The sequence below is a fragment of the Leptodactylus fuscus genome, chromosome 3, assembly GCF_031893055.1.
Source record: "Leptodactylus fuscus isolate aLepFus1 chromosome 3, aLepFus1.hap2, whole genome shotgun sequence".
NCBI lineage: Eukaryota > Metazoa > Chordata > Amphibia > Anura > Leptodactylidae > Leptodactylus > Leptodactylus fuscus.
The window spans coordinates 27,198,641-27,342,819 of record NC_134267.1 but is presented as its reverse complement, the minus strand read 5'-3'; the positions used below and the strand labels follow the sequence as shown (position 1 = coordinate 27,342,819).

The 144,179-nt window shown below is 45.7% G+C and overlaps 6 protein-coding genes across 9 annotated transcripts; 2 read left to right on the top strand and 4 right to left on the bottom strand.

The window, feature by feature from the left end:
• The first annotated feature begins 45,816 nt into the window (after nucleotides 1-45,816).
• Nucleotides 45,817-48,007, top strand: CCDC167 (coiled-coil domain containing 167). Its single transcript, XM_075267323.1, has 4 exons — nucleotides 45,817-45,943; nucleotides 46,113-46,207; nucleotides 47,255-47,307; nucleotides 47,652-48,007. Exons 1-4 carry the CDS (start codon nucleotides 45,902-45,904, stop codon nucleotides 47,753-47,755), a joined length of 294 nt encoding a protein of 97 aa, XP_075123424.1. The 5' UTR covers nucleotides 45,817-45,901; the 3' UTR covers nucleotides 47,756-48,007.
• A 1,569-nt stretch (nucleotides 48,008-49,576) lies between these two features.
• On the bottom strand, nucleotides 49,577-66,343 carry CMTR1 (cap methyltransferase 1). Of its 2 annotated transcripts, none has more exons than XM_075267321.1 (25): nucleotides 66,221-66,343; nucleotides 64,253-64,342; nucleotides 63,550-63,690; nucleotides 62,767-62,918; nucleotides 60,488-60,646; nucleotides 60,316-60,408; nucleotides 59,871-59,942; nucleotides 59,417-59,511; nucleotides 58,674-58,746; nucleotides 58,362-58,560; nucleotides 57,651-57,769; nucleotides 57,467-57,563; nucleotides 57,203-57,335; nucleotides 56,572-56,751; nucleotides 55,768-55,824; nucleotides 54,538-54,595; nucleotides 54,306-54,374; nucleotides 54,089-54,220; nucleotides 53,869-53,991; nucleotides 53,603-53,694; nucleotides 52,898-52,966; nucleotides 52,581-52,628; nucleotides 51,766-51,878; nucleotides 51,579-51,687; nucleotides 49,577-50,784 (listed from the first exon to the last, which is right to left on the bottom strand). In XM_075267321.1, the coding sequence occupies exons 3-25, from the start codon at nucleotides 63,680-63,682 to the stop codon at nucleotides 50,622-50,624; spliced, it is 2,538 nt and encodes an 845-aa protein (XP_075123422.1). In that variant the 5' UTR covers nucleotides 63,683-63,690; nucleotides 64,253-64,342; nucleotides 66,221-66,343; the 3' UTR covers nucleotides 49,577-50,621. The 2 variants fall into 2 exon arrangements, with proteins under 2 accessions (XP_075123422.1, XP_075123423.1); XM_075267322.1 differs by having other exon boundaries at nucleotides 66,259-66,343.
• An 8,816-nt stretch (nucleotides 66,344-75,159) lies between these two features.
• Nucleotides 75,160-88,278, bottom strand: LOC142198466 (uncharacterized). Its single transcript, XM_075269503.1, has 8 exons — nucleotides 88,183-88,278; nucleotides 82,399-82,463; nucleotides 82,270-82,314; nucleotides 79,281-79,328; nucleotides 79,074-79,199; nucleotides 78,273-78,401; nucleotides 77,045-77,184; nucleotides 75,160-75,415 (listed from the first exon to the last, which is right to left on the bottom strand). The coding sequence occupies exons 1-8, from the start codon at nucleotides 88,242-88,244 to the stop codon at nucleotides 75,380-75,382; spliced, it is 651 nt and encodes a 216-aa protein (XP_075125604.1). The 5' UTR covers nucleotides 88,245-88,278; the 3' UTR covers nucleotides 75,160-75,379.
• Nucleotides 88,279-104,860: 16,582 nt separating this feature from the next.
• On the bottom strand, nucleotides 104,861-107,106 carry LOC142196564 (alpha-1,6-mannosyl-glycoprotein 2-beta-N-acetylglucosaminyltransferase-like). Its single transcript, XM_075266534.1, has one exon. It carries the CDS (start codon nucleotides 106,557-106,559, stop codon nucleotides 105,294-105,296), a length of 1,266 nt encoding a protein of 421 aa, XP_075122635.1. The 5' UTR covers nucleotides 106,560-107,106; the 3' UTR covers nucleotides 104,861-105,293.
• Nucleotides 107,107-112,513: 5,407 nt separating this feature from the next.
• RNF8 (ring finger protein 8) lies at nucleotides 112,514-122,762 on the bottom strand. 2 transcript variants are annotated; one of them, XM_075267351.1, is made up of 8 exons: nucleotides 122,498-122,762; nucleotides 119,723-119,851; nucleotides 117,241-117,903; nucleotides 115,899-115,961; nucleotides 114,882-114,971; nucleotides 114,682-114,789; nucleotides 114,407-114,611; nucleotides 112,514-112,985 (listed from the first exon to the last, which is right to left on the bottom strand). In XM_075267351.1, the coding sequence occupies exons 1-8, from the start codon at nucleotides 122,597-122,599 to the stop codon at nucleotides 112,732-112,734; spliced, it is 1,614 nt and encodes a 537-aa protein (XP_075123452.1). In that variant the 5' UTR covers nucleotides 122,600-122,762; the 3' UTR covers nucleotides 112,514-112,731. The 2 variants fall into 2 exon arrangements, with proteins under 2 accessions (XP_075123452.1, XP_075123453.1); XM_075267352.1 differs by having other exon boundaries at nucleotides 112,800-112,985; nucleotides 114,400-114,611.
• Nucleotides 122,754-143,561, top strand: LOC142197202 (uncharacterized). 2 transcript variants are annotated; one of them, XM_075267339.1, is made up of 4 exons: nucleotides 122,754-122,802; nucleotides 135,882-135,969; nucleotides 136,386-136,493; nucleotides 140,969-143,561. In XM_075267339.1, exons 1-4 carry the CDS (start codon nucleotides 122,773-122,775, stop codon nucleotides 143,092-143,094), a joined length of 2,352 nt encoding a protein of 783 aa, XP_075123440.1. In that variant the 5' UTR covers nucleotides 122,754-122,772; the 3' UTR covers nucleotides 143,095-143,561. The 2 variants fall into 2 exon arrangements, with proteins under 2 accessions (XP_075123440.1, XP_075123441.1); XM_075267340.1 differs by lacking the exon at nucleotides 122,754-122,802 and adding an exon at nucleotides 131,299-131,369.
• The last annotated feature ends 618 nt before the right edge of the window (nucleotides 143,562-144,179 follow it).

The following is a 144,179-nucleotide window of genomic DNA, read 5'->3' as shown; positions in this document are numbered from 1 at the left end:
AGAACGCCGGTGAGCGGGCAGGTGCTGGGACAGTGGCTCGCACTGTACCCCAGGAGGCAGGAGGCAAGCCTTCTGCTTGATGGCTTCCTTTACGGTTTCTACATCCCCCACGAGCCCTCCTCTGTTTTGGTCCTCTCTCAGAATCTGAAGTCGGTAAGGGAGAATGAGGATATGGCTTGGGAGAAGGTACTTAAGGAGGTGGTGTTGGGTCGCATGGCTGGCCCATTTTCAGAGCCCCCGTTGTCAAATTTGCGGGGTTTCCCCCTTGGGTCTTGTGCCCAAGAAGGAGGCCGGCAAATTCCGGCTCATCCACCACCTTTCTTACCCTCCCGGGTCATCCGTCAATGATGGTATTTCAAAGGAGGATGCGGCTGTGTCGTACACCTCCTTTGATCGTGCCGTCCTCCTAGTCCGTAGCGCGGGTCCAGGTGCACTGTTAGCTAAATCTGATATAGAGTCTGCTTTTCGCTTGTTGCCTGTGCATCCGGATTGTTTTCATCTTCTGGGTTGTATGGTAAAGGAGCAGTATTTTGTTGACATGTGCCTGCCCATGGGATGCTCCATCTCTTGTTATTATTTCGAGCTCTTCAGCTCCTTTCTGGAGTGGCGTTTGCGATTTGAGACGGGCATCCCATCGGCACTGCACTATTTGGATGACTTTCTTTTTGTCGGTCCTAGTGGTACCCACGTTTGTGCATACCTGCTCTTTACCTTCCAATCGCTGATGAAACAGCTGGGGGTTCCCCTCTCCCAGGAGAAGACAGAGGGCCCGACGACTCGTCTGTCTTTCTTGGGTATCGAAATTGACTCTATTGATATGGTTTTTAGGCTCCCTCCTGAGAAGCTTAGTCATTTGGTTTCCCTGGTTGATGAGTTTGTCGCGGCCAAAAAGGTTACACTTCATCAGATGCAGAGCCTCTTGGGTTTGTTGAATTTCGCTTGCAGGGTGTTGCCAATGGGCCGCGCCTTCTGTCGCCGGTTATCGCTGGCGACAAAGGGTGTTCAGAAGGCTCATCATTTCATACGCGTCACTCACTCCCTTAAGGAGGATTTGCGTGTATGGAAGGTTTTCCTATCTAGTTTTAATGGCAGGGCCGTCTGTCAACAGGAAGAGGTCTGCAATGCTGAGTTGTCACTGTTCACTGACGCGGCCGGGGGTGATGGGTTCGCAGCCATTTTTGCCGATGACTGGGTCAGGGGATCTTGGCCGAGGCATTGGTTTGATTCCGGTTTAGTCAGAAATATGGCCCTCTTGGAGCTATTCCCGATCGTGGCTGCGATCGAGCTATGGGGTAATAGGATGGCTAACAGTAGGATCTGTTTCTGGTGTGACAACATCGCGGTAGTGCAGGTTATTAACAGTCAATCTTCTTCCTCTCCTCCGGTTCTGGCGTTGCTGAGACGCTTAGTTCTGATGTGCTTAGTCCATAACATTTGGTTTCGGGCGCGCCATGTACCTGGGGTGGAGAACAAGATTGCTGATGCTCTTTCTCGCTCAAATTTTCAGGTGTTCCACTCCCTTCATCCGTCCGCGCACCCGGTGGGCTGGAGCTGCCCGGATATATTGTGGAGCCTGGCCGAGAGCAATTGTTAGAATTGATTCGGGCGTCAGTGTCTGCTGCTACGTGGAAGAGTCATTCTGCTGCATGGGTCCTCTGGTTGTCTTCGTCGGGCGGTTTGGTACCCGCAGACAAAGACGAATTATTAGCTGTTTCCTTAGATTTTCTGGCGGCTATGCGCATGGTAGTCAAACGGTTAGCCGGGGTGGCTTTCATGCTGAAGTTATTCGGGAGGGTGGACATAACAAAACATTTTGCCGTCAGTCAGGTTCTGAAAGGTTGGAAGAAGGAGAAGGGTGGGGGTGATCGTAGACGTCCAGTTTCAGTTAGTCTGTTGGGGCGCTTATTGGGGGTTTTGGTTATCGTTTGTGGGGATGATTATGAGGTGTTACTCTTCAGGGCCGCTTTTTCCTTAGCTTTCTTTGCGGCCCTGCGCATCGGGGAACTTGTTAGTCCAAGCAAATCTAAGCCGGGGGGTTTGTCGGCGGGCGACGTAGTTGTCTCCGATTCTGATGTTAAACTGTGTGTGCGTCGATCCAAAACCGATTGTTATGGTAGGGGTTTTTGGATTACGGTTGGTAGATCCGGTACTTCGCCTTGCCCTGTTGTCCTTTTGCAGGAGTATGTGGCCAGGCGCCCGCAGGCTCCGGCCTTTTTGGTGCACGAGGCGGGTTCCCCCCTTACCCGTTTCCAGTTTTCTTCTGTTTTCAAAGCCTGTTTAGTGGAGTTGGGTCTGGAGCCTCGGGATTTCGGGACCCATTCTTTTCGGATTGGTGCAGCTACCACCGCAGATGCTTGCGGTCTGGGTGAGGAAGCTGTGAAACGTCTGGGTCGTTGGAAGTCCGACTGCTACAGATCCTACATAAGGCCAGACCTGATGACTCCCTGATGTCCGGCGTCCGTTGGGCATTTTGGGTATGCTGATTCGGCCTTGATTAACTGATTTGTTGCTCTTCACCGTTTGTATCTCACGTTTGGTTTTTTCTGTCTTTCCAGATATCCGTCCTACGGTCTGGTTGATTGGTCACTCTTACCTATACTGGGCCGAACAGAGAGCTGGGACTCGTCCTGGTGGCGTTACCTTTGGTTTCCCCGATGTTGATTTTTTCTGGCGTGGTTTCCGAGGACTTCGCTGGCGTCAGGTACTTCCGGAGATTGTTTCGGCTAGCAGGTCTACTAGTGGTCCAGCGGTGGTGTTGATTCATGCCGGAGGTAATGACATTGGTCAGGTTAAGCTGGCGGAACTCATTACAATGATCAAACAGGACTTGAGACGAGTCTATGACTTCTTTGATTCCGTAGTCTTAGTGTGGTCTGAGGTTGTTCCCCGTAAAGCGTGGAGGGGTGCTAGGGACCTTGCCGCCCTGGAGCGAGCCAGGAAGGTCCTTAATATACGAGTGTCGAAATTTGTGCGCTCCATTGGAGGGCTGTCAATACGGCATTTGGATCTTGAGGGTGATAATGGTGGTCTTTTGCAGCGTGATGGGGTACACTTGAATCTTATTGGTAACGATATATTCTTGTGGGGCCTGCGTGATGGTGTTGAGAGGGCATTAGTGCTTTTGCGTGGGGGGGCCAGCAGCCAGGTGTAGGGGGTACACTGTCTGCTGGGTGGCGGGTTACCATGCCCAGGAAGCTGACAGAAAGTACTACATGTCTGCTGATAGAGCAGGGCATTCAGGTTAAAGTGATCCGGATTTGAAGATTGGGCATGGTTGGTCTAATTTTGGCTTATTTTGATTTACAATGTTTACTAAATAAATAAAGCTGTGGCCTTCCCACATATACCACGTACTTGATGGTTTTGAGTGTGTTTCTTTAAAAGGGTTAATATTCTAGTCACCTAATTTCTACAGGGTATATATATATACATGCGTCCAGCAAGTCTGTGTAATCCATTAAGTGTGACAGCGCCCCTAGTGGTGATCACTTTTACCATTGGCCTCCTCTATGACACAATAGATCTCTGCTAGTTGCGAAGCCCCAGCGCAAATGGCGACTAATGGCGGGTTTGGCGAGCAGAGGGAATCGAGGCCGCGAGATGACGGAGAGCGACATTACCCAGGCAGGAATAATGTGGCGAATAATTAATGTGTCTGTAACTGAATCTTTCGCCACTTCTGATGAAATGAATATTTAAATTGCGCAATTATTCATTTTAATTGACTTTCCTGCTGACTAAAGTAGTTTCACTTTCATTATTAATACCGCACGGCGGGCGAAAAAAATGGCGCTGACAAAATTAGTCATTCATTAGTCAGCGGAAGGAAGAGAATATGGATGAGGAGGCCGAGACTGAGCCGTGATGGATCCCTCAATGGGCGGCAGCCATGGCATCCATGGGGTTAATAATAGACATGTGGGGGTCATACTGTGGGGCACCCGGGACAGCGAACCACGTAGGGACTTGTACAACACCTATACGATTATTCCAGCAGGTGGATGACGCTATTTTATTCCCCCATCCTGTCCAGACCTGATTCAGCCTCCAGGGGGCGCCGCACGCGACATGCGAACACTAAACAACATCCTGTATCATGTATGTATGTATCATGTGGGGGCTGTAAGAGGGGGCAATGTAGTGGGTGGGGGCTATAAGAGAGGCAATGTAGTGGGTGGGGGAATAAGAGGGGGCAATGTTCCATGTGGGGACTATAAGAGGGGGCAATGTACCATGTGAATGCTTTAAGAGGGGGCAATGTACCATGTGGGGCTATAAGAGGGCGATGTACCATGTGGGGGATATAAGAGGGGGCAAAGTACTGGGTGTGGGCCAAGAAAGAGGGTGTTATATTGTGTGGGGACAAGTTAAGGGGCATTATTCTGTTTAGGGACTAATAATGGGGGGGGGGGGGGGGTTGACACACAAATAGATGGGCCTGTCAGAATTAAACATTTTCATTGGGGCCCCCAGATATAATTTTGCTTGGGGCCCCTGAAATGAAACTCTGCCCCTGAGCAGCACGTCATAGGATCCTGCAGGTAACAATCTACAATTCCCTGAGTCCTCCGTGTGAACATCCCCAGAAGTGTCTAATTGAGACGGACACTTTGTATCCATCATCGAAAGTGAGATCTATGGGCCTGGATACTTCCCTGTGATCTAATGACCCCGATTGCCCCTCGCCGTCCCCACAGACATCACTAATAAAGGAGGACTCTGCAGAAGTGTCACAAAGCTGAGCTACAATGGAGACGCATCGATTTCTGTCCTGGTGACTCTCGATGATGAATCCCATTACGGCAGACATAACAGTCAGAGAATCGGGGGAGCGTATCAATTACCTCAAACTATCGCCCTCCACTAATGGCCACAGAGGGCGCCGCAGAGGACGCGGTCTGATATTACAGGTTGTATCAGGAATTTATTTGTAGCAAAAATTTGCTGGCGATCGGCTCTGTGAAGTAACACACTCCGGGGGGAGCGGAACATATGGCCTTGGACCTAGGCTACAATGGGGGATGTAAGGGGTGGTTAATATAAACCTCCTGAACCACTGATCTGCGCCCCTCTACGTGTCTGAACTGCGCTCTATTACTGTGCCTCAGCTGTTGCTGTTCAGTATCTGGGGAATGTGATACAATGTGTAATTCTACTGCTCTGGCCATGAGTGCCGAATCTGGAGTGTAGGCCACATGGGCTCCATTAAAGGGCTTGTTCCCTGAAAGACACTATGCCCATATCTACGGGATAGGGAATCGGTAACAGTAACAGATAGGTGGAAGGCCAACTACTGGCATCCAAAAATCCTGAAATCAGAGGCCCTAAATCACTCAGCTTACATGGAGCAAAGGACATGCATGTTATGTCTGTAACCACTGAGACTTGTGCCAATCTGTGCCTGTAACCACCAAGCCTTGTGCCATTTGTGTCTGTAACCACTAAGCCTTGTGCCCATCTGTGCTTGTAACCACCAAGCATTGTGCCCATTTGTGCCTGTAACTACCAAGTCTTGTGCCCATCCGTGTCTGTAACCACCAAGCCATGTGCCCATTTGTGTCTGTAACCGCTGAGCCTTATGCCCATCTGTGTCTGTAATTGCTGAGCCTTGTTCCCATCTGTGTCTGTAATTGCTGAGCCTTGTGCTCATCTGTGTCTGTAATTGCTGAGCCTTGTGCTCATCTGTATCTGTAACCGCTGAGCCTTATGCTCATCTGTGTCTGTAATTGCTGAGCCTTGTGCCCATCTGTGTCTGTAATTGCTGAGCCTTATGCTCATCTGTGTCTGTAGTTGCTGAGCCTTGTGCCCATCTGTGCCTGTAACCCCTGAGCCTTGTGCCCATCTGTGTCTGTAATTGCTGAGCCTTGTGCCCATCTGTGTCTGTAATTGCTGAGCCTTGTGCTCATCTGTGTCTGTAATTGCTGAGCCTTGTGCCCATCTGTGCCTGTAACCCCTGAGCCTTGTGCCTATCTGTGCCTGTAACCCCTGAGCCTTGTGCTCATCTGTGTCTGTAATTGCTGAGCCTTGTGCCCATTTGTGTTTTAACTCCTGAGCCTTGTGCTCATCTGTGTCTGTAACCCCTGAGCCTTGTGCTCATCTGTGTCTGTAACCCCTGAGCCTTGTGCCCATCTGTGTCTGTAATTGCTGAGCCTTGTGCCCATCTGTGTCTGTAATTGCTGAGCCTTATGCTCATCTGTGTCTGTAATTGCTGAGCCTTGTGCCTATCTGTGCCTGTAACCCCTGAGCCTTGTGCTCATCTGTGTCTGTAATTGCTGAGCCTTGTGCCCATTTGTGTTTTAGCTCCTGAGCCTTGTGCTCATCTGTGTCTGTAATTGCTGAGCCTTGTGCTCATCTGTATCTGTAACCGCTGAGCCTTATGCTCATCTGTGTCTGTAATTGCTGAGCCTTGTGCCCATCTGTGTCTGTAATTGCTGAGCCTTATGCTCATCTGTGTCTGTAGTTGCTGAGCCTTGTGCCCATCTGTGCCTGTAACCCCTGAGCCTTGTGCCCATCTGTGTCTGTAATTGCTGAGCCTTGTGCCCATCTGTGTCTGTAATTGCTGAGCCTTGTGCTCATCTGTGTCTGTAATTGCTGAGCCTTGTGCCCATCTGTGCCTGTAACCCCTGAGCCTTGTGCCTATCTGTGCCTGTAACCCCTGAGCCTTGTGCTCATCTGTGTCTGTAATTGCTGAGCCTTGTGCCCATTTGTGTTTTAACTCCTGAGCCTTGTGCTCATCTGTGTCTGTAACCCCTGAGCCTTGTGCTCATCTGTGTCTGTAACCCCTGAGCCTTGTGCCCATCTGTGTCTGTAATTGCTGAGCCTTGTGCCCATCTGTGTCTGTAATTGCTGAGCCTTATGCTCATCTGTGTCTGTAATTGCTGAGCCTTGTGCCTATCTGTGCCTGTAACCCCTGAGCCTTGTGCTCATCTGTGTCTGTAATTGCTGAGCCTTGTGCCCATTTGTGTTTTAGCTCCTGAGCCTTGTGCTCATCTGTGTCTGTAACCACTGAGCCTTGTGCTCATCTGTGTCTGTAATTGCTGAGCCTTGTGCTCATCTGTATCTGTAACCGCTGAGCCTTATGCTCATCTGTGTCTGTAATTGCTGAGCCTTGTGCCCATCTGTGTCTGTAATTGCTGAGCCTTATGCTCATCTGTGTCTGTAATTGCTGAGCCTTATGCTCATCTGTGTCTGTAATTGCTGAGCCTTGTGCCCATCTGTGCCTGTAACCCCTGAGCCTTGTGCCTATCTGTGCCTGTAACCCCTGAGCCTTGTGCTCATCTGTGTCTGTAACCCCTGAGCCTTGTGCCCATCTGTGTCTGTAATTGCTGAGCCTTGTGCCCATCTGTGTCTGTAATTGCTGAGCCTTATGCTCATCTGTGTCTGTAATTGCTGAGCCTTGTGCTTATCTGTGCCTGTAACCCCTGAGCCTTGTGCTCATCTGTGTCTGTAATTGCTGAGCCTTGTGCCCATTTGTGTTTTAACTCCTGAGCCTTGTGCTCATCTGTGTCTGTAACCACTGAGCCTTGTGCTCATCTGTGTCTGTAATTGCTGAGCCTTGTGCTCATCTGTATCTGTAACCACTGAGCCTTATGCTCATCTGTGTCTGTAATTGCTGAGCCTTGTGCCCATCTGTGTCTGTAATTGCTGAGCCTTATGCTCATCTGTGTCTGTAATTGCTGAGCCTTATGCTCATCTGTGTCTGTAATTGCTGAGCCTTGTGCCCATATGTGCCTGTAACCCCTGAGCCTTGTGCCTATCTGTGCCTGTAACCCCTGAGCCTTGTGCTCATCTGTGTCTGTAATTGCTGAGCCTTGTGCCCATTTGTGTTTTAACTCCTGAGCCTTGTGCTCATCTGTGTCTGTAACCACTGAGCCTTGTGCTCATCTGTGTCTGTAATTGCTGAGCCTTGTGCCCATCTGTGTCTGTAATTGCAGAGCCTTGTGCTCATCTGTGTCTGAAATTGCTGAGCCTTGTGCTCATCTGTGTCTGTAATTGCTGAGCCTTGTGCTCATCTGTGTCTGTAACCGCTGAGCCTTGTGCTCATCTGTGTCTGTAATTGCTGAGCCTTGTGCTCATCTGTGTCTGTAACCGCTGAACCTTGTGCCCAACTGTGTCTGTAATTGCTGAGCCTTGTGCCCATCTGTGTCTGTAACCGCTGAGCCTTGTGCCCATCTGTGTCTGTAACCCCTGAGCCTTGTGCTCATCTGTGTCTGTATCTGCTGAGCCTTGTGCCCATCTGTGTCTGTAATTGCTGAGCCTTGTGCCCATCTGTGTCTGTAACCACTGAGCCTTGTGCCCATCTGTGTCTGTAATTGCTGAGCCTTGTGCCCATCTGTGTTTGTAGCCCCTGAGCCCAGCCCCTTGTACTGGGAGCACCAAGCACAGCGCCCCTTGCTGGTATACAGTTAGATTCAAGGCTCAGGGCCACACCACCCGTCCCCCATCTCTGTATATTCACCCATCCCCCTTCTCCTCTTTAGGCAGTGGATTTATGGCCTTCCTTCTCCTCCATCCTCCATTACGTGGCCATTCTCAGACACATTATTGTGTTTTCTTTCCAATTACAAGCCATTTGGCGCGGAGTGTAACGCGTCTCCCTATTAGACTGAGGTCACCGCCATTACAACCACAAATCTTTGCTTGGTCCTTCTGTGACTGTTGCGGCACTAAAAACACTTTTCAGCGAGGCGCTGGAGGTTCGGGGGGCCGAGGATCGGGTCACTCGGAGGCCTGCAGTAACGTCCGCTCCCCAGTAGGGTCGTAAATAAAACATTATCAATTTCCCAATTAAGATAATGGCACATTATGGGCTACAACCAGCTTAGTGTGGGGTGTGAAGACTATTGCAACGGGGGTGCCGGCAGTGAATCTCTACACAGAGCTCCCTCACGAATCAGCCTCATTTCATTGCCCATTAACCCTCTAACTGCCAGCTGTAATACTGGGGAGCTGGCGAAGAGTACAACACTGGAGCAATCCTAGAATCCACTTTATTGCCGCCATTATTCTCCGGTTACGGCTTTCTAGGCTGCAGATTATGGTGATGGTCGGTTTCCGTTTATTGGATCAGGGCAGAGGATTTTCCCCAATGAAGAGGAGTCAGAGGCGAGGAAAACATAATGGCAATTACTAAATATAGCGCAAGGATATACAACATTCTTTATATGTAAATTGTGGTGTATTTTCATTTTATAGTAGACCTGCCCCCTAGGGCAATAGGCAGCAGCTCCCCCTAGTGGTGGAAGTATATAGTCTATAGGACACTGTCTTCACAGTGCTGTAGTACAGAGGGTGCAATGTGTACATATAGGAGATTATGGCTGTACCACCTGTCAGTCTATATGTCCTTCACTCTGACTGAGATCCCCTCCGGGATATACCTCGATGACTGATGTCCTCTCCGCTCCGTTCACCTCTTCTCTGGACTTTGCCAAGATGGAAAATAAAGATTGTTTGTCCATAAAACCTGAAGACATAAAAGGCAGAAAATGACTCAACTCAGGCAAAAGTCTCCAAACAAAATCTATTAAAACAAGAGCAGGTACATGATGGATGAGAGCGGCCGGGGCAGGAGGGGGCGGAGGGGAAGGCGACTCTGGGCTCGGCTGACATTAGACTACCAGAACTGAGGACCATCTATAATGTCACTTCTATCATCAGTAGATAAACCTCCGAGCCTGCACCTGAGCGGCATCTACACGGAAGGATCCTATATCCTGGACTCCAAGCCTGAGCGGCATCTACATGGAAGGGTCCTACATCCTGGACTCCAAGCCTGAGCGGCATCTACATGGAAGGTCCTATATCCTGGACTCCAAGCCTGAGTGGCATCTACATGGAAGGGTCCTACATCCTGGACTCCAAGGCTGAACAGCATCTACATAGAAGAGTCCTACATCCTAAACTCTGACCCTGAGCGGCATCTACACGGAAAGGGCCTACATCCTGGACTCTAAACTTGCGCCTAAGTGGCGACTACATGGAAGGGTCCTATATCTTGGAATCTGAACCTGTGCCTAAGTGGCATCTACAAGGAAGTGTCCTACGTCCTGGACTCGGAGCCCTTGAGGCGTCTACACAGAAAGGTTCTACATCCTGGACTCCAAGCCTGTGCCTGAGCGTCGTCTACACAAAATTGTCCTACATCCTGGTCTATGATACCTGACCCTGAGTAGCACTACATGAAAGCGTCCTACGTCCTGGACTCCATGCCTGAGCGAAGTCTACATGGAAGCGTCCTCCGTCCTGGTCTACGAGCCTGCACCAAAGCGCCATCTACATGGAAGAGTCCTACAGCCTGGTCTATGAGCCTATGTCTGAGCGGCGTTTACACAGAAGGGTCCTACATTCTAGACTGCGGGTCAACAAGGTCACTCAACCCTCTGCCATATCATATGTAGACACAAGGTCTTAGGATAACCTTAAGAAAACTGAATGATATTATTTCTTTGGGACTGTAATGAGAATAATAAAGCTAGGGGCTTCCTTCAGTAGTCACACGACCACTTGGGGGTGTCGGGTGAGGGATTGGACTACATCGTAATGAGAGCGGCAGGAGATCAGTGTCCAACTTATACCAGACCTAAGATGACCCAATTTGTAAAACTCAAACCAGGTATGTCGTAGAGTAGTGGGTAGTGAGCTGTAGTGAGTGAGTTAGTGCATGACAGTGGTGTAAAAGAGAGGAACCAAGTGATATTAGGCAATTCACAGGAACAATGAAGCCTTGCTTGGATATACACTATGTAACTGGCGCTGTGGTCAGGGCACTGCACCGGCTGTACCATAGGGGTCAACGTGATGATGGCGAGCTGGACAAGACACCACAACTGGAGGTAAGTAGGTGACACTATACAACTCCAATGGCTCGTGAAGAGCGGAGAACCGGGTCAATTTATTTTCTTCTCTCCTCATTTTGGATAGTGTTGCCCATTGGACTCCACAACCACCCACACAGATGTGGAGGGCATTGTGCAGCATGGTGGTCAGTGGTTATAGTGCAGCAGACTACGGCCCCTCCAGACAGAGCCCTGACTATGTGAATACAATTGAATCTACAGTTCATTCTCCTAATAATAGTAATTCCCAGAATGCTCCTCTGCTCGGGGTAATACGACCGGTGTCCATGTCTTATCTTATACCACCACACACCTGGCAGCTCAGTGCAATACATGACACAGAATAGGAATATTAGGAGAGCGGTAATAATCCCAGTGTACTGAGCCGTGGTGGACAAATCCGCCGCTGTATATCTGCCGCGTCCTCGTCCTTCCTGCAGGAATAATTACATGGTAAGTGATTTTTACTAACACGCTCTCCGCTAATTATTCTGACTAATTTAATCTTTGGAGCATTGGCGGCCATTAACCTGTCGAGGAATGTGGATTATAACATGGATTTTATGGAGCGTATCCGAGAAGACGCCGAGGTCACATGATGTTTTCATCACCAGTAAAATTTTGCATGTATGAAATTGAAGAAACCGAAGCCTCTCGGGCTTGGACGACCACTGGCCTGGAAACATGTTCTGTGCCCCGGAGATAGGTCTTACAGAATCTGCCAACACCCCACCAGTGTAGAGGCCGCTATCACTCCATGGGCCAATAAGGCCACCAGACGATTCAAACTCCACTGGACGACCACTGGCCTGGAAACATGTTCTGTGCCCCGGAGATAGGTCTTACAGAACCTGCCAACACCCCACCAGTATGGAGGCCACTATCACTCCATGGGCCAATAAGGCCACCAGACGATTCAGACTCCACTGGACGACCACTGGCCTGGAAACATGTTCTGTGCCCCGGAGATAGGTCTTACAGAACCTGCCAACACCCCACCACTATGGAGGCCACTATCACTCCATGGGCCAATAAGGCCACCAGACGATTCAGACTCCACTGGACAACCAATGGCCTGGAAACATGTTCTGTGCCTCGGAGATAGGTCTTACAGAATCTGCCAACACCTCACCAGTGTGGAGGCCGCTATCACTCCATGAACCAATAAGGCCACCAGACGATTCAGATTCCACTGGACAACCACTGGCCTGGAAACATGTTCTGTGCCCTGGAGATAGGTCTTACAGAATCTGCCAACACCCCACCAATGTGGAGGCCGCTATCACTCCATGGGCCAATAAGGCCATCAGACGATTCAGACGCCACTGGACAACCACTGGCCTGGAAACATGTTCTGTGCCCCGGAGATAGGTCTTACAGGAGCTACAGCATCTGTACCCGCCAACACCCCACCAGTATGGAGGCCGCTATCACACCATGGGCCAATAAGGCCACCAGACTCCATGTTTACACATTGCCAATTCAACACGTCAAGGCCCCATGTTGGGGAAATGCCAATGTCAGGAGCGAAAGTCAGGAGAGACTTGAGCAAAAGGTAGAAGCTTAAGAAACTTCCCATACGTCCCATTCCTTTTTTAGCCATTCTTGGCTTTAGCTCAAAAAAACACAACAAAAAAAGCTGCGTTTTCGCAACGCGGGGCCTCCGCCTATGGCTGGAATCACACATGCCGTTTCAGGTGCAATTCTTTGAGCTGTAACCAGAGATAAATCCAAAATAAGTAGAATGAGAAGACGGAAATGGTTTTTTTTTCCTTCTTGGGTCAACTTCTACCATTGTTTACCTCCATGTGTGACTCCAGGGGTCATCCTCCGGCGATGTGGCGAGGACATGGATGGCTGGAGGCGTCGATTACCACGAGAGGCCATTGGTATTCAGTAAACATTAGATGGGTAAATGTTATGTAGGGAGTGTTTCCACAGTTACCTATTCTCTGGTAGGAGATGAAAGATCTGCTGATAATGACGGATTCTTCTTCCCGGGGTAATGCTACTTTCGAGTCTCGACCTGATTTACCAGTGAGCTGTTCCTCAAAGGGACCAGTCTTCTTATTTAGTGTATACATCTTCTATACAGACTAATGTGTCCCCGTAGCCCGCCTGGTCTGATCCTGTAGTCACGGCTTTACCCACACAACAGGTTGTCAGATCCCGAAGTCATCTTGTGATCCACATTTCCCAGCTTTGAGATGGGATTAACAGGATGTGACTTATGATTGAGCCCATCTTTACTGAGTGTTCTTCTATAAATCTTGTGACGTCTTTTCTGATTATAAACATCTTATTTCATTTTCTTCTCCATCTGGTCCAGACCTCCATGACCGTTTCCATACCTCCCAACTTTTGAAGAACTGAAAGAGGGCCAAATTTAGCCCCACCCACTTTTATGTTGACTCCGCCCATTCTCATTCATTTTTCATGTGCCCCCACACAGTATAATCCTCCTACAGTCACCCGTAAATTATATGTCCCCCCTCTATCTCTCCCCTAGTTTCATATACACCCTTCATCTGCCCCCAGTTTCATGTCCCCCCTCCATCTCTGCCCCCAGTTTCATGTCCCCCATCTCTTCCCCAGATTCATGTCCCTCCCATCTCTGCCCCCAGATTCATGTCCCCCCATCTCTGCCCCCAGATTCATGTCCCCTCCATCTCTGCCCCCAGATTAATACCCCCCATCACTGCCCCCAGATTCATTTTCCCCCATCTCTGCCCCCCAGATTCATGTTCTCCCATCTCTGCCCCAGAATCATGTCCCCCCATCTCTGCCCCCAGTGTCATGCCGTCCTCTCCTTCATCTGCCCCCAGTTTCATGTTCCACCTCAATGTCTACATACAAAAACCACTTATGCTTACCTTTTCATCACTCCCCCGCCGCTCTCTCCGCAGTCTCGCTAACACAGTTGTAGGTGCGATGTGACGTCTAGCCGGAGTGCAGCGGCAAAGCAAGGAGCTCAGCTGTGACAGCTGTGACAGCTCCTTGCTTTAGTCGCGTATGTATTCTACTCAGATTTGCGTCCTCCAGGTGCAGATCTGAGTTGAAATCGGGACATACCTCCCTCCAACTGGGACCGCGGGACACGTCACCAAAATCGTGACTGTCCCACGAAAATCGGGATGGTTGGGAGGTATGTGTTTCTCCTGATGTCTTCTCCCGATGAGGTTGTTGCTGAGATGTCTTGGTTCCTTTGCTTTTGAAGTCATTTTTAGTTTCTATAGTGAAAGATTCCAGACAACACCCCATAATTAAAGCAGTTACCCGCGGGCCCCACAAACACTATTATTATTCTCGGGGTATGATCAGAGGCCCAGGGGAGGTAAGAGAACATAAAAAACATTGTTACTCACTTCTCTGCGCTCCAGGCAAGCTTCGGGCCTACTTGAGTGCCCAGGTTATGTGACGTGCCATATGTCCTTGAAGATGACCGATATCTACGAGGATTGCATCGGAGCCATGATGACTCCAGAATAAATTCTTTCATAACTATAGAATGCAGATCCCTAAATTCAGGCCCTATTATTCACTTGTGTCTCCTCTCTTCCGTCTCTTCTCCTGCAGTTGGCCAGTCTTCAGCTCTACAGCATATGCAGTTCTGGTGCTGGACAGCTCTAGAAAAACATGTGTGGAACCGTCCAGAAGCGATGCGGTCAGAATAGAATCTGGAAGCGAGGAGAGGAGAGTATTAATTAATATGAGTAATTACCTACTAGATTAATTCCTTAGGTAACGGCCCATATTACAATATTTTCCTCCATGGTGACAGCTTACAATCTGAGGCATGATGGGAGTGACATTCGGATATTAAGTGACCCCTTTCCTCTTCCTGCTCGCGTGATGTTAGTTCGGCCCTGAGCGGCGTTGCCCTTTTAGCTCTTGCATATTCTATTCTGCAGCCCGAGGACCCTATTAGGAAGTGTCTATGAATGAACTTCTAACATTGTGTTTTGTGTCTTCACTCCAGGGGGATGCCTTATATCACAGCTGAATGTAGGAAGCAGGATTAACCCTTTCCTGACGGCGCTGTGTCCTCCTGATCCCGACACAATGCCCCCGTGTTCAGCGGAGGACGTTATTATCCACCAGGAGCAAATTCGGCTCCTCCTGCTGCTTTTGCAATCTCCTGCACACAGCTGGCTCCGGCCCCTGCACGATTGTAGCTAACGGGGTAATTGGGGTCGCATCCATTTCTGAACCACTCTTGTCAGATTGCCAGCGATGGGGTGCCCACAGCAATCTATTAAGCTTTGAGTACACGGTAAAGTGCAATAAGAAATAATAAGGGTGTGAACCTGAAACCCTTCACTAGAAAATAGCTCTTCACTTGTCATAATAACACCATACACTGGTCCCGGCACACTCTTGTTTACCTGCTGCCGCCCCCAGAACACAAGACTGGTCAGTGACTACTGAAAGAGTCAATGTCAAAGCAGTGTGCAGCCTGGATCTCCTGTGTTATGTGTATATCTGATCCCACCCAACAACCCCCCAGCGTCGCTGTATCTAATAATATTGTGGGATTTTTTTCCACGTGTCCTATCTCTGTGGGGTAATCCAGTCTGGAGGTCTAAGCTGCAGTATACTTTCAGTAATCTGCTCATACTACCCAATATCATATGCTAAAAAGGTCTAGCTAAGGGGTTGATGACTGGGGACCCCCATGAACCCAACACAAGGTAAGTCCAGTCGCCCCATTCCAGAAAGGGAGTCCACCACAATGTTTCTATTCAGTCATCACTACCAGTATCACATTGTGTATGGACAAATCGTAAAGACATTGGGAATCACCCAGATGGTTATTATGGTGGGATACACAGAGACATTAGTGGTGACACTCCTCAACAATAATATTACACCAAGAAGGAAAAACCTTTATGTCCTGGCGATCCTGGGATGGACAGACATGGACCTATCGCTCTAGGATAGATCTCCATTCCAGGCCTCGTCATTATAGACTAGGATAGAGCTCCATTCCAGGACTCATCACTGAAGAGAACAGACCTCCATTCCAGGACTCCTCACTATAGAGGATAGACCTCCATTCCAGGACTCCTCACTGTAGAGGATAGACCTCCATTCCAGGACTCCTCACTGAAGAGAACAGACCTTTATTCCAGGACTCCTCACTATAGAGGATAGACCTCCATTCCAGGACTCCTCACTATAGAGGATAGACCTCCATTCCAGGACTCCTCACTGTAGAGCAGTGGTTCTTAACCGGTGTTCGATCGAACCCTAGGCACGGTTCATTTTGTGTACCATTAAAAAAAACACGGTCGTGAAGAAGGGAGTAATCCTGAAACGCGTAGCCGACATCTGATATGTTGACTCCGTAAGGTCACTATGTGACTGTTTTATTGTTTTGTAAAATAAAGTAAGAATTTTATCACGTACAAGTGGATTTGTCGAATTCCATTGGAGCTGGATTTTATATATTATTCAAGTTACGTCTGCCTAAAGATCCTAAGGTTTCCGTGCTCATGGGATTTGAATTAACAACGCTGAATGACATATGGTGAGCTGGACTGTTGCATTGTAATTAAGGGTTGTAAAGGGGGTTGGGGTCGCAGGGGGGGAAGGCTTCCTGTAAAGTGGGACAGGGTATGGGGTGGTGGAGAGGGGACTGGGGTCCTGGGGGGCCAGGTTGTGCAGGGGTACAAAGGGGGCCGACACCAGGGTCGCAGGTGGGGCGGGGGAGGGGGCCGGAGTCGCAGGAGAGGAAAGAGGGCTGGGGTTGTAGAGGAGGGTGGTGGAAAGGGAGCCCAGGGTTGCTTGGGTGGTCGGGGTTCCGGGGGGTGGTGGAAAGGGGGTCGGGGAAGAGGGGTTGGAAAAAGGACGCAATGGGGGGCCAGAGCCCGCGCTGCAGGACGAAGTCGCGGGTATTGCTAATAACTAATAAAATAAAATTGAAATAGCAAAAAATCTCCTCCCGTTTCTGTCTACAGCTCCTATGCAGAGTTAAAGGTTTCCAAGGAGACAGACTACAAACCCCGGCCTGTAGTCAGACACTGCAGTCACGTTAATCTCTCCCATACGTATTTTCTTCTACTCTCTTTGGGTTAATAAGAACAGAAGAAGATGATGAAGAAGAAGAAAGAAGTTACCATGGAAACATATGAGCCTTCATTGGAGCTGTAATTACAAGTCGATTTTTAATTCCATAAAATGGAACGCAAAGTTCCTGGGAATCTCATTTATATAAAGAGGGATGTCGGTGCCAAAAATATCACAGATATGCAAGTGAAATTCAGGCTGCTCTGAAAGAACTACCGGGGTGGACTGGTCTGGACTGATTTGAACTGGACTGGACTGGTGTGCACTAGTTTGGACTGGAAACAGTTTTCTTATTTTTCATAAATGAGCAAAAATTTCCAATTTTGTGCAAAATTTTCACGTGCATTTGGCGCCTAAATTGTATCAATTTGCCCCAATGTTTCCAATTTTGGAACAAAGCAGAAATGACTGAGAAAGGAACAGAAGACGCCGGTGAGGAGCGTGGCCGGGGATGAGCGGCTCTCACTTCTGCTCATTAACCGCGGCGCACATTGTCAGCTCTGTCATTTTATCAGCCATCGCCCGGGGCTCTGCACAAATCGCCTTTTCATTGCAGGTGTTTGTTGCAGCTTCCCGCGGTATCTGTCAGTTTCGTCTAAAAATACCCCGGGATTATGGCTCGCGTGTGCGCAATAACATTGATCTATCTCCTCGCTACTTCACAAATTGATAATTCAGCAAAGGAATTTTTGCCAGACAAGAAGTTGGAGAAAGTGCTGAGAGGAGGAAATGGGAGAATCGCTCCGGCTGTAGGTTGGGGTGGGGGGAGGTTGGGGGGGTGCGGAGTACTGGGACTTCTCCTGTCAAGAAAATTCTCGCTCACAAATCCTTCCAGCTGTCAGGGCTGAGAAGTTCTTTCAAGTGCTTTGTGGGGAGAGGAGGATGTTCCTTGCCTGGGACGATAGAGGATCATCCACCGCCGCCTCCACCGCCATCACCACCTCCACCGCCACAACCACCGCCATCACCATCGCCCTGTATGTGGAGTTACAGGCTCTCTCCAAGCTGCAGGTGGAGACGAAAACTTTCTATTTTTTTCTGTCTACTCTTTCATGAAATATTTAATGCTGGAGAAGATTTTTATTGTACCTGCTTCCTACAAATGATGTGCGGTGCGGCCTCACCTCAGGCGCTCCGGGGCTCATCGCGCCGCTGCATTGCGGGGAACTACAGATAAAGGGAGATGCTTTATGAGAGTAATATGCTCAATATCAGGATTACAGTACAGACAATAGCCGAAAAGACCAGCAGCAAAGAGTCTAATAAACTTCTCCGAGCCGCAGGAAGGACGAATACAGAGCGAGCGCGAGATAACTCAGATAGCGAGAATGTGATAATGTGCACTTGTATGATGTCACCCGAGACTCTGACAACTCCATCCAACACATCAGTCAGTGCAAGAAAGTGAGAAAAGCTCATACAGAATCATGTAAAAATACCGCTACACTGTGCAAAGACCATACATGATCCAGGACGAAACAGGCTGGGCTGGGACGGGGAGAAGCCAATGCCAAAGAAAGCCCATGTGTGATACTACTCCCCCTTAAGAATTGCACAAGGCATAACACAATGGGAGAGATTTATTAATAATACTGATTAACCCTTTCTTGTGCCAAATATTACCACAGTCCCTGTTCTGCACCTTGTTCACTGCATTGTGTGAATAAGGCTGGAGTATGGAAGGAGGCAGCCCAGGATGGGGATATCACAGCGCAACATATTTATGTAGCATTATAGTAGTTATATTCTTGTACATAGGTGTAGTATTATAGTAGTTATATTCTTGTACATAGGAGTAGTATTATAGTAGTTATATTCTTGTACATAGGAGTAGTATTATAGTAGTTATATTCTTGTACATAGGAGTAGTATTATAGTAGTTATATTCTTGTACATAGGATGTAGTATTATAGTAGTTATATTCTTGTACATAGGAGTAGTATTATAGTAGTTATATTCTTGTACATAGGTGTAGTATTATAGTAGTTATATTCTTGTACATAGGATGTAGTATTATAGTAGTTATATTCTTGTACATAGGAGTAGTATTATAGTAGTTATATTCTTGTACATAGGATGTAGTATTATAGTAGTTATATTCTTGTACATAGGAGCAGTATTATAGTAGTTATATTCTTGTACATAGGAGTAGTATTATAGTAGTTATATTCTTGTACATAGGAGCAGTATTATAGTAGTTATATTCTTGTACATAGGGGCAGTATTATAGTAGTTATATTCTTGTACATAGGAGTAGTATTATAGTAGTTATATTCTTGTACATAGGAGTAGTATTATAGTAGTTATATTCTTGTACATAGGATGTAGTATTATAGTAGTTATATTCTTGTACATAGGAGCAGTATTATAGTAGTTATATTCTTGTACATAGGTGTAGTATTATAGTAGTTATATTCTTGTACATAGGAGCAGTATTATAGTAGTTATATTCTTGTACATAGGAGCAGTATTATAGTAGTTATATTCCCGTACATAGGAGCAGTATTATAGTAGTTATATTCTTGTACATAGGAGCAGTATTATAGTAGTTATATTCTTGTAGATAGGAGGTAGTATCATAGTATTTATATGCTTATACATAGGAGCAGTATTATAGTAGTTATATTCTTGTACATAGGAGTAGTATTATAGTAGTTATATTCTTGTACATAGGAGTAGTATTATAGTAGTTATATTCTTGTACATAGGGGCAGTATTATAGTAGTTATATTCTTGTACATAGGAGTAGTATTATAGTAGTTATATTCCCGTACATAGGAGCAGTATTATAGTAGTTATATTCCTGTACATAGGAGCAGTATTATAGTAGTTATATTCTTGTACATAGGAGTAGTATTATAGTAGTTATATTCTTGTACATAGGAGCAGTATTATAGTAGTTATATTCTTGTACATAGGAGTAGTATTATAGTAGTTATATTCTTGTACATAGGGGCAGTATTATAGTAGTTATATTCTTGTACATAGGAGTAGTATTATAGTAGTTATATTCCCGTACATAGGAGCAGTATTATAGTAGTTATATTCCTGTACATAGGAGCAGTATTATAGTAGTTATATTCTTGTACATAGGAGCAGTATTATAGTAGTTATATTCTTGTACATAGGAGTAGTATTATAGTAGTTATATTCTTGTACATAGGAGCAGTATTATAGTAGTTATATTCTTGTAGATAGGAGGTAGTATCATAGTATTTATATGCTTATACATAGGAGCAGTATTATAGTAGTTATATTCTTGTACATAGGAGTAGTATTATAGTAGTTATATTCTTGTACATAGGAGTAGTATTATAGTAGTTATATTCTTGTACATAGGGGCAGTATTATAGTAGTTATATTCTTGTACATAGGAGTAGTATTATAGTAGTTATATTCCCGTACATAGGAGCAGTATTATAGTAGTTATATTCCTGTACATAGGAGCAGTATTATAGTAGTTATATTCTTGTACATAGGAGTAGTATTATAGTAGTTATATTCTTGTACGTAGGAGATAGTATTATAGTAGTTATATTCTTGTACATAGGAGTAGTATTATAGTAGTTATATTCTTGTACATAGGAACAGTATTATAGTAGTTATATTCTTGTACATAGGGGGTAGTATTATAGTAGTATTATTCTTGTACATAGGAGCAGTATTATAGTAGTTATATTCTTGTACATAGGAGCAGTATTATAGTAGTTATGTTCTTGTACATAGGAGGTAGTATTATAATAGTTATATTCTTGTACATAGGAACAGTATTATAGTAGTTATATTCTTGTACATAGGTGTAGTATTATAGTAGTTATATTCTTGTACATAGGAGTAGTATTATAGTAGTTATATTCTTGTACATAGGAGTAGTATTATAGTAGTTATATTCTTGTACATAGGAGTAGTATTATAGTAGTTATATTCTTGTACATAGGATGTAGTATTATAGTAGTTATATTCTTGTACATAGGAGCAGTATTATAGTAGTTATATTCTTGTACATAGGTGTAGTATTATAGTAGTTATATTCTTGTACATAGGAGCAGTATTATAGTAGTTATATTCTTGTACATAGGAGTAGTATTATAGTAGTTATATTCTTGTACATAGGGGCAGTATTATAGTAGTTATATTCTTGTACATAGGAGTAGTATTATAGTAGTTATATTCCCGTACATAGGAGCAGTATTATAGTAGTTATATTCCTGTACATAGGAGCAGTATTATAGTAGTTATATTCTTGTACATAGGAGCAGTATTATAGTAGTTATATTCTTGTACATAGGAGTAGTATTATAGTAGTTATATTCTTGTACATAGGAGCAGTATTATAGTAGTTATATTCTTGTAGATAGGAGGTAGTATCATAGTATTTATATGCTTATACATAGGAGCAGTATTATAGTAGTTATATTCTTGTACATAGGAGTAGTATTATAGTAGTTATATTCTTGTACATAGGAGTAGTATTATAGTAGTTATATTCTTGTACATAGGGGCAGTATTATAGTAGTTATATTCTTGTACATAGGAGTAGTATTATAGTAGTTATATTCCCGTACATAGGAGCAGTATTATAGTAGTTATATTCCTGTACATAGGAGCAGTATTATAGTAGTTATATTCTTGTACATAGGAGTAGTATTATAGTAGTTATATTCTTGTACGTAGGAGATAGTATTATAGTAGTTATATTCTTGTACATAGGAGTAGTATTATAGTAGTTATATTCTTGTACATAGGAGCAGTATTATAGTAGTTATATTCTTGTACATAGGAGTAGTATTATAGTAGTTATATTCTTGTACATAGGGGCAGTATTATAGTAGTTATATTCTTGTACATAGGAGTAGTATTATAGTAGTTATATTCCCGTACATAGGAGCAGTATTATAGTAGTTATATTCCTGTACATAGGAGCAGTATTATAGTAGTTATATTCTTGTACATAGGAGCAGTATTATAGTAGTTATATTCTTGTACATAGGAGTAGTATTATAGTAGTTATATTCTTGTACATAGGAGCAGTATTATAGTAGTTATATTCTTGTAGATAGGAGGTAGTATCATAGTATTTATATGCTTATACATAGGAGCAGTATTATAGTAGTTATATTCTTGTACATAGGAGTAGTATTATAGTAGTTATATTCTTGTACATAGGAGTAGTATTATAGTAGTTATATTCTTGTACATAGGGGCAGTATTATAGTAGTTATATTCTTGTACATAGGAGTAGTATTATAGTAGTTATATTCCCGTACATAGGAGCAGTATTATAGTAGTTATATTCCTGTACATAGGAGCAGTATTATAGTAGTTATATTCTTGTACATAGGAGTAGTATTATAGTAGTTATATTCTTGTACGTAGGAGATAGTATTATAGTAGTTATATTCTTGTACATAGGAGTAGTATTATAGTAGTTATATTCTTGTACATAGGAGCAGTATTATAGTAGTTATATTCTTGTACATAGGGGGTAGTATTATAGTAGTATTATTCTTGTACATAGGAGCAGTATTATAGTAGTTATATTCTTGTACATAGGAGCAGTATTATAGTAGTTATGTTCTTGTACATAGGAGGTAGTATTATAATAGTTATATTCTTGTACATAGGAACAGTATTATAGTAGTTATATTCTTGTACATAGGAGCAGTATTATAGTAGTTATATTCTTGTACATAGGAGTAGTATTATGGTAGTTATATTCTTGTACATAGGAGGTAGTATTATAGTAGTTATATTCTTGTACATAGGAGTGGTATTATAGTAATTATATTCTTGTACATAGGAGCAGTATTATAGTAGTTATATTCTTGTACGTAGGAGATAGTATTATAGTTATATATAGAGGAGTTTCTGCACACTTCCTGCCTTCACGTAAATTTGGTGTTTCCATTGACCGTATTTCGCGGTGGGAATGATGAAGGTTATTAGCACCTTCTGGATGTAGTGGAGGATGTAGGAGCTAACAAGCCAGCCTGCTGAGTGATAATTCCTCTCTGGACAGGACTAGGTTATAAATATTTCAGGTCCGGCTGAAGACATTTGTAGGCACATTCATCTCTTGTCTTATTATAGGGGATGGTGAGTGATAGTAATGGGGGGGTCCGATGCAGCAGAGCTGACAGTACTCGGCGCTGTGTAAAGGACGGATCAGTCAGGGTACATTAACTTCCCACAAAAGCCCAACAAAATATGTTAAATAAAACCCCAGGAGGGAATTGATCTAAATGTCCCAGAATCTTTAATAAATCAACCGCTCTAATTACAAAAGTGCAGAAACAAAAAGTTACTCGAGGAAATGCAAAAAGTCTTCAGATCTATCAGCAGCAAAATATATAAGATAAAACAGGAGGAAGAACAGCACAAAACAGAGATGGTGGTGAATAAACCCCCAACACTGACCCCAGCCCCATTCTGTCTACCTACAGCCTCCACTAGGGGGAGCTCACTCTTATATCTGTGCAAGAAATAGAATAAAAGCTGCATTGTCTCTGTATACAGTGTGACAACATTCCAATATATTAAGAGTAGCCGCATGTCCCTTGGGCACTGTGTATTTACCCATATACAGTGCAGCCATATCCTCCCAGTATACAGTGTATTCACATGTCTTCATATACAGTGTAGTCATATATTTCAATCAGTTTTTATTAGCTATGTGCTTCTGTAAGTGGATCATATAGTGCTGTATACAAGGGATCATATAGTACTGTATACAGGAGATCATATAAGGCTCTATACAAGGGATCATATAAGGCTATATACAAGGGATCATATAGTACTGTATACAGGGGATCATATGGTGCTGTATACAGGGGATCATATAGTGCTGTATAAAGGGGATCATATAGTGCTGTATACAGGGGATCATATAGTGCTGTATACAGGGGATCATATAGTGCTGTATACAGAGGATCATATAGTGTTGTATACAGGAGATCATATAGTGCTGTATACAGGGGATCATATAGTAATGTATACAGGGGATCATATAGTGCTGTATACAGGGGATCATATGGTGCTGTATAAAGGGGATCCTATAGTGCTGTATACAGGGGATCATATAGTGCTGTATACAGGGGATCATATAGTGCTGTATACAGGGGATCATATAGTAATGTATACAGGGGATCATATAGTGCTGTATACAGGGGATCATATAGCGCTGTATACAGGAGATTATATAGTGCTGTATACAGGGGATCATATAGTGCTGTATACAGGGGATCATATAGTGCTGTATACAGGGGATCATATAGTGCTGTATATAGGGAATCATATAGTGCTGTATACAGGGGATCATATAGTGCTGTATACAGGGGATCATATAGTGCTGTATACAGGGGATCATATAGTGCTGTATACAGGGGATCATATAGTGCTGTATACAGGGGATCATATAGTGCTGTATACAGGGGATCATATAGTGCTGTATACAGGAGATTATATAGTGCTGTATACAGTATATACAGTATGTATGTATGCTGTATATAACACTCTGACTTTTGTAGTCAGGTTGGACTTTCCCTGTAATTCTTGGTGACACGTATGCCTTTAATAAGTATGTGCCCCCTCCCCCAGTCATCAGGAGGGATCAATAACACAGTAATGATGGACAGGAGCGGCTCGTGCACATTTCTATCTGCAGATGTCTTGGTACAGTTCACATTTCCCCCGCGCCTCGCGCCTCACTTCTTCTTACACTCCAGCCATGTTTAATTTAAAAGAACAATTTCCTGCTTGGTAAACCGTGCGAGCGGGAAATCTAAAGATCAAGCCCCAGAAAAATCCATCATCTCCCATCAATATGGGTAAAGAAATGAGGGCGACACGAAAAACTAAAAGTGACCCGGAGAATAAGAAATTACTATTTACAGGCAGAATTACTGCAGCTTTGAATGTGACTGGAGTATAAAACATGATGTAAGAGAAGAATTGTAACAACAGCTCTGGATGTGACTGGAGTAATTAACTCACTAAATCACTATGACAGACACTCTCAGCTCTGCTACATCTGCAGTATCACCTCTGATCCTCCAGGTCTGGGCTTCATGATATCAATCCCTGTTCTCAGTGTTTTCTCCTATCAATGTGTTTTTCCTCTGGTTCTTCTAAAGCTGCAGAAACCTATTTTTCGTCTCTTCTGGCCGATGGGTCCGTTTCTCTGTGGATTTGGCAGTGATCTGGGGCTGGGGCTGGTTATATGCGGTGTTGGCAGTGATCTGGACGATGGGTCCAGTTCTCTGCAGATTCGGCAGTGATCTGGGGCTGGGTCCGATTCTCTGCAGATTTGGCAGTAATCTAGCCAATGGGTCTGGTTCTCTGTGGATTCGTCAGGGATCTGGCCGATGGGTCCGTTTCTCTGCAAATTTGGGAGTGATCGAGGCTGGGTTAGGTTCTCTGCAAATTTGGCAGTGATCTGGCGGATGAGTCCGGTTCTCTGCAGATTTAGCAGTGATCTGGGGCTGGGTCCGGTTCTCTGCAGATTCGGCAGTGATGTGGCCGATGGGTCCAGTTCTCTGCAGATTTGGCAGTGATCTGGCTGATGGGTCTGGTTCTCTACAGAATTAGAAGTGATCTGACTGATGGGTCCGGTTCTCTGCAGATTTGGCAGTGATCTGGGGCTGGATCCGGTTCTCTGCAGATTTGGCAGTGATCGGGGCTGGATCCGGTTCTCTGCAGATTTAGCAGTGATCTGGCCGATGGGTCCTGTTCTCTACAGGTTTGGCAGTGATCTAGAGCTGGGTCCGGTTCTCTGCAGATTTGGTAGTGATCTGGGGCTGGGTCCTGTTCTCTGCAGATTTGACAGTGACCGGGGCAGGGTCCTGTTCTCTGCAGATTTAGAAGTGATTTGGGCTGGGTCCGATTCTCTGTAGATTTGGCAGTGATCTGCTGAAGACATGAACTGTGATGGGATTAAATATTGAATGTTCTGCCGTCTCGAGATTTGATCCAAGAAGATAACGAAGGATTTTCGCTTCACATCATTAACGTTATAATTAATTTACAGAGGAGAACGAGGACAACACAAGGAGGTAAAGACAAGATCCCCTCCGATCCCTCCAAATCTACCAATCCCCTCCCCGCCAGTCACTGACATATACAGATAGAAACCTATAACAGCGACAACTAGTGGTCAGAGACCAGGTCTACACAAATAATTCAGACCCCAAACCTGACCCTTAAAGTAATGAACATCTCAGACCAGACCCCAAAATCAATCAGAGTACAAACCAAACCCCTAAAGTGATTCAGAGTCCAGAGCAGACCCCTAAATCAACCTGGTACCTAAATTACTTCCAACCCCACACCAGACCCCTACAATGAATTATCTCCTGGATCAGACCCTAGCCCTCAAACCAAAACCCTAAATGAATGAGACCCAGTCTTGTAAATTCTTCAAACTGTAGACCAGCCCCTTAAATGAATTCAGAGCCGGACTAGATCCCTAAAGCAAGTTGGACCCGAGGTCAAAACCCCCCAAAAATTCCAACCCTACAACCGATCCCCTAAAAGGAATTAGCTCCTCCAACACTACCCTCCAACATCCTCCAATCCTCCAGCACCCACCTTCACTCTTCCACTCTTTACTCCTCCAGCTCCATCCTGCCAATCTATGCATCTTTCTCTCCAGCAGAGAAGTGATTGCAGCTTTGGATGTGACTGGAGTATAAGAGTTATGTGTACGATTGTGTTCTCCATGTCTGGTCCATGTTGCTCTACGTGGCGGTAATGGAGGTTCATCATCGCCTTATCTCTCGCCGCCTCAAACCTCCATGATTAATCGTTCTCTGACTTTCTTCTTCCCAGCAGCCAAACACCGACAAGATGAGAATAAGAGCGTCTCATCATCACCCGAGACCGCCATCGCCAGCAGCAGCCGGAGTCATGGAAGTCAAATGAGCCGCCGCTCCAACCCCTCCACCTCCTGCCCCAAGGTGCAGACTGAAGTGCTCTGCCCAAGAAGATAAACGGTGAACTAGAGATGGCAGAACCAAGGGCCTGGGCCGGAGGAATCTGCAGATGTAGTACTGGATACTCCTCCGGGGGCAGCACTTCCCAGATCAATCACCAGGAGCCAGACTAGTGAAGACCCTGCAGCACACACGGGGTTAAACACATTATATCAGTAAAGCTATACAGGGGTTTTCTGGTGTAAGGGGCGACATATTACCTGTTCAGGGGCCCAGAGACAGGGGCATATTTAGTCCACAGGAGGTCTTGAAATAAGTATCCTGCACCCCTAGCTGAGATTATAGAGAGGCTGCACCATCTCCATCAGCTAATCATAAGCGCCCATGACTGGCTGCGCTGATCTTTGATTGGCTGATGTCTATGTGACCAAGCAGTCCACAGCCAAATCCTAAGATCCAAAAAGAAGAAGACTGGGACCTGAAGATTAACCCTTACACTACCCTAGACCACCAGGGATATTACCATTATACAGGTTTCCCAAGCTTAAGTAGTATTTGGACATGCAGTACTCTGTGTCCGGTTTTAAAAAAAACGGTTTTACCGTGGAGCGCATAAAATGCTCACCGGCGCTCACGGCTGGACTCGGCATGACAGGTTTCTGTCTTCTGCATGCAGAAGGCGGAAACCTGAAAACGGAGTTCAGGCGCTGGTATGAACCCAGCGTCAGACAGACAGAGAACCTTTGTGGATGTTCTAGATATAGAGGATAGTTTTATCTACTATGGGTTATTGGGTCACTGCGGGGTCTCAGTGTGGCTGTAATTCCATCTGACTAAATCCTAATAGTGTTTGGACCTGCTTTTTTTTCCTGATACACAGCTCCAAACCCATCCCTAAGGATAAGATTCTGTCTGCCTGCAGCCACCACATGGGGGCGCTCACTGTGATAAGTCAGTGTGCAGTGAGCTCCCCCTAGTGGTGGGATTCCAGGTCTGAGGGTCCCAAGTCTGTGTTATTATAGCCATAAATCACCTGCTAGAGTCAGATTTCCCTCCCGTGCAGCTCCATCCCCCTCGCTTTATGAGCAGATTCATCACATTTGGGGGGTTTCATTTATTGGACATTTTACATCCTGGAGATATAAGATGAGATGTGGGCGCAGCTCCGTGTAACAACACCCCCCCCCCCTCCCAGAGCACATATAGATAAGGGTTCATGGCGTGATTCTGGTGAGAGAGGGGTATAAACTTATATAATATATCATATCCACAGGGGGTCAACACCTGAAGGGTTAATATTTATCATCATTTACTGGTTGCTACAAGGTGTTATAAAGGACATTGGTAGAAACCGGCAGGGAGGCAAATGTGTACAAAAAGGGTCGTGTGCCAAAAATGCCCAGACCAGAGCTCCACATCCTTACTGGTGTACCAGACCTCAGCTCCACATCCTTACTGGTGTACCAGACCTCAGCTCCACATCCTTACTGGTGCACCAGACCTCAGCTCCACATCCTTACTGGTGCACCAGACCAGAGCTCCACATCCTTACTGGTGTACCAGACCTCAGCTCCACATCCTTACTGGTGTACCAGACCTCAGCTCCACATCCTTACTGGTGTACCAGTCTTCAGCTCTACATCCTTACTGGTGCACCAGACTAGAGCTCCACATCCTTGCTGGTGTACTGGACCTCAGCTCCGCATCCTTACTGGCGTACCAGACCTCAGCTCCATATCCTTACTGGTGTACCAGACCTGAGCTCCGCATCCTTAATGGTGTACCAGACTAGAGCTCCACATCCTTACTGGTGTACCAGTCCTCAGCTCCGCATCCTTACTGGTGTACTGGACCTCAGCTCCTCATCCTTACTGGTGCACCAGACTAGAGCTCCACATCCTTACTGGTGTACCAGTCCTCAGCTCCCCATCCTTACTGGTGTACTGGACCTCAGCTCCTCATCCTTACTGGTGTACCAGACTAGAGCTCCACATCCTTACTGGTGTACTGGACCTCAGCTCCACATCCTTACTGGTGTACCGGACCTCAGCTCTACATCCTTACTGGTGTACAGGACCTCAGCTCCTCATCCTTACTGGTGTACCGGACCTCAGCTCCGCATACTTACTGGTGTACCAGACCTCAGCTCCACATCCTTACTGGTGCACCAGTCCTCAGCTCCACATCCTTACTGGTGTACCAGACCTCAGCTCCACATCCTTACTGGTGCACCAGTCCTCAGCTCCACATCCTTACTGATGCACCAGACTAGAGCTCCACATCCTTGCTGGTGTACTGGACCTCAGCTCCGCATCCTTACTGGTGCACCAGACTAGAGCTTCACATCCTTACTGGTGTACCGGACCTCAGATCCACATCCTTACTGGCATACCAGACCTCAGCTCCACATCCTTACTGGTGTACCGGACCGCAGCTGCACATCCTTACTGGTGTACCGGACCTCAGCTCCTCATCCTTACTGGTGTACCAAACCAGAGCTCCACATCCTTACTGATTTACCGGAGCTCAGCTCCACATCCTTACTGGATTATCGGACATTTTGGACTATCGGTCTTTGTCTCCCATAGAGAGAATTATCGCTGATGAAACTTTTTTCTTCGTATTTATTTGTACTTTAATTTTGTTCTGGAACTTTGGGCACTTTGGCATTTCTTTGCTGTTTATGGGGAGCATCAGTCATTGGTGTTTGTGAGCGCTCTCGCTGCCAGGAGCAGATTACAATTGATTGTTCGCTCACAGCTGATTGTTTCGTTATATATTGCTGCCTGCTCGCTGCTGGCCCCGCTCACTTTATAGCACCTCCAGGCCTTACGGCTATTAAAGCGTTCGAGGTCACTGGAAATCACAGGAGTCTGAAGTTGGCACACGTGGCAGAGCTGCGACTGGTAGGCCTCTTAGAACCCAGTGTGTGGATGATATGAAGGTTGGTGAGACCTGACATGGCGGCACATCAAGGGCCCCACAACCACTGGATGGAATCTGCTGAGGGGCCAACCTGTGGATTATGGGAGATTAGAAAATCACATAACAATATGGAGACTCTCTGTCATATAAAACATTATGTTGAGGGGCTTCATGGGGTCCATAAGATCCACACAACATGAGGACCCTAAAGAGTCCTGTCCATAGTATTAGCCTCCAGCCTCACTGTAATCTTCATAAGCCTCCTCAGTCCCCAGATCTAGATTATTACTGTACATAGTAGAGAAAGGAAGGGGAGGAAGGGGATGCAGCTTCATTCGATGTCTGTGAGATCTATGCTGTGAGAGGAAAGGAGGAGCTGCAGGAGACATCTGACTGGCTTAGGGAACACAACTCTGACATCACACCTGGAGGTCTATCCCTCAACAGAGAAAGAAAATCAGCATGGAGATGGAAAATGACCCAAAATCTGCAGGTTACACAACCAGGGTCGGACTGGCCCACCGGGGAACCGGTGAATCCCCCGGTGGGCCCCGAGCCCCGACTGAAAGTTTTCATTTTACCAATGCAGATGCATTGGTCGGGCCCGATTGGCACCTGATCAATGCATTTGCCTCAACGCATCAGCTAATGGCCGCTTCCTTCACTTACCTGCAGAAGCTACAGCTGCTTTCCTATGAGGTCTCATCCCTGCTGCCCGCACTTCCTCCCTCTCTCCCCCCTCCTCCTTCTCCTCACAGTAAGTCCTCTTACATCGTAGCGTGTGGAGAAGACAGGAGCCGTCTGCTGTGATGGATTACTACTGCTGGAATATGTGAGTAAATTCTTTTGGTAAAATATGTATGTTTAATATGTATATATGTGTACATTTGTGTAAAGTATGTGTCTTGCATACTGTGTGAGTACTGTATGTTTGTATACAGGTATGTGTGAGTATATACAGTATGCTATAGGCCATCAATATTACATCTGTGATGATACAACAGCCAGGACCTCTGCAGATCAGCTTTTCCAGGACACTTCAGCTACGGGTAATGGTAACATTTCTAGGAGCTATGCTGTTCACTTGCCATACAGGCTGTAGCAGTAGGTATATGTAGTGCACATGGTATAGTGCGTGAGCAGCATGGCTCCCAACATGTTATTACCTTTAACCGCCCTGTCTCGGTACCGCTGATCTGCAGGGTCCTGGCAGTGGGCCCCTAGAAACAATTCCACTGGTGGGCCCTAAACACCCCAGTCCAACCCTGTCCACAACATTTTTGTCTGCTCTACATATACAACTGCATGCGGACGGATGAGCTGGTGTTCATTAACAGTGATCCAGCCGAGCCAGGTATGGGGGACAGTAGTGGGAAGTTCAAGCATTTAGGCTAAAAAACAAACAAACAAACAAGGGTTAAGGGGACGAAGCAGTGATGGGACATTGTCAGTATGTGAAACCTCTATAGATGTGTCGTTCCAGACCATGCGGTGTAAGTTACACCTGAAGTCTCTCCACCTCCATGGACTTGTCCCATAATATACCCAGACTACTGGTCTCTCATAGATTGGTGTCTCTTCCTGCAGAGATGGTGGTCGGAGGTCACATACACATTGCAAAGTAGGGTTAAAAATGGCGGACACCTGTACAACAATCTGCACCATTTTTTTGGCCACTTTTCTGCTACATTACATTTGATATATGTCGCCCCCAGCATGTCCTCTGCTCTCATTAGCAGCATGAAGACAGACCTGATCATCATCCATGGCTTCCATCGAGCAGACACCTTCAGTTCTCTCTACCAAGTTCCTGGACCTCTCAGGTCGTCTCGTCGCGGCGTCGCAGCGTTGGGCATGTGACTCTTAGTAGGTAATTAGCAGGTCTGCTGAGATGTAGGAACATCTGATGAGGACAGGTGGCGGCGAGTCTGCTCTCCTTACGTGATTAATGCTTCTCCTTGGGTAACCTTGCTGAGGAGCGAAGGCTCGTGGGCAGGGGACGCTGACAGGTAGCGAGGAATCCTGCTTGACAGCTGCAAGGTAAAGGCTAACATCTTTCTTAGGTCTCAGAGCCGCCCACTTCTCTCGCTGCACCATTAATGTTATAGATGAGACGTCACCGGACGATGACTTCATCAAACACAGTTCACAAAGACTGCGAGGAGCCAGAGCGAGAAGAAGCAGCGAGAAACTGCAGACACAGCACTGGCCAAACTGCAGGCACAGGCGTATCAATGCTGCAGGTTACCACCACCATCCCGGGAGGCAGCGCTACAGTGCGACTCACTGGAGGCACAGACAGGGTTTCCTTCACCTGGGACAAACACTCAAATTGATGCCCTTGCCCTGGTTTGTTGGCGCAGGTGGCGGCAACTCAGTTACAAGCCCCATGGGCCATCCCCTAGCTGCGCCAAAGCTGTAGGAACCATGGCAGGTATTTGAGACACCAGTGGCCTCCGGAAGACCCACGGCAGTTGCTGTTGGATAGAACTGTGGTTGGCATTGTTATGGGGGCACTCTGTAGCCTGCTGCATGTATATGTTCCTATGTTCCTCTGTGGATATCAAAAATCCCAGACGTGATCATGGTGATCAAAGATATTGGATAAGTCTTGGTAGAGCTAACTGTTGGAGTCTGCCGAGGACATATGGTGGGTAGTTGTCCTGATGGTAGACAGATGGCAGCAGATACCAACACCATAGGCTGAAGTAGTTAAGAGACGTAAGGTGTTTCCTGCCTCCATATTTATGGTGCCCATAGGTCTTTATGTTCCAGTGACCACATCTGAGTAGATCACCATAATACTGATCCATATGGAGGAGCAAAGGACTATACCACCATAGTACTGGACAATATAAGGGAACACTGGACTATACCATCATAATACTGGTCTATATGGAGGAGCAATGGACCATACCACCATAATACTGGACTATATGAGGGAACTCTGGACCATACCACTATAATACTGGTCTATATGGAAGAGCAAAGGACTATACCACCATAGTACTGGACAATATAAGGGAACACTGGACTATACCATCATAATACTGGTCTATATGGTGGAGCAATGGACCATACCACCATAATACTGTTCCATATGGAGGAGCTATGGACCATACCACCATAATGATGGACTATATGAGGGAACTCTGGACCATATGACTATAATACTGGTCTATATGGAAGAGCAAAGGACTATACCACCATAATACTGGACAATATAAGGGAACACTGGACTATACCACCATAATACTGGTCTATATGGAGGAGCAATGGACCATACCAACATAATACTGGTCTATATGGAGGAGCTATGGACCATACCACCATAATACTGGTCTATATGGAGGAGCTATGGATCATACCACCATAACACTGGTCTATAGGCGGGAACTCTGGGCCATACCACCATAATACTGATCTACATGTCTATCAACCATACAGAGCTGGTAGCACAGAGCATTGCTCCATCCCCTGATGGGATATGATGAGATGTCTGTATTAATGAGATTGCACACTGAGCCGTCCTCATTAGTCCGTGTATCTGCCACAAAGCGAGATATGGTGGGACGTACGGCCTCCAGCTGAGCAGCCTTCATATAGAGACATCTCACAATCACAGGACTGATACAGAACAGATCAGCGTGTCTCCATTAATAGCTCAGGATGGAGACAGCCAGCAGAGAATCGCAGGAATAATAGGGATATAAAGTGACGTGTCGGAGATACGGCCCCGCCTTAGTCATACACCGAGGAATCCATGGAAGTCCTACAGGCCGAGGGGGAAAGGGGGGGTGAAGAACAAAACCCCAAACCCTGCTGAGAAACCGCACCTGGTCCTACCAATGACATCATGAGACGCTGTGATGACATCACTCTGTATTAACTATGACATATAAAGTCGATGTAATGGAATGGCGCCTTCATTGTGCAAGTTTTATAACATTTCAGACAAACAAAAGTATGTGCACCCCCTGCACACGACCTCCAGTTTCTCCACAGTCCAGTGCCAGTGGCTTCACCTGTAAATCCCATACGCTGAGTCCTCCTGTTACGTGGAGTTATCTTCGTGTCCTACACAGTTAACAAATGCAGGATGACAACCACTAATGGTCCACACAACTTTCCACAGACCCTGAAAGGCACATAGCCTGATTTTGGCAAATGTTCCATTCTACTGTCTTTGTGTCAGTCTTCACTTGCAGATTTGGTATTCTATTCATATATCCGGAGTCAGCGCTATAATAACGGGAATGATAAAAGAGGAATCCTTGATACAGGATGAACCCTGTGACGACACTGCATCTGCGAATACGATGTGAGGGGGAGACAATACCACGAAGGATCCCCCTTCACATCAATGAGGGATGAGCGATGCGATAAACACAAGTGGATAATAGAAGCTGTGATAATATTTGTAGTGCTATTATCCGTCTGCCGCCACCGCCGCTTCACAGACGCAGCAATTGTCTGATGAAAATCGTCTCTTGACATCCAGGAAGAGTCACAGGCGGGATCATTGCTTCGCCACAGTTCACACCGAGAGAAATCCACAAGATATTGGCAGGACAGAAAGAGAGCAGCCAGGTCAGGGGTGCACAGAGCAGAGGGGCCCGTATCGGGTCAAAATGAGGCCCCCTGCAGGTGATGGTGTGTGCAATACAACCATTGTAGGGATCCTGCACTCCAGTCACATCCAAGACAGCACTGAGAATTGTGTGCGGCACACAACAAGTCCCACAATGCACTGCTGTCTGCAGGAAATCGGCCGCAGCTCTGGAGGTGACTAAAGACTAGATGGGACTGATGATGATTAATAATGGCCACTGAGGAGAAGCCTAAGGCTAAGAGTCACAGGAAGGGGTGTAGGCACTGGAGGAGGAGCCTAATACTATTCGTCACAGGAGGGACATGGACACATGGGGAGGGAATGCTACTAGTCACAGGAAGGGGTGTGGACACAGGAAGTGAACCCTGAAACAGTAACAGGAGCAGGTGTGGACACAGGAGGTGGAGCCTAATACTATCAGTTACAGGAGGGGGTGTGGATACAGGACGTGGAGCCTAATACAGTAACAGGAGGAGACGTGGACACAGGAGGTGGAGCCTAATACAGTAACAGGAGGAGACGTGGACACAGGAGGTGGAGCCTAATACAGTAACAGGAGGGGGTGTGGACACAGGAGGTGGAGCCTAATACAGTAACAGGAGCAGGTGTGGATACAGGAGGTGGAGCCTAATACTATCAGTCACAGGAGGGGGTGTGGACACAGGAGGTGGAGCCTAATACAGTAACAGGAGGAGACGTGGACACAGGAGGTGGAGCCTAATACAGTAACAGGAGGAGACGTGGACACAGGAGGTGGAGCCTAATACAGTAACAGGAGGGGGTGTGGACACAGGAGGTGGAGCCTAATACAGTAACAGGAGCAGGTGTGGACACAGGAGGTGGAGCCTAATACAGTAACAGGAGCAGGTGTGGATACAGGAGGTGGAGCCTAATACTATCAGTCACAGGAGGGGGTGTGGACACAGGAGGTGGAGCCTAATACAGTAACAGGAGGAGGTGTACACACAGGAGGTGGAGCCTAATACTATCAGTCACAGGAGGGGGGGTGGATACAGGAGCTTATACAGTACACAAGTTATTGTGTCCAGTGTGAGAGCAGGTGTGTTCAGTGTAATAGCACACAAGTGCAGTGTGAGCAGTGATGTAACGTTAGTGGTCACAGGGAGTGCGATCATGACCAGGCCTAGAGTTGTATGGGGCCAGGTGGAAATGGCCGGGGCCCCAGACCACAGAGGTCAGAGACAGCCTTGTTTCCAGGCCGCTATACATATTGTTAATGGAAAGGGGACTCACTGGGCCAACCCAGGGGAGGTGAATAAAAATTTAAAAAAAACAAAAACTTTATACTCACCTGTCCTAGGCTGAGCATCCGCTCTGGGGCTTTTCTTGCAGTAGATGCTAAATCCTACTGGGCTAAAGGACCTTTGACGAAGTCATGATGTCATCAAAGGTTCTTTAGCTCACTAGGATATGATCAGTTGCTTGTGTGGGTGGAGCTATGTGGATTTTACAGGACAGTGCGTAAGCTCAAGGAACGAGACTGATGGAAGGTAAGGAAGAAGAGAACGTGTGTGAGTAAGAGGACATGAGGGTACAGGCTGTGTGTGAGCAAGAGGGGGGAATGGGGGTGCAGGTTGTGTGTGCACAAGAGAGGGGAATGGGGGTGCAGGCTGTATGTGAGCAAGAGAGGGGAATGGGGGTGTAGGTTGTGTGTGCACAAGAGAGGGGAATGGGGGTGCAGGCTGTATGTGAGCAAGAGAGGGGAATGGGGGTGTAGGTTGTGTTTGCGCAAGAGAGGGGAATGGGGGTGCAGGTTGTGTGTGCACAAGAGAGGGGAATGGGGGTGCAGGCTGTATGTGAGCAAGAGAGGGGAATGGGGGTGTAGGTTGTGTTTGCGCAAGAGAGGGGAATGGGGGTGCAGGCTGTATGTGAGCAAGAGAGGGGAATGGGGGTGTAGGCTGTGTGTGAGCAAAGGGGGACATGGGGGTGCAGGTTGTGTGTGAGCAAGAGGAGGAAATGGGGGTGCAGGCTCCTGTGGAGGGGTGGACACTGTTAGCACATAATACTATTTGGGGGCCACTTCGGAGCATGTTATACTGTCCCAGTATTGTTTACACGCCGGGCGCTGCTCACCACTCACCTTATTCCTGATAGCTGCAGTTCTGGGTACTATAGTTGTATCCCTTTCAAGTATCTGAGATATCACTTCAGCGCCCGTAACCGCCAAAATTCGCTCTAGAAAGGGGGTAAGGGGCCTCGGACAAAAGTTTGCAACCAGACCCACAAGACTTTAGTGAGTGAGTGTGAGCATGTCGAGCACAAGAGCAAACGTGTCCAGTACAACATTGAGTGTGTCGAGTGTAAGAGTAAATGTGTGCAATGCAAGAGTGTGTTTGTCTGGTGCAAGGGCAAGTATGTCCAGTACAGGAGAGAGTGCGAGGGCTTGTGTGACTGTCCAGTGTGAGAGTTATTGTGTCCAGTACAATTATAAGTGTGTCTAATATCAGACAGTTCAGTGTCCGGTGTGTCCGGTGTAACACTGCGCATCTTCCTTAAGAGAGGGAATGTGTCCATTACTAGTGTGTCCGGTCATGGAAAGACTTCCAGATTTTCTAGAACAAAAGCTGTGCTGGCATTGAGCAGATTAAGTTCTACAATCTCATATGATGGAGATATACGGCGCGGCGGCTCTGCCATCCGGGGAAGGTACACAGCTCCATCTAGTGGCCAGAGGCGGCAGCACTTACCTACAGACACTGCCGCTCCTTTGTCATCAGATTCTGTGGCCCGAGGTGGCTGTCACATCAGCCGTCTCTGTGTCACATCCCTCCGGCTGAATGGGACAGAAAAGAGAAAACACTTCAATACTGTTTTACAGGATGAGTCAGAAAAAGGAAAATGTCCAAAATATTCTGCCCCCGCCTGAAAGAACAAGGGGAATGCTAGAGCCTCACAGGAGAGCGGCGGACTGAGGGCAGAGGCGGCTGCTGATCCAGCCAAAATCACAGCTGACGGCTTCTGCACAGAACTTTACACTTACAGTTTAGAGGATGTCGGAGAATCGCTTATCCCGCAATATCCGAAGATGAAATATCAGCCGACACAATTATCCCTCCAACTATTAGAGATGACAGCTATTAGCTTTACAGCAGGCCAGAAAGAGAGACTCCTGCCTTACTCTGCTGTTATACTGAAATCTAGTGGCCAACTGTATAAGTGACATTTATTTTATGTATTTGATAAATCCAACTTGTGATGACAGCGCCCCCTGCAGGTGAGAAGGAGGCGGGTCTCTGACTGTGCACGGTCACATGGACATACAGTAAGAGTGGACAGGGCGCATTTATTTTTCGTAATTACACTTTAATTGTCTCTATTTACTGCCCCAGTTTTTGGGTCATTTGGAGATGATGGTGATGGAGACCATGTTGGAGATGACAACAACCTAGACTTTGGCGCAGGAGTATCTGATGTTGCGGTGTATTGCTGAGCACAATTCAGACCTCACATTGAGTGCCAGGACAGACGTCTGCAGGATTGTCTATGACACTAGTAATTCTGCAGTCACTTACTGTGATGTCTCTGGACAGTGACAGACGGGCGGTGGCAGCAGCTCCATTATCTGACAAGCAAAGTCCTGAGCCCTGGCCATTAACCCCGCGCACAGCAATAAAAGCCGCAGCGTTACAGAGCAGGCAATGAGTAGATGAAGCACCGCAGGCCCCGGCCCCAAATCATAAACCTGCAGATTGGGCTGTAACCTTTAATTGTGTCTGAACTACAGATATGACAGTGTATATAACCGGAGATATCTGTACATGACCGGGGGACCGAGGGAGGATACACACATCACTGGGAATGATAGATAGATAGATAGATAGATAGATAGATAGATAGATAGATAGATAGATAGATAGATAGATATGAGAGATAGATATGAGATAGATATGAGATAGATAGATAGATAGATAGATAGATAGATATTAGATAGATAGATAGATAGATAGATAGATAGATAGATAGATAGATAGATATGAGATAGGTAGATACAGTCCTATGAAAAAGTTTGGGCACCCCTATTAATCTTAATCATTTTTAGTTCTAAATATTTTGGTGTTTATAACAGCCATTTCAGTTTGATATATCTAATAACTGATGGACACAGTAATATTTCAGGATTGAAATGAGGTTTATTGTACTAACAGAAAATGTGCAATATGCATTAAACCAAAATTTGACCGGTGCAAACGTATGGGCACCTCAACAGAAAAGTGACATTAATATTTAGTAGATCCTCCTTTTGCAAAGATAACAGCCTCTAGTCGCTTCCTGTAGCTTTTAATCAGTTCCTGGATCCTGGATAAAGGTATTTTGGACAAACAATTCAAGTTCAGTTAAGTTAGATGGTCGCCGAGCATGGACAGCCCGCTTCAAATCATCCCACAGATGTTCAATGATATTCAGGTCTGGGGACTGGGATGGCCATTCCAGAACATTGTAATTGTTCCTCTGCATGAATGCCTGAGGATTTGGAGCGGTGTTTTGGATCAATGTCTTGCTGAAATATCCATCCCCGGCGTAACTTCAACTTCGTCACTGATTCTTGAACATTATTCTCAAGAATCTGCTGATACTGAGTGGAATCCATGCGACTCTCAACTTTAACAAGATTCCCGATGCCGGCATTGGCCACACAGCCCCAAAGCATGATGGAACCTCCACCAAATTTTACAGTGGGTAGCATGTGTTTTTCTTGGAATGCTGTTTCTTTTTGGACGCCATGCATAACGCCTTTTTTTATAACCAAACAACTCAATTTTTGTTTCCAAAATGAAGCTGCCTTGTCCAAATGTGCTTTTTCATACCTCAGGCAACTCTATTTGTGGCGTACTTGCAGAAACGGCTTCTTTCTCATCACTCTCCCATACAGCTTCTATTTGTGCAAAGTGCGCTGTATAGTTGACCGATGCACAGTGACACCATCTGCAGCAAGATGATGCTGCAGCTCTTTGGAGGTGCTCTGTGGATTGTCCTTGACTGTTCTCACCATTCTTCTTCTCTGCCTTTCTGATATTTTTCTTGGCCTGCCACTTCTGGGCTTAACAAGAACTGTCCCTGTGGTCTTCCATTTCCTTACTATGTTCCTCACAGTGGAAACTGACAGGTTAAATCTCTGAGACAACTTTTTGTATCCTTCCCCTGAACAACTATGTTGAACAATCTTTGTTTTCAGATCATTTGAGAGTTGTTTTGAGTAGCCCATGATGCCACTCTTCAGAGGAGATTCAAATAGGAGAACAACTTGCAATTGGCCACCTTAAATACCTTTTCTTATGATTGGATACATCTGGCTATGAAGTTCAAAGCTCACTGAGGTTACAAAACCAATTTTGTGCTTCAGTAAGTCAATAAAAAGTAGTTAGGGGAATTCAAATCAATAAAATGATAAGGGTGCCCATACTTTTGCACCGGTCAAATTTTGGTTTAATGCATATTGCACATTTTCTGTTAGTACAATAAACCTCATTTCAATCCTGAAATATTACTGTGTCCATCAGTTATTAGATATATCAAACTGAAATGGCTGTTGCAAACACCAAAATATTTAGAACAAAAAATGATTAAGATTAATAGGGGTGCCCAAACTTTTTCATAGGACTGTAGATAGATAGATAGATAGATAGATAGATAGATAGATAGATAGATAGGAGATAGATAGATAGAGATACATAGAAAGATATGCGATAGATAGATGAGACAACTTGCTGCAGTGTCTTTGTATTGTCATTCCCAGGAGTAGTCAGATGACAGTAGTAAGCAGGCGAGGTGTCAAGCACAATATGGCGGCCATCTCGCAGTGCAGTTCACTCAGATGTTGAGGTATTTTTACAAGCATAAAATATTCAGAGACATCTCGTTCTCTGCTCCTCTATTTGACAAGTTAGATTCTCTCCATCTGTGAGCGGAAAGATCTGGGTTGGGAATTGGTTCGCACTCACCATACGGCTCTCTGTGTCTATTTATCTAGAAAGGACTGAACTATAAACTGATCCAGAAAGATGGTGGAGAAGACACTGTGCCTGGTGACATCGCCTCCTGCGCCCGGTGACATCGCCTCCTGCGCCCGGTGACATCGCCTCCTGAGCCCGGTGACTTCACCTCCTACGCCCGGTGACATCGCCTCATGCGCCCGGTGACATCGCTTCCTGCGCCCGGTGACATCGCCTCCTGCGCCCGGTGACATCTCCTCCTGAGCCCGGTGACTTCGCCTCCTACGCCCGGTGACATCGCCTCCTGCGCCCGGTGACATCGCCTCCTGCGCCCGGTGACATCGCCTCCTGCGCCCGGTGACATCGCCTCCTGAGCCCGGTGACTTCGCCTCCTACGCCCGGTGACATCGCCTCCTGCGCCCGGTGACATCGCCTCCTATGCCCGGTGACATCGCCTCCTGCGCCCGGTGACATCGCCTCCTGAGCCCGGTGACTTCGCCTCCTACGCCCGGTGACATCGCCTCATGCGCCCGGTGACATCGCCTCCTGCGCCCGGTGACATCGCCTCCTGCGCCCGGTGACACCACTTGGGTACTATAAACAAGTAAAGACATTTCCACCAGTTCTTGATGCCTGGCGGCTGTATAGTGTTTGCCTAGGCGCGCAGGAGTGTGAAAATGGAGTCGTCAGGTATCTGAAGGCCCCCGCAGGGCCCGGCCATGTCTGCAGAACTTTCCAGAACATACTCTGGACTTTATAAGCTGTCCGCACAGGGAGGTCTGACATGTCAACAACACAGCAAGAGTGAGGAGGGGAATAGAAGCGAAAGAACTGCCCACAATCTCATATTATCTTATATCAATTCCTTCTGGGCCCTCGGGGGCCCCTGCGTCCATTGTAGGTGAGGGTTGGCTCCAGACAGATCTTCTCTTCATCCTATGGTAGGGTATGAGATCTCTGTACTGTAAGCAGAGAGGTGTCTGACAACCCTATTCTCCTACATTAGAAGGCTGACTACAGCACTCATGAAGAACACATAGACAACTCCGCCCATCTGATATTCACTTTATAACATACAACAGTCGATAATAATAGTTGCCATTGGTTACAACACAATGGTATTTACTGGCTGTATCTGATACACAGAGCATGGCAGATCTACGTTGTATCTAAAGCAAATAACAATGGACTGCTAATAATTCTGGCCACAGCAGCACAGAGGATAGAAAAGTTGTCACGCAGTGGTGGAGCTACCACCATAGCAGCTATAGGGGTGACTTTAGGGGTGCTGCTTTTGTTGTTACTTACTGATCCTGCCCACGGCCGTCCCCACCTCCCATACACTGCGCGGAAAAGTGGTAGCGACATCTTGAGACTGTTCAACGAGGGCCCCCTGGAAGGCTGAAGGGGAAGCAGAGGCGACCGTGGGCAGGAGCGGGGATGGGAATGTAAATAGTGGCCAATACCTGCTGGAGTAATCCAATAAGGTGCAGCCCATAGTGAAGGCCCTTACTGTATGGGAGCCAATAAAGCTGCAGTATATTGTGTGGGGCCAATAAGGAGGCTATATACCATGTGGGAGGTAAAAGTATACTGTGTGGGCCCCTAAAGGTGGCATTATGCTGTGTGTGGCCAGTAAGAGGGATGCTATACCATGTGAAGGCTGAGGGGCCCCAGTCAGAAGTTTACTATGGTGCCCGGTCTTTAATAGTTACAATCTCTTTTATTACTGGGGGAGGGGGGTGTCAAGGTCACTTAATTTTTGTTTTTACAATTGCGATGCTAAAGATGAAGAATGAGAAGTGACTGCCCTCAAGTGGGAGAGACTGCAACAGCAGCCATATGAGTGAGACCATCTGATAACGGTGTATTTACAGGAGTCGCCAGATGGCTGATTATCAGACGTTCTGGCCACGGAGACGGAAAATTCTGCAGGTTGGGGATGATGCAAATAAAGGGAAGGTTGAGGCACATTATAAATCTGCGGCAAACATGAATATCACATGTACACGGCTGGTCCATCTCCACCGCTACATCCCTCGCATGGTTCCTAGCCACGTCTACCTTCACCTCGATCTTTGAGTCCACAGGAAGCCTCATTATCTTGACTTGTTGCACCAGCAGATTCCTTGTTGCATCCAATGGTCCCTACGTCTATAACATCCACATCACTACCAGAGGTATGCGGGGAGGGAGACTCCTTCTCCTCCAACACATCACATCCACAATACCACACAACACTTCCCCCAGGGCTGTGCCCAGTAACTTTTCTGTAATTTGTCTTCGGGTCCCGTCTTCCTCCGGTGCTCGCGAACTGCCATTGATAAAAAATGGCGCGGGTGCATGCGCAGTAGCAGCAGTAGTAGTAGCAGCAGCTGATAGAGCCCCTTTAAGGACCTCACAACATGTGAGCCAAGGGTCCTATGCACATAAAACATCTGGGAAATAATGATGCAGCCTGGCCACTAGGTGGCAGTAAAGCGCTGATACAGGATTTTCAGATTACAGACTACTTATTTCCGCAGATGATTATTTTATGCAGCGACTCCCAATTTTCTGCTGCCTCTGGTAAAAAACCCATTTACAGCAGTGCTGAAAAAATAGCAGAGAGTTTAGGAAAGCAAATAAAGTGCAAAATCATTAAAATAACTTAGATTTGCATTAATGCACTGGAAATCCTTCACATTCAATTCCAAATCACGGCCATAGCAAGAGTCATCCAGTTTGTGTTAATCTGTTGCAGAAAGTGAAGAAGAAGGAATATTAGGCTGAGCAAATAAATAGCAGAGTCGGCATTTTTCTTTAAAAAATAAAATTTTATGTATAACCTGTAGAAATGGGCGCTCCTTGGTAACGTCACACGTCTTCTTCTGGTTGTAGCAGTAATCACTGGTAACGTCACATCTTTGACCCGGCTGGTGATTGTTGTCTGAGCCTTTGCCATTTTGACTATCATTGAATCCACTTTTTCTATTTCCTAGTTTTGGTTACCACTAGAGATGAGCGAGTACTGTTGGGATCAGCCGATCCGAACAGCACACTCCATAGAAATGAATGGAAGCACCTGGTACTTCCGCTTTGACGTTGGCCGTCCGCTTAACCCCCCGCGTGCCGGCTACGTCCATTTATTTCTATGCGAGCGTGCTGTTCGGATCAGCTGATCCCAACAGTACTCGCTCATCTCTAGTTACCACTTCATTTGAGATCAATTCGCTATTTGCTTCACTTCTCACGTTTTCCCTTTCTGGTACATTTTTCATCAGAATAATGTCTGGAATTATTTCCTCAGTATTTCAGTAGGGAATGCACTACAACTGCTGTATATGTAGGTGATACGGACTGTGACGTCTCACCGAGCTCACTGGATTCTCTGCTCATTTCTTTACTTGCTGCTGCTCAGTGTGTCCTGCAGCTTCAGATTTAGGTTAGGCCACGGCCCCGCAGCCCAGAAACACCACGGGAAAAATTGCGGCATTATGCAGTAACTGCAAAGTGGAAGGGATTCATGTGAATCCCATGCCCACTTTGCAGTAAAAAACGTAGGCTACTTTTTAGCCCGGTAAATTACATGGTTTCGTGACTGTTTGAATTTATGTTCACATACTATATTACACTGCTCCTGTAGCCAGCTTTTCTCAGCCAGGGCTGTTATCTCTCTGGGTAAACAAACGCTAACTCTTAGTGGTTTGAGTACATGCATTTGCATATTATCTGATCTGCTCCAGGCAGCGCAGACAAACTGACATGGGCAGACACATTTAATCCAAATTGGCAATTTGTCAATTTTAAACATGCCGGGAAAAAGAAAATCTAATTTGTCGCAAACAACGAGACCTATGAAGGAAGCCAGAAGTCACAGAGTTCTCTTCAAGTGGAGCTGAGGGGGATCATTGACGCCAACAACACACTCATCATATGGCGTCACAGCGCGCTTCTGAGATGCCGGAACAATCACAGGCACGGTGCGAAGAACAACTTCAGTGCCAGGCCAACTTGAGAGTTGCCGAAACGACGGAGCATGCGGATCATCAACGCCAACAACATGCTCAATTATATACTGTCCCAGCGAGCTGCTGAGATGCCAGAACAATCACAGGCACAGCGCGAGGAACGAATTCAGCAACAGGCCAGCTTGAGAGTTGCCGAAACGCCAAAGCATGCGGATCATCAATGCCAACAACATGCTCATTATATGGCGTCCCAGCGAGCTGCTGGAACAATCACAGGCACGGTGCAAGGAACAAGTTCTGCAGCAGGACAGCTTAAGAGCTGCTGAAATGACACAGCTTTCGAAACCATATCGGCGAAACGCGCGTCGGGGCGCAGGACGCACCGGCAAAGTCAGCGTCACAGGTGCTTCCATTCATTTCTATGGGTGCGTGCTGTTCGGATCGGCTGATCCAAACAGTGTTCGCTCATCTCTAGTAAGGTCCCATTATGATTTACTAGAGGTGCTTTTTTTCCTGTGGGTCTACTTTGGTGATGTTTGGAACTTGACCAGGTTTTCTTGTGCTTTACTATTAGGGGGCATTCACACAGAGTAACGCCGGGCGTATATCACAGCCGTACACGCCGGCGTTACGGCAGACTGCCGAACACTTCCCATTCACTTCAATGGGAGCGCTTGTAACACCGGCGTTTACGAGCGCTCCCATTGAAGTGAATGGGAAGTGTTTGGCAGTCTGCCGTAACGCCGGCGTGTACGGCTGTGATATACGCCCGGCGTTACTCCGTGTGAGTGCCCCCTTAGGCTTTGCCTTTTTCATTACTATGCACACACTTGGTCACTTTTCTTTACTGCTCTCTGTTTTAGAAAGGCTGATGTTCTATATATCCACTATATATGTACCTGTTACATTGTAGAGCCTGCACCCCTATTATATGCTTTTGGTTGAGGGGTTTATGGTTTATTTTTACAATCATGTTACATGGAGACATTGTCTGCTGAATAATTTAGAGCAGCATTGTATGTATATTTAGGCCCCGCACCAGTAGGATCCTGCACCTTCCACATTGGTTTTCTGGTAGTTTTGGTTCCCGTCTTGTATGTAATTTATTTGTATCCGAATGTTTGTATGTAACAGGGGCCATTATATCCCACCACATGACATGGTCACCTTCACTGGCTGGTGGATGGCACAAGAAGGCGAAATATCCGATTATATACAGAAATTACAGGGAAGATGACAGCCACACTTCAGACTCTTCCTCAGGACTCCCTGAAGCATGATGGGAGTTGTAGTTCTGTGGTAGCAGTCTTACAGCTGCCCTCACTAGACATGGCGCCACTGTTATCTGCCTTTCCCTTACTCGCCATGGTGTTTCTGAGATAAATTTCTTCCACTAACAGATATGGCTGCCGCTGACTCTATTCTGACCATATCTAATATGGCCGCGCCTCAGTTGATGACGTCAGACTGTCCCTCTCAAACATGGCGCGCTCTGAGACCACCAGTTCTACCTGTCTGCCCCTGTCAAATATGGCGGTCGCGGCTTTAGGCTCCGCCCTGCCCGGGAGACACATGGCGGCGGAAACCTCAGCTCCAGGTGGAAGGAGACGTGTCCAGGAAGCGGAGGATGGCGAGGAAGAAGAGGGAGAAGATCAGCGTGGCCAAGGAGGTAAGGACCGAGGCGCCCCCTGTGTCTGTTCTGTGGATGACATGGAGGGGGTACAAGTCAGTAAAATCCTACAGATCAATATGTCAGTGATGGAGGGAATACAAGTCAGTCAGGCCATGGCGCCCAGGGCAGCGCGTCTGGTGATCATTGCTGACTGTTTCCCCTGCAGATAGACGGCATCGAGGAGCGGCTGGAGTCCTGCAGGAACAGCCTGGAAGAGGTCGACTACCGACTGCGTAAAGATGAGCTGACAGAGGAGGGGAGGTGAGTGCGGGCCATGGAGGGAGGAGTGGTCTGGGATGAAAGGGGTGGGAAGGAGGCGGTGAGTAGAGGCAATAGGGGTTGGGGGGGGGGGTGAGTAGAGGCAATAGGGGTTGGGGGGGGGGGGTGAGTAGAGGCAATAGGGGTTGGGGGGGGGGGTGAGTAGAGGCAATAGGGGTTGGGGGGGGGGGTGAGTAGAGGCAATAGGGGTTGGGGGGGGGTGAGTAGAGGCAATAGGGGTTGGGGGGGGGGTGAGTAGAGGCAATAGGGGTTGGGGGGGGGGGTGAGTAGAGGCAATAGGGGTTGGGGGGGGGGTGAGTAGAGGCAATAGGGGTTGGGGGGGGGTGAGTAGAGGCAATAGGGGTTGGGGGGGGGTGAGTAGAGGCAATAGGGGATGGGGGGGTGAGTAGAGGCAATAGGGTTTGGGGGGGGGGGGGGAGCAGGGGCAATGGGGTTGGGGTCACGACCATCACATCGCCCCTCTCTGATCCTCTTCTGTTGTGACATGGCGACTGCTCATCCAATCATAGGTGGCCGCAGGTAGGAGCGAGGAGGGGGATGTGGCTGGACAAGCCCTGACCGGTGATGGCTGTCTGATCCATGAGGGGTTGTCCGGCCCCAAATGGCCTTTTCATACTAAAGTCCTACCCCAGGATAGTGAGTGATCTCTGGGGCCTGTACATATCAGCTGTTGTGGCAGCCTCTGTGCACTGTATATTACAGCAGGGTAGCAGTATAGTGGTGGTCACAGGGCTAATCCGACTATAAATTTAGTATACGGCTTCCGGTTCGGCGTCAGACCCTGCAGATACCTCAATATCAAACCTCCACAGATCCTGGACAACCCCTTTAAGTGCTCTATAGGGGGCAGTTCAGTTTGTAATAATAAAGTGCCATCAGCATGGCCGATCCATCCGTCTACCATCAAACTGGCCACGCCTACATGTCAGAGAGCCGCCATTTGTTTCCTCCACAGGCCGGACTAGTCATTCTCCATATTGGGCTCGCGGTTTTATCACTAATTTGACATTTATTTCTTTATTTCTTAAGGAAATCATTAGAGAAGGAGAAGAATTCTCTCACCAACAAGATGTCGCGTTACGGTACGTAGTGGGCGGGGCTTCTTGACAGCGGGGCCTGGTGCAGTATTAGACAACTGTAGGTCTATTGATGTGAAATGACAGCACCACAATCCCAGCAGTCAGGCCGGATGTGCAAAAATATGGCTGTCTGAGGGAGGCGGTAAATAGTGCAATGGGGGCGGAGCAAGACTCTGGGGATAGAAGGGGTGGAGCATAACAGGGGGTGGAGCACAGCATAAGTGGATAGAGGCGGACGGATCGTGACACAGGGGTTAGAAGGGGCGGAGCATAAGCCAGGATACGGTATTACACAGTAGAGGGGTGACATATGGCGGTGTAACCCACAAGCTGCTTTTTCCCTTCAGAGAAGGAGCTGAAATCTCTACGACATGAGAACCGTAAGAACGCCATGGTGTCCTTCGCCCTCTTCTTCCTCGTAGTGCTGATCTATTACTGCTGGACCATGTGACCTGCCGTAGACGCCGTGCAGGATGTGTCCGCAACGTCTCCAGGGTCACAGACATTACTGTTGGGGGCAGCAGATCGCAGGCCCTCTCCTGCTGAAAGTCATCCAGTAGCCAGAGCGCCACCTGGAGGATTATGAGACAGTTGTTATGACCTGGCTCTCAGGTAGCGCAGCAGCTGCTGAATATTACTCGGTGATGGCTCCTGCCTGCTGACGACCTCCACGCTGCTATTATTTCTGCCAAGACGGTGACCATACAGAATGTTTCTTTCATACATTTGTATAAAAAAAAAAAAAAAACTTTTTTTTTCAGAGGTCCTTGCTCCCCGGCTTCTAGGGTGGTGGGGTCCAGGTAATATTCTGGTCAGCGGGTAATCTTGGTGTAGATTTTGGGTGATCATCCCTGATCTCCATTGGTACAGTCCTGCACCTCTGCTGATGGCTCAGTCTGCACTGCTGCTCTTGTATTCTAATGAACCAGGAGGCTCAGGATGAGCTGTAGCCTCTACACACTGATTCCCCACAGTCCCTCTGATTTATATGTTTGATGGCAGACTCTGCACTATTGTGATGGAACCCCTGAACACAAGTGTGAACAGAATCTAAATCCGTGTCTTGTGAAAGGGACTGAGTGTCCTGCAGTTTGTTTTAGTCACTCTTCTGTAGGATCACCCCACAGGTTAGCAGTGCGGCTGTGGTGGTCTTACCCTCTTGTTTTTGCTAGGTTCTCCCCTCTATGCCCTCCCCCATTACCTGCCGTATGCAGAGACTCTGACCCAATTGTCCACATCACAATTTGATCTTTGACCCCTCAGGTCCTTCCGCTTGCTCATTTTTCCTGCTTCCACCACATCATCAGCTGACTGTTCACTTGCCAAGTTGGCATATCGATCTTGCCGCAGACTCCACGGCGCCTGGCTCTGGCTGATTGGGTCAGTGAGCAAAGCCGCGGCAGAAATCCATAGCATTACAACAACTTTCCACCACCGGGCCAGAATTTGGAGAGAAATCCAAGGTGGAAGACTGCCTTAAAATCCCCTAAAAATCCTGCTGCTGTTCTGGTCACCACATCCCAGATCTGACCTGACCCTCGCTGTAAGGGGCAGCTCTATCCCACTGCACGGGCCCCAGAAGATAGGCTATTCGCAGCCCCTCACCAGGGGTTTCCAGTTGGGGGGGGGCCAGCAGAGATTCCTCTCTATCTAGCATACTGTTATATCCCTATCATTTTCCTGGCCCAGTGCATGAGCTCAGCGTTCTCTAATGGCTGCCCCATCACCAGCTCTGAGGCCCATAGGGCACCCCAAGATGTGGTTAGATGAGAGTCACAGCCAGAAGATACCAGATGTTGTAGAACTGTAGTGCACGGGGACACACTGTCAGACTGACGCAACACCAGGGGGCACACTAACACTTAAAGGGATAGTCCCATCTGAGTCAGTTATGCCTCACAAATGTTTAATAGGTGTCAGGGAGGAAAAAAGGGGGCTCTTCTTCTTGCCCAGCTACACACGGGACAACAAAGCATGTATATAGGATAGGAAATATAGTTTCACAACATCTGGAGTGCAAAAGGTGTCTGAGCCCCCCATTACTACTTACCGATCCCCACTCCACAGTGGGCAGTCTGTCTCTTCTCTCCACAGCCTTCTTGTACAGTCTGTAGGGAGCGTTGTCTATTAACAGCCAATACCAGGAAGACTTCAGTCAAGTAAAAGGACACCCTACCCAAAACAGCAGAGACCTCCGACTCAGTACAGACAGTGTGCAGACCATGACATCAATCTCTAGTCCCTCGGCAGAACCAGGCGCAATAGTCCGGTGTTATATCCAAACTCTAGTGCTTTATTGCCGTAGGAGTGCGGTGTGCTCCCTATGACATGGATACAAGGCAAACCATGCAGTAAAACACACGCTGATAGGACGAGGACAATGAAGCTTCATAGATAGTAAAAGTCAGGGCTTATGGGGAGGGGGGAACAAGAGGCTGCACCAGGTCCCCCTCCCACACCTCAGTGTCCACATTTTCTCTTCTATTTCAATCCATTTATTACAATTGTGCCCATGGAGAATCACAGGAGATCTGTAGGGGGTGACCCTGACCATGATGAGATCTGTAGGGGGCGACCCTGACCGTGATGAGATCTGTAGGGGGCGACCCTGACCGTGAGGAGATCTGTAGGGGGCGACCCTGACCGTGAGGAGATCTGTAGGGGGCGACCCTGACCGTGAGGAGATCTGTAGGGGGCGACCCTGACCGTGAGGAGATCTGTAGGGGGCGACCCTGACCGTGAGGAGATCTGTAGGGGGCGACCCTGACCGTGATGAGATCTGTAGGGGGCGACCCTGACCATGATGAGCTCTAGAACCACGCTGACCCCTCCCCAGCTCTAGGAGTGTACTGTTCCCCCTGCACTCAGCTCTAGGACCGCACTAACCCCACTGTACTCAGCTCTAAGACTGCACTGATTTCCCTCCCTTGCACTCCGCTCTAGGACCACGCAGACCCCCACCCTCCAACGCAGCACCAGGCTCTAGGACCAAAGCTAACCCCCCACCCCCCTTTCACTCAGCTCTAGAACCGTACTGACCCCAGACCTTGTGTAGCAGGGTAGGTGGAAAAAAAAAAAAAAATTCCTGCGACACAAGAAAAATAAAAGCGGGATGTAAAAGAAAATCTATATTCCAAGGTGTCCCTGGTCTGCAGTGCAATAAATGTCTCTTTAATGAAGTCGAGGGCAGGGGTCTCCCGTTCATCTCTCAATCCCCTCATCCTCCATTTAGGCTTTAAGTCTCTGACAGCTGCCCCGATCCAACAGCAGAGCAGTCCATGGTGAAGAGGTCGCCCGGCCTTCAGTCAGTCCTACCACTACCTGTCCTCTCTACCCCCACACGACGAGGGCTGGTGCATCCGGATGAAGTTCAGGACGGTCTCTTTGGAGAGCTTGTCCGTGTTGGGGTCTTGTTTCTGAGACTCGTGGATCTGCACCCCCTCGCCCCACTCCCAGAAGAGCCGCTCTGAGAAGCAGACACTGCAAGGCGAGACATCAAGAGGAAATAAGGGCAAAGCCAAAGGGAACACATCTCATTTTCCATAATGTTTTTTTGGCAACAAGTTCCCTTTAAGTAAATCTGTAACTTTCCAATCTACTGTCAGGAACATTCCTTTACATCCAGGCGCTGCAAACCTGAGCAGACACTTGTCAGAGCTGAGGGTTTGCTATAATTGCATCAAGTTTAGACAATCCTCTGTGTGGATAGTTTGTTGCAATGTATCAGTGCAGGTAAGATATCAATTCATTTTCCTAACAGTGAATTGTTTAGACTGGATACAACTGTAACAAGGCTTCACCTTACTTCATGCGTATAGCGGACATGCTTTTGCTATACAGTTTTTTTCTGCAATATTTGGATGGGATTAGCTAGACTCTCATTCACTTTGCTGGTACTGTAAAACACTGCGTTTTTTTCTGCTGCGTTTCGGCAGCGCGAGGCCTCAGCCTAAAGGGGTTGTCCAGGCATCGATATCAGTTCTGTGTGTAGTGGACAGTCCCGTTATTGCAGATCACCTCCCATTTGTTTTACTGAGTGGTAAGCTGCAGCGACTCAGTTCCGCCACTACACAGAGAACGGCACTGTCTGCTTCCTGCTCCATTCTCTGTGTATCACCTGCTGAGAACAGCTGATGGGGGTCCAAGATCTTGGACCCCCACTGATCTCATGGATAGGATATCAATATTGTTAGCTAAGAAAACCCCTTTAAGACTGGATGAGTCCATGGGATATGCGCTGAAACCTAATAAGGGACTCTGTGCTTCAGACTTACTGAAATGGTGCAATGGATTCGACTGGGACCTCGAACATGGACGTGTGAGTCTTGATGTTGTAGAAGTATTTGCGGTTGTGGCTCTTGCTGAAGGCCATGGTCCAGGGATCTGCAAGACACAAGGTCGGAGGTTATTGTGGGGGTTGTGGTGCATCTATATCGCACCCATGGCACATAGTGCACTCACCATTCACCGTCTTTATGATGTACAGTCCGGACGGCACAAAGTGGCGGTCATCTCTGCCGGTATAGGAGAGCCGCGGCATCCCCCCTGAGCTCTTAATGACCTTCATCTCCAACCTATGGCCGGGCACAGGAGAAGCAGTCATTACATGTGGTGTCACCCCATCAAGGTTAGAATTACCCCAGGAGGGGCAACAGGGACCCAGGCGACCACCCCCAGACATTACGATATGTCACAGCTACTATATAGTCCAGCTGGTGGAGGGGTGAGGTATAGGAGCTCTAAAATGTAAGCTGGGCAGGGATCAGCAGCCATTAACACTCCAGCTGTTGTGGAACTACACTTCCCAGCATGCACAACTGCTCGGCTGTTCCCTGATCTACCACTGAAGTAAATGGAGCATGATGGGAGTTGTAGTTTCACAGCGTCTGCTGATCTCTGTCTTACATACTGGCATTGTTGTCTAACCCCTTACCCTATATATCTGCCATGAGCGGGGGTTACTTAGTTCTCCGTGGCAGATATACACCTCATAGTGATGTGGTAGGCGCTGCCGCTAGATATTGTACAATTGTCCCGTCCTCTCCATATACTTTCTCCTGGAGGACAGAGATGACTGAAAACAACTGCTCAGTCACTAAAGTCCACAGTCCTGGGTGTCAAAGGGTTAATCCGATACCTGTTATTTGGGGTCACTTTTCCCTATAGAGAATTTTTGCTACAAAACACCACAGACAAGGTGGAGCTTATATCAGTACGATGCCGTGTGTGAACTGCGCCTGACAGCGGTGTAGCCTTTCTGTAGGCCATCGGATTACCTCAGGAAGATCTTCTGGATCTCCTCCAGCCGGTACACTTCTTTCACCCTGTTGGACAAGAGATGGAAGAATCAACAATCACCGTATAATAGAAAGCTCTGACAATATACAATAGACCGATCTCTGCTTGTGGTCCGTGAATGGCGACACTCATTGTTTACCTACAGAGGCTGAAAACCCGTCCTGACCTAGTCCTGCTTACACAGCTGAGAGTCATGCAGTGGCTGTATATAGCTCACAGGGGATTGGCTGGACTGACACACTGTGACACAACAAAGAGGGAGTGGTGTGGGTGGGAGGGGGTTCATTTTACTTACCGAATGGGGTTCATATCCGGGCGACTGGGCTTAGACACAGCCTTCACAAACTTCTCAGCCAGCTGTATCCTAAGGGAGGAGAGGACACAGTAATACCCCATTATCCTCTGCATTCGTCTCAGAATTGTTGCAGACAACCGTATGAATGGTCAGTGTGCTACATTGGCTATCTGACCCATTCATTTCTATGGGACTGTTCACGACTGTGAATGACACGGTCCTACGTGCGGACTGGCAATCCACGCCACAAAATATGGAACAGGTCCTATTCCTGTCCGATACCTGCTTCCCGGCTCCTATTCATTGAATGGAAAGGGCCGGTGCACAGGCAGCACAAGGATGACATCCGTGTGTCCCCCGTGCAGCGCCCATGCTGTTCATTAATGGCAGCCGGATAGCACGCGGTTGTGTGCAACCATTTTTAAATGAATTGAGCTCGACTTCCTCTTCTCAGGCCAGAAACGTCACATCCATCAGTCACATTGCCATGCTGCAGCTCAGTCCCATTTAAATAAACAGGGCTCAGCTGCAATACCAAACGCATCCATATAACGTACAGCGCTGTGCTTAGTCAGCAGTGAAGAGGCCGCAGCAATCAATATCATAGACCTGGTAACCCCTTTAATAAATTATCAGCATACAGTCAGAATTTTGGTGCATTTAACGTAATAAATCTCCAGTAAGTAGTGATGCACCAAGGCTTACCTCTGGTTAAAGTGATGGGGTCGGACATCCATGCCGTTAAGGAAGAGGACATCCAGAATATGGACAGCGCTGATCTTTCTCTGTGCTTTCCCCTGGAATCACAGAAAAGGCCCTTTAACTGGGCGGCAGCCAATGAGGCCTCCACTATAGCTCTGATGTATCAGCACATAACAAGGCATTTAGTATATTCAGGGGTAGTAACCACTACAGGAGCTTGTGGCCGCACAGGCTGTCACCCAACTTTCCTGCACATTGTCACTTCTCACCTCGCCTTTCAGCTCATGGACGATCTCCACAGACAGGAGGGTGTCTCTAGGGAGCTCCGTTTTTAGATCCAGTTTAGTCCAGCGGTCAGAAGGACGACCCCCCCAGGTGTAGATCTGAGACCTCTGAAGAGACAGTGACATAAGTCAGCTGAATACTGCCACCCAGCTTTCTGAGATTCCAGCGCAGGATACGGGTGCATAAGCTTATATTCAGTCTTACCCCTAATCCTAGGAGGAACTTCTGCTCGCTCCCGGACACCATGCACCTGTAGTCCAGCACGTGGCTCAGCTTCTCCAGGGTCTTGGCAGTCAGGGGGGTCGGCTTGAAACTGTAAATGTCTATGTCTCGGCTCTAGATAGAAGGACAGAACGCTCAGTCATCGGCTTCTTATATAGGGACGTTGTAAGATGGAGAAGAGGTGGAGCTCGCAACGTACCTGGATCAGCTGGAAGAACTTGCTCTTGGGGTCAGTGTTAGTCGGGGCCACTCGAGCCTGGTCAGGAATCTGCAAGAAGAAATAAATCATTCTGTGACGTCACACCCCCTTGTTCGTACAAGTCAAAAATGTGTCTAAAACATGAAATAAATATGTGGCCAAGGTATGTTGGAGAGTATTAGGGTGCAGATATAAACAGCGGGTACTATAACGGTACAGCATCTCTACTTACCCCCCACAGCTTCAGACACTCTTTACGCAGGTCCGCCTGGTGAGGCTCACTCAGGGTCCTGCAAAAAAACAATTACAGGTGACTATACATCAAAACCCGAAATCACTGGTTATTTAATTGAACAGAACCCATCACGTATTAACTGATGTAAACAGATGGACTTGATAGAAGTGGTGAAAGGTCCTATGTAACTCCTCCACCTAGCTGGCTGTTCTGCTGCACGCTGTACCTGGAGGAGCCTGACAGACAGACTTGTGCAGTAGGCACCAAATTTGGGTGTAGTTGAAAATAAAAGTTATCGACTATGGGTAGAATCCCTCTAATCATTCTATCATTAAAATCACATTTTTTCACGATCGCACGTCAGAACAGCCTTAAGAAAGACTATTCTTCTCCTACCTTTAGATGTCTTCTCCGTGCCGCCGTTCGATAGAAATCCTGGTTTTCTTCAGTATGCAAATGAGTTCTCTCGCAGCACTGGGGGCGTCATGTTCAAACTTCTAGCCTTGGGGGGAGCCGACTGCACATGCCTGCCGGTCACAGAAATATGGCCGCTTGCACAGTAAGCTGTGCAGCGGCCATTTTCTTGTGGCTGCTTACACAGTAAGCTAGCGTAAGCGGCCATTTTCTTGTGGCCTGTAGGCATGCGCAGCCTGAGGCCTAGAAGTTTGAACCCAGCGCCGGAAGAAGACGCGCAGAGAGGCCGTTCCTGAAGAAGATGGAGGCGGAGCTGGAGATTTCTCTCACAGCATTAGGGACACCCCCAGTGCTGTTTGAGCACTGGGGCCCGCTCCCAGTGCTGCGAAATAACTCATTTCCATACCAAAGAAACCCGGGATTTCTACCAAACGGCGGCGCGGAGAAAACATCTAAAGGTGGGAGAAGCCTTTCTTAAGGCTATTCTGATGTTTGATCGAAAAAAAATTAGATTTTAATGATAGGATCCCTTTCTATTCTACAATACTTGATACTATATAATTAGATGTGTAGGATATTCCAGATTTACCGTCATGGGAACCAATCACTGAATTATTATTAGTCGAGCTGTAGAAAACTAGAGAAGTCGGAGGTTTCGCCTCCCAACTCCAACGCCTTGGGTTTCTATAGACAGGACAGAGGCTGCTGAGGACTGCCCGGCTTCTGCTGGTGGATTATGGAGGGTCTCCTACAAGATTCCCAGTGGATCCCCTATAGATTCTACACACATCAGTGAGAGCCGTCAACACTTACGAGTCTTGGACGAAGGCGTGGATTTTAGCCAAAGCTTTGATCTGGAACTCGCAATAACTGCAAGAGAAGATGGAGAGAAGACCGGTCACCTAATGTCACTGTACACAGTCGCAGGGCAAAAACCATCTACATAGTCCTGCTAACACAGCTGAGGGTCTGTTATAATGTACCAGACATTGGTCTCGGTCTCTAGCACAAATCCCTCTCCAGTCGTAAACTGCAGACTGAGAGTTATTGAGTTATTTGGTGTAAGCACAGCTAAAAAAAATTATATATATATATATATATATATATATATATAATAATCCCCCGCTGTGCGAGCAGGACCAGGTCAGGGCAGGATTTCTGAATAATAAAAGAATTCATTGGTAGCAAGGAGCAGATACATGAAGTAAAATACTTCCTAGTGCAAAGATCAAACCTTAGAGACAGAAATCCTGCAATGCTTCCATGTAAAATGCCCACAAACCCCTGCTCCCCATCACACAGCTACAAAATGACAAAATTTGTCCTACCCGAAGCCACCACTAGGGGGAGCTCACTGCAAGAGCAGGTCTTATAGAGCTTAAAGGGATCTGTCATCAGTATGAAAATTCAATTTTGGGGCTAGAAAACCCCTTTAATGGAAGCACCAGAGCTCCATTAAAGGTGCCTGACGATTTGTAGCAAAGCCTATACAGATGTTATGACATTATACAGTGCACCATTTTGGTCCTAATGTGGAGACTCGCATTATATTAATTCGCTTCCACATCCCACAGTTTGCCACAAGGTTTTGACAGAAGTTTTCCTCGGTGTCCTCACCTCTCATTGGAGCGCACCATGAACTCAAAAAACTGCCGGTCACCTCTCAGCACCTCCAGGGGCACCACCAGATTCACGTCCTGCTCAGAGTTACGCAGCTGGTTCAGGCGAAGGTTGATGGTAAACAAGTAGTTGCGAACGTCCTCTGTACCGACCTTCAGGCCACGGCACACCACGTACCTAGAACAAGGGGCAGGAGGATGTGAGGAAGAGGTCACCGACAGCCACTATATACATCACTATACTGCGCAACAAAGCCCTGTATATACTGAGGGAGATATGTGGAGGAAACACTACAGAGCACTGTACCAGCAGAATAGTGAGTGCAGCTCTGGAGTATAATACAGGATAAGTAATGTAACGTATATGTACACAGTGACTGTACCAGCAGAATAGTGAGCGCAGCTCTGGAGTATAATACAGGATAAGTAATGTAATGTATGTACACAGTGACTGTACCAGAATAGTGAGCGCAGCTCTGGAGTATAATACAAGATAAGTAAATAAAGTCAATGAAGGTCATACAGACTTGGACAATTTTCTGCACTCTTTCCAGCAACTCATTCTAGGAAGGTCAGGGGTTTGGTGAACACCATCTCTTTCATAACGCACCATGTGCCCAGTTACTCACCTTTCGGAGTTAGCTGGCCGGCTGGTGACTGGCTTGAAGAGAGACACACGCTCAAAGCAGCAGTACAGCAGGTAGATGAGACCCACACTGAATGGGGTGAACAGGTCAAAGGTCTTACAGATAAAATGTCCTCCTGTAACAAACATAACACAATATGTAAGAAACTGTGCATGCAAATCAAGATAGAGAGATAAGAGATAGATAGATAGATAGATAGATAGATAGATAGATAGATAGATAGATAGATAGATAGATAGCTCTCACCTGTTCTGACAACAGACAGTCCCACCAGGCACTGGCAGAGCAGCAGTTGTTTGCTCAGGATCTCCTGGATGTTCTCCTGACCCTCCACAGAGAATCCCTGTAAGGAGAATACGTCATCACTGACAAGCAGAGACAATGGACACCACCCATACTGTCCATAGCACCAACGCTTCCTCTGACCTACCCCATCCGCCATCATGAAGTGCACACCCTTGTGTTCAGTATTGTCCATGACAAAGTTACGAAAAGCTGTGATATTCTCCGGACGAGTCACATCCCCGTCACCATCCACCCCTCCTTCACCTAAGATAAAAATGCACAATATCATCATCCAAAAACTTCTCACAGACCAGGATTTGTTACAATGGATCAACCTCAACCTGTCTATTCAATTACATTAAACAGAGAAGGAGCACAAATCACTCCAGTTCTGATACTTTGCTACAATGTGTCAGTTTAGGTGGTAATGAATAAGTCTGAAGTCCAGGCAGCTCAGACTGGTGGCCCAGTGGCTAGTATGGTCACCCTAGAGCTGTGGGGTCCTGACCCTGGACACATCCCATGGAGTGCGCCATTTTGTTTGCATTGTTTGGTTCCCCCTTACGACAATGACTGGCTTTGTATCAATTCGCCTGGGGCGTGTATGACACAGAATATCATGGGGAAAGGGATTGATGTCAATGATGAGAATCTCTGTACAGCGCTATGGAATTGGTCAGCACTATATAAATAATGACATCTGGAATAATGAATGTCAACTCTTGGTTGTCCCGTGAAAATAAAAAACAAACACAAACAAACTTTCTTACTTAAATTTATACGTTTATGAACCAAAGACACCCAAAGGGATATAACCTGCGCTGTTCTATTCCTTTAAGAGAAACACAAGACTCACCATAATAAGGTTCGAAGAGTTCACTGGACGCCGAATAGAAGTCTTCAAGTTTGAAGTCATTGGGCCCCTTCAGGGTCATACCGAAACCTTTGGCGTGCCACTTCTTCCTCCATAAGACGTACTCCGAGAAGCCACCAGGACCGGCACAAACATCCGCAAAGTAAAGCAACTCAGAGTCTCTGTCTTTAAGCAGTGGCTTCTGAAGAACGAGAAGGAAGAGAGAAGGAAATATTACCGAAAATGTAACTGGAGCAAATGTATAGCAAAGCCTTGTTATCCAACCCTTATAGGGCCATATCCTGCAGTCCTCACCCCCTGAGAGTCCTTGGGGTTGGTGAACATGTAATCAAAGACGTGATCGATATTCGCCATCTTCATTGCTGCCCTGGAGAAATAGAAACAACCTCAATGTCAGGAAACAAGACACACAATGTTGTCAGTTCATGGAGTCAGATGGTCAACTAATCCAACAAGGCATTCTATAAACTATTGTAAAAACTAGAGAAGCCAAGGGGTTAAGTCCCGCACCCTCCACCCCTTACCACATGAGGATACTACTGGCATGGGAGAAAGATCCGAGATGGTGACAACCTCAAGCACAATCAGACAGGACCTGTCCATACTACTCCTCTTTATAGATGCTACTTAAAGGGATCCTTCAGGACTTTAATATTGATGACCTCTCTCTAGGACAGGTGTTTGGGTCAGACTACCAGCGCACCCTCCATCCAGCTAATTAAAGGAGCCATGGTGCACCAGAAAGGTACAGCTCTGTAAATGGTGTAGTGGACATGATTGGTACTGCAGCCTCTCCCACTCACTTCGATAGGGCTGACAGTGATAGCCGTCGTGTCTCAGAAGTGAACAGAGGGTTGGTCCTGCAGGTTCACTATCACTCTATTCATACTGAGCACTTGGGGGCTCCCACTTTTGTCATCACAGAAGGTCAGAGCAGACTAACATCCAGCGACCCCTCCCCCCCCTCCACCCCAGACTCTGGTTAGAGAATAAATATTTTTAAGGTCTTTAAAATAATTTGACAAACATCCAATGACCTGTTTAGGAAAAAGACCCCGCGGATCATCTCGTACGGGTTAGACCGCGTCCGGGCTCTTCTCATCTCCTCCCCTTCCAACTCGTCAAAAGCGCTCTGCGGGAAAAGGAAAGCACATGAGCTGGGATATGGCGGCAGGATCCGATCTGGGGCTGTGACTAACAACAGTCCACCAGGACGCGTAGCCCCTTACTGCAAATCACTTTATAGGAATAATATCTAGAAGCAGGCCCGCTTTAGGTTTGCCATTCAAGTCTATGGAGAAGGCCCAACTGCTGGACTTTTTGGATTATTCAGACCCCTCTGCTGAATGTAGTCTAACTAATGTTCCATTATGGCGTCTCAGTGGGAATGTATTACCAGTGGGCACCTGGTTACACTCTACAACAGGCTGTCAGGGGCAATTCTACCTTCATGTAAGACCACAAGGCTTAGGGGGTGTCAGGGATTCAGACCTTGCACTCCAGGAGGCTTCTGAGGAGGGGCTCTTGGCAGAACTCTGTCTCGTCGTCAATGATCAACTTCCTCTGAAACACAAGATGGCAGTAGAGAGCGTAAACTGACAGTCCGGAGCTGCTGACCATAAGGGCTAGTTCACGGTATCCCGTCGTGGCTTTCCGCTCCGGATTAGGCCCAAATGAATGGGCCTAGTCCAAAGGGTACTGTCGCTGAATCAGCCGCAGAATCCGCCTGAAGAAAGGGCAGCTCGCTTCTTTTTTCCGCTAGCCGGAACAAACCACTACCGGAAAAAAGAACACTAGCGGTCTACATAGGCTTCTATTGTGAGGGGGCGGATTTTGAGGAGGATTCCGCGGCAAAATCCACCCACGTGTGAATTAGCCCTTAGACTATATTAACCACTGACGTGCCACCCTCACCATCCTGCAGTGAATAATGTACCTTGCCTACTGTCATCCAATCAGAGAGCTCGTCTTCGTCAGGGATCTCAGTGGTGCATTCTGGAAACCAATCAACTTCTTCATAAGCTGTGGCCTGGAACATGAGAGAGAAGGTTGGAGCTAGCGGTCACTCAGCGTCTACGTGCGGCCGCTGCCCCCTCTTCCCTTCTTACCTCAGGAATGTCCCTCCAGTTTATGTTCAGCTCCTTCTCAAACCCTTTCAGGATCAGACCCAGACCCCTGCGCCCCTTCTGCTTTGAGGCCTCCACAATTTCTTTTCGCCCCTGTCCATACTTGCCCAGACCTTCTCCTTCACGGAAACCCATCTTTGCCTGATAGGAGAGACAGAAGAGTCAGAGAAAGGAAGCCAAGAGAACAGTCATGGAGTAACAGTCTCTATGACACAGACTTATAACACATTCATGGAAACTGAGTTACTTCTATACTTCATGCTGTCAGCTGTATCAGCCCCAGCCCTCTGTCAGATCTTCCTGGCAGTCAGCCATACCTGCTCTTTGGACCGTTTCTCTTTTCACCTGGTCACTTCGAGGCTGCCCCCTCCCACCTCTGTCAATTTTTGGTAAGAAGCCCTACAAATGTGCAGAGACAAATCTGACCTACCCGCCTTAAAGGGACTGGTCATTTTAGGAAACATAACCCAATACTAAACATACTTCTATCTCTTCATCAGATGTTTTGCGTTATTGTTCTTTCCTTGTGAGGTCACACTCCTATCAGCACTGGACGCATAGTACTTATAGGCTTTAAAGGGAACCTGTCAGGGCTATATGAGACACTAAACCCCTCACAGCTCCTTATGTACCAAGGGGTTTAGGGTCCCATATAGACCTGTAGCAATGTCACCCATGCCTGCACTGATAAACCCCAAACCTTTATCCTTACCTAGAGATGAGTCTAAAGACTCACACTGGACTCCGCTCTGGTGCTTTGGGCGCATACCTAATCTCCAGCATATATGCACAGAACCCAAGAGAACCCCAGGCTTCACTGTAGAAATGCTCCGATGCCAGGATTAGAGGACCACGGGTTAAGTACAAGCGTTTTCTATTTTTATAGGGGCACAGATGACATTAATGTCGAGAGCCGAGCAGCCGCCCAGTCTCTGCTGTTTTATACAGCAGAGACCTACCTCTAATATCCGCGACCTGTGCCAGCACTGATCACGGGCATTAGCCCCTCTGGTGCCTCAGTCAAAGCTGACAGAGCCTACATTGTAGCAGAAGCGCGTGAGCGCTGCCATTTTGCCGGGGATCACCAGCACTCGAGGCCGGTGTCCTGTTAGTATGACAGCTGGGAGTCTTGTGAAGGCTCCCAGGCCTGTCACTCATTAGTTTCTGTTGTAGGCTGCTCTTTGCAGCCAGCAATAGAAGTGCTTTTTTTTTTTTTTTTTTTTGCATTAGTGATCAGATTCCCTGGGGTTCAAGAGCTCCTAGGGGGTCTAATGAATGCAAAGAAAATAAAATTTAAATAAAAAACATAAATAAAAAAAATAAAAAATATTACAAGTTCAAATCACCCCCTTTCCCTAAAACACATATAAAAGTACTTAAATACTGTGAGACACCTTCACATTAGTATACCTGAGTCCGAAAACGCCCGCTCTACAAGTCTATAAAAATATTTTTCCCGTACGGTAAATGTCGTAGGAAGAAAAAAAAATCAAAAGTGTCAAACTGCCGTTTATTCACTGTTACATTTCTGATAAAAATTTGAATAAAAAGTTATGAAAGCAATAACAATTCCCCAAAATAGTATCACTAAAAAGTACATCTGTTCCCGCAAAAAAAAAAAAGACGCCCTATGCATCCCCATACACGAAAATATATTAAAAAAAGTTACGGGTGTCAGAATATGGTGGCTTTTAGAAAAATAATTTTTTAACACAGTATTGGATTTCGTTTAAGGGGTTAAACAAAACCATATATATTTGGTATCCCCGGAATTGTACCGAAACACAGAATACAGGTGACATGCCATTTTGGCTACACAGTGAACGCTGTAAAAACAAAGCACGTAAGAGAGTTGCACAAATGCATTTTTTCTTCAAATCCACCCCATTCTGAATTTTTTTTTTTTTTTTACAGCTTCACAGTACATTGTACAGAATAAGTAATGGCGGCATCATTAAGAACAATTTGTCTTGCAAACATTAAGGCACAGCACCGGCATCCCGCCGTGGGTAGCCGCGAGAAAGTGTTCACACACGAAATGTGTGTGAACATACCCTAAAAAAGTTATGGGGTTAGAAGTAGGGGAGGGGGGTCAAAAACAAAAATCAATAAATTCTTCTGGCAGGAAGGGGTTAATAGGGCATATCCTAACTAATCGCCATTAATCAGAATGAAGGTAAAATGTGATTCACTTTGGTCATTATCACCCAGCCCCGCCCAGCAGTCATTGTAGAGACACATTTCTGTAAATCATCATTTACCATGAGTTTCTGGGAGACGCTATTAAACATGGAGTAACGAGAAGACGTTCCCTCTGACAGCGGATCTGCGGAGCTGTCTTTACTCCCAGACCCAAAAACTGGCCTCTTCTCATCACTATCGCTGTCCGAGCCGGTGCCACTTGTGGAAGATTCTAAGAAGAAAAAAAAAGAAAATTGAACATTTATGTCACAAAGATGATACCAGTGAGAATCCTTCATAACAAAAGTCCCCGGGGAGGGGGAGGGGGAAGTCAAGTTATTAGAAGTTTTTTCTTTGTTAGATCAGTTTTGTAAAAGCCGGGTGACAACCCTTAGGATCCCCACTATAGCTCACTAAGGTTGTCATCGTCACGAAAACGTCTTTCTGGGGGTAGTAAAAGAACTACTTAAGACACTGACTCAAGAACTGACACTTACTGGGGGTTTAATGTTTTACCCATTCTATAATATTCACTGTCTCCTCAATGAGCCAATACAAAATCAAAACATTATGGCCCCACGTCTGAGGGGGATTCCAAAGCACGGTTGCGAAGACTATGGAGGACGTCCTGTCCAGCTCTGTGTAAAAGGATCGGAACAGAACTCACCACTGATATCATCTAAGTGCCTTGTGCTAAAAATTCTGAACCCCCTCAGTGTGTCCATGAACCCCTGCACTGCACAGGACTAGTACACCAGTAGGGATTCCCGTCCACATGTGGCCTCATACATATGTCAGATGAGATGTTACAGGGGATACAGACAAGGTACAAGGGGCAGTGAGAAATAACATGCCCCGCTTACCTTGGGTGCCATGATTGCTGTATTGAGTGTCGTCATCTGAGGTTGAGCTCAGGTTGAGCCCTAGTTCTTCGATGCGCCTTTTCTGTTGGTTTTGGTTGCTGCTCAGGACTTCTCGCTCTGAGCGTCTCTTCATTCTCACTTCTGAGATGTGACAGGGAGACAAAGTATTGTTACCAGGCTGCTCAGCGACGTCTATGATAAGCGGTTATGAACTGACCAGGTAATTGTCCAGACACAATGCAGAAATTCAGCGTATATAAATTATAAACTATAGCACAAGGACATTATTGGGGAGAGGGGGGTGCGGCTGAATGTGCACAGATGACCCTATGACTTCAGTGGGTTGTACAGTTGTTAATTTCACCTGCAGAGGGAAAGTGATGGTCGTGGGTCGCTGAACCCAGAGATCTGCTGACTGCCAGGGCCTGGTATAGATTGTTCCCCTTATTATATGCTGTGTTGTTATGGTGGTGTACGAATATAATGACAATCTTTTATTTATTTCTCTTAATGGTCATGGTAGTTTTGCTTTTGTTGTCCATATTACATGAGTCACACATTATTGTGTTTATTAACCCAACATATTAAATGTATCAGTGTAGCATAAATCTCTTTGTGTACACGATCATATTTAGGTTTCCAGGCCATTAGGTGACAGATAATGGATTTGCAGTGTGACCATGGACAAGGAGACTAGACTCACAGAGGTAAGGAGCGCAGCTCAGGAGGTGAGAAAATACCCCGGGAACATGGACTCTCAGTCAGGTCATCACCAGCTTGTCAGGGTGCAGCGCTGCACAGGACAGAAAAGGACAAGACGGGGTAACGTCAGAGATAAAGTCACTAGAGACAGAAACTAAAAAGAATGAACTCAAGAAACTTTATGTTACTTATTCTGATTACAAAAAGAAAACCTTATGCTCTGTTCACATCCAAAGCTGCAGACGTTACAATATTTTATATTCTACTATAATCACAGCCAGAGCTGCAATTTTGCTGTAAAATCACAGCTGAAACTCCATTTGAATCCGAAGCTGCAACCACCGGCATGTACAAGACACGCACATAGTCTGCTGCTGTAACATATAGTGTAACTCAACATCAGATACAAAGACTGTGCATAAGGAAATATTGTAGACTATATAGAGGGAGCATACACTGTATATATAGTATATAGGGAAGATAAACCTTTTATATAGAGATGTGTATAGTATACAGGGAGGATACACCATATATAGAGAGGTGTATAGTATACAGGGAGGATACACAAAATATATATAGAGAGGTGTATAGTATACACTGTATATATAGAGATGTATATAGTATACATGGAGGATACCCCATATAAAGAGTGGGTATAGTATACAGGGAGGATGCGCTGTATATATGTATATATATATATATAGATAGATAGATAGATAGATAGATAGATAGATAGATAGATAGAGAGAGAGAGAGAGATGTTTAGTATACACGGAGGATACACTGTATATATAGAGATGTGTATAGCATACATGGAGGATACCCCATATATCTAGAGAGGTGTATAGTATACACCGAGGATACACCAAATATAGAGAGATGTGTATAGTATACATGGAGGATACCCCATATAAAGAGTGGGTAGAGTATACATGGAGGATACCCCATATAAAGAGTGGGTATAGTATACAGGGAGGATACACTGTATATATAGAGAGGTGTATAATATACTGGGAAAATAAACCATATATGTATAGAGATGTGTATAGTATACAGGGAGGATACCTCATCTACATAGAGAGGTGTATAATATACAGGGAGGATACACTGTATATATGGAGAGGTGTATAGTATACAGGGAAGATACCCCATATATAGAGAGGTGTATAATATACTGGGAAAATAAACCGTATATATATATATAGAGATGTATATAGTATACAGGGAGGATACATTGAATATATAGAAATGTGTATAGTATACAAGAGATAGATGTGTATAGTATACAGGGAAGATAAGTCGTTTATATAGAGAGGTATATAGTATACAGAGACAATACACCAGATATATAGAGGGGTGGATGATAGTATACAGGGAGGATACCCATATATAGACATGTACAATATACAGGGAGGATACACCATATAATCATGTGTTCAGTATAGAGAAGAAGGATACAGTGTATATAATCATGTGTATAGTATACAGGGAGAATACACCATACATAGTCATGTGTATAGTATGCAGAAGGATACACCATATATAAACATGTGTACAGTATATAGACGTGTATAGCATAGTATAAGAATAAACAGGATATAGCCGTGTATAATATACAAGGAGGGCACACCGTATACAGTCATATGTATAGTATGCAGAAGGATACACAGTAGAGGGAAGGATACCCCATATATATACATTTACTAATATACAGGGATGATACACCATATATATATAAACATATGTACAGTAAACAGAATGATAGCCTGCGTATAAAGAGATGTTTATAGTAGATATATATATACACATGGGTATAGTATACAGTGAGGAGACACCATATATATAGCCATGTACATAGGAGGATATCCCGGACACAGACACATGTGCAGAGTATACAGCTGTGACACTAGATATATATAGAGAGAGAATGACGAGCTATTCTATAGACACAGATGATGAGATATTACACAGTATACAGAGAGCCGCTCTTATACACAGGTCACACACAGGATCGCTCTCGGCTGCTGCGGTTTCAGGTTTCGTTTCCCTGGATGTTTACTCCTTCAGAGCCGGGGTCCTTCCCGCCTCCTGGCTGCCACCAAAGACGTCACTCACTGCCGACTCCGCCCCCAGGCGCTGGGCAGTGACGTCACAGGCTGCCCTGATCGCGCCTGCTCCAAAACTAATCATATAAAGTAGAGAAATATCATATGAGAAGGAGCCAGCAAGAGACATAGTGTGTAATACAGAGAGTAGTGTATATAGGAGGGAATGGAGACCACAGTGGTGTATATTACTATTATTACCTCATATACTATGTACAGACATTACTGGACTCCATATATCACTATTATATACAGCAGAATAGTGAGCGCAGCTCTGGAGTATAATACAGGATAAGTAATGTAATGTATGTACACAGTGACTGCACCAGCAGAATAGTGAGCGCAGCAATACAATACTGTAACAATTTCCATGAGACCCTGACTGTTTTAGCATTTATCACCTGTCTAGTATATTGATATTCCATGTGTTATCTGAGTTAGTTGTGGTTTTGACACATTTATTTTGTGTAGGCTGACACTGTCCGCAGGACCTTCTGATGAGCTTAATGTAGAAGCGCTCTCAAACTTCTGAACTTGTACATCTGTGCTACCATGAGAGAGATCCATAGAATTTAGTTGAGTCTTAAAGAATAATTGTCTCTTCAATGTGTGCAGTGTATGGGAGACATCATATCAGCTGGTCCTCACCCACCAGCTCAGGGAGAACTGACAATTATAGTGTGCAGAGAGCAAAAGTGGTGGAAAATGCCGTATACAAGTCACATCATCAGATATTGTACACACACGTGACAACTTAAAGAGGTTTTCCCAAAAACATAACTACATTTAGATTGAGAATAATAATATGTTATAGGGGTTGTCCAGCTGACGCTAGGTTCACACTAGCGTTCGGGTCTCCGTTCTCAGCTTTCCGTCTTCTGCATGCAGAAGACGGAAAGCTGTCAGACCGGGTCCGGCCGTAAGCGCCGGTGAGCATTTTATGCTCTCCGCCGCGAAACCGTTTTTTTTTTTAAATCGGACACAGAGTACTGCATGTCCAACTCTGTGTCCGATTTTTAAGAAAACGGTTTCGCGGCGGAGAGCATAAAACGCTCACGGCCGGACATCTTTCCAATCGTGCTGTGCTGTGAGACCCGGGAGGAACGCCCCCTCCCTCTGCTCGCAGTACTTGTCCATAGACGAGCATTATCAGGGAGGGAGGGGGCGTTCCTCCCGGCTCTCACAGTACAGCGCGATTGGTTGTGCTGTGAAGAAGGACGTCTCTGACTGAGTGTCAGAGACGCTCTTCTGACCATAGAAGAGCTACGGTACCGGACCGTAAGCTCTTCACACTGGGCCCACATCGGGAAAGCCGACAGTGTGCTGAACTCAGCGCACTGTCAGCTTTCCGGCAGTATATAGAACTGCCTGTGGGCAAAATGGTGGAAGGTCCTCTTTAAACATTGAGGTGGAATGAAGGGGCTCATGACACTGGGGGCAGACGAAGGGAGGGGGGAGAACGGCATGACACTGGGGAAGAAATGGAGGGACAGGAATCTGGGGGTAGAGATGGGGGGGACATGAAACTGGGGGCAGAAATGGAGGGACATGAATCTGGGGGCAGAGATGGGGGGACATGAATCTGGGGGCAGAGATGGGGGGACATGAATCTGGGGGCAGAGATGGGGGGACATGAATCTGGGGGCAGAGATGGGGGGACATGAATCTGAGGGCAGAGATGGGGGGACATGAATCTGGGGGCAGATGAAGGGTGTATATGTAACTGGGGGAAAGATGGAGGGGGGACATATAGTTTACGGGTGACTGTAGGAGGATTATACAGTGTGGGGGCACATGAAAAATGAATGGGAGGAGTCAACATAAAAGTGGGTGGAGCTAAATTTGCCGCGGTGCGGCCCGCCGACTGGCTGGGATCTTGCTCTGCAGCCCACATGCTGAGTTGAGTTTGAGACCCCTGCTCTAGAAAGCTTCAAAGAACACAAGTAAAAAGATGACTTGGTCCTTCCCCTTCTCTGAGCTACTGTCCCTTCTAACCACGTATAAGGGGGAACATATATATTTATATGGAGAGGCCACTCTCACCCTGTTGGAGCAAAAAGAATGAGCAGATAGTTCAAAGTGCATAATGACCCATCAAAGTGAACCAGGAGCAAAGCAGCAAGGTGGGAAGCGAATCAGAAGTAGAGGCATCAAAGTGGCAGCAAACATAAGAGGCTTTCTCAATCTTTGGGGCTGAAGCAGGAGGTGACTACAAGGTCCTGCATGGCTCAGGAATCTTTGATAAATGCCTTTACTTCATTATAGTGAATGGGTGTCACATGTCCCCTGCTCTGCTCTCTTTTCTATGTCCTGAGCTCTTTCACTCTGGAGAGGTCATGATTCACAGTAGCAGAACATCTGAGCAGGCCTGTGTTGTGTGCGAAGGAGGAATTATAGCAGCAACTTACGCCTTGTAATAGAGGGGTAATGCCTGTCAAGGAAGAGAGTAATCCTGGGAAATGAAGCCCTTTACAATGGATGCTCCGGTGGCATCAAATCAACTGAGCTGCACAGAGCTAGGAAAATACGTTTTTCAGAGCTATGGAAGCTTCATTTACTGAATATTTAGGCAAACATAGACGTCATGATATTTACATCTCTCTAACTTAACTCCTTTGTTTCCACTATCTATCCTGATATGTCCATTATGACGTACAACCATAACTCCTGGGCTACACACTGGGCTACAAGCTGCCCTCAACGGACCCTGAGAATAACAGAGCCGAACGGAGCGGCTGTCAAGTATTTGAAACCGAGATCACCTGATGAAAAAGTCGGGCTTGCAGCACTTTCATCCAGTGAATTCTGACAGACACCCAGCACAGATGTGAACTGAGGGCCTTCAAATAAATGGAAGCTGTTTGTGATGTTGCCTGGCTAGGTGAGTGACTATGCTGACAACCTTTGGTACTGTAAATAGAATAGCAGTCACCTACTATTACTGGTAAGGGCGGAGGACACATCCTTTAAGTGCTGCGTACTCTTTCATCCTCTATATTTGTCTAATTAGTTTAGGTTCCACCTATAGGACCTCACCCATAGAAAGAATGGATCTCCCTTGAGGTCTTCGGACTCTTCTTGAGCACACCACACCCTACTGGCTTACGACTTTAGGGTGCATTCACACTACATAACGCCAGCGTGTATCACAGCCGTACACGCCGGCGCTACAGCAGGGCTGCCGAACACTTCCCATTCATTTCTATGGGCGTCGGCATGCGAGCGCTCCCCATAGAAATGAATGGAAAAAAGCAGTCCATTCATTTCTATGGGGAGCACTCGCATGCCGGCTCCCATAGAAATGAATGGGAAGTGTTCGGCAGCCCTGCTGTAGCGCCGGCGTGTACGGCTGTGATACACGCTGGCATTACGTAGTGTGAATGCACCCTTACTGTAATTTACAACAGGTAGGTCCTTCATGCTGGCTGAGCTGTACTGACCTGGTAGTTGGGGTTATTTCAATAAACCTTTCTTTTGTTTTTTTAATGTAGATATAGGGATCACAATGTACATTTTTTTCTCCTATCAGTATGCCTTTGTAGAAAGGGAGGAAATCCACGCAAACACGAGGAGAACCTGGCAGGATACAAGCCCAGGACTCCAGCGCTGCAAGGCTGCAGTGCTAACCACTGAGCCACCGTGTTGCCCCTCAATAAACCTTTAACTCCTTCCAGACTGCCTATAGACTATATATGTCCAGCAGTCCTCTCTAGAGATGAGCGAACACTGTTCGGATCAGCCGATCCGAACAGCACGCTCCCATAGAAATGAATGGAAGCACCTGTGACGCCGGCCGCTGGCAAAGTCAGCGTCACAGGTGCTTCCATTCATTTCTATGGGAGCGTGCTGTTCGGATCGGCTGATCCGAACAGTGTTCGCTCATCTCTAGTCCTCTCTTAACCCTACAAGGATGTACCCTGACTTGGATGTCCTTGCTGACGTTAAGCAGCTGCAGGATCGGCGACATCCCGGTAGCGGCTTTCTAGCCATGTCCTCAGTGTCACAACTATGTGTCACCTATGTAAAAACTACTGTAAGGCTGAAGCCTCGCGTTGCGGAAACACAGCTTATTTTGTTGCAGTTTTTTGAGCCAAAGTCAGGAGTGGCTACAAAAGGAATGGGAGAGATAAGGAAGTTCTTATTGTTATCTCTTCTGCTCAATCCACTCTTGGCTTTGACTCAAAAAAAACGCAACAAAAATAGCTGCATTTCCACAACGTGGGGCTTCAGCCTAAGCGACAAGGTGAATTAGTTAAAGAATTTTTTTTTTTTTACACAGTGCAAAAAATATGTAATTCCGTAATTTCACATCTGAATTTGATCATTTCTAATAACGGGAGACTTGTTGAAAATGTCATTGTTGGTGAACACTTTGGTAATAGCGACCATTGGGAAGGCAACGGTTGTAAAAAACAAAGCCGACTCAGCTGCATACGAGAGATGCAAGCACCCTGGACTTATATCATCAATGGGTCATCTACTTAAGAGATCACCATCTTATCTGAGCTTTACTGGCATGTTTACAGACTTACTTTACAGTAGGGGAAGGGGTGAGCCCAGTTATTCGAAGAATTAAGACATTTTCAAGAAAAATAACTGAGGGACTGAGCCATGCTGCAACTTGTCAAGGCCTCCCTACCACAAGGGGGCACCAGTCCATCCTATACTTATATGGTAAAAGCATATCATTAAAGGGGTTGGGCAGGAAAGGGTGTAAAATAAAACAAAAGTGTTACCGATCTCTGATCCCTCCCATGTCACCATTATGGGCGATTACTGGTCTGAACAGATAAGTAAGTGCAGTGGTTGGGTGTATCATGTCTTTGGTGGTAGAATCTCAGCACACAATGATGTACCCAAATGTTGCAACCCCTTTAACTACCAGTCCTATGTCTTACAAACCCCTCATCATGTTCCTTATCTCCACTAGTACACAAGTAGAACAATGCAGGCCAAGATGAATATTCATGTAATGGAAGAATTAGCATTTATAATCAGGGACTATACACTTACATACTAACCATCCCGGATTCTGGGTCCTGTCCCTCTGTCTCAGACTGCAGGGGGTATGTCTGGAAGATGCAGATGAGTTGAAGACAGTGGTGAAGCAGGAGCTGTCCTGCTGTCTGCCCCGGGAGTGGTAGATATGATGTGATGACGTCACTCACATCGCACCTGCAGCTCCCTGAAGACTCCAGAGCAGAGACTTTTACAGAGTAGCAGGGGAGTAAGGAGAGGGGAGTATTAGGGAGTTTACGCTCCGTGTATTCTGTCTACGCTCCGTGTATTCTGTCCATTTTAAACGTGTAAAAATACGCGTAAAATGTAGTTAACCATTGAGTTCAATGGCTTTTTCGTATAATTCGCACCTTTTTTTTTGCGCAAAAAGACGCGTGTTATACGAAAAAGCCATTGAACTCAATGGCTAACTACATTTTGCTCGTGGAAAAAAGAAACAACATTCCCTTTCTTCAGGCGGATTCAGCCGCGGACATCTGCCTCGCGACACCTCCCTCCTGTCCATTCATTTGGGCCTAATCCGGAGCGGAATGCCGTGACTGGATGCCGATGCACTGAAATGGCGTCCAGGCGTGGCTAGCCGATTTTTCGGTCCGGAGTCTGAGGCGGCCTCCGCGTCAAATTCCGGACCAAAAAACCCCGTCTGAACCCGTCCTAAGGCCTCCACTCTGTGCCACTCACTTCATTCTTACTCACAAAGCTCTGCACTCCGCTGCACCTCCCTATTACAATCTCTTACCAGTCTACCGCCCTGTCCATGATCAGCTTTCTGGCAATGATAATCCAGCCCCGACCATTCCTGAGCAATCATTTCTGTTAGTTTGAGCACAATTATGCTTTCTACTGTCAGGTGGGCGGTCGTAGGATAGAGCTGAAAGACAAGGACCGCCCACCTGTCAGAAGAGCATTGTGATGAAACTAGCAGCAATGATTGCTCAGGAATGGTGGGGGCTAGAGAAAAAATTCCAACTTCATTAGAATCAGTGGAGCGGAGCCTATGGAAGGAAGCAGAGGGATGAAGGTGGTGAAAACTCCTTTTTAACCACTTAAATACCAGACTGTCTTCCCTGGGTCAGGACCAGACATATGTTTTGGTTTCATGTACGTGCAGTTTTGAGGGTTAGACATTTTTTTCACTCAGGTTAATCAGATAATTTTTTCATCTGTGAGTGTGGTTTTAACTTATTATTATTTCCCTGATACATTAGCCCCAGTTACAGGAGGAATGCCGCCTCCTGATCATAACTTCAGAGCTGATCTGGGTCCTCTAGGACACGCAGATAATGACACCGCCAGGTCAGAGGGGAGTCGCGTCATGTCACCTCCCATAGCTGTATATATGGCAATAAACCCTCTCCGCTTTCTCTAGAGGCGCTCCGTCTGTAGTTACAGCTGCCCCCCGCTTTTACAGCTGCACATTTTTGCACCGGTACGTCGTAGCAGAGACAAGAGTGGACGGACTGGACATGTATAGTCTTTGGCAGTATGGAACTGGATAAAGATCTTCCTATCTCTATTCCATACATTTTCTGGTGGGGTCTGATGGTTGAAGTAGTGGTTGGATACACACCTGCCCTAGAATACTCGTACTAGACCTGCCGAGGCCTCCATGAATTATTAAAGGGGATGTCCAGACATTTATTTATGGCCTAGCCACACCCCTTGGTTATTTCTGTCACTTCCACAAACCTTGAGTGGTGTATCAGAGTCCATGTCCAGCCGTGGCCGCCATCATGTAGTGTCCCAGAACAAGATGTTAATATTCTGTTGAAATCATCATTATGTCACCATATTATCTCTTATATTGTCAGGTGGTAATGTCTCATATCAGACATTCTTTTTGTGTGCTGTATATTCTACTGCATTTCTTAGCATACACTGAGGATTGTCTGCAGCAGTGTAGAGGTTAACTAGCTTTGCACCTTGTTTTAGTTTTGCAAACCCACATGTTTTAGCATCCTGCAACTTCAGTCACATGTTTTGCGTTCAGCCTATAGGAGCACAAGCTGCTTCTAGGGCGAGCTGAGACTTGGCCCCAGTCCAGCCCCGGCGTTCACAGAAAGAGGTGACTGCAGAATGGAGTCTAAGCCTGGCTTCCAGCCAGTCCACATGTCTGCCAGCATTGCTCCAGGCTGATCAGAACCTCACATGGACTATATCCAGCTACCAGTCCATCCCGACTACTGAATTCCTGCCAGTCCATGCCTGGGAGAACATCCTAAAGTCTAATCCTGTCCTATTGGCTTAAAGGGGTATTCCCATGTACATAATCATATCTATATTTGTAGATAATTAAAAGTTTAACATTTTTGCAAATATAAGTAATTAAAAATTCTGCAAAGTTTTAAAGATTTTCTCTAATTTTCTTAGTGGTGACAGTCTGTTATCTTGACCGGTTGCCATGGATCGACCACTGATGCTTTGAAAGCCCTTCATCTTGGAAAGTGATTTTTGTGGCATTTATTGCATATACTACATATACTGTCATTTATTGCATATACTACATATACTGTCATTTATTGCATATACTATGGGTTGAAGGACCATGTGCTAACTACTGGATTGTTTGCCCACCATTATCTGCTGTACACTAAAGTTGTCTCGTGGGTTCTGCTGGAGCAGTCCGCCATTACGGTATTCATTTCATCTAGCCACCAGTGTTGTGGTCACAGAGGGGAAGCCTAGAGAACTGTTATACAGAACTGAGGATCCGCAGGTATCAGCCACCTACAACCTGCCATCTTCTAAGCGCATCTCATACCTGTACTAATGCTAAAGAGGGGGAGCATATCCTTTCCAAGTGCAGTATAAAGAGACTGAGCCATATGCCGCAGTTTCTGCAGCGCATTCATCTGCTTCTTAAAGAGACAGTACCCCAATTTATTGCAACGTGTCCGATCCAAGTAACAGCGAGCAGCCTGGGACCAGTGTGCCAGCTTCACCTGCAGCTAGTGCTCCAACAGCCCAGAATGCTGATGTACCTCCGCCTGCTGCCCCTGCTCCCATGCCTATGGGGATGCCTATCATCTTGGGGACCTCAAGTCTGCCTAGCCACCGAGGAGACCCCCACACACTGCCGATCTTCAGGGAGAAGATGATGAGCACGTTCCAGTTTCTCTCTCTCTCTCTTCCTCCCAACAGGTGCAGTTGTTGCTGAGCCAGCTAGAGGAACCTGCAGCAGAAGAAGCTCGTTCCTGGCCCGCATCAGAGAAGTCAGATGTGGCACAGATCTTTGCCAAGCTCAAGCAAGAGTTTGAGACCAGATCAGCTACTGAGGTCAGACTTCACTTCTACCAAAGGCAACAGATGCCGGGTGAGGCCGTAAGAGACTATGCCCGAGCCCTGCGAACTGCTTTCCGAGATGTCCAGCAAATTGACACTATTCCCCCTGCTGAAGCAGAACGAATCTTACTGGACCACTTTATTGAGGGCTTAGACTCTAGACAGACTCAGAGCCAGCTACGCCTTATTGCGGTCCAGAACCCTGACATCTCATTTGACCAGTTTAAATCCTTGGCAATGAAAGTCTTAGGAACTGATACACCTTGCAAAGACTACACGACAATCAGTCTCCTCCTAGCTCTGATCTCCCATCCTAGAATTAGCCAAGGAAAAAGACAGCACTCCGTAGTTTACAAAAAAAGCAATAGTGAAGTTTATTCCATGTGTATAGACAACATTTCAGCTCCGGTGAGCCTTTGTCAAGCAAAGTGCATCTGCAACATAGGGTAGTATATAGATCAAGTGAGTATACAATTGCAATTTACATTCACGGATCCCCGTTGATCTAGTATCTTTCACTCATCCTGTATATGACTTATATCACAGAATATCTATATAGATCACTATTAGTCTTGGTTTTCAAGACATTCATCTATGTTATTTTTAATTTCTGTGAAAATCAGGACCTCCGATAACATGTTAATGGCTAATTCTGATACCACTGACCTCTGGATACCACCAGTGCGAGAAAAAAACATTTTGAAATTCGAACCATTTTGTTTTTACTGGATGATTTCTGAGTCTTCTCTGCGCTTGTTCTGTGGAGAGACAGAAACTTACAAGATAGTCACGTTCATATACCTGGAGATACGTCAGTCATGTCTATACAGCTGGAGATACATCAGTCACGTCCATACAGCTGGAGATATGTCAGTCACGTCCATACAGCTGTAGATACGTCAGTCACATCCATACAGCTGGAGATACATCAGTCACGTCCATACAGCTGGAGATACGTCAGTCACGTCCATACAGCTGGAGATACATCAGTCACGTCCATACAGCTGGAGATACATCAGTCACGTCCATACAGCTGGAGATACATCAGTCACATCCATACAGCTGGAGATACGTCAGTCACGTCCATATAGCTGGAGATACATCAGTCACGTCCATACAGCTGGAGATACATCAGTCACATCCATACAGCTGGAGATACATCAGTCACGGCCGTACAGCTGGAGATACGTCAGTCACGCCCATACAGCTGGAGATACATCAGTCACATCCATACAGCTGGAGATACATCAGTCACGGCCGTACAGCTGGAGATACGTCAGTCACATCCATACAGCTGGAGATACATCAGTCACATCCATACAGCTGGATATTCAACAGTCACGTCCATACAGCTGGAGATACGTCAGTCACGTCCATACAGCTGGATATACATCAGTCATGTCCATACAGCTGGATATTCAAAAGTCACGTCCATACAGCTGAATATACATCAGTCACGTCCATACAGCTGGATATTCAACAGTCACGTCCATACAGCCGGATATACATCAGTCACGTCCATATAGCTGGATACACATCAGTCATGTCCATACAGCTGGATATACATCAGTCACGTCAATCCTCGAAAATGGTGGAGCCCCTTATGGACTTTGGTGCCATCTTTTTATTAGTAGTTGCAACAGTTAAGATTTGTCTTGAGTTGTCAATACATAAGAAACACCACATTTTAGAAAGTCCCCTCAAGGAATTAATCTAGGGCTGTAGTGAGATCTTTGACCCTATAAATATTTCACACAACTTTTTTGGCCATGGAAATTAAAAAAAAAAAAAAAAAACATTTTTACAATAATGTCAAGTTTTGGCTCAAAGTTTTTTTTCAAGTACTTAATTACCCTACATGGCATGGCTCAGAAGAGAAGGAGCGTCATTTGTTTTTTAGAGTGCAGATTTTGCTGCGGTGGTTTTTGGGCACCATGTGACATTTGTAGAGCCACTATGATAGCCATATAGTGGAATCCTCAGAGAAGTGTCCCCGTTTTGGTAGCCAAACCCCTCAAGGAATTCATCAAGAAAGTACGTCTAGAAATGTATCCAGGGGTGTTGTGAGCTTTATAACCCCAGAGGTGTTTCCAGAAATGAACGCATAGCACATGCAAAGTGAAGATTGCAGAACCATGCCAGTACATGCCCAATATGTTGTGCCCAGCTTGTGCCACCAGATACTCAGATTTACATTTAAGGCTCAGAAAGGCTTTGGAGTCCACAGCATCATCTGGTCGTACATGTACAGTGACTTGTACAGACCCTATACAGCCAAGGTATATGGAAACAGCACACAGCTATAGACAGAGGAAAGGAATCATGGCAGCTGTAGTCCCAGACATTGGCAGTCTTGCTCTAAGTCAAGGTTTATTGGATCATCTTACCATAGTCCCGTGATCTTCGTCATCTGACATCTTTCTCTTTCGTGCCGCACTTGAATTAACGCTGTTGGTTTGTGACACTGAAGCGTTAATAGTGATTGCAGTGATCGTATCGCTCTTTGTTTCTATAGTCAAAGATATATCTGCAAATAGAAGTGACAGAATCCACCAACATAACTAAATTGTACTTGCAAAAAAATTAATCTGACATAACAACATCGAAATTGCAACACCAGGAAGGAGTTGCCGTAAAAGTCAAGGAAATAGCTGGTGTTGCTGAGATCTGCAAATGATGAAATCTTCCTTAGCTACAATCTGTGACATGTGAGGCGCATAAATGCCAGATGGGAAACAAAGTTTTTTAGCCACGTGAAATCTCAAAAAATTGTGGGATGTCTCATGTTCACCGACATGCCAGGTATCACCACTAAGAACAGAACCTAGTCCTGAGAGACTCTGTCCTAATCGTCCTCTCCGCTATGCCAATGACCTTAGACTTGCATCCTCTGTTATCTGAACATCACCCTACTGTCTCAAGACTTTTCTCGAGCTGCACCAGTGCTCTGGAATGCTTTACCTTGGACAATCCAATTAATCCCCAACTACAGCAGCTTCAAAACTGCCCCCCAAAAATCCCATGATCTGATCATAGTGTACAGTGCGGAGGTGGAGAACTATAACTCCTTTTATCCTTCCTCCTCTGTTCCTCAGATCCTGTCCTCTCCATCTAGAAGTTACATTGCATTTCAGATACCGGCTGCTGACGGCTCATACAGCGTCAGTTGCACAACCTTCCTATTAATAGATGCCCGGACCATTGTAGCAAACAAGTCCTCTGACCTCTGGTGTCCCCCAATCTCCTCATAGATTGTAAGCTCTTGCGAGCAGCGCCCTCACTCTTATTGTTTGATATGTTTATGTCTTTGTCACATTGTAATGTCTCATATTGTCTGTTCTCTGAATTGTAAAGTGCTACGGAATATGTTGGCGCTCATACTCCATACTGTATATATCCAGAGGTGCTGAATATTTTGTTTCAATTTTTTTATCATTTGCATATCAGTTCTGGAATCTCCAGAATACAAAACCTCTCCTTCTTGGTGATGTAATGTCGATGTTGAGGAGTTTACGTGATTAAATACAATACTGTAGTGAGTAAAGATCCTCAGGTCCAGGTACATCAGTGACCTATATGACTTCAGAAAATATAGTGAGTATGTTTATTTGGTACCTTGAGATAGACTTTCATTGTTTAGAGACAGATCTTGGCTCTGACTTCCACTTGTGGTCTCTGTCTCTACTATCACAGATGAAACCTTCAGAGTAAGAGAATTTGATCTGCTGTAAGTGCTGGATGTTTCTATATTAATAAAATGCAAATGAAAAAACAAAGAATATTTTAGTTTTTTAACAAAATGGAAGGACATAATAATTAGATTGATCATTAGTGTCAAAGTGTTCAACTTATCCTGAGTTACATCCTGTATTATACTCCAGAGCTGCACTCACTATTCTGCTGGTACAGTCACTGTGTACATAAATTACATTACTTATCCTGTATTATACTCCAGAGCTGCGCTCACTATTCTGCTGGTACAGTCACTGTGTACATACATTACTTATCCTGTATTATACTCCAGAGCTGCACTCACTATTCTGCTGGTACAGTCACTGTGTACATACATTACATTACTTATCCTGTACTGATCCTGAGTTACATCCTGTATTATACTCCAGAGCTGCGCTCACTATTCTGCTGGTACCGTCACTGTGTACATACATTACATTACTTATCCTGTATTATACTCCAGAGCTGCGCTCACTATTCTGCTGGTACAGTCACTGTGTACATACATTACATTACTTATCCTGTATTATACTCCAGAGCTGCGCTCACTATTCTGCTGGTGCAGTCAATGTGTACATACATTACATTAATATTGAATTCAACTTATTTTAGTTATTAATGTATAATACAAATGCAGAAAAAAGTTCAATGTTCCGAATCTGTTGTGGATTAGTGGATATATACCATTATTGTTGTCTTCCTTGTGGTTCTCGTTGTCTTCCTTGTAGTTCTCTTTGTCTTCATTGGGGTTCTCCTTGTCTTTCTTGTTCTCCTCCTCTTCCTCATCCAGTGACTCAGAACAATCCATTTCTTTACAGATCACAGAAGTTTATTAGATAATCAGTAAATGAAGTGACTCCTTCTCTACACCAAGGTTCTTGTCCTACCTACCGGACTCCAGGCTGCCGTAGACACTTGCCATCTCCTGTGTGCCGGATCCTGAGGCAGAAAGAAGACACTAGATATTTGGGTCTAAAATTTTACAAATCATAAATTCTTTATTGCATGCAAAGCTCTGTCTGTACATGGTGCAGATCCCTCACAGATCAGCTGTTCCAGCAGCCTCCAGGGGCCAGAATCTGATGCAGCGGACAGGGAGCGTGTACAGGTTGAGCCTATTCAAGTAATAGAAGAGGGGTTGCGATTCCCTGCTAATATTGCTATGCAGTGGACGGGGAGGCTGTACCACTTCTATTACTGTTGCACATGCCCCCCATCTACTTGCACCTTCCACCATCTTCCAGGTGATCCATGAGGGTGCTGGTGTTGAAGCTCCACAGATCACATACTGATGACCTATCCTGTGGGTAGGCGATCAAAATTGCGATGAAAACTCAATTTAGGAGCAGAAAACCCCTTTAATGGTCCCTTAGAATCGGCGGTCCTGTAAACAACAAGGATCCTTGAGTGAATCAAGCTGAACCTTCTGGTACAATAGAGGAGACTGAAGCTTGTTCCCAATTATGACATGTCCTAAGATGACCTCACTAGAGAAGATAATAAATGAAAGAAGATGGAGGCAAGAAAAGCCTCAGTGTGTTGGTTAGTAATAAAGATGTGATGGGCGGTATGCTGACTTCTTCTGCTTTCTCTATATGGACTACTAGCTGGTACCCGCGACTTCGTCTGCGGTGATTGTAGCAGTGGGTATATACAGGCGCAGGTAGGGTTTTCGTAGTGTGTATAAGGTATGGGATATGAAATGTAACTTTGTATCTTGTTTTTGCTGTAATTCAGAGAATACGTGAGACTTTTGTGTTGAAGTTAATTTGTATTTGAGCTGCTATATATACGGTGTTGTAAGAAACTTTACATAGTGACTTTGGGACAGAAGTATTTGAAGTTAACCCTTTCCCGCCGATGGTATTTTTTGATTTTCGTTTTTCGTTTTTGACTCCCCTCCTTCTAAACTCCATAACTTTTTTATTTCTCCGCTCCCAGAACCATATGAGGTGTTAATTTTTCCTGGGACAAATTTTTCTTCATGATGCCACCATTATTTATTCTATATAATGTACTGGGAAGCAGGGAAAAAATTCTGAATGGGGTGGATTTGAAGAAAAAATGCATTTCTGCGACTTTCTTACGGGCTTTGGTTTTACGGCGTTCACTGTGCAACCAAAATGACATGTCCCCTGTATTCTGTGTTTCGTTACGATTCCGGGGATACCAAATTTATATGGTTTTATTTACATTTTGACCCCTTAAAAAAAATCCAAAACTGTGTTAAAAAACTTTTTTTTGAAAAGTCGCCATATTCTGACAGCCGTAACTTTTTTATACGTGCGTATACGGGGATGCATAGGGCGTCTTTTTTTGCAGGGTCGGGTGTACTTTGTAGTTCTACCATTTTCGGGAAATGTTATTGCTTTGATCACTTTTTATTCAAATTTTTATCAGAATCAAAACAGTGAAAAAACGGCGGTTTGGCACTTTTGACCATTTTTCCCGCTACGGCGTTTACCGAACAGGAAAAATATTTGTATAGCTTTGTAGAGCGGGCGATTTTGGACGCGGGAATACCTAACATGTATGTGTTTCACAGTTTTTAACTACTTTTATATGTGTTCTAGGGAAAGGGGGGTGATTTGAATTTTTAATCCTTTTTTTTTTTTTTTAATTTTTTTTTTTTACTTTTTTTTAAACTTTTTTTTTTGCGTTTATTAGACCGCCTAGGGGTATTGACATGGGTGGGCGGTGTTGTGGATTGTCAGAGCGGTGGGGGTCGGCAAACATGGCTGCTCCGGAGCATTAAAGAGAGCCTCCTGGAGTATCGTTAAGGTGAGGGGCAAAGTGGTAAAGTCTATGTATATGTGATTGTGTGGGGTTAGGGGCGAGGCTGTAGAGGGCAATGTGAAGTTTTAGGGCTTCCTATGGTCCAAAGTGTGTGAGATTGCAGAGATAGTGATGTGAGTTGGCTTTTTGCGTGGGTCCTGGGAAAAACGTATGTGCGCTATTGTGACGAAAAGTAGCCTATTGTGCAATCGGGTGTATTAACTATGTTTTTGGAAAATTTGAGCCAAATCGGTGGAGCGGTTTTTCCGTGATTGAGGAACAAACATCCAAACATGCAAACATCCAAACACACAAACTCACAAACTTTCACATTTATAATATTAATAGGATACTGTTTATGGGGTGATGGTCAGACCACAGAGTATGGGCTGCTGTAACTGTGTGGATGTGGTGTAAAACAGAATACAGTCAACAATGAGAGGTGTGAAGACCCAACACAAGACGTGATATTCTGGAGAAGCCAGTAGGACAGGAGCTAAACCTGACATATTAGACTTCATAGTGTTTACCAGTGTCTACAGAGCTGTGAACCTACAGAGCTTACAATCTACTGGTAATCCCCATGTCTTGCACACACACATGCATGTCTTGTATGTTCTTACAGTGTGAGAGGAAAAGGAGAACCCAAAGGGAGACCCAACAGAACATAGAGCCAACATCCTGGTACCACCAATCTGCTATGTTACATAACATATCCACCTCACATCCCAGTGATGTCCGTCACTACAATGACGTCTTATTACCTGCTCTTATGTGTAACTTCAGGAGTCTCCATGAAGCTATGTTGGTTGAGACTTAAGTCAACGTCACTTTGAAGAACCATTATTATATGCTACATAGTCAATTACAATTTCTGATGACCATATAAGCAATGGCCAAGAATCATTCCGCCAAGATACTGTGTTGTGTTTGGGGTGCTCAGGCTCCTTGTGGTATCTCCACCATTTCATAAGACCTTTATTTATACCTAGGTATCCATATTTTAAATACTTTTGTATATCTAGGGGTAAAGTCTGTACCCATGGCGGTACCTATAACTTTATATTTGTCAATGACAATTTTCAGAAATTAAAATCCCATGTACCTTCTGTGTATTCAGGGTATGGTTCAGAGCAGTCCATGTCTAGACCTGTGAATACAGACAATCACATGGTGAATAGTATTAGATCCGCCACATATGGCTCTGAGATTGGGGTAATATACTGTAACGCACTGGATGGAGCGCTGCTGCAGGCTTCTTTTTCCCCATGGGAACTCTTCTCTTCTTCTGAGGGTTGTCTGAAGAAAAAGGATGAAAACAACAAATGTTGAGTTTTTAGGTAACGTAACAATTCAGTGAACTCCCTATGTCAATGTTGTCACGGAGCAAAGGTATACGTCTTCCTCCGGATGGTCTTTTGAATCAACAGGGACGCAAGAGGTCGGGAGACAACAGCAATTTATTGTAATCCACAAAGTTAGTAGCCGGCGGCGGTCACATCAACCGTAATAACAATAAGTCCACAGAAGTCACAATCCAATGATAGCTTTGGTTCCTTGGTCCTGTAACTAAATTCTGGCTCTCTGCAGAGCTGTGCACAGGCCGGCTAACACATACTAACTGCTAGCTATATACTATATACTAAACTGTTACACCTATACCTGGGGGTGGGAAGGGCTGAGCCACAGATCCTTCCCCCCTCACCTATGCCAAGGAGAGCAGACTCCCTGTCTACTATGGACAATGCACCATCCAACATCTTCTTGGAGACACTGATCAGATTATCTCCACCCATTGTCCTCACTAGTTAGAGGTATTTGCATACAATGTGCTAACACACTAGACCCGAATCAGCCAACTACACACTGATGTCTACAACAGGTTAGAGAATACATTCCACATGAAATATATATTACACATTGCCTATAGTATAGACTCTAACCATCCCGTGACAACCCCTCCCCCTCTCAAAACATGTGCATGACACAATTGGCCTACACAGGTAAATTGGGGAATGCACATCAGTCTCTATAGCTCATATGTCCTCCTGCCGGGATAACCCATCCGCGTTCTGGTGTTGGTTCCCTCGGCGGTACTGAATGGTAAAGTTGTAGGGTTGAAGGGCTGGCATCTGTCAGAAAATCCGGTGGATCCATGTTGGCTTCTCCCTGAGCTTGGCTTCGGGTCACTGCTCCCACAAAGTGGCACTGTAGATTTCCAACATCGTTGCCTAACAGAACATCGGCCGGCAGCCCGCTCATCACACCAATTGTGCATCGTTTTGGTCCATAACCATAGTCGAGTTCCACGGTAGCTTTAGGAATACGTCTTTGAGTACCCCCTGCCAACTTGATAGAAATGCCAGGACCCTCCTCTAGGGCCTCGGGTCGCACAACTCGGGGGTCCGCTACCGTTAGGAAAGCTCCCGAGTCCCGGAATCCAACAACTGTTCGGCCATCCAGTAGGACCTCCTGCAAGTGCTTCCTCTGAAGGTTTGCGGGATGTGTGGCGGAAGGCTGAATCCCATAGACCCCTGGAGGTGGAACAGATGTGTCATTCATGGAGTCATCTGGAAATGGGGCCAAACTTTCTGTCCTAGGAGTGGTTCCCAGGTAGTGAATAGGCCGGGATGCCACGGTGGCCCGTGCCCCCATGTTAACAGGGCAACTAGCTTGCAAATGTCCAGGCCGCCCGCACCCAAAACATCTGCGCTCTAGCATTCTTCCAGTAGGTCGTTGTCTAGGGACAGGGTTGTTCATAGCTGGAGGCCGATGGGCTGGGGCAGGGGTAGAGGGGGAATTGTAATCCTGAGGCCGGGCACGAAAGGTGGTTGGCTGGCTGAAGGGTGTCTGGCGGACTGTGGTAGTTTTCCGCTCCTCTGCAAACAACCTCTTCCACTGCGGCTTGATGGTCAGGCCCTCATCTGCAAGAGAAGCAGCTTGCTCAACTGTGGCTGGGTTCCGTTCCAGCACCCACTCACGGATCTCAGCGGGGCACTGGGAAAAGAACTGTTCCTTAAGTATGACTTGGAGGATCTTATCGACTGTGACAGCCTCCTCTCCTTCTAGCCAGCGCTTGCATGCTTGCTTCAACTTGTGGGCGAACATGTGGAAGGAGCTTCCCCCATTGTAAGACAAAGAGCGGAACTGAACTCGGTAGGTCTCTGGAGTGACTGCATAATACTTCTGCACCGCTCTTTTAATGGCCTCATAGTCCCGCTGATCACTAGGGTCCATGGCTCTGAGAGCTTCCGCAGCCCCATCCCGTAGGTGCCCCACCAGATACCGGACCCAATCCTTCTCTGGGACTTCCATCAGGCGGCACTGGTGTTCGAAGTCCTGAAAATATCCATCAACATCCCCAGCCGCTTCCTCAAAGGTCTTGAAGTGTTTATGGGAGACATATGGTGGTTCTCTCACTGTTGGGCTGGGGGTCGACGTTTGATTATAATTCCTCATAGTTATCTCAGCCATTCGCATTTCATGCGCCATTCTTTCCTTTTCATGCGCCATTCTCTGTTCCTCCTTCTCCGTTTCCTGAGCCCTCTGTAATGCTCTACTCCTTTGCTCTGCAGTTGCTCCTAGCCCCAGCACTGCCAACTCCTCCTCATACAAAACAACCCATCTGCTCTTTTGGGTCTGTACCTGCCACTCCTGTATCTCTACTGTCTCCTGGGGGCAGCCCTCCTCATGGTCGCTTTGCAGGGTCATCTCCTCCAGTGCCTCGATCAGTTGATCTTTCGTTCTTCCCTGGTAACTCAGGTTTAGTTCCCGGGCCCTTACTTGTAGACTTGCCATAGTCCAGTTCCTGTATTCTGAGGTTGTGGCTCCATTAATCGCTGGGCTGCTGTAGTCCATCTCGCTGTCCGCTGTTGATCCCACCGCTGCCAACCAGTTGTCACGGAGCAAAGGTATACGTCTTCCTCCGGATGGTCTTTTGAATCAACAGGGACGCAAGAGGTCGGGAGACAACAGCAATTTATTGTAATCCACAAAGTTAGTAGCCGGCGGCGGTCACATCAACCGTAATAACAATAAGTCCACAGAAGTCACAATCCAATGATAGCTTTGGTTCCTTGGTCCTGTAACTAAATTCTGGCTCTCTGCAGAGCTGTGCACAGGCCGGCTAACACATACTAACTGCTAGCTATATACTATATACTAAACTGTTACACCTATACCTGGGGGTGGGAAGGGCTGAGCCACAGATCCTTCCCCCCTCACCTATGCCAAGGAGAGCAGACTCCCTGTCTACTATGGACAATGCACCATCCAACATCTTCTTGGAGACACTGATCAGATTATCTCCACCCATTGTCCTCACTAGTTAGAGGTATTTGCATACAATGTGCTAACACACTAGACCCGAATCAGCCAACTACACACTGATGTTTACAACAGGTTAGAGAATACATTCCACATGAAATATATATTACACATTGCCTATAGTATAGACTCTAACCATCCCGTGACAACCGTGATGGGCAGTCTTTGAGACTGAAAGATTATATATCTTCTGCTCAAAGTCCGCGAACAGATTGGAAAGTAACAGTCAAGATGAACTAAAATATGGACCTGCCCTTCACCAGGTGATCATTGATCAAATAGCCATCACCTACTTGTGTCTCGTGAGTATGGCCACTTATGGAGGGCATGCTTTATTATTACAGGGAAATAACTGTGCCCCAAGAGCAGCAATCACATTATGTCTTTCTGCCATACAGCCATGTATTCTACACCTCCCTGCACCAATATTGGGGATGACATGGATACCAATGAAGGGCCTAGGAAAACAATCCAGCCTTGGGTCAAAGATGTCCACACCAACCCACACTGGTGTCCAGTAAGCTCCACTCCCTCGTTCCATAGCTTCTGATTAGCAACCAGAACGTCTGCTTTGACCCCCATTCCTCACCATGTCCCTGCTAGATTGGGTCATAGCTTTGCTACTCTGGATACAGTGTGGTGTCAGGTTATCGGAGCAGTAAGCGCAAAATGAGGTTATCAGACTGGGTGGCCGGAAACATCATGCCATGCTTTACCTGTGAAGTAAGGTGCATTCTATTCTGTCCATGTGTTTCTGCTTTTGATCTAGATCCTGACCCAGCCTAGTGGCCATAGGTTCCCTATGTAAATTCGGGATTGTTGCTCGATCTGCTGTGCACCTTTTAGTGCGTTATCGCTTTATATGTGTTTTTAATTAGAATCTAATAAAGTTGGATTTTGTCTTCATATCAGAAAAATTGCCATTCACGTTATTGTTTTTGTATTACTCGGACCACTCGTTAGACTCTCTGTCAGTCATAATCTCTCTGTCCCGCTTCCTGACCATGAAATTCCTCTCCGGTCAGTTGCGATCGCTCATCCCAGTGGCAGCGGCCGAGGATTTGTCAAATGTATGTGTAAAACAAAGTGCCAAAATTGGAAATGTCTTTGCATGAAAAATGTCATGAAATGTGATTTTGAAATGTCATTTGAGCCTACCATGTCGCAACAAGTAGGTTCATTGGAATTTCTTTGCTGGGGGGAGGGGTGGAAAGTTTTGTTTCCCTTAATAAGAAAAGCAACAATTTGACCTTTAATAAAGTTTTTGGTTTTGTCCAACTTTCACTGTCATTTGAAGAAATGTTTTGGGAAATGGCATTCTGATTCGATTTCACTTTTTCATACTTTGCCTAAATAGCGTTGGGCATTCTATAGAATACCTAGGCCAAGGACGGAACGATTCTCTCATTTCATATTATGCCTAAAAATGCCAGGAATTCTATATAATGCTTGCATTTCATACTTTGCCTGTAACATATATAATAGGATTTATTTATTCATCTTACTTATATAGCGCCATCATATTCTGCAGCACTTTACAGGCATCGTCAGTCCCGGTCCCATATAGGACTCCCAATCTACATTCCGTATCAGGATATCTTTAGAGTGTGGGAGGAAGCTGGAGTTCCCGGAGGAAACCCACCAAACACGGGGAGACCAATACAAGCTACATATCCAAGTCTGTCTGCTATACACAGTCTACCAATAAGTATTTGGACACCGGTGGTAGAATAGAAAAACAACATTTCTTCCTATTCAGTAGTTGGTAGACCCCAGCAGACGCTTCCTTACGGATGGGATTGATGGATACAATACTCCCGGATACTTGTGAAACTCCTGGTGTACGTCAGCCATCGGTTGGATGTGGATCTTCCCAATTTCTCTGGCCAACACCGGTCGGTCTCTATTTCACAGTTTCGGGGGTCTGCCAACTCGGGGCACATTCTGACAATCACTGTTCACCTTCCACTTCATAATCACATAGGCCACTGTTCATTTTTGGGTAATTCAGTTCACTTGCTATGTCCCTTAAGGATCAACCATTTTTATGGTACAAGATAATCGAAACTGGACAACTCTGCACTTCGTGGCATCTTGCATGTGACTAATGCCAGTGCACTAATGCCAATTTAATGGCAGATGGCATGACGTACATCACGTCCGCAGATATCTTCATTTGCATGGGTGTCCAAGTACTTATCGGTAGACGGTGTATAAGTATGCTACCATTGTGTCATCCACACAGACCGACACTTTACTTCAATCCCAAAAGTTCATTAACTTTATTTTACCACAGATCTGGAATTAGCAGGAGATGAAAGGGTTAAGTAACCAGTCTGTGAGTAATGTGTAACAGTGAAGCAATGAGATAGCCACACGACTAAAGGCGTAGATCCCTCCGTCCCGACTCCTCCCATGGTAACTTTTTGGCGCCATACTCAATTGCACAAACTCTGCCAGTCACGTGCGCCATATCACAGCAGAAAATCCTGACATTTCTTACTCTTGTCCCATGGGTAAAACTCGTCACATTGTGTTGTGGGGTGGAGGGAGCCAAAGCCCAATATGTGATATCAGTGCACAGCTCCTGACAAGTCACCTTCTGTAGTCAGCCCCTGGTCCATCTCCTGGTTCACACGCCACTCCTTAGGTGATGATTATTATCCTAGATCATTATCCCATAATCTCTTACCTTGTATCACTTGGCTCCATAGCTCCGACCAGCAGAACGTGCAATGTCTTCACAGGTGACATGAGGTAGGAACTGTGGACGGAGTGTCAGATTTCTAGGAAATCGAAAGTATGTAGATACAGAGATTAACCCTTCCTTTAACAACTCGTCAGACACACTTACGTATTTCCAGCTTTAACCCTTACTTTTCCAGACTTCTGGAGTTCATCCTGGCACAATGGATATCAACCAAATCCTAACTACTAAGTCCTGACAGTGTCATACACTATGTATTATAGATATATAGTCCTAGGAGCCCTGACAGTGTCATACACTATGTATTATAGATATATAGTCCCAGGAGCCCTGACAGTGTCACACACTATGTATTATAGATATATAGTCCTAGGAGCCCTGACAGTGTCATACACTATGTATTATAGATATATAGTCCTAGGAGCCCTGACAGTGTCACACACTATGTATTATAGATATATAGCCCTATGGGCCCTGACAGAGTCATACACTATGTATTATAGATATATAGTCCTAGAGGCCCTGACAGTGTCATACACTATGTATTATAGATATACAGTCCTAGGAGCTCTGACAGTGTCATACACTATGTATTATAGATATATAGTCCTAGGAGTCCTGACAGTGCCATACACTATATATTATAGATATATAGTCCTAGGAGCCCTGACAGTGTCATACACTATGTATTATAGATATACAGTCCTAGGAGCTCTGACAGTGTCATACACTATGTATTATAGATATATAGTTCTAGGAGCCCTGACAGTGTCATACACTATGTATTATAGATATATAGTCCTAGGAGCCCTGACAGTGTCATACACTATGTATTATAGACATATAGTTCTAGGAGCCCTGACAGAGTCATACACTATGTATTATAGATATATAGTCCTAGGAGCCCTGACAGTGTCATACACTATGTATTATAGATATATAGTCCTAGGAGCCCTAATAGTGTCATACACTATGTATTATAGATATACAGTCCTAGGAGCCCTGATAGTGTCATACACTATGTATTATAGATATACAGTCCTAGGAGCCCTGATAGTGTCATACACTATGTATTATAGATATATAGTCCTAGGAGCCCTGACAGTGTCATACACTATGTATTATAGATATATAGTCCTAGGAGTCCTGACAGTGCCATACACCATGTATTATAGATATATGGTCCTAGGGACCCTGACAGTGTCATACACTATGTATTATAGATATATAGTCCTAGAGGCCCTGACAGTGTCATACACTATGTATTATAGATATATACAGTCATGGCCAAAAGTTTTGAGAATGATACAAATATTAATTTTTATAAAGTCTACTGCTTCAGTTTTTCTAATGGCAATTTGCATATACTCCAGAATGTTATAAAGAGTGATCAGCTTAACAGCAATTACTTGCAAAGTCAATATTTGCCTAGAAAATGAACTTTATCCCCCAAAACACATTTCAACATCATTGCAGCCCTGCCTTAAAAGGACCAGCTAACATCGTTTCCGTGATTGCTCCATTAACACAGGTGTGGGTGTTGATGAGGACAGGGCTGGAGATCAATCTGTCATGATTAAGTAAGAATGACACCACTGGACACTTTAAAAGGAGGCTGGTGCTTGGCATCATTATTTCTCTTCTGTTAACCATGGTTATCTTTAAAGAAACACGTGCAGTCATCATTGCACTGCACAAAAATGGCCTAACAGGGAAGAGTATCGCAGCTAGAAAGATTGCACCTCAACAATCTATCGCATCATCAAGAACTTCAAGGAGAGAGGTTCCATTGTTGGCAAAAAGGCTCCAGGGCACCCAAGAAAGACCAGCAAGCGCCAGGACTGTCTCTTAAAAGTGTTTCAGCTGCGGGATCGGGCTACCAGCAGTGCAGAGCTTGCTCAGGAATGGCAGCAGGCAGGTGTGAGTGCATCTGCACACACTGTGAGGCGGAGACTCTTGGAGCAAGGCCTGATCTCAAGGAGGGCAGCAAAGAAGCCACTTCTCTCCAGAAAAAAACATCAGGGACAGACTGATATTCTGCAAAAGGTACAGGGAGTGGACTGCTGAGGACTGAGGTAAAGTCATTTTCTCTGATGAATCCCCTTTTCGATTGTTTGGGACATCTGGAAAACAGGTTATTCGGAGAAGACGAGGTGAGCACTACCACCAGTCTTGTCTCATGCCAACTGTAAAGCATCCTGAAACCATTCATGTGTGGGGTTACTTCTCAGCCAAGGGAATCGGCTCTCTCACAGTCTTGCCTAAAAACACAGCCATGAATAAAGAATGGTACCAGAATGTCCTCCAAGATCAACTTCTCCCAACCGTCCAAGAGCAGTTTGGCGATCAACAATGCCTTTTCCAGCATGATGGAGCACCTTGCCATAAAGCAAAGGTGATAACTAAATGGCTCAGGGAACAAAACATAGAGATTTTGGGTCCATGGCCTGGAAACTCCCCAGATCTTAATCCCATTGAGAACTTGTGGTCAATCATCAAGAGACGGGTGGACAAACAAAAACCTACAAATTCTGACAAAATGCAAGCATTGATTGTGCAAGAATGGACGGCTATCAGTCAGGATTTGGTCCAGAAGTTGATTGAGAGCATGCCAGGGAGAATTGCAGAGGTCCTGAAGAAGAAGGGTCAACACTGCAAATATTGACTTGCTGCATTAACTCATTCTAACTGTCAATATAAGCTTTTGTTACTCATAATATGATTGCAATTATATTTCTGTATGTGATAAAAACATCTGACAAACACACATAAAAACCAGAGGGCAGCAGATCATGTGAAAATAGAAGATTTGTGTCATTCTCAAAACTTTTGGCCATGACTGTAGTCCTATTAGTCCTGACAGTGTCATACACTATGTATTATAGATATATAGTCCTAGGAGCCCTGACAGTGTCATACACTATGTATTATAGATATATAGTCATAGGAGTCCTGGCAGTGTCCTACACTATGTATTATAGATATATAGTCCTAGGAGGCCTGACAGTGTCATACACTATGTATTATAGATATATAGTCCTAGGAGGCCTGACAGTGTCACACACTATGTATTATAGATATATAGTCCTAGTAGCCCTGACAGTGTCATACACTATGTATTATAGATATACAGTCCTAGGAGCCCTGACAGTGTCATACACTATGTATTATAGATATATAGTCCTAGGAGCCCTGACAGTGTCACACACTATGTAATATATATATATATAGTCCTAGGAGCCCTGACAGTGTCATACACTATGTATTATAGATATATAGTCCTAGGAGGCCTGGCAGTGTCACACACTATGTATTATAGATATATAGTCCTAGTAGCCCTGACAGTGTCATACACTATGTATTATAGATATACAGTCCTAGGAGCCCTGACAGTGTCATACACTATGTATTATAGATATATAGTCCTAGGAGCCCTGACAGTGTCATACACTATGTATTATAGATATATAGTCCTAGGAGCTCTGACAGTGTCATACACTATGTATTATAGATATACAGTCCTAGGAGCCCTGACAGTGTCATACACTATGTATTATAGATATATAGTCCTAGGAGCCCTGACAGTGTCATACACTATGTATTATATATATATAGTCCTAGGAGCCCTGACAGTGTCATACACTATGTATTATAGATATATAGTCCCAGGAGCCCTGACAGTGTCATACACTATGTATTATCCTACTAATATTATAAAGGTGAAAGTTTGTATGTTTGGATGTTTGTTCCTCAATCACAGTGGGCGTGCCGATTGTGCAGGGACACAGTGAGCAAGATGGTGGCAGCCCACATGGTCCCGGCGCCGCAGCTATCCCAGGCCACCTACACACTTCACGGATGGCTAAGGAGGAGGCTGCTGCACCCGACACTCCACATCACAGGTCAGTGCAGCGGATACAGGGGGTTGGGGAGGGGGTGTCCTGAGGGAGGGGGGTGTCCCTAGGTCGGTGTCCCCAGGGATCAACCACATTCCCCAGCTTCATGTCCCCACCCCCCCATCGACCCCAGTGTAGTTGGAGTGTGGGCCGGCGTCAGGTTGGTATGACAGCCGGGAGCCTTGCGCTGGCTCCCCGGCCTGTCAGTCTTTCGCTTCCATTGCAGCTTATGGCAGGTAGACTGCAATAGAGGCGCCGGTATTATACAGCACAAAAGAGTTTCCTCAATAAACTAACGGACCTATTACACAAACACCAACTCTATACAGGACCGTGTAAGAAAGCAAAATAGTCACTATATATAAAAATATTGCATATACTTTATTTATCAAATATATAAAAAATTCATTGTGATCAGCAGATTTAGATGGAACAATAAATACACGGATGAAAACCCAGCAACGGACTAAGCACAAATAAGGGGAGGAGACAACTAAAAATTATATCATATAAATAGATAAATTTGCAATACAAAAAGAATTAAAGACATTATTTGCTGTATCTCTCCCCCTCTGAATATTTGTATAGATTATTTTGTACAGGAGAAGATTAAGGGCAATCCAGTATTATATAATGCAATGCGATGCATGTATAATGAAAACCATAGTATATCCCCATATAAATAAGGGTAATCCAATATCATACAATGCAATGCAATGCAATGCATGTGTGGTTAGAACAATAATATGTTCCTATACATATACACACCATAAATAGTATCAAAGAATTACAAAAATAACCACAAGTGATTATCCAATGATGTATTATTAGTAAAGAATATTGCCACACATATAAAGTAACACAAAGGATGCAGGGATTATTAACCCCTATATAAAGTCAAACCCATTACCTGTAGACATGTTGTTTAAGCTGTGTCCGTGCTAATACAATGTAAGAGCCCTCTAGGCCAAACGCCCCAACGCGTTTCGCCTGATGTCAGGCTTCCTCAGGAGGCATATGTTTGTGTGTACAGAGCAGCTCATATTTATACCATAGAATAATCATCTCATTGGTGATTCAGCGTCCCGAGCGCACCGGCGCCGTGTTGACGTCGCATGAGGCCCCACGCGCATGCGCATCAGCGTCGGCACAAGGAATTGTGCCGATCACCTGACCGTAGAGGCACGTGACCACGTCACGCGAGGTCAGCGCACGGAGGAGGCGCGACTCGCACTGAAATCATGTGACCAGTCACAGAGAGTAATTGAAAAAACCGGCACTGCATTTTAGGATTCTTTTAACTGAATAGACGGACAGAAATGACTTAACTGAAAACCAGACATTAGTGATTTTAAAGTCGGGGTGGGCAATCTTTGTGAGGGTATTTCCAGATTCATTGACTATTACTTGCAAAAGTGTGTGGAAACTCTCCCTTCCTATGTACAGGATACGTCAGACATGTTACGCCAATTGGAGGGTTTACACCTTGATGATGATGCTGTATTGGTTACCTGTGACGTGGAGTCCCTTTATACATGCATTTGCCACGACCACGGAGTGCGGGCATCTAAGGTCTTTTTATCCATGACCAATCTGGATCAAGACCTTATTAATTTTATTTTGGATTTATTGAATTTTGTACTTACCCACAATTATTTTTTATTTAAGGACCGCCCTTTCCTGCAGCTCCAGGGAACAGCTATGGGGGCTACATGTGCCCCCTCTTATGCCAACCTGTTCCTGGAGCTGTGGGAAAGGGAGGTGGTTCCACAAATTGAGGGATTTGATGCCGTACTCCGTTGGTCGAGGTATATAGACGACATATTCTTTATATGGCAAGGTCCCACGTCACAGTTAGACCAATTTCTGAGTTCATTGAATGAAAACAATCTTAACATCCGATTAACTTAGAAATACAGTGTAATCAAAGTCGATTTTCTTGACCTCATGATCTCTAGAGATACTAATGGTGATATTTTCACTGATGTCTACAGGAAGGAAACTTCAACGAACTCTCTCCTTCATGCCAGTTCATCTCATCATTTTAAAACAATTGAATCAATACCGATCAGTCAGTTCTTGCGAGTTAGACGCATTTGTTCCAGAGACTCAGATTTTGAACATCAAGCGGCAGATCTGAAGGCTCGTTTTCGAGACAGAGGTTATAAAATAAAAGATATTCAACATGGTTATCATAGGGCGAAACACACGCCTCGAGAAACTTTATTGGTAAGTAAAAAGAACAATTTTAAAAAAATACATGCAACTGGTGACCAACAAGTACGGCTTATCACTACGTTTAATTCTAGATGGAAGGACGTTCTTCAAGTCCTTCGATCTCACTGGTCAGTATTACTTATGGACCCTGATATTGCAAAATACTTACCTGACAAACCAAGTATTACTTGGAGAAGATCCCGTAATTTACGGGATCTATTGGTCAACAGTCACTATGTGGCAGAGACCAATAATTTGTTTGGTTCCAGAGGTCCTAGGTGGGGTTTCTACCCGTGTGGTAGATGCTCCATGTGTAGTTATATGCATCGTACAATTGGAATTTTCTGATTCTTTCAATTCCAAACAATATCAAATCCGACAGAATATTACATGCACTACATCTGCAGTAATTTATCACGCTACCTGTCCTTGTGGCAAAATTTATGTCGGTATGACAACTCGGCCCCTTAAAATCCGAATTTCGGAACATGTCAGTAAAATCAGAGCTGCCGCTACTGCTATTGACTATGAAAGACTTCAACCCGTTCCAAAACATTTCAAAGAAGCTCACAATTGTAACCCCAATGGACTGAGAGTATGCGGCATTGATCGCATACATCTGGGTTCCAGAGGAGGTGATATAAAAAAAGCTTTGCTTCAAAAAGAACTGAGGTGGATTGTAACTCTTAACACAATGTCCCCATATGGGCTTAATGAAGCTGCGAATTTTGGTTGTTTTCTTTAAACTACAGTGTTTCCCTTTAGTCGTTTTTTGTGTATATATATTTTTTATTTCATAAAAATATATATTTCTTTCATTATTTTTGTCAGTATATTGTTTTCATTAATATTTTTTCTTTTTTCATTTTTTATTTTTTTTTTATTTTTTATTTCTATTATTTTTTTCTTGTGATTTTTCAGTATTTTAGTAGCTCAATTTATTTTATCATGGGGTGTCATTTGGATTAATTTATGTGTCTTCAATTATAGATTTGAAAATACTGGCAATATTGTTTATCAATGTCGGACAAGAAGTGGATCCATTCAAGTTATCCGTTATCATCCATGAACTAATTTGAAAACCACAATTTTAAGAGACTTTTTTTCATTTTTTGAATATATGCTTATTCTCACTATTTTCACCATTGTCACTTATTTTATATTATTTATTTTTTTTATTATTATTATTTTTTATTATTTTTTACTATATTATATAATATCTGTTTTTTTCACTATTCAGCTGTTGCTGACTTATTGATACAAAAAACAATATTGTATCTCATTATCACTTTTTATATAAATCCAATAATGTTTTTCACTTTAATATGTGGATGTTTATTCACTTCTTTATTTTGCACTTTGGTTTGTGGGTTTATACTTTAAAATCACTAATGTCTGGTTTTCAGTTAAGTCATTTCTGTCCGTCTACTCAGTTAAAAGAATCCTAAAATGCAGTGCCGTTTTTTTCAATTACTCTCTGTGACTGGTCACATGATTTCAGTGCGAGTCGCGCCTCCTCCGTGCGCTGACCTCGCGTGACATGGTCACGTGCCTCTGCGGTCAGGTGATCGGCACAATTCCTTGTGCCGACGCTGATGCGCATGCGCGTGGGGCCTCATGCGACGTCAACACGGCGCCGGTGCGCTCGGGACGCTGAATCACCAATGAGATGATTATTCTATGGTATAAATATGAGCTGCTCTGTACACACAAACATATGCCTCCTGAGGAAGCCTGACATCAGGCGAAACGCGTCGGGGCGTTTGGCCTAGAGGGCTCTTACATTGTATTAGCACGGACACAGCTTAAACAACATGTCTACAGGTAATGGGTTTGACTTTATATAGGGGTTAATAATCCCTGCATCCTTTGTGTTACTTTATATGTGTGGCAATATTCTTTACTAATAATACATCATTGGATAATCACATGTGGTTATTTTTGTAATTCTTTGATACTATTTATGGTGTGTATATGTATAGGAACATATTATTGTTCTAACCACACATGCATTGCATTGCATTGTATGATATTGGATTACCCTTATTTATATGGGGATATACTATGGTTTTCATTATACATGCATCGCATTGCATTATATAATACTGGATTGCCCTTAATCTTCTCCTGTACAAAATAATCTATACAAATATTCAGAGGGGGAGAGATACAGCAAATAATGTCTTTAATTCTTTTTGTATTGCAAATTTATCTATTTATATGGTATAATTTTTAGTTGTCTCCTCTCCTTATTTGTGCTTAGTCCGTTGCTGGGTTTTCATCCGTGTATTTATTGTTCCATCTAAATCTGCTGATCACAATGAATTTTTTATATATTTGATAAATAAAGTATATGCAATATTTTTATATATAGTGACTATTTTGCTTTCTTACACGGTCCTGTATAGAGTTGGTGCCGGTATTATACAGTGCATTGCATTGAAGGGGGAGACAAGAAACTGGGGGCAGAGATGGGGGGACAAGAAATATAAGCGGTTCAGTGCCACCGCCAACCTGCAGACGAAGTCGCGGGTAACTGCTAGTCCAAACATAAAAATTTTCACATTTATAATATTATTAGGATAGTAGCTGGTGTAATATGTGTATTATATTATTTACTAGAGGTCCGAACGCTGAGACCCCCACTGATCGGGACAATGGGGGACTTCTGTCCTCCTTTTTCCATTAATTTCATTGGGAGTGACAGGGATAGCCAAAGTACAGACCATAGCTATCTCCCTTCTCATGATCAGTGGGGGTCTGAGTGGTTGGGCCCCTACCCATCTGCATGTTATCTCCTATCCTATAGATTGGGGATATTTTCTTTTTCTGGGTAACACTTTTAGTAATTCTGACCCATCTTGTGCCAGCAGAACTAATTTATTAAGACTGGTATAAGAAATGACAGTCTTTATAAATTCTCCCCATTGTCAACACTGAGTTACAACCTAAATTCCCTATCAGTATGTATTTGGAGTGTGGAAGGGACCTGGAGTACCCGGAGGACACCCATGTAAACCCAGTGAGAACATACAAACTCTATGCAGGGCTTGTTCTTGGTCTGATAAGAAACCCGGACCCCAGCGCTGATTTCCCTATAATATACCAGTCAGAAAACACAGGATGTGAAAACAAAAGAACACATTTATTTTTAGAACATATAATAAACCATAAGTGCAAGGATGTTTGAGATGATATATTCAGCCAGGTGGGTCTGGAAGTCCAGGGGTGTTCTGTGTGTCTTACTCCGGTGCCTTGATGTATCAGCAGCAGAAAATTGTCCTCCATGATAATGCTGTCCAGGCCTGCACACACTTTGGGAGCCACCAGTCCAGTTCACCTTCAGGAGTCAGTTCTTGTTCCTTGGCTTCACTTGCAGCACTTATGGCACATGGTTGTGTGTTTATGATGTTCTGTTCCTCGTGTATAACAGGATAAGGCCAATCTTGGGATGTTATTGGGCCACTGATGTTTACTCCATTCTCCTTTATATCCTCCATCTCCTCCGCTTCTTCTTCCTCCTCCTCTATAATGAACGTGTCCAGATTAGGCCAACAGGAGACCTCTCGGTACTGAAATGGCCTGAATACTGGCTTGGCATTCCTCACCATCTGTATCCAGGCTTCATCTGGATAGTCTTCAGTATCGTCCATATTCATTTTTTTTTGCACTCGCACCAACTCTCCAATCTCTACAGCATCAACTGTAACCCTCAAAGGAATGTCAGCGCGGCGCCCCCTATATAGTGTGCATGATGTCATACTGTTCTGCAGAGCTAACAATCCACAACATTCCATGACAGCTGCAGATTTTTTTTCTTTGAACATTGTATCTTTATTAAAAATAAACATAAAACCAAAACATATCAGTTACATTGTATACAAAATAAGGAGTATGTGTCCAGGGTTTGGAAATGGAAGCATGTCAGTTATATCTAACACGCTGTACTCAATATGGATATTTGCTGACATTGCATCACATTTTTACTGAATATTTGTTTTTACGGGGTATTTATTAAAAATTAAGTTTTATTATTATTATTATTATTATTATTATTATGTTCATCAGTGCTGCGACTGTGTCACTTTTTTCAACCCTTTCCCGACATCCGCCGTAATAGTACGGCGCATGCCGGGTGTGTAACTGTGGCAACCGCCCGGGAGCCAGGCGACCGCCATAGCCGTCGGGTGTTTACTGCTTTACGCAGGGGCTATGAACATAACCATACTAAATGTCCAATGATTAAAAAGTGTATGAAAAGTTATATAATATTGCTCTATTACCAGAAACTCCTTCTTTTCTAGTTATCTTCTAGACCAATACTTGGTATTTCTGACCTTTATTTCCTTCCGCTATTGCCATTAGTTATGACTGTAACCGGGTTTCTCATGTAATGGACACACAGGACACCTTGCATTGTTTGGTGGGGCTGTTGCTGTCCCTTGGGGCGTGCATAGAGAGCTCCCACACATTGCACTTCCCCCTCACAGCTCCATATCAAGACTTACTGTTTGATCTGATGCCATTGCAGTAATGCCATCGGATCCAGCTTTAGAAACCCCACCTACCCCTCCACAGACCCGCTACCATTCCTCCGGTCCTATGACAAAGGGCAATGCCAACTGCAAACTGTTCAGCTCTGCTATGTCTGGTCACTTCTCTGAGCTGCCAGCTTTTCACTTGTACTTGGAGCAGAGGGGTAGTGGCAGGTCTGTGCAGGAGTGAGGTCTGGATGTAGCAGAGCTGAACAGAGAGGTGTTGGCATTGTACAATAGTGGTGGCCTGACACAGGACTCGTAGTGGGCTCACCTTTTCTTCTCTGGGCAATCGTTCTTCCAAAAGCCACTTCTGTCCAAGGAAACCATCAAGGACCAATGGACATTCGGCTGGGATTGGAACGCAGAGCACTGGGGTAGGGTTATTTTCCATGATGATGCCCCCTGCAGACTGTACAGGAGATCTACAAGAATGACTGTCCTGAGAAGGTGAGCATCACCCTGACATAGGAACCTAGACACCTCCGCTGTGGTCCCAGTGATCGGACATCAGACACATTGCAGACCATATGAACTGGGGCTAATAACCGCCAGGGCCGGTGCACTTATTTCACATGAACAGCCCCAGCAGAGGCATTATAGCGCTTATACCAGCTTATCACCTGTCCACAGGATTACTGGATGTCTGACCACTGAGACCACCACCGATCTCAAGAACTGGGTTCCTGTATCCCCCACATAAATGGATCTGCAGGCTGATACTGCTGAAGATAGCCGAGCAGTATACTCAGACTCTGACGGACAGAGAGAATGGAGGGGTAGTGTCTATATCTGACCTGCGACATCATTGATATGGCGGACACAGGACCCCTGTACTTGTGCTGGTGAAGGGTCCCTGCTATCAAACCTGCAAAGTGCAGACACAAGATAGGTGGTGAGCAGAAAATGGTCAGAAAAGAAAGAAATATTTAGTCTGCAAACATCTAAGGGGGGGAGGGGGTATCTGAAAATAGCCAGAGAAGTTACTCTATGTAGAATACCCTGGAAAGTCAAGCGCACCGCCTCTAGATTCTTTCCTGTAAGAGCTGTGGAGCTGGTTATCTACTGTAAGGGCTGTGTATGTGGGGAATAGTCACCTCAGGAGCTGGTTCTTTACAGTAAGAGCTGTGTATGTGGGGAATAGTCACCTCAGGAGCTGGTTCTATACTGTAAGAGCTGTGAAAGTAGGGAATAGTCACCTCAGGAGCTGGTTCTCTACTGTAAGAGCTGTGTATGTGGGGAATAGTCACCTCAGGAGCTGGTTCTATACTGTAAGAGCTGTGTATGTAGAGAATAGTTACCTCAGGAGCTGGTCCTCTACTGTAAGAGCTGTGTATGTGCGGAATAGTCACCTCAGGAGCTGGTTCTCTACTGTAAGAGCTGTGTATATGGGGAATAGTCACCTCAGGAGCTAGTTCTTTACTGTAAGGGCTGTGTATGTGGGGAATAGTCACCTCAGGAGCTGGTTCTCTACTGTAAGAGCTGTGTATGTGGGGAATAGTCACCTCAGGAGCTGGTTCTCTACTGTAAGGGCTGTGTATGTGGGGAATAGTCACCTCAGGAGCTGGTTCTATACTGTAAGAGCTGTGTATGTGGGGAATAGTCACCTGTGTATGTAGAGAATAGTTACCTCAGGAGCTGGTCCTCTACTGTAAGAGCTGTGTATGTGTGGAATAGTCACCTCAGGAGCTGGTTCTCTACTGTAAGAGCTGTGTATGTGGGGAATAGTCACCTCAGGAGCTGGTTCTCTACTGTAAGAGCTGTGTATGTGGGGAATAGTCACCTCAGGAGCTGGTTCTCTACTGTAAGAGCTGTGTATATGGGGAATAGTCACCTCAGGAGCTAGTTCTTTACTGTAAGGGCTGTGTATGTGGGGAATAGTCACCTCAGGAGCTGGTTCTATACTGTAAGAGCTGTGAAAGTAGGGAATAGTCACCTCAGGAGCTGGTTCTATACTGTAAGAGCTGTGTATGTGCGGAATAGTCACCTCAGGAGCTGGTTCTCTACTGTAAGGGCTGTGTATGTGGGGAATAGTCACCTCAGGAGCTGGTTCTTTACTGTAAGAGCTGTGTATGTGGGGAATAGTCACCTCAGGAGCTGGTCCTCTACTGTAAGAGCTGTGTATGTGCGGAATAGTCACCTCAGGAGCTGGTTCTCTACTGTAAGAGCTGTGTATGTGGGGAATAGTCACCTCAGGAGCTGGTTCTCTACTGTAATGGCTGTGTATGTGGGGAATAGTCACCTCAGGAGCTGGTTCTTTACTGTAAGAGCTGTGTATGTGGGGAATAGTCACCTCAGGAGCTGGTTCTCTACTGTAAGAGCTGTGTATGTGGGGAATAGTCACCTCAGGAGCTGGCTCTCTACTGTAAGAGCTGTGTATGTGGGGAATAGTCACCTCAGGAGCTGGTTCTATACTGTAAGAGCTGTGTATGTGGGGAATAGTCACCTCAGGAGCTGGTTCTCTACTGTAAGGGCTGTGTATGTGGGGAATAGTCACCTCAGGAGCTGGTTCTTTACTGTAAGAGCTGTGTATGTGGGGAATAGTCACCTCAGGAGCTGGTTCTCTACTGTAAGAGCTGTGTATATAGAGAATAGTTACCTCAGGAGCTGGTCCTCTACTGTAAGAGCTATGTATGTGCGGAATAGTCACCTCAGGAGCTGGTTCTCTACTGTAAGAGCTGTGTATGTGGGGAATAGTCACCTCAGGAGCTGGTTCTATACTGTAAGAGCTGTGAAAGTAGGGAATAGTCACCTCAGGAGCTGGTTCTATACTGTAAGAGCTGTGTATGTGGGGAATAGTCACCTCAGGAGCTGGTTCTCTACTGTAAGAGCTGTGTATGTGGGGAATAGTCACCTCAGGAGCTGGTTCTCCACTGTAAGAGCTGTGTATGTGGGGAATAGTCACCTCAGGAGCTGGTTCTTTACTGTAAGAGCTGTGTATATAGAGAATAGTTACCTCAGGAGCTGGTCCTCTACTGTAAGGGCTGTGTATGTGGGGAATAGTCACCTCAGGAGCTGGTCCTCTACTGTAAGAGCTGTGTATGTGGGGAATAGTCACCTCAGGAGCTGGTCCTCTACTGTAAGGGCTGTGTATGTGGGGAATAGTCACCTCAGGAGCTAGTTCTTTACTGTAAGAGCTGTGTATGTGGGGAATAGTCACCTCAGGAGCTGGTTTTCTACTGTAAGAGCTATGTATGTGGGGAATAGTCACCTCAGGAGCTGGTTCTTTACTGTAAGAGCTGTGTATGTGGGGAATAGTCACCTCAGGAGCTGGTTCTATACTGTAAGAGCTGTGTATGTGGGGAATAGTCACCTCAGGAGCTGGTTCTCTACTGTAAGGGCTGTGTATGTGGGGAATAGTCACCTCAGGAGCTGGTTCTTTACTGTAAGAGCTGTGTATGTGGGGAATAGTCACCTCAGGAGCTGGTTCTCTACTGTAAGAACTGTGTATGTGGGGAATAGTCACCTCAGGAGCTGGTTCTCCACTGTAAGAGCTGTGTATGTGGGGAATAGTCACCTCAGGAGCTGGTTCTTTACTGTAAGAGCTGTGTATATAGAGAATAGTTACCTCAGGAGCTGGTCCTCTACTGTAAGGGCTGTGTATGTGGGGAATAGTCACCTCAGGAGCTAGTTCTATACTGTAAGGGCTGTGTATGTGGGGAATAGTCACCTCAGGAGCTGGTTCTCTACTGTAAGGGCTGTGTATGTGGGGAATAGTCACCTCAGGAGCTGGTTCTATACTGTAAGGGCTGTGTATGTGGGGAATAGTCACCTCAGGAGCTGGTTCTCTACTGTAAGGGCTGTGTATGTGGGAGGTAGTCACCTCAGGCGTTGTTTGGCAGAGTCTCTGTTTGGATCTCTGGTCTCAGTGACTTCTGGCGCACACAGTTGCTTGTCAGGCACTCAGTGATGAGCAGACAGGTAGGTATATAGTATGTGTTATTTTAAGCCTATGCAGGAAAAATATGAACTGAACTCCCCAAAGCTACGTGTTTATTTACCAGAAAATAACACCGATGGAATTCCATAACGTTCTTGTTATCTTCGTCCCTTCCCCTTCATCCTCTCCTCTGACAGCTCTGTCTTAAGTACTAAGCAATAATTTGAGCCATTTCCCCCAGACATGAATGACAATGCAGTAGCGTCAATGACCACCAGGGGGCATATCATTGTTTACCATGTAAAGGATTAGCAGCACCACAGCGCCATCCTGTGGCTGCAGCAGTGATTTGCTGAAACACCTCAATAATAACCATCACTTCTTGTAATACAGTCCGGGATGTGATCCGTATTTATCATGTGACTACATACAAGATGTCCTGCTCAGTCACAGCCGTCAGTTATACCCTCTACAAAATATCTGTAGCTGCTCAGCACATGAATATAATGCTAGGATAGTAAAGACTGACAGCAAGACTGTAGAAACATGCTCTAGGCCCTCTGTATTAAGCAGGGCAGTAATATGACAGGGGAAGGGGGGGGGGGAATTGGGTGATTTGTACCTCTGCACTCTCTGTACGTATTAACCATATCACACCTGAGTACGCAGACGGCACCCATTACCCACTTGGGAGGAAGAGACTGTATTCACACAGGAAACACCTGCCAGCTCTGTAACCCACAACATGAAGAGACGAAAGTCCCTGCACCTCCCCAGGGGGACAGATCCTGCATAAATACTGTACCAAAAACATGTCTGCCCAGAACGCTGCCGATACAGACAGGACGAGAAATATTCACAGGACACGAGGTCATCCAAATATTAAAATTTATATCTTTCCTTCAATTGAGATATATTAATTATAACATTAATTCACAAGGATGGAGGCACGAGGCACACAGACCGCCACGCCTCACGGCCTCGGCTACTAGTCGGCGATATTTGGTATGTACAATACATATGTAACATCAGTAACAGAAATGATATGACTGAGGCGCGAGGCACACTAAGCTTCATACCTCACGGCCTCAGCTACTGTACTTATAGGCGACATTTGGTATGTGCAGTATATAAGCAGCATCAGTAACACCAATGATATGACCGAGGCGCGAGGCACACAGGGCTTCATATCTCAATGACATCAGGACTTCCTACTTTACTGGCAGGCAGGATTCAGCATCAGCAGTGCTGACAAGATGGAGGCACGAGACACACAGGGCGTCATGCCTCACTGATCTCACCATAATACAATGGAGGCATGAGGCACCGACAAGTGGCATGTGCAGTTAACATATGTTCTATCATCTCATCAAACACTGATGACATGAAAGAGGCACGAGGCACCAAGTAACGTGTCCTCAGCATGTACTAAGTGGTCAGTATCTGATATATGCTGGTCACACGTAGCCTGCCATCACTGACATGACTGAGGTACGAGGCACACTGTACCCCATGCCTCGGTGGTATCACTGGCACCTGATATAACAGCATTTGGTATGTGCAGATAATCTTCATGAACCGGACTGAGGTACACAGCGCCTGATGCCTCAACAATGGCTAATAAACAGTCAGCAGTTGGTATATATAATTATTATTGAACCTGAAAAATAGGCACCAGTGACTGAGGCACGAGGCACACCGTACCCCACACCTCAGTGTCACCAGCGCTCAGTAAACAGTTAAGATGTGCAGTTATTATTCTTCCATAATAGGAACCACCGACACGAGCGAGGCACAAGGCACTCTGTGCCCCAAACCTCAGCAGTGTCACCGGCTGCCAGTAAACAGTTAACATTTGGTATGTGCAGATGGAGGCACGAGGCACACGACGGACTCGCTTCAGGCAGGCTTTAATGACATCACCTCCACCTTCAGATTGCCATGGTACAGTCTGCCCCACCTGTAAACGAAGCTGCAGGCTGGCAGGGAATGCTGGGAAACTGGTGGAGCGGAATGTGTTGCAGCTTTGGTCACATAAGTCGGGGACACTTCACTTTCTGCCTGCAGAGGACTCAGGTCACGGCCAGAACCTGCCCTACTGTGACGTGCGCCCCCAACTGACGGGTGACATCGGACGTAAGCAGGTGGTGACCCCTCCCCCAATACGTCATTGCTATAAAGTCATCATGGCACCCTGACAACTCCCAGGAGGTCCTGCCAGGCCTCTGGCGGCATCCACTACGGTAATGAGGGGTACCTCGCTCTTTGGTCACACAGCGTGGCGCCGCCATAACGAAAAGTCACAAAGTCACAGAAATTACAACAAGAATCATTTACATTGTACGCAGAAGAAACTAAGATGGAGGCTCTGGGCATAGTCGATAAGGCACTTGGTAGCCACTCAGGGAACAAGCGGCAAACTCCTGGCACGGGGCAATGAGCAGCCCTATTGGTGTCCACATGGCGACCAGATCACCACCGGGCCAAAAACCAATCCCTGAGTAACTGGAGGAAAGTTCTTTTGGTTGTAGCAAGGAATGAAGAGCATGAACATGAGGTGTTGGCACTTTAAAGCCTGGCATAAGACTGGCACAGAGTGTGGTCTCTAATGTCTCCCCAGCCGCCGTTCTTCATGGGCGGGGGGTTGCGCACTTCCTGTTGTCGGCTGGTTATGGTGATGGCCTTTGGGAAGATATGGCCGCTAAGTTCACGCACTTTGGCTCGCAGAGACTGAGAGGTGGCATCGATATTGGAGCAGGGTCCAGTGCGCCCGCACATGCCGTCTTCTTCAGCTTTGGCAGGGAGTGTCAGCACTCTGGGCAGGCGGGCAGACAGCACCTTGAGCGGATGTGCCAGGCAGGCAGCAGAGATGTGCTGTATGCTCCAGTCCCAGTTGTAGTCGTCGTAGGTGCAGAACTCTGCCAGGCAGCCCATCAGCTGGTAGTAAGTCTCCCTGGATATAGCGATGGCAGCGCGGTGCCGCGTAGCCACAAAGCCGCTGACTTCCATGTGCTGCGGGTCAGGTGAGGGCTCCGGGATACTGGTGCCACCCAGGCTCAGCATATGGCAGCCTTCTTCCTGGCATTGTTTCTGCATGAGCCTCAAGATGTGGAGCCAGTCCGGGAGCAGATAGTTACCCTCCTCCAGGAAGAGGATATGCCCGCTGTGCCCGCTCACCTCCCGCACCCTCTCCCATATGAAGTGCAGCTTCCACCACCAGTGGTGCTTGTAATGGGTGAAGGCAGCCTCCCGGTAGTGGCCGTGGCTGTCCGGGTATTCCGCGTTGGTGCAGCGCCTCAGAAGGGCCGACTCCTTGGGCATATCCCGTGGGCAGTCAGCAGGGTCGCTGCCAGGAAACTCATCTGGATAGAAGCTCAGACTGTATGGGAAATAGATTGGCAGCACCCGGCAGAAGTCTATGGCTTTCATGGCTTCAGCGGCCTCCTGGCACGGCTGCTCCATGCTCAGCACCAGCAGTAGGCGGCCGGTGGCTCCCGGTCCAGCGCTCTGCAGAGACTCAGCCAGCAACTGCAGCCGGGACCCGCTGCCCGGCCCACCCCGGACCTGCACCACCACCACCAGCTCCGGGCGACTAGGAAACAGTTCTGCGTTGCGGATTGGCTGCCGGAGGTTGTTGCGGTAAGCTGCCAGTCTCATCTGTAGCGAGGAGCCCTGCGGCAGCTCAAAGCCATAGGGGTCTTTCTTCTCATTGGGCAGCTCTGCGGGTAGAGGGTCCTCTAGGGTGGGCGATGTGAGCAGCAGCCAGGTGCAGAATGCCATCCCCATAAACAGCAGCAGGGCGGCGATCTTCTTCTTGTGTAGTGTCAGCCGCATGGTGAGAGCTGGGCGCCAACGGGGGGGTAGGGGAGTGCTACACTGAGCCCTCTGCCAAAAGACACCTGGTGTGCCCCTCTACTACCTCACCCGACCCCTCATCACCCACTATATACCCCCTGTATCCTACTATATTACCTTGTACCCTACAGAATCTAATATAACCCCGTATCCTGTAAACCTACTACAGTATATAACCCTTGTATCCTACTATATACCCCCGTCTCCTATAAACCTACTACAGTATATACCCCTGTCTCCTATAAACCTACCACAGTATATACTCTGTTATCCTATAAACCTACCACAGTATATACTCCAGTATCCTATAATCTTACCACACTATATACCCCTTGTATCCTACTATATACCCCCGTATCCTATAAACCTACCACAGTATATACCCCTTGTATCCTACTATACACCTCCGTATCCTATAATCTTACCACAGTATATACCCCCGTATCCTATAATCTTACCACAGTATATACCCCCGTATCCTATAATCTTACCACAGTATATACCCCGGTATCCTATATACCCCCAGTATCTTATAGAGCCTACTATATACCTCTATATCCTATAAACCTCCCACATTATATACCCCCTCTACCCACCTCATACTGTATAGAGCCCACTATGTACCTACCCCCAGTCAGCTCCCTCTTGCTGCACTACCTGCCCCCTCTCCAGGCTCCTCGGCCCTCGCCCTCCGCAGCCCCGGGCTCCGCGCTCCTCCAGGTACCGAACACCTGAACTGTCTGACCGGACTTTACCCGGCCATGGGGTGCGTGACGTCACATCCTGCCAACCAATCAGACAGCACTGACGACGCACTGCGCTGTAGGACCGCCCACAGGGGAGGGTCACACATAAACTTTCCACCAATAGAGAGGGAGGCGAAAGACGGGACGGCCACGTTTACTAAGGGCAACTCTGCCAGGACTTCTGAAGGCGCCGGGAAATAAGGGGTTAATAAAGGGGACACACAGCAAACATAATACATAGTGAGAAGAGTAGACAGGGTAATGGGGTATTGGGTGGTGCTGACATGTGTGACCCTAGTGTTAGTACATACAGTTGTGGATATGTGGAATTATTACATAGGAGTAGCCACCATGACTACAAGTGCCATCATCTTACATGGTGTCATGTATAATACTGGACCGCGGAGTGACAGCCCTGACTATGATCACCATCATCATCGCCCCTATGGTGTCTGACAGGACATGAAGCACCTGGTGACACATCCTGTGTAATGATGGGTGTGATGGTTCCCTCAGAGGGTCACCCCCTGGATAATTATATACGGCATGGCGGTATAATTACAGTTATTAGGGGAGGAGGGCCGGGACCGGAAGCTCGATGATTATAACCCAGAATATCCACAGCAGCAGAGATTATATCAAACCTTATTCAGACACCGCAGAAAAACACAGCGCTATAACCTTCTGTCCCCAGAATCGGCTCCTGTCCTGGTGAATCTTCCTCGGGGTGATGTGAAGATGATCTATGGGGGTGATGACAATAGTATGGGGAACACTGGACAATTGGGTGGAGGCTCTAGGATCCAAGAAAGGGTTCTAGTATTTGTCAGATGGGAGGAGACTGACCGATGCAGTAAGCAGTAGTGGACATGCTCGGTGCCCACTGGTCAATGTAGGATATGTCCTGACCATACCCATGATCCTAGACCAGGACATCACTGCAGATGAAGGTGACGGTGTCCAGCTGTCAATGGCAGGACATGTAATGGGCGCCATGACACCGAATCTCCTTCTCTTGTAAAGTGTCTGGAAATGGTGCAAGCAGAACCGGGGTATAATAACAGCACCCCCTTGGTCTGGATGGTGGACAAGGAAATTGTGAGAACTGCTTGTCGGAGGATCAAACAATCTTCTGTACTGGTGATCTGTCTGGGCCGTGTTGTTCACCACGTGTGTCCTCACGTAACCACTGCCCCAATACCTCCTAGATCAGAACACAATAGATGGCGGCAATTCATCAAAGACAACCATCCTACTTCTCTCAGTACACTGATGCATCATTGGGACATGTCTAGCAGTCAGTGATCTCTCACCAAGAGATACACTACCCAAAAGTAGCCTCTGAGAACATTTTCATAGGGCAGTAAACGAAGTGCTTAAATGACAGCACTTAGCCCTGTATTTCTCCATAACTGAGCAGATTTATTATTTAGGACACTGGGAAAGCTGGGTGGCAATGTCTGTGACTGCGGTGCTGGCTCCCTGCTCGCCCCGGTGCGCTTTACACCCTTCAGTCAGAGCAGTTTCAGTGGAGGTGGCTCATCTCAGCACATAACACCCTCTGACAGCCACATTAGAAGGGCTGGGCCCCTCCCCAATAAAGAGGGCCCAGAGTGACAGGTTAGGACACAGGATAAGGCTACAATGACAGTAGTGACACCTTGTATGTGCCGTCACCTGGCGTGATGAGATCAGACACTCCCCGGGTGTGAGGCAGGAGCCGGCGACGGTCACCTCAACATATAGAATCGCACAAGAACGAATGAGTAAAAGTCCTTTAATCCGGCATCAATGGAACCTGGTGCTGGAATACCAGAGGCCGGTCTATAGGACTCACAGCGAAGGGGGAGGACCTGGGGGGTTTACTTTACTTTAAAGGATGGAAACAGAACAATCAACTCTCCCCACCCCCGGTCACATCTATATAAACTTAGAAAAGTTGCTGAAGGGAAATCCCAAAATAACTAAAGTACGAGCAGTGAATCGACTGCCGCCCCATCACTTCCCCCTCTGATACTTGAGTCATATCTGGAGCTGTATTCAGAATTCTGAAAGGCAAAACCTGCAGATTAGTTCATCCTCGGCTTCCTGTTTCATGAATAGAATTCCAAAACTGCACTTGAGACTGGCACACATATAATATGAGCAGAGAGGGAGGCTAGGGGTTAAAACTTCAGGTCCTGTGGACGCAGTGTCATGGCAGCCATCAGAAGTGGTCAGTCAGTGTCTGCATCATGTGTAGGGCAACAAGATAATAGACATTATTGAAGGGGCTTATGGATGCTGGTGCCAAACAGCACCCCTCCTAATTCCCTGGTTATGTGTGGTATTACACCTCTGCCCTACTCACTTTAATGCAGATGAAGCTGTAAGTCCAGAGAGAACCTGTGGGCTAGGGTGGCGCTGTTGCTGAAAGAGAGCAGTAACATTTTTCCAATCCTGTACACTCCCTTTAAGGGAGCATTCACACGGAGTAAAGTGGCACGCTATTTGGCGCGTTTGCGCCGCGTGTTTGACGGTGCGTGTTTGCGGTCGCGTTAACGCCGCTTTGCGCGGCGTAAACGCGACCGCAAACACGCACAGTCAAACACGTGGCGCAAACGCGCCAAATAGCGTGCCACTTTACTCCGTGTGAATGCTCCCTTAAGAGTTCCCACATGTGGACAGCTCGGCTGCTAATATGCTGTACCGTCGCGTATTCTACAGGATAGGCTGCAGCTCGTTGTGCTGAGAAGGTTCCTGGGTTGTCTTATCTGATGAGCAATTTCCTTCCTGATTTTAAGGATTTTCTCAAAACTCTGCAGAATTTTATAACATTTCAAGAAAGTGAAAACACTTTCTACAGTTTTAGGACAGTCCCCTCCCCCATCGTAAGACACATACAAACAAAGGACTGGTGAGGAGTTCAGCTCTGGAGGGTGAGGAGGCTTCTGTATCGAGGAGGATCACTGACTTTGGTCACCTGGGTGTTAATGGGACATTTTGTATCTGGACTCCTGGTGGTCGGCAGTACAGACAGTGTCTGGTCCCCCTGCTGGTCGGCGGTATAGTCAGCGTCTGGTCCCCCTGGTGGTCGGCGGTATAGTCAGCGTCTGGTCCCCCTGGTGGTCGGCGGTATAGTCAGCGTCTGGTCCCCCTGGTGGTCAGCGGTACAGTCAGCGTCTGGTCTCCCTGGTAGTCAGCAGTACAGTCACCGCCTGGTCCTCCTAGTGGTCGGCGGTACAGTCAGCGTCTGGTCCCCCTGGTGGTCAGCAGTACAGTCACCGCCTGATCCTCCTAGTGGTGGGCAGTACAGTCACCGCCTGGTGCCCCTGGTGGTTGGCAGTACAGTCACCGCCTGGTGCCCCTGGTGGTTGGCAGTACAGTCACCGCCTGGTCCCCCTGGTGGTCAGCAGTACAGTCACCGCCGGGTCTCCCTAGTGGTCAGCAGTACAGTCACCGCCTGGTTCCCCTGGTGGTCAGTGGTACAGTCACCGCCTGGTGCACTGGTGGTCGGCAGTACAGTGGTCTCCTGGCCTATAAGACGATGATGAGGGGGCCCCTTCATCCCCAATTTCCACTATAGTTCACAGACACATTGGTGTTCACATTACAATTGAAACCCCCAGGCCCCTGTGCATCTAATGACCCTAACCAACACCTCCATAGGGGCCCCATAGTGAGTGAGGTCCAGGGGTTATATGTATATGGCCCTTACAACACGTCTGAATCCATCTCTGGTAAAGTACCGCACATGTCTTTTCAGGTGTGTTCAGCACAGTCAGGGTTAATCATGGACCCATAGAACCAGTAGAGCGAGATGAGTGAGGTGACCGTGACCACAATGGGGGTGGAGATGTTGTCACAAGGGTGCGAAACTGGTGTCTTCTTACTGACCTAAAAACTGCAAGACAACAAAGGACGGATGGACGGGAGAGATGAACGTCTTAAAGGGCCGTTTCAGAAAATATAACTAAAATATTTCTGAATCCTTCACCACTTATAGGGCAGGAAAAGGCCTGGGGGTGTCATTACATCTAAGGGACCCGACACCACTGGTCCCCTCTGCCCACAGATGAACATGGCCCCCTACCTCATCCTGAAGGACACACCAGTGTATGAGAATCATCTGTGAACAAGCAGAGCTGAAGTGTAAAGCATGGGGGAAAGACAGACCTACAGCTACACAGCTAAGATGCCGCCGCCACCACTTACAGTGACTTGTTTGAGTTTTTTTTGTCTCCACCTTCAGCATTATACAAGTCTCCACTGACCTGAAGGGGCCAAGAGGGGGTTCTGGTATTTGTCAGATGGGAGGAGACTGACCTAAGCAGTAATGGGCATGCTCGGTGCCCACTGGTCAATGTATGATATATCCTGACCATACCCATGATCCAAGATGGAGTGTGCACCTCCTTACAACACACCGGCACCCCCAGGACTAGGGTGAGGGGTCCTGACCTTCTATAGATTGCTACTCTGCAGTCACTCAGGACTGACCACGTTCTAATACAAGGCCGGCTACACACAGACAGATTTGGACCAGATATGGCGACTGTACCCTGAGCCAGGACCTCCAGCACTGTCACCTATAAAGCGGAGAGCCCCCACCCCCTCTACTGTATTCAGCACATACTCCTAGCATCATAGGTGACCATACTGGGAGTCTGGGTACCGGCCAAGGGTTCAGTCTAGCACATCTAGTTCGCATCTCCAGGACCAAACCCGTCTAAGACTGATGTGCAATCCGCCGCTGTCATGGTTTGCTGGTACCTGTAGTTCACCAGAAGCTGCAGAGCCACAGATGATATACTCCAGGGTATCCTGCACTCACCGGTCTCATGGGAGGGGGGGGGGGGGGGGGTTAGTGGAGCGGGTGCTGGATATCCCCCTCTAGGACACTTTAAACAACCTGTAAGACACCCCCCTCAACGGACAGGGTGTCGGTCACAAAGTCGCACCTCACTCCCCATCCTTTACAGTTTGTATGATCCCCCAACCTGTGGGGGGCGCTGTACAGTTACGCCCGGGTTCCCCCTACAGATTACAGCTGATCACTGTGGATCCTGTGATCGGTCCAACATGACACCGGTCATGATGTTTCTTGCTTCTGCCAGCTCCTCCGTTGCAGATACCAGAATTCTTTCTGATTGATCAGGGGCGATGCTGCCAAGATGGCTGAAGACCCCACAACTCTCTACTGAACAAGAATTATCTTTATATTAACAGAACAAAATGCAGACAACAATCCATGGAGCCAACGTGGTCCGATCTGTACACAACATGATACAAAATAATAACTGTCCCCCATAACAGAGCGCCGCGCTACTCAGCTCCGCCTACCACAAACAATCCGGGTCTTATGGCGTCCAAGGGCTACAAAGGTTTAATGCTCCTGAGTCCGCGGCACCGACCGGGAGAAGCGATCACATGAAAAAGAAAATGTAATCGTCGTCATCGCTGTCGTCGTCACCAGACAAGTCCCACTGATCGTCCATGTCCGGCTCTTCAGAGGCGTCGCTGTGGGACTCCTCGCTGTCAGATGCAATGTCCTCCTCCACCTCCAGGGGGTAGTCAATGTCCTCGCTGCTGGACAGGACTGACAATTCAGAGGGTAAGGAGCTGTCCTCACTGTCTGAGGGGACCAGGATGGGCTTTGGGAGCTCCTCCGCTACAAGATCTGGGAACGAGACATTAAGACTGGATTATACACACTACAGATCAATAGCGGCTCCGCCCTGCACACTTAAAGGGATATTCTGACCACAGACATGGGTGACATCTCCTAAATGATGAGCGAGCGGTCACCTCACTGTACAAACTATGACAAAGAAAATGGATCTTCTAATCACAACCTGGTGTGTTTGTGTGAATATATATATATATATATATATATATATATATATTCTCATCAGCAACTGTACTACCTCTGCTTGCTGTCAGGGAATCAGAGGATTCTAGTTTGCCGTGAGGAATGTGGTCAGCGGTGACATCACTGAGAATACAGCCTATACTAGAGATCAGCGGTGACATCACTGAGAATACAGCCTATCCCTATACTAGAGATCAGCGGTGACATCACTGAGAATACAGCCTATCCCTATACTAGAGATCAGCGGTGACATCACTGAGAATACAGCCTATCCCTATACTAGAGATCAGCGGTGACATCACTGAGAATACAGCCTATCCATATACTAGAGATCAGCGGTGACATCACTGAGAATACAGCCTATCCATATACTAGAGGTCAGCGGTGACATCACTGAGAATACAGCCTATCCCTATACTAGAGATCAGCGGTGACATCACTGAGAATACAGCCTATCCCTATACTAGAGATCAGCGGTGACATCACTGAGAATACAGCCTATCCCTATACTAGAGATCAGCGGTGACATCACTGAGAATACAGCCTATGTATATACTAGAGATCAGCGGTGACATCACTGAGAATACAGCCTATCCATATACTAGAGATCAGCGGTGACATCACTGAGAATACAGCCTATCCCTATACTAGAGATCAGCGGTGACATCACTAAGAATACAGCCTATCCCTATACTAGAGATCAGCGGTGACATCACTGAGAATACAGCCTATCCCTATACTAGAGATCAGCGGTGACATCACTGAGAATACAGCCTATCCCTATACTAGAGATCAGCGGTGACATCACTGAGAATACAGCCTATGTATATACTAGAGATCAGCGGTGACATCACTGAGAATACAGCCTATGTATATACTAGAGATCAGCGGTGACATCACTGAGAATACAGCCTATCCCTATACTAGAGATCAGCGGTGACATCACTGAGAATACAGCCTATCCCTATACTAGAGATCAGCGGTGACATCACTGAGAATACAGCCTATCCCTATACTAGAGATCAGCGGTGACATCACTGAGAATACAGCCTATCCATATACTAGAGATCAGCGGTGACATCACTGAGAATACAGCCTATCCATATACTAGAGATCAGCGGTAACATCACTGAGAATACAGCCTATCCCTATACTAGAGATCAGCGGTGCCATCACTGAGAATACAGCCTATCCATATACTAAACAGCAATGGGTCACCCACCTCTCACCTTTACGCTCCAGTATAAGAGCCAGACGACGGTCTTTCATTTCGGTGCTCAGCTTGTCCACCATGCGGTCAATACAGTTGTCTAGGACAAGGGAACGTGTTTGGGACTTTATTTCCTGACGGCAGATGGGACACTCTTCCTTCCTCTTTCTCCATGACTGGATGCAGAAGGAGCAGAAGCTGTGGGCGCAGTTCAGGGTCACAGCCTGTGGGGGCAATAAACACTTAGTAATAAACCTTTCCTTCCATGCCAGCAGGTGGGGAATCGGTCCTCACCTCTATGAAGTGCTCGGAGCAGATAATACACTGCAGCTCATTGTCCAGGACATCGTTCATGTGGTTGAGAACCTCCTCCTTCTGCGCTTCCACTTTCTTCTTCTCATCCTGTAAAATGCAGAAAACCCACATCATACAATCTAAGTACTACAACCCCCAGCAGAGCAACCCACTAGTAACACGGGCACACAATACCGCACCCTGGTTTCCTGCAGTTCTTTGTTTTTAGCTTGAATGATCCTTTCAAAGTCTCGGTGACTGCGATTCAGATCGTCCATAAGTAGTGAATGCTGAGAAGACATCAAGATGGATCCGAATGTAAACCCTTGTAATATGCCATATCAGTATAAAGTCCAGAGCCTTCTATCATCACTGCACCCTCATACAATATTACTATATAGAGCCCAGAGCTCTGCCTTTATTATCACTGCACCCTCATACAATATTATTATATAGAGTCCAGACCTTTGCCTATATTATCACTGCACCCTCATATAATATTATTATATAGAGCCCAGAGCTCCGCCTTCTATTATCACTGCACCCTCATACAATATTACTATATAGAGCCCAGAGCTCCGCCTTCTATTATCACTACATCCTCATACGATATTACTATATAGAGCCCGGAGCTCCGCCTTCTATTAGCACTGCACCCGCATACAATATTATATAGAGCCCAGAGCTCCGCCTTCTATTATCACTGCACCCTCATACAATATTACTATATAGAGCCCAGAGCTCCGCCTTCTATTATCACTACATCCTCATACGATATTACTATATAGAGCCCGGAGCTCCGCCTTCTATTAGCACTGCACCCGCATACAATATTATATAGAGCCCAGAGCTCCGCCTTCTATTATCACTGCCGTGGACTGCGCAGCAAGATCAAGCAGGAGACTTATTTTTTTCAGTATCCTACTGCAATCTCTGCCTCCCATTGTTTTCAGTCAGGACAAAATCTAGCACGGATTTTGGGGTGGAATCTGTGCGAGTATATCCTTACAGCTATAGAGCATAAATATATACATCCCCTCTATATTGTATATGTATGTGGTGTCCTTACAGCTATAGAGCATACATATATACATCCCCTCTATATTGTATATGTATCTGGTGTCCTTACAGCTACAGAGCATACATATATACATCCCCTCTATATTGTATATGTACGTGGTGTTCTCGCATATATAGATTATACATATATAAGTCACCTCTTTCAGTGCTTGTGCCAACTGCTCCTTCAGACGCTCCTCTTGTACTTGTGATGAACCGCCCTGCGACCAAAAAGAGACATTTCTGTCATCACAGATCCTGGAACAGGGGGCACATGGATATTATCTATATACTCTCCTTGCCGTCTTACCTGGCACCTGTATCCTCAGTATAGTCGAGTGTCAGGGCTGAATATCGCCCTCTAGACTTAGCGCCAACAACACCACACGGTCTCGTTCTAAATAACTAGAGATTTTTCAGCGGTCCGAGGGCGACTACTAAAATAGTGGTGGTGGTTTCTACGACACATACGGCTCTGTTTATACTATAGATATAAGTGATGGGGGGGAACCAAGACAAAAGTCTGCACTGGGGTGGACCTTAATAAGCTGAAATCAGAAGGCATGGTACGAATGGGAAGAAGGAGCTTTATTCACTAAACTTATTTTTATGCTTCCACTTAAAGCTGTGACCAGCGTTTCTCCCGCTAAGCTCCTATTAAAGGGATATTCAGGGACTTTTTTTTCTCCTTCAGATAGACCATCAGGTGAAGATCTGTGGAGAGTTAACACTTAGGACCCCCAGGGAGCAGGTGATTGAAGCGCTACTTCCACTCCATGGGCCCTGTGATATTATGTTCATCAGTCACATGACCTGGCCATAGCTCTGTCCCATTCAAATAAATAAGCTGAGCTGCAATACCAAGCACAGCCACTGTACAAATAAATGGCACTGTGCTTGGCAAGTGCGGCAAAGTCTGCAGTGCTTACCCAAATGCTGCTGCCACTTCAGTCTGGGGCTTGGGATCTTTATTTGATGATCTATCTTGAGTTTAGGTCCACAATAACTTAACCAATAATTTATGCTGAGGCCCCACATTGCAGAAACGCAGATTTTTTGTTGCAGATTTTTGAGCCAAAATCTGGAGTGCCATGAAAAGGAACAAAAGATGTAAAGGAAGCTCTTAGACGTTGCTCTTCCGGTAAATCCACTCCTGATTTTGCAAAATCTGCAACAAAAAAATGCTGCGTTTCTGCAATGTGGGGCCTCAGCCTTAAGCAGAATGGGAGGTCTTCTTTAAGTTCCATGGCTACCATTATGTTAAATTATGCCAGTGAACAGATGAAAGCCCCTCCATCAAGCTCCTTAGATGCTGCTGTCGCAATTGATTGCAGCATCTAAAAGGTTAAATGGCCTTTATAGTAGGACTATGACTCTATAGTAGACTGTGCATCACGGTGTGTACCCGCCTTAGGGAAGGATGGGAATTTGCTGTGTGCACAGGGGTGGGGGTATCCATTGTGTGCCCCGAATTGTTTATCTAACATGTTTACCACATACATTGTTTCCTTGCTCATCCTGCAGAATCTTCTTCAGCAGCTCATCCACCCTCTCCAGATGCTCCTCGTGTTTAGTACTCAGCTCCTTCTGCAGGTCCTGGAGCTCTTGCTGTGTTGACTGCTTGCTCCCGGTACATCCGCTCTGTTGGGGGGTCTTTAGCTTATCCTGGACCTGAGCATTAAGGTTCCTCAATTCTGTTATAGACTGTCTAATTTTGGTCAAGTGGAGAGTACTCTGAGAGGGCGTTTGAGTGGACAACATCATGTCAGCATCCAAGGAGCTGTCCAGCTCCACCACTGCCTCCATCTTTACGGTGGGCTGTTTCGCTATCGCGTTCTTATGAGAGTTACTTGTGTCGCTGCTGTCCTTTAGGACCCGCTGCATTTTGGCCTTGGATGTGCTGGCGGCGCCTTCTGCCCCAGAGGCCTCAGAGTCTTCACAGTTTAGTTTACGTTTGGTTCTGCTCGATTTTCTCTTCAATGACATCCGAGGAGTCAGGAGTGGCCGGATCCGTTCTAAATTTTCCTGAACCAACTCATATTCAAACTCGGCCCCTTCTGTGTTGGGCAGCGCCACCCCCATCTGGATGCAGGCCCCCGTGGTCAGGATGTAAGGTTTCTGAGGCAACAGTTTCTCCTTATTGAGAAAAACTCCATTAAGGCTCTGAAGGAAAAAAAAGACGAAAATCAGAATCTGAAATTTCCAACCAAAATACTCCCGAGATCCCGCTGGTCTATACTTGTTTCCTTAGAGTGGTGACCATGATATACGGCAATACACAAACCTGTCAGGAAGCCCCAGAGCACCGTGGAGGGGGGAGATCTAACCGGGAAGAATTAGTTATTATATTTCACTGCACCTCCTGCTGTCACATTACTGCTGTAAGGAGCGTCACCAAATGCAGATTTTTTTTTTTTGTTGCAAATTTTGCTGCAGTTTTTTTTAGTCAAATTAAGAAAGGATTGAAGAAAGAAATATAAGTACACACATTACATTACTTATCCTGAGTTACATCCTGTATTATACTCCAGAGCTGCGCTCACTATTCTGCTGGTACAATCACTGTGTATATACATTACATTACCTATCCTGTACTGATCCTGAGTTACATCCTGTATTATACTCCAGAGCTGCGCTCACTATTCTGCTGGTGCCGTCACTGTGTACATACATTACTTATCCTGTGTTATACTCCAGAGCTGCGCTCACTATTCTGCTTGTACAATCACTGTGTATATACATTACATTACCTATCCTGTACTGATCCTGAGTTACATACTGTATTATACTCCAGAGCTGCGCTCACTATTCTGCTGATGTAGTCACTGTGTACATACATTACATTACTTATCCTGTGTTATACTCCAGAGCTGCGCTCACTGTTCTGCTGGTGCAGTCACTGTGTACATACATTACATTACTTATCCTGCATTATACTCCAGAGCTGCGCTCACTGTTCTGCTGGTACAGTCACTGTGTACATACATTACATTACTTATCCTGAGTTACATCCTGTATTATACTCCAGAGCTGCGCTCACTATTCTGCTGGTGTAGTCACTGTCTACATACATTACATTACTTATCCTGTATTATACTCCAGAGCTGCGCTCACTATTCTGCTGGTGCGGTCACTGTGTACATACATTACTTATCCTGTACTGATCCTGAGTTACATCCTGTATTATACTCCAGAGCTGCGCTCACTGTTCTGCTGGTGCAGTCACTGTGTACATACATTACATTACTTATCCTGCATTATACTCCAGAGCTGCGCTCACTATTCTGCTGGTGTAGTCACTGTCTACATACATTACATTACTTATCCTGTATTATACTCCAGAGCTGCGCTCACTATTCTGCTGGTGCGGTCACTGTGTACATACATTACTTATCCTGTACTGATCCTGAGTTACATCCTGTATTATACTCCAGAGCTGCGCTCACTATTCTGCTGGTACAGTCACTGTGTACATACATTACATTACTTATCCTGTACTGATCCCGAGTTACATACTGTATTATACTCCAGAGCTGCGCTCACTATTCTGCAGTCTCTCAGTGTCATTTTTACACCAGGCAGTTTACAATCATCTGATGCAGAAAAGCCAAGTCCCCCCTACACTACAGGTGTTCGGCTCTGGGGGTGTTTTCCTACAAGAATGTCATTTACAAGAATAGTCATGATATTATTTCTTCACTCACAAACAAATAACTAAAAACGAGGGCTGAGTTAATAGACTGACTGTCCTGACGAGGATTCTCAGCATTATTCTGCCCTCAGGTCCTTCTCTGGGACACATCATTGGTCTGTCACTCACTGTACAATATCTAATCAGAACTGCTGATATGTGAATACCCAAAACCAAAATTCAGTGCCATCACAGGTAACTCTACTGCCCCCTGTTGGTTCAGTGTATATCAGAGAGTTACAATCGGATCAGTCTTATATACTACATGCTGCTGTTCCTCATTAGACTTACCTTGTTGTCGGTGACGGTCCACTGACCTGCTGCGTTCTGCCTGAAGAAGCAATGTGTGCGGGAGATCATGAGGGGGCTCAGCGAGGACTGCAGCTGGTACGTGACATCAACACCTCTGCCCAAAGACACCTGAAAAACATCAGATCACACTTGAGTACAACAGGAGGGTGTTAGAAAGGTGCTGGGGCGCCCTCTACTGGGGAGAACTATATATTGTGTTGATATTCACAGACCAAATGTCTACCTTCCTTGACAATATTTATTATTGCAATCTACTTTATTACTTTAAGGCTTAGTTCACACGGGGACGGAATAGCGTATTTTGGTCCTGATTTTGATGCGGGAAGCCACGCCAAAATCGGAACCAAAATACGCTTCCAGCTCTGGAGTAGGCCTAGTTCGGAGGGTGCTGCCGCGAGGTGGACACCGTGGCTCAACGAGCCGCGGAATCCGCCTGAAGAAAGGACAGCTCGCTAGCAGTCTCCATAGACCACCATTGTGAGGGGGCGGATTATGACATGGATTCTGCGCCATAATCCGCCCCTCTGTGCCTGTGTGAACTAGCCTTTATGATACCTAACTAAATATCAGCTTAGGGCGGGTTCACACCTGCACCCGGTCTCCGCTTTCGGATTTCCATCTTCTGCCGAGAGGAACTGGACAAGAAACGGAAACTCGGCGGTCAGTTTTCAAACCCGTTCACTTGAAAGGGTTTGCAAAGTGACTGCCTGTGAGCTTCTTCTGCTTCTCCTTGACGAGACCGTTTTTGTTTTTTTAACCGGACACAAAGTCCTGCTTTCCAACTTTGTGTCCAGTTGAAAAGAAACGGTTTTGCTGCAGAGAAGCAGAAGACGCTCACGGGCAGTCACTTTGCAAACCCATTCAAGAGAACGGGTTTGAAAACTGACCGCCGAGTTTCCGTCTCCTGTCCAGTTTCTCTCGGCAGAACACGGAAATCCGAAAGCGGATTCCCTTAGCAAGGTGGCACCTACATCCTGGACATCCGAATGAATGGGCCTAAACAGGAGCGTGTCTCGAGCCGCGGAATCTGCGTCAAGATAGGGCATCTCGCTTCTTTTTTTTTTGCTAGCGGAAAAAAAAGCTAGCGGTTCCCATTGAAGTTAGTAGGAGCCTTTTTTGCAGGCGGATTCCGCGTCAAAATCCGCCTGCAAAAAACTCTGTGTGAACTAGCCCTAAAGAGGAAGTTTTATTCACCCTGGGCATGTGCAGAGTGTGACCTCTTGAATGCTGACAACCAACCAAGGGAACTGATTGAGTACCAAACCAAAACGTGTATATAGGGGATATAGTATGTACATACTGGGGCGGGTAAGTGGCAGGTATATAAAAATAATATATATATAGCCATATATACACACACTAGGGAACCCTATGTACTAAGTGTGTGTGTGTGTGTACTCTATACACTATGTTATATAGGTGTAATATATACATATTGAGTGCTCTCTAACGGAGAGATGTATATATTGTGTGTGTATATAGGGGATGAAATATGTACATACTGGGGCAGGTATATATACAAGTGGCAGATGAATATAAAGAGTGTATATATATATATATATATATATATATATATATACACACACACACACATATTCAGGTGTAATATATATGTCACAGGGAAATGATGAAACTAGAGATTTGATCAAATCCTGGAAGATGTTACAACAACAACTCTGTGGGGTCATCTCCCTAAAGAAAGTCAGTGAGCTGATCAAATCCCTAAACTGTTTTAGTGAAATGAAATAACACAAGTCAGGCCTCGCACACCTCTATGTTTCGCTTGTTACCACTCCCCCTTAACCTTACCACTCCCCTCCGGCGTCCGTGCCGGCCAGCGCGCCGCGCTTCTGACGTGATGCACACGAAAAAATGGGTTCAGATATAGAAAAAGAAAACTCTCCTGAAATAACACAACTCAGGACATAGGGTCCATTCTGCTAGCGGAAGCCACTGAAATCAATGGGAGGCTTTATTTTCAGCATGGAAAATTCCACACCAAATTCCTCACCATTTTCCTGCAGGTGAATAGACCCTCACACAGATCTATGTTTCACTCGTTACCACTCCCCCTTTACCCCACCGCTCCCCTCCGGCGTCCGTGCCGGCCAGCGCGCCGCGCTTCTGACATGCTGCACACGAACAATGGGTTCAGATATAGAAAAATAAAATCAAACTCTGACCGAATTTGTATCTGAAGAACAGTTTAATGAAACTATAAACCTTTGCAGACTTGCGAAGGATAGAATATATATATATATATATATAGAATAGATAGATATGTATGAGTTTGTACCCTATGCTGTGTACGTATACAGAGATACACTTGTGCTATGCACTTAGTAGGGCATTGTGTATTGGGGGCGCTACGTATTGGGAGCGCTGCGTATTGGGGGCACTGCGTATTGGGAGGTGCTGTGTATTGGGGGGCGCTGTGTAGTGGGGGCGCTGTGTATTGGGGGGCGCTGTGTACTGGGGGCGCTGTGTACTGGGGGCACTGTGTATTGGGGGGCGCTGTGTATTGGGGGGCTCTGTGTATTGGGGGGCGCTGTGTACTGGGGGCCGCTGTGTATTGGGGGGCGCTGTGTATTGGGGGGCGCTGTCTATAGGGGTGCTGTGTACTGGGGGCGCTGTGTACAGGGGGCGCTGTGTATTGGGGGGCGCTGTGTATTGGGGGGCGCTGTGTATTGGGGCGCTGTGTACTGGGGGCGCTGTCTATAGGGGTGCTGTGTATTGGGGGTGCTGTCTCCTCACCTCCTCCCCCTCAGGCAGCAGTAACAGGTCATGGCTTTCCCCCAGTCTCCGCAGACACCAGCCCATTTCCTCATCGCTCCTGCCCGCCCTGGTCTCCGCCATCTTCCCTTCCGGGCGAGCGGCAACACCGGCGCAAGCAACAGCCAGGCTGGCTAGTCCCGCGCCGAGCGTCGCCTGAGCGTGATGTCACCACACACGGAACGTGAGGCGAGCAGTCAGAGCCAGGCGTGAGCAGCGGAGTGCCGAACGGAAGTGCGGGAAACCTATAGAGACGTATGGCTGCCAGCCCGGGCCACAGTGCCGCCGTAAGTCACAGTTCATACTTAGCAGCTCTAAACTTCTCACTGCCTGAGGTTCTGCGATTGTTCCCACCACTTATTTATTTTTTTTTACCAAGCAAAGTGACATATTTATCAGCATGGGCACAGTTCACACCTAGGATGCAATGCGTTATCTGAGCCTGTACCATCTACTCCTGAGGCCCCATACTGTGGAAATGCTGCGATTTTTGTTGCAGAATTTGCTGCATTTTTTTGGTGCAGGAATCCTATTAATATTATAAATGTGAAAGTTTGTGAGTTTGGATGTTTGTTAGTCAATCACGCAAAACCCGCTCGACCGATTTGGCTGAAATTTTCCAGAAACATAGTTAATACACCCCATTGCGCAATAGGCTACTTTTCGTCACAATAGCGCACATACGTTTTTCCCAGGACCCCCACAAACCCCAAACTCACATCACCATCTCTGCAATCTCACACACTTTGGACCATAGCAAGCCACAAAATTCATATTCCCCTCTACAGCCTCGCCCCTAACCCCACACACTCACATATACATAGACTTTACCACTTTGCCCCTCACCTTAACGATACTCCAGGAGGCTCTCTTTAACGCTTCGGAGCAGCCATGTTTGCCAACTCCCACCGCTCTGACAATCCGCGACACCGCCCACCCATGTCAATACCCCTAGGAGGTCTAATAAATGCAAAAAAAAAAAAAGTTTAAAAAAAAGTAAAAAAAAAATATTAAAAACAAAAAAAAAAGGGATTAAAAATTCAAATCACCCCCCTTTCCCTAGAACACATATAAAAGTAGTTAAAAACTGTGAAACACATACATGTTAGGTATCCCCACATCCGAAATCGCCCGCTCTACAAAGCTATACAAATATTTTTCCTGTTCGGTAAACGCCGTAGCGGGAAAAATGGTCAAAAGTGCCAAACCGCCGTTTTTTCACTCTTTTGATTCTGATACAAATTTGAATAAAAAGTGATCAAAGCAATAACATTTCCCGAAAATGGTAGAACTACAAAGTACACCCAGTCCCGCAAAAATAGACGCCCTATGCATCCCCGTACACGCACGTATAAAAAAGTTACGGCTGTCGGAATATGGCGACTTTTCAAAAAAAAATTGAAAAAAAGGGGTCAAAATGTAACTAAAACCATATAAATTTGGTATCCCTGGAATCGTAAGGAAACACAGAATACAGGGGACATGTCATTTTGGTTGCACAGTGAACGCCGTAAAACCAAAGCCCGTAAGAAAGTCGCAGAAATGCATTTTTTCTTGAAATCCACCCCATTTTTAATTTTTTCCCTGCTTCCCAGTACATTATATAGAATAATTAATGGTGGCATCATGAAGAAAAATTTGTCCCGCAAAAATTAAGACCTCATATGGCTCTGGGAGCGGAGAAATAAAAAAGTTATGAGGTTTAGAAGGAGGGGAGTGTTAAATATTATATATTTACAATATTCTCTAGCAGACATGGGGTTAACACTCTACTGACATCATAGTCTTATATTCTTGGAACATGGGTGCGGTTAGAGTACACTATTTTAGAAATCTCCTTACATAGCTACAAGATGGAAGGTAACACCCACTCTCATGAATATAAATGAGTAAGAAATACACATGTCTGGGTCTGTCTTTGGGAAGACCAGGGGAAGACCAGGAGGTCTGTCTTTGGGAACACCAGGGTGGGTGGTCCAGGCAGATGGACATCCATGGACGTCGTAACCAGCCCAAGTCCACCAACCAGATGACAAGCATGAACCAAGCTGTAACTACAAGATATCCAGATGATTTAACTTCTCTGAAGATGTAAGCTATTGACAATTGACTGATATTTGTGTTATTTGGACATTTTCCCTGTTCCTGTGTTTTCCTTCAAGATATTAATAAACCTCTACACTGATTTATAACAAGCTGACTTCTTCCTATCGTGGACAAGGCCAGGTCCGGATATTTAACAGTGGACACAAGTCTCACCGGCAAATACAAGATATTTAACAGGGAGTCAAAAACGAAAATCAAAAAATGCCATCGGCGGGAAAGGGTTAACTTCAAATACTTCTGTCCCAAAGTCACTATGTAAAGTTTCTCACAACACCGTATAGCGGCTGAAATACAAATTAACTTCAACACAAAGGTCTCGCATATTCTCTGAATTACAGCAAAAACAAGATACAAAGTTACATTTCATATCCCATCCCTTATACACAGTACGAAAACCTTACCCGCGCCTGTATATACCCACTGCTACAATCACCGCAGACGAAGTCGCGGGTACCAGCTAGTATATATATATATATGTGTGTGTGTATATACAGTGGTGAACCTAGCCCCTCCGCTGCCTGAGGATCGAAAGATGCCCCCCCACCTCTGGCTCCACCCAAGGGGGAGGGGGGGAGTGTTGTTCATCTTTTGATCGTCCGCCTCAGACAGTGGGGGGGTTGGGGGTGCTAGCGGTAACATTACAATGCGGTAATACTCACAGGAGACGTCTCCCCACATTTCCCGTCTCTTCCCTTTGGACCGCCATGACCACTTCTTCCAGCTGTGACTTGGCTCTGTAAAGTTTGAAACACAGGCACCCAACCCCTATATATATATATGATATTCCTTTAATAGTCCCACAATGGGGAAATTTCAGTGATACAGTTTCATAGATGGTACAGTAGTATATAGCAAGAGAGAAACACATAGAAGCTCATGGCAGATAGAGAAATCCTAGGAATCATAGCAACTAAAAAAAAGAAAGAAACACAGACACACTGCAGGATCATTTAGTTCTCTGTGCAGATTGATGTTAATAATAATAATTATAATAATAATACAGCCGACTTGGTTGTAGGACACAAGGAGGGGGGTCACAGCATGTGGATATAACAAGCAGAAATTTTGCAGAGGTGGGGGACATAGTCAGTTATCATGATAACATGTGGTAGTTCCTTTGGTAGGTGATGAGATCTCCTGCTCACAGCTGATAGTTCGGTATCTTGCATCAGCACTATTGTCCATTAACCACAAAAAATGCCCCAAATGTCCTTCATCACAAGCCCTCCTCCTCCTTTCTTCTTACCACTGTGTTCTACTGCCCCAAGGAAGTCAGAGGCCATCCAGGTATACAGGGTGCTGCTCTCTTGCCAAGCTTCCATAACTCCTGGGGTAGGTGGGTGATGGTTCCCAGGCTGTAACAGAGTCCCACGTGTCCACAGTAATAGAAATAAATACCAGTCAGCTGTAGGCATCTTCACACATCAGCAATTGACGCCAGAAATCATCTCCTTGAACGAAGAAGTCCGCATTTCCATGTAGGTTTCTCTTCCATGCCGCATGTTGAGCCATGCTGTCCTAGCTGGGGGGATGGTAACAGGCACATGTGGAAACCAGCTGAACCAGGTCTTGAGTCCATGCTTTACAATGGAAACAAAAGGAACAAAAAACTCCACAGGGTCTTCCATTCGATTTATAGTTGCTAAATTCATAGTGCTAGATTGCTTGGTTACCGGATTCTTGAAGCTAGAGAGAAAAAGAGTGAAAAGACCCCCCGAGTATAATAGTAGCGGTAGTGGGATCGCGGCCTGGGCCCAGGCCTACTCACTACCGGCCTCCGCGGCCTATAGTACAAGGGGAAGTGGGGGTGGCAGTGAGCAGGTCCAGGGAGGTTGGTAAATAAGCCGCTACCTGCTGGGGATACTCAGTGTAATATAGTATATGAACATAAATTCATAACAGTCGTGAAGCCATGTCATTTACCGGGATTAAAAGTAGCCAGTGTGTTAATGGAGGTTACAATCTATCTATGTGCCAAATTTCATTCAAATCCGTTCAGCCGTTTTTGCGTGATTGAGGAACAAACATGAAAACTTTTACATTTAGTCGGTAGGAGTAGGTATGTTTGTGTGTGTGATAAAAACAAACCTAGCACATAAGAGGGAAAAACTAAATATAGTTTTGAGACTCATAGTACCGTATTTTTAGGACTATAGGACGCACTTTTTTCCCCAAAATTTCAGAGGAAAACGAGGGTGCGTCTTATTATAGTCCGAATGTGGGGGGAGGAGCGGATTTACAGCATGGCCACGCTACTGCCACCGCTGGTTTTCTGCAGCGGCAGGAGCGTGACAATCTGCAGGCCCCGGCAGCTAAGACACTCCCCGGCATCCGCCGGTCTATTACAGCAGATGCCGGGGACTGTCTTAGCTCCCGGGGCATGCAGATTGCCACGCTCCTGCCGCTGAAGGAAACCAGCGGTGGCAGTAGCGCGGCCATGCTGCAAATCTGCTCCTCCTCCGCAGGTCCCGGCAGTTTAAAGTTAGCCCCGGGGCCGGTCCCCACCGGCCCCATACCTTTAGTGATGCAGGCCGGCTCCTGCACGGCGAGGCCGCAGGAGCCGACCTGTTCCGATGACAGCCGGGAGCCTAATGAAGGCTCCGAGGCCTGTCATAGATATATATTACTATCGTGGCTGGTCTATGACCCTCCGCGATAGTAATGTATAGAATCTCCCATAGACGGCAACACACTTGTATTGCCGTCTATGGGACTTGCAATCAAATGATTGCAGGTTCAAGCCCCCTAGGCGGGGGATAATAAAATAGTAAAAAAAAAAAAAAACACTTAAAAAAATATAATAAAAAATAAAATAAATAAAAGTTCACCTCCTTTCCCTGAATACATATATAAGTATAACATTACTGTGAAACATACACATTAGGTATCCCTGTGTCTGAAAATGCCCGGTCTACTAATATTTTTATGTACAGTGAACGTCAAAATCAAAAGTGCTAAACCGCCGGGTTTTTCTCACCGTTTTGCCTCTGATTTAAATAAAAGGTGATCTAAGCAATAAACATTTCCCAAAATGGTATAACTAAAAAGTACACCTGGCCCATTCTAGGGAAAGGAGGGATTTAGAACTTTTATAAAAAAAATTTTTTTAATTGACTCTAGTATAAGCCGAGGGGGGCTTTTTCAGCACAAAATCTGTACTGAAAAACTCGGCCTATACTCGAGTATATACGGTTCTTATTGGTCCCATTGAGACCAACCCAACGTTGATGTACAGTATTATTATATTTATCCTCGGTGACGTTCAGTAATATTATTATTATTTATTTATTGTATGGTGCTGTCCAGTGTGATTATTATATTTATTCTTTGATGTACAATATATCTAGTCCATGGTGTTGTACAGTATTGTATTGATTTCATGCTGCTGTACAGAATTAATATTATTAAGGGGCAACTTGGTGGTTAGCACAGCAGCCTTGCAGCACTGGAGTCCTGGGTTCGAATCCCGCCAGGAACAACATCTGCAAGGATATTTCTATGTTCTCCCCGTGTTTGCCTAGATTTCCTCCCATACCCCAAAGACATACCGTTAGGGAAAAATACATATAAAGAGCTCACAATTACATTGAAAAAAAAAGAATTATTAATGTTATATTATATAACAGTATTATATTTATTCCATGGTTCTGTACAGAATTATAATTATTATTATATTCCTGGGTGATGTATGTTATTATTATTTGTTATATTTATTCCATGGTGTTGTACAGTATTTTTATTCCTTGGTGCAGTATTATTCTTACCGTATACACTCGAGTATAAGCTGAGTTTTTCAGCACAGTTTTTGTGCTGAAAAAGTCCACCTCGGTTTATATTTGAGTCATTACGGTAAAACTGTAGTTACAGACACAGGGGCTGGTGCCGGGCCGCAGCATCACCACGCTCCAGGCAGAAGTACCGGAGCCTTCTAGCAGAAGTACCGTAAGTACTTCTGTAGTTTGAAATGAACAGCATCGCCATGCTTCACGATGCTGCGGGCCCAGCACCTGCCCCAGTGCCTGTATGCCGGGTCTGTAACTACGGTAGCTGTAGTGGTCTGTAGCCATAACGGCGACTGCGAATCAGCACCTCCACTGTAACTCTTACAGTGGTAATACCGGAGTTCCTGAGCACTGGAGTTACAGTGGAGATGCCGTCTGCTGCGGGGAAGCGGCAGGCGCTGCCATGCCCCTGGAGAGAGGAGGGAAGCGGGTGCAACCGCTCTCTCAAATGCGGCCCTGAAGCGCTGAGGGAGATCCCCGGCCGCTGAAGGGGAATCCGGCGGCCAAGGTTCTCCTTCAGGTCCGCCCCTCAGTGCTCTTGCCGGGGGTTCCCCTCAGCATCTCTGTAAAGGATCCCTGGCTGCAGTGCTCTATGCAGCCTGGAAAAGAAATGACGATTTTTGCATTGTAATGCATTGCATTAGTCATCAGACCCCCTGGGGTTCAAGACCCTCTAGAAGGCCTAATAAATGCAAAAAAAAAAAAAAAAAAAAAAAAAATAATAAAGTAGAAAAAATTCAAATCACCCCCCTCCCCCTTTCCCTAGAACACATATAAAACTAATACTTTGAAACACATACACGTTAGGTATCCTTGTGTCCGAAAACACCCGCTCTACAAATCTATAAAAATATATACGGTAAACGCCATAGCTGGAAAAAAAAGTTGTCTAATTGCCCCTTCCCTGAGACTGTTTTTTTTCCCCTCCACTTGGAATTCAGTCTGACTATAGCCAGGCTAAATATAGGGTATCTGCAGTGCTCCTATTCCGCCGGGAAGGGGTTAATAGGAGCACCACAGATACCCTATGTTCAGCCAGGCTGAATTCTAAATGGGGGGGAAAAAAACCCAGTCCTCAAGCTCAGGGAAGGGGCAGACAGACGACCAAAACACCCCCTTTCCCAGCACCCAGCAACTACTGCACCCAAAAACTCCAGCCATTTTAATATTTGAAATTTTCCAGTAGCTGCTGCATCTTCCCCCCCTCCCCCTCCCCTCGGCTTACACTCGAGTCAATAAGTTTTCCCAGTTTTTTTGTGGTAAAATTAGGGGCCTCGGCTTATATTCGGGTTGGCTTATACTTGAGTATATACGGTATATTTATTCCACGGTGCTGTACAGTATTATATTTATTCCATGGTGCTGTACGGTATTATATTTATTTCATGGTGCTGTACAGTATTATATTTATTCCATGGTGTTGTACCGTATTATATTTATTCCATGGTGCTGTACAGTATTATATTTATTCCATGGTGCTGTACGGTATTATATTTATTCCATGGTGTTGTACATTATTACATTTATTCCCTGGTGCTGTACGGTATTATATTTATTTCATGGTGCTGTACGGTATTATATTTATTCCATGGTGCTGTACGTTAGTATATTTATTCCATGGTGCTGTACGGTATTATATATATTCCATGGTGCTGTACGGTATTATATTTATTCCATGGTGCTGTACGGTATTATATTTATTTCATGGTGCTGTACGGTATTATATTTATTCCATGGTGCTGTACGTTAGTATATTTATTCCATGGTGCTGTACGGTATTATATATATTCCATGGTGCTGTACGGTATTATATTTATTCCATGGTGCTGTACGGTATTATATTTATTCCGTGGTGCTGTACGGTATTATATTTATTCCCTGGTGCTGTACGGTATTATATTTATTCCGTGGTGCTGTATGGTATTATATTTATTTCATGGTGCTGTACGGTATTATATTTATTCCCTAGTGCTGTACGGTATTTATTCCCTGGTGCTGTACGGTATTATAGTGTTGAGTTTGCTTTTGTAGTTCTTACATCGGGTGACTGTCGCTGTCTGAATTAGGAATCTACTGAGTGCATGCGGCGAGGAAATAACATCAGCCACAGACCCACAGAGGCCTGATATGAGTTCCTCTCTCAGTAAGAGCAGGGGGATGGGCACATGCTTTATTTCAGGAAGTCAGGGCTTATATAGTTAACATAAGTAAGGTTTGGTCAAGGTGTTCACAGGACAGGGGCACCAGGTCTGTAAAGGCGCTCTGTCTGGTCGTAAAACTAAGGACACGTCATCTTCTTGCAGTCAAGGATATTATCGTAAGAGGGATTCCAGTTTTGTGCCTCATTTCAGTGTAATATGGCTTATGTACGCATATGATATTTAGTTTTATGCATGTAGCACAGTATATAGATTTATGTTGTTGTCTTATGTGGGTGTATGTATGTACGCAGTCTATGCGCATACTCTTTGCTTAGCTCTGGGCTCCATCCAACCCCCACCATTAGGTGTGTGAGGGGATGGGGGTCTTTTCATTTACTGTCTTTGCTAGAATCTTATGTGTTCATGTTTTGTGGCAGTCCAGCTGGTTTTTCCACCTTTTGTTTGGAGATGGGTAAGGCCTTTTATAGTGTCTATTTACCATCCCTGGCCATTGTATTGACCCTATTGAGTTGCTTATCCACCTTTGGTGCTGGACACCCCAGGGTCCATTGGTTTTAGCTAAAGGGAGTGGTCTCAAACCAGCAGGAATGGGACCACCGCCTCCCCCAGTCAGCAATGGGTTACAAGACTCCGGCATGGACATATGATTTTAGCTTCAACCCGGGACAGAAAGACATCTCCTAGCTGTGTCCAGATATTGCTGATTTTCTATTTCTGGGCCTCAAGGCAGTGGACGGCGCTCCCCAGACTGCGATCTGAACCATTTCCTTCACCGAGATCCGGCTGCAGGCGTCATCTTGTCACGTAATATCATGTTCATTTTCATACATATGTAATTATACTGCATTTAGTTTTAAATGATTCATTTATTTAATTTATTTATAACCTTCACACTATTAGATGAATCCCATGGTGCTATACAGTCATTATATACAGCACTATAGGGTTAATATCATAGTAATAATAATATGGAACACCGATAAATGAATATAATAATCTCCTGCAACATAGATTCAATATAATATTATGTAGTACAATGGAATTAATATAATACTGCTACTACTGTACGTTATCATTGAAGTTATATAATACTGTATAGCACCATAAGATTAATATAAGAAGTGCTGGACATTATTACACTAATTCCATTTTCTGATTCTTCTACATGTCTGATCTGTTATCTGGAGGGAAATTTCTGTTCTGTGATGATTCCTCCTGTCAGATAATAAATCTGTGTTGTGTGTTGTCTCCCTGATATTGGTGATGATCGGAGGAGGGGAGGTCGCAGGAGACGCGCCATGTGACCAGTGTTTGTAGCTCTTTTGCTGTTTGTTTAAAAGCTTTTTGGTAAATGCTGAAAAGTCTCAAGTAATTGTAAAAAATAGAAATAGAAAGTCCGGATGTGTTATGGTTCTGGAATTGCTGTTTATTGTTATTATGTGCGGGGTTTGCCTGTATTAATGTCTGGTGCTCCATTACATGTTATAAAACATTCTTAGGGCTCGTTCACACGGGGTGTGGGATGGCGTATTTTGGTCCTGATTTTGACGCGGGAGACGTCTGGCCAGTCCGCTTGGGGACCCCCCCGAACGGAATACTGAACGCATTAAAAAGCTGTGAGCAATGAAAGCACACGGACCCTATAAACTATAATGGGGTCTGTGTGTTTTCCCGCACGGTGTCACGAATCATGCGGAGAGAAAAGTACACAAAAAGTACACAGCCTGCACTCCCACTCGCACATACTGTCTCTTCTCTCATTCCAAAAGTATAAGACGGGTATCCTGGTCCAGTATTTAGTACAGAGGTTGTACCTGGTCCAGTATTCTAGTACAGAGGTTGTACCTGCTCCGGTATTCTAGTACAGAGGTTGTGCCTGGTCCGGTATTCTAGTACAGAGGTTGTACCTGCTCCGGTATTCTAGTACAGAGGTTGTACCTGGTCCGGTATTCTAGTACAGAGGTTGTACCTGGTCCAGTATTCTAGTACAGAGGTTGTACCTGCTCCGGTATTCTAGTACAGAGGTTGTGCCTGCTCCGGTATTCTAGTACAGAGGTTGTACCTGGTCCGGTATTCTAGTACAGAGGTTGTACCCGGTCCGGTATTCTAGTACAGAGGTTATACCTGGTCCGGTATTCTAGTACAGAGGTTGTGCCTGCTCCGGTATTCTAGTACAGAGGTTGTACCTGGTCCGGTATTCTAGTACAGAGGTTGTACCTGCTCCGGTATTCTAGTACAGAGGTTATACCTGCTCCGGTATTCTAGTACAGAGGTTGTACCTGGTCCGGGATTCTAGTACAGAGGTTGTGCCTGGTCCGGTATTCTAGTACAGAGGTTGTACCTGCTCCGGTATTCTAGTACAGAGGTTGTACTTGGTCCGGTATTCTAGTACAGAGGTTGTACCTGGTCCGGTATTCTAGTACAGAGGTTGTACCTGGTCCGGTATTCTAGTACAGAGGTTGATCCTGGTCCAGTATTCTAGTACAGAGGTTGATCCTGGTCCAGTATTCTAGTACAGAGGTTGTACTTGGTCCGGTATTCTAGTACAGAGGTTGTACCTGGTCCGGTATTCTAGTACAGAGGTTGTACCTGGTCCGGTATTCTAGTACAGAGGTTGTACCTGGTCCGGTATTCTAGTACAGAGGTTGTACCCGGTCCGGTATTCTAGTACAGAGGTTGTACCTGGTCCGGTATTCTAGTACAGAGGTTGTACCTGCTCCGGTATTCTAGTACAGAGGTTGTACCTGGTCCAGTATTCTAGTACAGAGGTTGTACCTGGTCCGGTATTCTAGTACAGAGGTTGTACCTGGTCCGGTATTCTAGTACAGAGGTTGTACCTGGTCCGGTATTCTAGTACAGAGGTTGTACCTGGTCCGGTATTCTAGTACAGAGGTTGTACCTGGTCCGGTATTCTAGTACAGAGGTTGTACCTGGTCCGGTATTCTAGTACAGAGGTTATACCTGGTCCAGTATTCTAGTACAGAGGTTGTACCCGGTCCAGTATTCTAGTACAGAGGTTGTACCTGGTCCGGTATTCTAGTACAGAGGTTGTACCTGGTCCGGTATTCTAGTACAGAGGTTGTACCTGGTCCGGTATTCTAGTACAGAGGTTGTACCTGCTCCGGTATTCTAGTACAGAGGTTGTACCTGGTCCAGTATTCTAGTACAGAGGTTGTACCTGGTCCGGTATTCTAGTACAGAGGTTGTACCTGGTCCGGTATTCTAGTACAGAGGTTGTACCTGGTCCGGTATTCTAGTACAGAGGTTGTACCTGGTCCGGTATTCTAGTACAGAGGTTGTACCTGGTCCGGTATTCTAGTACAGAGGTTGTACCTGGTCCGGTATTCTAGTACAGAGGTTGTACCTGCTCCGGTATTCTAGTACAGAGGTTGTACCTGGTCCGGTATTCTAGTACAGAGGTTGTACCTGCTCCGGTATTCTAGTACAGAGGTTGTACCCGGTCCAGTATTCTAGTACAGAGGTTATACCTGCTCTGGTATTCTAGTACAGAGGTTGTACCTGGTCCAGTATTCTAGTACAGAGGTTGTACCTGGTCCGGTATTCTAGTACAGAGGTTGTACCTGGTCCGGTATTCTAGTACAGAGGTTGATCCTGCTCCGGTATTTTTGCACTGATCTTCTGCTGTGAGTATGATACTGCTTTCCTTATTTTTAGGATGACGGGTGGGGGTATTAGAAGCAGAGTCCACACAGGCCTTGCCTCCATACACAGCTGTGGTGCCCTGATAAGGCCTCATACAGGGTCAGTGGGCCGCTCTGTGACTCTCTTATCTCTGTATACCAGCACAGACAAGGAGGAAGCCGAGCGCAGTGTCCTGACTGAGCACAGGGATATAGATTTATATATACTGTATATACTCCTGTATGTCATGTACATTTGTATGACATCTTTACTAGCAGAGCCTTATACTTGGGCACTGGGGGGGGGTCTCAGCCACGTCCCCCCCCCCCCCCCACTGTCCCCTCCAACCTGCACAGCCATGAGTCTAATGCCGCACACCTGGATTTTACATTGGTGCAGAAAAGCTGGTGACAATTTGGCCACTTTGTCCATCAAACATTTACGGCTTTGACTATGATGTAGCAGATCTGGTTTGGTTATGAGGTGACAAATCCAGCCCTGCTATGTCAGATCCAAAGCCGTGTATCCTATACATGCCATCTTTTATTGTAATGCGCTGTACCTTTATTTATGTATATTAAATCTAATATGTAATACGCTGTCATCGTGTCACCTGCAATGGGGCGTCCTGCCTGTCACTGTAAATATTGCCCATACAGTGCTGGAGCGCCCCCTTGAGGCAAAAAGTCTGGTGCTCTGGATCCGGCCCCTTTAAGGAAGGAGAACCTGGGAAATTGTCTCTAATGCCAATAAAAAATGGAAGTAATTATCTGTGCTGGAATCCAGTGGATCACATTCTTCACAATTCGGGATCTGTTCTCTTTTGTGACTTTTGATGGATTGCATGACCCAGGAGAATTTTTAGTAATATTGCAGCTTTTTATCAATTTTTTTTATTGTTATATCCAAAGAGGATATACAATGTACCTTAACACTCCTTGCATACTGGTAATGATATGTGCGATACAATAGCAGGAACACCAAGTAGGGATAGTTGTTTTTTGTGTTATATGTTCCCACAGTGAAAGACCTAGAACATTATAGTCTTCCATTGACGGAGACGCCACGTACAACCTTTATATCACTTTTTTTTTTTTTTTTTTTTTTTTTTTTTTTTTAATAGTAGCGTTCATAATTAGGCTAGGTTCACACTTGTGTTAAGGTTTCCAAAAAACGGAAACCCTGTCCGCTAAAAACCAGTTGGAAACACACATAGACTATAAAGGGGTCCTCCGTACAGTAACAAGGGACGCTCTAGTGTGAACCGACCCTAAGGGATACATATTTTTTTGATATTGCGGATTTTCGTTTCTTTTCATGGTGTTCCCTGTATAGATAAATATCATGGTTATTGTATAACTAGGGTTATAATCTATCAGCTTTGTCCAGTTTTTCAATTTTGGGGGGGTTTTTTTTAGCATTTTCGACAAAATTTTTGGATTTCTTTTAATCTGAAAAGGTTTTTTAATTCCAATTTTTTTCCCAGAAAGCCTAGAAAGTCATTGAGTTTTCAGTGTGCTGCCCATCTATTAAGACTGATAGTAGACTATGCAGGGCCTAGTAGGACGCCTAAGCCTAATACCGCTCTTCCGCCTCCCCCTCCGGCCTGCTTTATTATTTCTATCCTGCTTATTTGTCACTTTGTAAAATTTGCCTTTTTTTTTGGCCAAACAGCACCAAGACTGTGGAATGAGTCGGCACATACAACATCAGGAGCAGTGTTGCGCCCCCCAGAGGGGAAATGACCCAGGGACAATAAATGGTAAGTACATGATGGGGTCTTGTCTGTATTTATTTTGGGGTCAGAGGTCCAATTTTTTGTTTAAGGGTCTGGGGCCTGATTTTTAAGGAGTTCTGATCTGAGTTCATTCTGGGGTTTGGTCTCAGTTAATATTGGGGGTCTAATCTGGGGTATTAATGTTGAGGTGAGGTCTGGTCTGGTGTCCATATTAGTTTATGGGTTTAATTCAAAGTCTGAATGAACTTGGGGTCCGATCTTTTTAGGCGGGTCTGGGGGTCTATATTAGTCTGTGGTCTACGGGGGAAGTGTCTGATTTATTTACGGCTGTGGGCTGAGGTCTGAATTGACTGGGGCTGTAAAGGTGAATTACTGTGAAGTTACACTTATGTGACTGGTTGGGGGTAGAGTAATGGTTTCTGTTCTCCTTTTCTCCTAAGACTGTATTCCTGGGACCAGCAAATCACAGCAGAGGGACAGCCAGTCATCTGCAGAGGAGACGAGTCCCCCAGTATGGGCAGTACAGAGGGAGAAGGAGCCTGATAATGGTGAGTACAGCCAGTTCCTTCACTGTGCTCCATCATACCTCTCTATAGCAGTCTATGGAGGAAACACAGCTAATACTTACTGTATACATTAGTATTACTGAGCTGCCCCATCACTGTGCTCCATCATACCTCCTCTCTATAGTAGTCTATGGAGGGAGCACAGCTAATACTTGCTGTATACATTAGTATTACAGAGCGGCCCCATCACTGTGTTCCATCATATCTCTCTATAGCAGTCTATGGAGGAAGCACCGATATTACTGTATACATTACTATTACTGAGCAGCCCCATCACTGTGTCCCATCATATCTCTCTATAGCAGTCTATGGAGGAAGCACTAATACTTACTGTATACATTACTATTACTGAGCTGCCCCATCACTGTGCTCCATCATACCTCTCTATAGAAGTCTATGGAGGAAGCACAGCTAATATTTACCGTATACATTACTCTTACTGAGCGTCTCCATCACTGTGCTCCATCATACCTCTCTATAGAAGTCTATGGAGGAAGCACTAATACTTACTGTATACATTACTATTACTGAGCTGTTCCATCATGTTTTCTGCTTTTCACGGGAGATGCTCAGCAAGTACATTTGTCATAATATTGTTTCCCTCTCCAATTACTTGTTCATCTTATCTGTTGAGAAGCGAAGCAGGTGCATGTGCGTGCTGCTCAGTACATTTACTGAGGTGGAGACAGAAATCATGTTTAATATACACATAGTAATATAGTCTGTAAGGCTGGGCAAAGACATATGTCCATCCTGCTAAACCAGACCTGGGCCACATCCGGCCCCCTGACTGCTTCTATCCGGCCCGCATAGCTAGTGGAAGATTTTTCAAGGACCTGTGATGATGTCAGCACAGCCTATCACCAGGATAGGCTATGACTCGTTAGTGGGCGGAGACACACAGGACTGTGTGCTTTCTGCAATCTGCCGGTAATGGAGGCTGCTGGATGATAAAGAGAGAAGAGACAGCATGTGTGAGCAAGAGGGGGAACTAGGGGCAGATGTAGGGGGGCAGTTATACTGAATGCACATGTAGGGGATGGGGGACATTAAACTAGGGGGCAGATGTTCAAGGACCTGTGATGATGTCACATCGGAGGGCGTCCCCACCGCTGCCCGAGAACACGATCCTGCGCCGCCTCTATCTTCTTCTGGATCCTCCCCTTCTTTCTTCAGCAGCGTCACCTCTTTCGGCTCTTACACTAGTAGAGCCGAGTGCGCATGCTCGCAATTGTGGCCTCGGAACTATGGCCGCGCATGCGCAGTCGGCTCTACTATAAGAACATACAACCTCAACTCTGCTCCGGGGTCTTTGTTAGTTTAGGAGTCTGGTTTGAGATCTAAATTAATTTTTCACAGTTTAATTTTTTTTCTAAATCTTACAATGAGTGTAAATAGTGACATATCCGACTGTATGACATAAAATTGCATCGGACTAAGCTCAAACTGTGGGGGAAACTGGAAGGGAACTAGGTATACTGAGGGGGCAATTGAATGGTAACAGGATATACTGAGGATGACAAGAGACTGCAGAAAATTAGCAGGACTATGTATGAACTGTTGGGGTAACTGTAAGGACAATATATACTGAGGGGGACAAGAAACTGGATGGTGGACCGTATATACTGTGGGGACAACTGTAAGGGCATTATAATTATGGGGCCACTAAGGAGGCATTGTACTATATGAGGGTCACTGAGGGGGCTTTATAATTTGGGTGGTCAGCTCTTCCCTCCCTTGAGCAGTTGCCTTCCTCTTACTTTGTTGTCCTCCTGTCTCAAATATGGTCAACTTCTAGCTCTCCTTTGAAAACCCTTCCTGATCCCATTGCTTTCCTCTAGTCCAACAGATCTGGAAAGTGCCCTCTTGAACTCCTACGTGCGCAGTCTCTGTACTCTGTGGTTTCCTCCTTAGGGCAGTGATGCTGGGTAGCCTTTCTTACACCATTTCAGAGAACAATCTCCAGTTGCGACTCTTCCCTGCTGACTGGGATAGGTCTTATGTGCCAACAAGCTCCTGCAGTGCGCAATAGAAGACCTTTAAGATTCTGACCCAATGGTATCATTGTCCTGTTCTCCGCCACAGATTTTACGCTAGGGTTTCTGATGGGTGTATGCGGGCAGATTAAACCCTTTTTGGAATTAGTGTTTGATATATATGCTAAGGTCAGTGGCCGCTCCCTTACACCTTCCCCTCAGTTGGCTCTTTTCTGTTATGCCTGACAAGATCTCGGCAGTGAAGAAGGACCTTCTGCGAAACTTCCTCATGGCTTCCAGAACTGTTATATAACAGTTATAACTGTTGTTCATGTTATTTGATGTTACACCAAGTCACCTTGTACACTTTATAGGTACAGGTACACTACTTATTTCTCGCTGCATATGAATTTCACGAGCAGCCATGTTTTGGTAGTCATATTTGGATCATTTCAATACACTTTTGGACTCACGCATGCGTAGTTGGGTATCCGGCAGCCATTTTTGTATAGATGCTTTCAGCCCTGGAGTTACGCGTGAGTTTGCAATATCCTGCGCATGCGCGCTATTAGAGAACGCGCAGCGATATATTCGCTTTATGTAGTATTGTTACAATGATATTCCGGCCGTCTTTTGGGGTTTTGGATCTGTTTGAACGTATGTGGTGTCTACTTCACCACCTAGTATTGTATATGGGTTACATCTCATAAAAATCTGCAATTTTTCTCCTAATTCTGGGATTGTCTCTAAGGCTGCTTTCACACGGAGTAACGCTCCACTCATTCTGACATGTAAACACGTGTTAGAGTGAGCGCGGTAAAAAGGCTATTCGTCTCTTACCTGTGGAAGTGCTCTCCGCCGCGCCGTTCGTTCAAAATACCGGTTTGTACCGGTATGCTAATTAGTTCTCTCGCAGCGATGGGGGCGTCCCCATTGCAGCTCAAAAACCGACCGCAGCTCCGCCTCTCTGGTCTTCGGTGTCCTCCCCTTGCTTCTTCAGCGTACTGTCGGACGCCTGCGCAGTACGCTCTGTTCGGCGAAGATTGCCGAACGTACTGCGCATGCGCGAAATTGCGGTCCCAGCCATAGTGCGGGCACCGCACTTTTGCGCATGCGCAGTACGTTCGGCAATCTTCGCCGAACAGAGAGCATTCTGCACAGGCGTCCGACAGACGCTGAAGAGGCAAGGGGAGGATACAGAAGACCAGAGAGGCGGCGCTGCGGTCGGTTTTCGAGCTGCAATGGGGACGCCCCATCGCTGCTCCTGCAATGGGGACGCCCCCTTCGCTGCGAGAAAACTAATTAGCATACCGGTACAAACCGGTATTTTGAACGAACGGCGCGGCGGAGAGCACTTCCACAGGTAAGAGACGAATAGCCTTTTTAAAGGCTATTCCGACGTGGTAACTAGAAAAAAATGTGTTTTAGTGGTAGAATCCCTTTAAATAGTATCTCCGGTTGGTTGCTGGTTTCCTAATTCTGCAGGGACAAAGAGCGCGCTCAAAGAAATGACACTCTGCACTCAGGGTGGACACAACTTCCCCTTTATTTACTACAAACATCATCTTATATAGCATCTCATGGAGGAGTTGACATGTATGTCTTGACTTGCTGTTGGCTGAAGTGTCTGAGGTTCCTCTTTCTCTCATCATGCTTTTGCACATGACTTCGGGTGTAGGTCAAGATGTAAGCGCCATCTTGCTGAGCTGACATCTAGTTACTTGTCACCAAGGTCACAAGACAATTACAACATCAAACACTTGTTATGGAAAACAGACACTTGGTTAATAGCAGTACTAGACAATACAAAATAGAACTGTAAATATCGAAAATAGACATTTCATCCACAACACTATTACGCAAGGTGGAGGGTAAAGATTGTTCATCTGTCCTGGTTGTAGATGTGATTTACAGACAAAAATTCTCTTCATAGCAAAATGGCTCCTCTCCTTCATGACTGTGGTATTGACGCTAGTCCTGATTTGTCCTGAATCTAGTCCTGACTTGTTGTAACTGCCAGGCTGGATCGGTTTAGGTAGGTCACTCCAGCACATACCTCCACTCTCTAGCTGGAGAGATAGGGAACTGAAGACTGACGAGTTCTTCCTCCAGACTAGAATAATCTAAGGTCTGGAGATTAACCGTCTACCTAGCATCAGCCATGTTGGTTTAATCCACTAAAAGTTACATCAGGTAAAAACAGCATAATACATGTCCTTTGGTGATGTTCATATTGGGACTCAATACTGTATGGTCTGGATGGAAACACAAGGACTTATAATCTGGGACCTACATAGTCAGCACTGTCATTAATTATTATCTCTGGTTCTTCATCGCTCTTATACATATACTATATACATATATTATAGATAATCAGTGGGACATATATACTTATATAATATATATAGTGTCGCTAAAGCTTTATTAGTTAATAAAATATCTATTATTTTTGTTTGGAGACAATCTTGTATCTTTTTGCAGGTGAAGATGGGATGAGATGCCCCGGTCAACATCTCCATTTATCTCCTTACCATGAAGCAGACGATAACAATATCACACAAGATAATTCAGTAATTCCTAATGTACCCCCAGTCCTTCAGAGCAGCGCTCCATCCACTGATACTGCTGGTCAAAAGAAACCTTCATCTAATCAATTCAGGACTGGCAAAGCAAGAACTGGACATAAATTGGGGGAAATAGTCCAGAAGCATTCTGATAAGACATATGAGAAAATTCAGGGAGATGAGAATTTATTTTCATGTTCAGAATGTGGGAAACATTTCAGGGAAAAATCTAAATTTTTGGAGCATTTGAGAACTCACACAGGAGAGAAGCCATTTTCATGTTCAGAATGTGATAAATGTTTTAATCATAAATCACAACTTATGCATCACCTAAGAATTCACACAGGAGAGAAGCCATTCTCATGTCCAGAATGTGAGAAATATTTTGCTTGGAATTCAGATCTTGTGAAACATATAAGAACTCACACAGGTGAGAAGCCATATTCATGTTCACAATGTGAGAAATGTTTCAGTGAGAAAAAGTATCTTGTGAAGCATCTAAAAAGTCACACAGGGGTGAAGCCATTTGCATGTTCTGAATGTGAGAAATGTTTTGCTTGCAATTCAGAACTTGTGAAACATCTAAAATATCACACAGGGGTGAAGCCATTTGCATGTTCTGAATGTGAGAAATGTTTTGCTTGCAATTCAGAACTTGTGAAACATCTAAAATATCACACAGGGGTGAAGCCATTTGCATGTTCTGAATGTGAGAAATGTTTTAATCATAAATCACAACTTATCCGTCACCTAAGAATTCACACAGGAGAGAAGCCATATTCTTGTCCTGAATGTGAGAAATGTTTTAATCTTAAATCACATCTTATGCGTCACCTAAGAATTCACACAGGAGAGAAGCCATATTCATGTTCAGAATGTGACAAATGTTTTAATCGGAAATCACATCTTGAGCAACACCAAAGAATTCACACAGGAGAGAAGCCATTCTCATGTCCTGAATGTGATAAATGTTTTCCTCGGAAAACAGAACTTGTGAGGCATCTGAGACGTCACACAGGAGAGAAGCCATATTCATGTTCAGAATGTGACAAACATTTTAGTTGGCAAAATGATCTTGTCAATCATCAGAGAATTCACAGAGAAGGGAAGCCATATTCATGTTCCGAATGTGACAAACATTTTAGTTTGCAAAACGATCTTGTCAATCATCAGAGAATTCACACAGGAGAGAAGCCATTTTCATGTCCTGAATGTGCGAAATGTTATTTTAGCAAATCAAGTCTTGCGAGCCATCTAAGAATTCACACTGGGGAGAAGATATATCCGTGTCTTGAATGTGATAAAAGTTTTAATTGGAAATCAGGTCTTGTGAGGCATCTAAGAAGTCACACAGGAGAGAAGCCATATTCATGTCCTGAATGTGAGATTTGTTTTAATCGAAAATCGGAACTTGTGAGGCATCAGCAAATTCACACAGGAGAGAAGCCATATTCATGTCCTGAGTGTGAGAAATGTTTTGTTAGGAAATCAGGACTTGTGAGTCATCTGAACAGTCACACAGGGAAGAAGCTATATTCATGTTCAGAATGTGATAAAGGTTTTAATCAGAAATCAAATCTTGTGCATCACCAAAGAATACACACAGGAGAGACGCCATATTCATGTCCTGATTGTGGGAAAAATTTCATCCTGTACTCAGCCCTTAAAAATCATCAGAGAACTCACACAGGGGTGAAGCCATTTGCATGTCCTGAATGTGAGAAATGTTTTAGTTTTAAAAAAGATCTTTTGAATCATCAGAGAATTCACACAGGAGAGAAGCCATATTCATGTTCAGAATGTAACAAATGTTTTAATCGTAAATCAAGTCTTAGGTATCACCTAAGAATTCACACAGGAGAGAAGCCATTCTCATGTCCTGAATGTGAGAAATGTTTTCCTCGGAAATCAGAACTTGTGAAACATCTAAGATTTCACACAGGGGAGAAGCCATATTCATGTTCAGAATGTGACCAATGTTTCAGTGAGAAAAAATATCTTGTGAAGCATCTAAAAAGTCACACAGGAGGGGGTGTGGCTTAGTAGCAGAACAGTCACATTTTTCATGAGCTGCTATCCTTTCCCATTTCAATCAAGATTTTCAGCGGACTTTCTACTTGTTTGGCGTTCGAGACCCTATCACATCACTCTCTTGTGCCTCCCCTGCACCCACCAGAGTTCTTGCACTGGTCCCCGGACCATTTTATAGCGACCCACAGCGCGGCATAGTGTTGAAGGGACTAACTCCCGTTACGGCCTCCTGCATGCCTCCAATAGGTTCCCGCGGACTCCTCTATGACAGTACTGAGCACCTGCACCGCTCAGGCTCACACGCTGTGGCCTCCCAGCCTGACTCCTGCTCCTTCAATCCCATCCCCGGTGGTCCTGCTATCACAACCTCCTGAAGGCCTTGACCTGTGGACCTCCGACCAGACACAGCTTGCCAAAACTCCTGATGTGGACCTGCATTTACCTCTACATCCTCCTGCAGCTCCAGCTGCTCTCCATTCCCCCAGATGTGTGTCTGCGCTGACTTCGTCTCTGGCTCCCTGACTCTGGCATCTCTGCTGAGCAGCGGTGGCCATCTTGATACACCCAAGCCTACTCTTCTGAAGCATTCCGGCGCTCATCTTGGTGCTCCTATACTATCTCCCATGGTGGCCATCTTTGTACTTCAATGCAATCTGTCATGGCAGCCATCTTCAAACTCTAGTACAGTTTGCCACGGCGGCCATTTTAGTACTCCAATACAGTCTGTTATAGCGGACATCTTGATACGCCTGTCATCAGAACTCAAGCGGTTTCAGTCTCAGATTGTCAGGAGATATCCAAAATTAATTAATGATATCAAGCTCGGGAAGAATAACTACCAGGACACAATGTGTTCTCTATGATCATTCTCTCATGTTTATTGAAGCTGCGTATAGGATTATGAAGGGAAATAATGGCTTTATGCCAGTTCAAGTGAAACAAAATACATTATATAAACTTGAAATACATTTAGTCCAAACAGGTGGGCGTTCTGCATGACTAGCGCGTGGCTACACTTTAGCATCCCATGGACATCCGATGTCCGCCATCTTAGGTGTAGACATTGAAATGTTAAACAGTACATTTTTAATAAGACC

Excerpts from the sequence above, each read along its gene's own strand:
- LOC142196564 (XM_075266534.1), bottom strand. The coding sequence starts at position 106,559 with ATGCGGCTGACACTACACAAGAAGAAGATCGCCGCCCTGCTGCTGTTT.
- RNF8 (XM_075267351.1), bottom strand. The coding sequence starts at position 122,599 with ATGGCGGAGACCAGGGCGGGCAGGAGCGATGAGGAAATGGGCTGGTGT. Across the intron at positions 119,852-122,497 it reads TGCTGCCTGAGGGGGAGGAG|GTGTCTTTGGGCAGAGGTGT; the intron begins GTGAGGAGACAG and ends GATGTTTTTCAG. Across the intron at positions 114,612-114,681 it reads GCTCCGAGCACTTCATAGAG|GCTGTGACCCTGAACTGCGC; the intron begins GTGAGGACCGAT and ends TTGCCCCCACAG.
- LOC142197202 (XM_075267339.1), top strand. The coding sequence starts at position 122,773 with ATGGCTGCCAGCCCGGGCCACAGTGCCGCC. Across the intron at positions 122,803-135,881 it reads GCCCGGGCCACAGTGCCGCC|CACCAAGACTGTGGAATGAG; the intron begins GTAAGTCACAGT and ends TTGGCCAAACAG. Across the intron at positions 136,494-140,968 it reads GGAGAAGGAGCCTGATAATG|GTGAAGATGGGATGAGATGC; the intron begins GTGAGTACAGCC and ends ATCTTTTTGCAG.
- CMTR1 (XM_075267321.1), bottom strand. The coding sequence starts at position 63,682 with ATGAAGAGACGCTCAGAGCGAGAAGTCCTGAGCAGCAACCAAAACCAA. Across the intron at positions 58,747-59,416 it reads GGGGTCTTTTTCCTAAACAG|GGCAGCAATGAAGATGGCGA; the intron begins GTCATTGGATGT and ends CTATTTCTCCAG. Across the intron at positions 54,375-54,537 it reads AGTGTCTGAAGCTGTGGGGG|ATTCCTGACCAGGCTCGAGT; the intron begins GTAAGTAGAGAT and ends TTCTTCTTGCAG.
- CCDC167 (XM_075267323.1), top strand. The coding sequence starts at position 45,902 with ATGGCGAGGAAGAAGAGGGAGAAGATCAGCGTGGCCAAGGAG. Across the intron at positions 45,944-46,112 it reads AGATCAGCGTGGCCAAGGAG|ATAGACGGCATCGAGGAGCG; the intron begins GTAAGGACCGAG and ends TTTCCCCTGCAG. Across the intron at positions 46,208-47,254 it reads GAGCTGACAGAGGAGGGGAG|GAAATCATTAGAGAAGGAGA; the intron begins GTGAGTGCGGGC and ends TTATTTCTTAAG.
- LOC142198466 (XM_075269503.1), bottom strand. The coding sequence starts at position 88,244 with ATGTCACCTGTGAAGACATTGCACGTTCTGCTGGTCGGAGCTATGGAG. Across the intron at positions 82,464-88,182 it reads ATGGAGCCAAGTGATACAAG|ACAACCCTCAGAAGAAGAGA; the intron begins GTAAGAGATTAT and ends CTTTTTCTTCAG. Across the intron at positions 82,315-82,398 it reads CTGCAGCAGCGCTCCATCCA|GTCTAGACATGGACTGCTCT; the intron begins GTGCGTTACAGT and ends CTGTATTCACAG.